This window comes from Melopsittacus undulatus, chromosome 9, assembly GCF_012275295.1.
Source record: "Melopsittacus undulatus isolate bMelUnd1 chromosome 9, bMelUnd1.mat.Z, whole genome shotgun sequence".
In the NCBI taxonomy this organism is placed as follows: Eukaryota; Metazoa; Chordata; class Aves; order Psittaciformes; family Psittaculidae; genus Melopsittacus; species Melopsittacus undulatus.
Window position 1 is genome coordinate 19,345,616 of NC_047535.1, and position 123,203 is coordinate 19,468,818.

Consider the following 123,203-nt stretch of genomic DNA (forward strand, 5'->3'; position numbering starts at 1 on the left):
ACCACAGCTGACACGCTCCCCGCGCTGCAGGCCGCTCTGAGCCCTCTCCCCCGGGACAAACAGTGGCCCCACAGGTCCGCCTTGCTGCCCCACTCCTCCCGCGGACCCGCCACTCGGCCCTGCCCGTGGCTCAGTGCCACTGTGCGGGCGCACGGCTGCGGCGCGGCGTTGCCATAGCAGCCGGAGTCACGGTGCCCGGCGGGGCGGGCCGCTGGCCGCGCTGCACACCGGTCGCTGTAGTTGTGGCGGCGGCGGGGGGCGGACTACGCTCGCCAGGCTACTGAGGCGCCGCCGCGCGCAGGCGCCGTCCCGCGCGGGCCGGGTGCTGTTTTTGACGGCGTCACTGGCGGTAGCGGCCCCTCGTCTGTGCCGGGCCCCGCTCGGGGCCGCGCTCAGGTAGGCGGCGGCGCGGCGGGACCCGGCCGGCCCGCGGGGGCTGCTGCCTTTAGCCTCGGCTCTGCCCGGCCTGGCCTGGCTTGGCTTGGCGTGGCGTCGGTGTGCGGCTGCCCGGTGTGTGGAAGGGGCTGCCTGGAGCGGGGCAATGCCCGGGAGTGCTGGGACCGGGGCTGGGACAGCCGGTGTTGGTCGCGGGGATCGAGTAACCGGGTGCTGCGGAGCGGCCGTACTGGCTCTGCGGGCGGCGTTCAGCACCGCGCCGGCCCTGGCCCTGGGCGCTGGCATTTGCCAGCTTCCTTCGCTTCCGTCATCTGTCTCTGTGCCTCCGGCTGATGCAAGGTGTTGTGTTTCATAAACCTTGCTATTGTTGCTTTAACTGTTCCGGCACCGCGCCGCTTTCCGTCTCAGGTGTGATGCAGTAACACCTGTGCGAGGGAAGTAACGGTGAACAGCGGCTGGCTGCTCGGCTTTGGGGCAGGTTGCCTTTAGAAGCCACATTTGCTGGAGATCACAGAGAAGAAATAGCCTTTATGGATTGCTAAATATGGTCGTGGAGGAGAAAAACGTTACTTGGGGAAGAAATTATATTGCTCAGTAGAAATAAAAACTTGCATGAAAACCCCAAAGGATAATACCACTGTAACATGTTTATTTCTGCTGTGCAACAAAGAAGCCACTGTGGGAGAGAACTGAGTTTTCACTTGGAATGACAGCACAGCAAGCTCTAGAGAACACTGATTCCTGTCACTGCCTTGTTACTCATCTTTGTCAGTGCTCACTGAAATTGTTTTAGTCTAGGAAATCCTCTATTATGATGGAAGAATTTAGGGATTTGTTTACAGTGGAATGGTTATTCTTTCTGTGACTGATACTTATTCTGCTTCAGAATAAATAAGCAGGATGTGGTATCTCATATTTATTTTTATATAGATATATGGGATAACAGTATCAACAGCCCATATGGCTGTAATTTTACATCTCATGCTTCTGGTTTGCATTTCACTAGGGTTAGGAAAGTAGCTCTGATTCCCTGCTCCTTCCTCCCGCTACATAAAGGTCGAACTCTGAATGTAATGGATATTTATTTTGCCTATAGAAATGTAAAAGGCCATGGGACTGATAGCTTAGGACATTCATGGGCCTAGGATCAGCTTTGCAATTAGAACTGGGGTATAGAAGACCTTGAACTGTCACTTTCTTTTGAAAAACAGTGGTGATGAAGGTATGTAGTGAGGAGCCAAAGCAGCGGAGCTGTGCGTATGGAGGTGTGGAGTTCTGTTCTTTGTATTTCAATCTTTCCTTCTGGCTTGGCCTGATATACAGGAGATGTGGAATACCCTATTGTATCCTTGTTGTTGGACTACAACCCATTAGGATCCTCTTGATTTGTTAGGAAGTTTGCAGGTTTGTGTCTTACTGATTCCTGTCCAAAGCTTTCTTTTTAAAGACAGTGCCAATGTATGCAGCACCTTTGGCTGACGGGAGAGGCACACAGGGTCTTTAGTCAGTCTTTGTCATTTGGTGGTGATAAATATAAGCTGGTGAAGATTTTGTTCTGGGTTCAGATTAGTCTTCTGTATTTCATTTTATTTAAGGGACTGGATGTGACATCAGATTTAGTTCTGGCTCTGTGTGTTACTAATCTTTTGCAGAAATAAGCTGTTTAGCTGATGGTTGAAGTTTAGGAACACTGTACCTATGGTTTTGTTTTTTTTTTTTATTTAAATTTAAGCCTTTTAGGCTGTTTAACCCTTTTAGAGCTAATTATTTCTAATTAAAATGCTCTGCTTTTGATAACTGTTTTACACATGTATATTTGCTTACAGGAATGTAGTGACCCTATACTTGCCAGTCAGTCTTATGTCATGCTATCAGTCTGTCAATAAATTTGGTAAATTTAGTAGTTTGCAATGTTCTTGTAATTATTCTTTTTTATTTCATTCCTGATATGAAAAACATTTCTATTTTGGAGATTGATACCTGTATAAAGGTAGATGTGCAGTATTAGTGTAACATTTTGGTTGAATAAAATGTAAGTGACTTTTGGGGCAATTTATCAAGACCAGCAAATAATGGAAGAGTATCATTGTTTGTGTGTTCCTCTGGGGTTTTAAATTTTTTTTCATTATGCTGATGCCCACATAGGAAGGTCCTGAAGCTTTTGTTTGGGAAGGGAAGACAAATGTTTATGCTTCATGAAGTCTGAGGCCAAGGTAATTCTACTATTGAGTAGAATTGGTTTGAAACAGTGCTAGGTTACTTGTCTGTCAGTTTGTGATCTGGGTGGAGGGGGTGAACACGGTAGCATTTATGTTGAGTTAGCCAGGGCCCATGACGAAATGCTGAGTTAGTTGGAGGAAGACTAACAAGTCTAGTTCAATCTCCAGTGCAGGCTCTGCTGGTGAAATGTGCTCTTCCAAGGTTTGTAAATGCAGTTGTATCAACAGATTCATTTATTTATTTTCTGTTAAAGGATTTGCATTATGTGATTTCATTGCTTTTCATCTAGCACTGAAATGCACCAAAACTGTAATTGCCATGTTATGAAGCCACAGCCTGAATTTCTTCCCCAGTGGAGATCAGACTCACTACTAAGGGCTGGTGGGCTGCCTGTACTATGTTTGCCCCAAACTGCGTTTTCTGTGGTTATGCAAAAGGCTTGGTTTTCAGTGACAATAAATTTGGTGCTTTTATGATCGCTGTGTTCACTGAACTGTAGAATAATTAAATGGGAATGTTTTTATACAAAAGAGAATTCTGCCAAGCTAGTTTCAGATCAGCAGTGCAGTTTTGGCAATATAGCCAGCCACCTTTCTGATAGGTAGCAAGTGCTGGTGCTGGTTGTTACCTTCCTCTGAAAGGAATGCTGCTGCTGAACACCTTGTCAAATGCAACATCATTTAATGACAGCAAGCAGATGTTATCATCTCATGGGAGCTCTGGAATGCAGTCTTTGCTGTTTGGACACTTGTTATTTTGAAGATTGAAGAAGTATGATTAAAAAAAAAATTGATGATTGAACACAGTAGGTTTTTTAAAAAATCCAAAACACCCTCCTGGTGTTCCCTAGTTGAGATTCCAGGAAAAGCACTAATGAAGGAAGAAAAAGATCTAAAGCAAAATGACAACCAAATTCAAAGTAGGCCTTTATAATGAATGGAAATGTAATTTCTCTGACATTGGTACTTATGTTGATTATTAGTGAATAGTTTTGCTTTATAAACTGTTATGATTGTCATTCGCCTTTTTTGCAGAGGAACCCCAAATATATTAGTTGAAGTTGATGGGGGAAAATGTGTCATGTTAGGAAAACATACAATTAAGAAGTATAATGTAAATACATGAGACAAATATTTACTGTGTTTTCTAAGAAACCTAAATGGAATTGGAAGTTTTATTTTTGTTGTGCAGATTTCTAGCCACATAGGCATATGTAGATGCTCTGATCCAAGGCTTGTGTATGTTTTGTGTGTTAACAAACAAGATTGACAATGAAGTAGGGTGTACATAAATTTAAACAAATAGGTGCTTTTCTCTGTGTCCTCACTAGAAGTGATCTGGTGTGGGAAATAAAGCAGATGTCTTAAGGTCTCAGAACAATCTTGCTTTGTCAATATAATAATCATTTTATAGAAGCTTTAGCGAACCATGATTTCTTTTGTTGTTTTATGAAGTAGGATGCATAGCATAACACACAGTTGATTGGAAATTGTTCTACATTTGAGAGTTTCTTTTTCCCCAAGATAAATCCATAGTAAATTTTATTTAACAATTCTATATATTTTAATTTTAATTATAGGAAATGCATTGTTTCTTTTTAAAGTCTTTTTGTTATTTAAGAACTTTAAAAAATAATCAGAACATGTAACCTTAGTGAATACTTGTATTCCTAGTACAGGAGTAAAGAACAGATAGGCAGCTGCAGCCAGACAGCTCTCTTCTGAAAGTAACCAGCCAAGTCATGAAGTAGTGTTATAACAAGTTAAATTGGTTCTTCATTACTTTTTGTTCTGTTTTTGTATTCCCAAGGTACTCTCTGAATTTCCTTCAGAATCAGTAACTATGTTTGAGAGTACTTAAAAGAAGTGAAAGAAACATGAAACATTGTTTTGCCCAGTAATTGAAGAGAATTGGTTCCAAAAATCCTATTTTGTGTCTTCTCAAAAAACCCCACTCTGGTTTTCTTGACTAAGCTGTAGTTTTTGTGCACTTAACAGTTCAGAAGTAACTGCACCTACTGAAACATGTCTTAAAGGATGCTACAGACACATTTTAAATTTGATTATGTATTTTTTTTTGGCTAGCCTTGGCTGGCCAGAATTGGCATGTACCTAGCAAAGCCATAATTGCTCCCAATATAAAAAAGGTAATAGGAAACATGTACAAAAGAATATATTTTTCTTTCTAACTTTTTTTTTCTTCGATTTCAGAGTAACAGTTTGTGAATTAGTGTGGTCCTGCTGTAATGTCATGATTTGGATTCTTCTGTTTCTCTTTTTTCTTTGACAGCAGTGAAATTCTATGTGTTGCATGTTAAAAGAATCTACTTTTACTTGCAGTGTGCTTTGAAAATGTCTGAAAATTCGAGTGACAGTGATTCATCTTGTGGCTGGACTGTCATCAACCATGAGGTACCCCATTTCAAATTAATAAGTTATGTTAGTTTCAGGCTAGCCATATGCAGTAAAATATTTCAACTATATAGATTTTACATATCAAGAGACGGTATAGAAGAGAGGTTTATAAATAAGAAAACTACTGTTCAAAAATACGTATCCTTTACTATAGCTGCTGTAAATTGTGTTATTGAAAAGAATTTTTTTCTATGAAGATTTTACTTTAAGGAACTGATAGAATTTTAGTGAGATGATCTCTGTTCCATCTTTCCTCAAAGCACTGTTGTTCTGTGTAGCTTGTCTGTTGCTGCTAATATATTTCTTTTCTATCCACCCTACCCCCCAGAAGAACCCCAGAAGTACTGGGAGTAGTGGGGAGGAAAAATATCTTGCATGGAAGGGAACTGATTCCGTGGTTTCTTCAAGTCTTTTCTACCACTGAGGTATCTAGTCCTAGCTTCAACAGCTGCTGTTTAGGAGCAGGCCTCTGTCCTTACATTCCATCTGTCCTATTAGTTAAAAATAGGATAAGGGCAAGTTTATGCACAAGGGCTAGAATATTAGAAGGCAGCATTTTGAAGGCTCATGTGAATGCTGTAGTTTGCATATAACCAACTGCTTTTGTTCCTGACTGCAACAGTCTCTGTCTTTTAAGTTGAGCATCAGAGGTCAGTAGGCTGAAGACTGGCATAAAGACATCTGTGAGATGTGCTGCCTCTAATCTTTTGTGTTGCCTCACTCTGCTTGCAGAATGCTTTTATGTTCTGGAGAAAGATGCACACAGACCTACTTGGTTTTACTTGCATGATTTCAAGCACTTTCACATGTGGAATGCTATTCTGCATCGAAAAAGAAAGATATGGGGAGTTTAGAGCATCTGGGGTCTCCAGAAACTAATGGCATTGCAAAGACTGGTTGGCAATCCCTTAGAGAAGGTTATGTTAGAGAGAGTATGTAATTATATATTCCATACCCACAATACTGGTTTTCCCAGGCTTTCTTGCCTCAGGTGGAGTCTGGCGGAAGCTACAGTGAGTGAAGGAATGCCGTTTCATTAGATTTATTGAGAAATGAAGGTGGTGGGAGGGCAGGGCAACTCTCCTCACACCTGTACTGTAAGGTCAGGAATGAGCCTTCTCAGAGCTTCAGATGCTGATTGCTGAGGGTTTGCCATACTTATGCTTGAAGGGTCTTGCTAACTGTAACAGCCTGAAAGGCTTGGAGGTGGAAGGAGATTTAAGAGGGGACTGAGTTTTGAAGTGACTTTCTTTTGTGTTTTCCAGGGACTCACAGCAGCTTTTCGCACAAGTTCTTTGCAAGTCATGTTGGAATTCTGGGTTTCCTTGGCCCTGTTATTGAGGCAGGAAAGCGCAAGGCATAAAATATGTAGAAATAACCTGGATGTTGGCACCTTGTGGAGGAGGAATTGATATGGCAGTGCAGGACTGAGCTAGTGGCAGCAGCTAAGGGAATGTTTTGGAGTTTTTTTCCCCCATTGGGCAAACTGTCACTGAAGAGGTATCTTTCATAATGAAATATACAAAAGCAATCTGATTACTGTGTAAAGAAGCTGTGATGGTAGGTTGTGTGGCAGCAAGTGGAAAGAGCAAACAGACTCTGTGAAAGGCAAAAATCTGTTCTTGGTTCAAAATTCTTGTCTTTTCAAGACCTGTTCAATTCACGTGTGGAGCTCTGTCAAATTTGTATGGCTTCAGTTGTTTCTTGCCCATCTTTTGAGCTCTGCCATAGCTTCATTTATTAGGCATACTTTTATAAAGTCACTGTTGTTTCTGTGTAGCCCTAATTTAATTAGAGTGTTTGTGTTTCCTACCTTCTGAAGTTTGACTAGTTGTATAAAGTGACAATGGCTTTGTTAAAACAAAAGTAACTTTTAATTCCTAGTAGAATAAAGCTTGAGACAAGAGGAAAAAAGGGAACAATTAAAGGTCTGTTGGGATGGGCTCTGTTGTTGCATAAATGTCTACAGGTGAGGTGTGTGAATCTGATGGTGGTCTCTAAGTTTGCAGTGTACAGATTAAATTGATACAGCCATGGAGTCTAGAGAGCAGTAATTCTGCTAAGATCAACACTTCCATTTGATGAAATAACTTGCTGTCTTGACTTTACTCACTGTATTGATTGTAAAGGTGCCTTCAACAATTTGCTCAGGTGTTGACCCTTGAAGTTAGATAAGATTAACGGTTTATCTTACTTTCCTGTAGCAGTGAGCAAGTCAGGCTGAAGTTGCTCAGGAGCTCTGAGAGGCCTTACTTCTTAGTGCGGACCTCCAAAATACTTTTCCTCTGTAGTCCTGAGGATTTTTGCATCTCTACAGATCTGGGCTGAGGTGTGGGTGTAGTAAATTTTTTTTTCCTTTTTTTCCTTTTCTTTTTTTTTTAAGTCTTTAGCATTTAGTATTTAACTGTATGTTTTCTTTCCTGAGATCTCAGTCAGATTTTAATGTTACTTATAATTAAGTGGCAAATTTCTGCAGAACATTTGCAATTAAAATTGTGATATGTAGTCAAAAGATACAAAGTGTATTTCAGATTGCTAAAGCAGTTAGCTTCTGAAGTCTTTTAAAAAGGCTTTAATGTGGTTGTAGAATATATCTTATGTAGCTTTTTGAGGTATCTGTTCTTCCTCAAGTACAGCCTCCTCTTAAAATCATACATGTTTGCTTGAGTCCCGAAACTGATCTGGAAGTATTACTACTGTAATTTCACACCTGCTGTGGCAAAAATAACTCCCTCTGTTTACAAAAACAGCTCTAGTTATTTATGGATCAGAGTGACTTTGTATTTTTCAGTTACATTTTGCATGCTTGTACTTTTCTACTAACCTTACTTGTGTTCCATCAGTTCTTTTAAACAAAAATTACAATACGAAAATGAAATATTTAGAGTTGCCAGCCATACTGGTTACCTTTAGTACCCTGCAGTCTCCGAGCATTGTGTATCTTCAGTGCCTGTGTTGCTCTGGGGTTGTTGCTGACTGGCAGCTGACTAATAGCTATGGCTCCTTTCTAGATTAAAGACAGAAATCCAATTTAGAGATTCTATAAATATTTGTTTTCCTGGTGTCAGAGATGTCCTGTTAAAACAGCCATTCAAATTTGCCAGCAGGAATTGAGATGATTTTTCCTGGTGATAGCACTTAGTAGAGTACATGGTGGCACTCTTGGAAGTTCCATTTTGGGGAGGGTGTGTGTGTTTGCATACACTACATGGACATGTATGCAAGAATTAGATCCCGTATGCAAAATCTCCCTTTTCTCTAAATTCTATTTAGTAAATAAATCAAATAAAGCTACTGGGAAATAGTTCTTTAAAATACTCAGCATAGTTGTTAACTTATGCCTAATTTTCCTTTTTCCCCTCCTCACCCTCGCCCCGAGTTGTCCTTCTCTGCCTTTTTTCAGTCATGGTCGTAACACAACAACAGTTGTTTCCCTGTAGCTAATTACTTGGTATTTCTCTTGTTTTCTTTGCTTAAAGTCTTCTTCAATTTTTAAGGATATTACTCTTCTGTTTTTATTATTAGAGTTCTATTTTCTCTGTAACCCTTTCCTTCTGCTTTACTGATGGAAATCTGTGGTGTTCATTTGAAACTCTTCAACTCCAGGGTTCTGACATAGAGACAGTGACTTCAGAAAATGGAAGCACAAATGATAACCCTGAGTTTGTTTCAGAAGAATATGTTTCTTTGCAAGAAGAGGAGCAACCAATTGATTTGCAAGGTGAGATTTAAAAGAGGAGTAATTCTAGAATATAGGTAAGTATCTGTTGTAGCATTGGCATAAAACTGGTATTTTTAATAGGGTTTGTAGGCCTCTGTCAGAGCTCTTGCTTCATCAGAGGTATGGATAATAATCAGTCATCAGCTCTATAAAAGTATTTTTTCTTGAAATAGATTAAATTAATAGAATGTCTTTCATTTTGTCAATACTTGAGATGTGTTATAGAACAGTATGCACTGCTGTTGCTGGAAGACAGTTTATAGAATTGCTGTTGATAAAAGAAATATTCCTTAATAATGTCATAGATCAAATAAGAGTAATTTGGAAGGAGCCATCAATGCTTTTACACCTAAGAAAATGTGCTGAGTTAGCATTTATTAAGTTGGAAGTCTAAGACTGGTGCATATTAATAAAGTGAAAATCCTTCCACTTTAATTACTAAATTAGATACTAAATTTTTGAATGTTGGCATGAGAACACAGGCGTGACAGGTTCAGTGTGCAGTTGACTACATTTGAGCTTGGCCATGTTTCCAGATTCATAATCTCTCCTTGTACAAATAGGACTAGACACTCAAACTCCAGTGACTGTCTGGAAAATATTTTTATTATCTTAGCATATGGATGTACTGTGGTGCTGCTTAGATACAGTGTTGGTTTTTTACCCGACTCTGCATTTCATTTAGAGGTTACTTGCATTATGATCAGTATGAGCATTTGAATTCAAGTATCCTCCAAACCACTATATTGTGTAATAACAAATTGGACTCCAATTTTTGTTAGAGAGTTATTGAAAATGAGATTTAGTATATTTGTAGAAAAAACTTCACTGATAATAGAAATCTGCCACAATTACACACATTTTTATATTATATATGGGTGGGCATAATTTGTGGTTACTGGTTTTAATCCCATGTTTGGTTTTTTCCTTTTCATATAGCTCAGTGCAGCAATGATGAAGAGATACCAGTGGCAGATAATACTCTTTCTGCTTTTGAGGAAACTCAGGTAGTTCCAGAGGTAAATTGCATTATGTTGTTCAAAAGCTTCTGTAAGCTCCATGTGACAATGCTAAGCAATGTTTTGAAGGCATTAACATAAAGATATAGATTTTCCTTTTTTTAAAGCATTGAGAATTCTTGCTATGTTTCAAGGTTATTTTGTTGAATGTATCTGAATATTTTTTACATTGCCCATTTCCCTAGGGAAATAAAGAAAAAATCCCTGATGATGGCTCCGGCATTGGAACTATTAGTGATGATTCTGACATTGTTACACTTGAAGCTCCAAAATCAGAAGAAACTCAAAGTCAGGAGGAAGCTCCAGCTGATGGTGAAGAAGCTCGAAGTTCAGATGATTTTAACATGGGTTCCTCCTCTAGCAGTCAGTATGCATTTTCCCATCTAGAAACTGGTAAGGACAGCAAATTACTAAGTAACTGTGTGCAAAAATGTCACCAGGAAAAAACCAAACCAAAACAAAGCAGTCTTTGCTTAGGAAACCTTCTCTGTGTGGAGAGGTGGAAAGATAATCAGTCTTGTTGAGTACGTGTCCAAGTAATTTGCAGTGTCTAGAAGAACTTTAGTTACCCTAAATCTGAACCTTTGTCCAAAGGTATGTCTACAGTCTGTTTATTTGAAAATGCTCTCTCCCGATAAGTGCTTGCTATTTTAAATAGAAAGTAAATTGCTAGCATATTTTTGAGAATTAAAATTACTTCTAGTTCATAGAGTAATTGTAGGGTTTCTCTGGGCAATTTTAAAGGCTTTTACAGAGCTGACATAAATAACTAGCAGCTGAGAGAGAATTGACTTTTTGGGACCATGAGGATTAGTAGCAGCATGACTACAAAAACTTTTTCTTACCTTCATAGCTACAAAGAGTGTATATATATTTTTTAAGATTCTCACAGTACTTGGCAGAAATATACAATGCATTGTGTTTAGGAGGAAGGATAAGAATATTTGGCCAATTAAACCCAAGAAAAAACCCAACAAGCCCAAACAAAAATACTTACTCTTGTGTTACTCTTCTCTAGTTCTCTAGTCTTCCTTTTTAATCCTATTTTGCTGCTTATTTGTAATCTTTTCTGTTCCCTTTATTCTCTATAATACTTTTGTGTTAGTGATTTTTGGTTTTCAAAGTGAGTTTATTACAAGAGCAGGACTTTTCTTAAAATACTGTTTTATTTTAGAAGTAGAATAGAGCATTGTTAAACATTTATCTGTCTGTATAGTATCCATTTGAATCAGAAAATAACAGCTTAGCATCTAAATACGATGAGTGACTGTCATCTTCTCAGAGTCTTCTGGATGACTTAATTTAAAATTTATTGACTTTTGTTTTAGGGCAGAGTTCTAAAAATGTTTTTTTTTTTTTTTTTTTTTTTTTTTACTTTTTCCCCCATGTTCTTGTACACAAAAGTCAGTTGGCTGGAGGAGCTGAGGAAGATTCCTGATTGTGTAAGGGGATGGGGAAATGAGGTGAAAGAGCATGTGTCTCGCAGTCTTCCTTTCCAAGGTGGTGTGATTAAATCAGATCAGCTTGTGTAAAGCTGATTGCTTATGGCTTGCATGAAGTGTTCTTAAAATTAACAGTAGCTATCTGACTTGATCTTGTAGTAGTGGTATTCCAAACAGATGCTAAAAGCCAGTCCTCATTGAAGAATTTGGCTAAGCTGCCAGTGTTTTATTTGCTTTTTTGAAAATTGTTAAACTTACATGTAGATTTGGAATGGGCATCGGTAAGCTTTGTAATACATTTTAATATGGGTGCTTGGCTGTTTTAAATGAATGGTTCTTGTTGGATTCCAAATCTGTGTGACTGGCAGAAAGAATTTCTTCTTCCTAACGGAAGCTGATTTCAGCATGGTCTTTAGTGCTGTGCATTTGATTGACCATGTATTACAGAAAATGTCTGGAGTACTTTTGCATTTATTTTACATGCCAGAGTTTTAGCAGTCAGAGTTTTCATGCCACTTTTTTGGTGATGGAAATCTTTGCCATTCACTGCTTGTTGAGTTTTCTGTTGAGTTGGAAAAGGATGAGCTTCAGATTTTCCTTATATAGATACTAAAACTTTTAATTGCAAACCTGCTTAGCTGTCTTCACTGTGCAAACAAATATTTTCATATTGCTTCGTGAATAAAGTTAACTAGAAGAAGCTCTCATATGCTGAAATAAACTGCATCTAGGCTTGAGTTGTGTCTGTGCAGAAATGTCAGAAAGACAAACTGATAACTGACATTGTTACTTCATGTGGTTTCTAGTGTAGCTCTGACACTGCAAAGTCATAGCAGAAGCTAGATTTTTTGCACTGCTATTGTGGTCACACTTTATTTCTTTTATGCCCCTTTTCATCCTGTGAATGTTAGAGGGTACAGCTTTGTACTGAATTCTTACAGCAGCTGTAAGGCAGTGTCATTCTTGCCTGAAAGTGTAATGGTGTTGACAACTTGCCACTAAGTGCTTTTGAATGGCTGTAAGTGTCTTACAGCTTTTTCTCTTTGCTTTCTGATTGTCTGGGGTTTTTTTTCTGCCTTTCCTATTCTTTGCTGTCCAGTATATATCAAAAGATTTTTCCATTTGGCTACTAGCGTCTTGTTCCTTAACCACTTTTGTATTCCATATGTGTAAGCTTCTTTGGTTATTGAAAAATCCCTGAAAAAACCCAAATAAGTGAAGGTAGCATCTTCACTTATTAAGTATGGCCTGCATAATCTTTTATAATGTCTGACCTCTGCATTCTAGTAAATTCTAAATACCTCTCTCCTGACTAATTTCAATATGCTTGTCTTCATTGTGCAGGGTTGAGGAAGTATGCATCTGCTTCAATGACTGATTCTAAAATACTGTCCTTTTCTGCCAAGCTATATAAATTCATTTAAAGAATCTGAATGTCAATTAGTGGTTAAAGTGATATGTCTTTATTGCAATGTGTGCTTGGTTGGTGTGGTTTGACTAACTGACTAAAGTGGATTATTTTCTTAGGAGGGGAAGTTGTCTTTTGTTATGTGACATGTTTCTTGTCCATGGAGTCAGAAATCAGACGTGTATTCCAGATACTAATTGGTAATCTTTTCTGGGGTTGATGCAATCACATCTATTAAGTTGGAATTAAGTGAAGGATCTGAGATGGCAATGCTTTTTATAGATAATGGCCAGCACTGCTTTGCATTCTTGTCCAGTGGTATGTGCATGGTTTCGCTCAAACAGATGATTTTCAGTTGTGAAATGTTCAAGGACAGTAACTCTGTATTTATATTTCTGCATTTGAGTGATGATCTCTGGTATGAGAATGAACAGCCATATATCTAGACGGTGCATTAGCATTGTGTAATTGTGGGCATCAAATTTAGTGTCTGAGCCACGAGCACTTTGTCATGTGCTGGAGGCTTCATTGATCACACTGAATCTATTTTGGGCATGTGAATTAGGTACGTGAACATAGATATTTTAAAGCTGCTTTTTCACCCTGCTACTGCTTTCCCTTGCTATTTGCCTTAGTCTTGAAAGTAATGCTTTCAAAGGAGAGAGATTAAATAATCATCACTTACCTACTGGATTATATACATTTATATACAGTACATGAAGCAGGCATTTGTACCACAAAACAAGAAGCAATTACAGCTCTGTTATTATTTTCCCAGCTTTTTTGGGCTATAAGAATGTGATCATACAAATGGTATCATAAACATTTTACAAAAAGAATACAAAAGGGTTTTTTTATGGTTAGAAATGGGTCTTATCTTAAATCTTTGCCAATTCAGTCTTCCAAAATTGGTAGGTAATGGAAGTGTTTTGGATTCAGACTGTTAGAATCATATCATAGCATCAGCTAGCTTGGAAAAGACCTTTAAGATCATGAAGTCCAACCTTTACCCCAAAACTGCCAAGTCACCACTAAACTATGTCACTAAGGGCCTCATCTGTACATGTGTTTTGAATACTTTAAGGTCAGTGATTCCACCACTGCCCTGTGCAGCCTGTTCCAATACCTGACCACCCTGTTGGTGAAGAAATTTTTCCAAATATCCAGTCTAAATCTCCCCTGGTGCAGCTTGAGGCTATTACCTCTTGTCCCATCACTTGCTACTTGGGAAAAGAGACCAGCCACCTCCTTTCTCCATCCTCCTTTCAGGCAGTTATAGAGAGTGATAAGGTCCCCCCTGAGCCTTCTCTAGGCTAAACAACCCTGGTTCCCTCAGCCATTCCTTATCAAGACTTTTGCTCCAGATCCTTCCCCAGCTTGTCCTTCTCTGGACCTGCTATAGCACCTCAATGTCTCTCTTGTAGTGAGGGGCTCAGAACTGAACACAGGATCTGAGGTGCAGCCTCACCAGTGCCAGGTAAACAGGAATGATTGCTTCCTTGGCCCGGCTGGGCACACTATTGCTGATACAGGCCAGGGTGCCGCTGGCCTTCTTGGTTGCCTGGGCACAAGCTGGTTCATGTTCAGCTCTGTCAGCACTCACAGGTCCTTTTCCATAAGCAGCTTTGCAGCCACTCTTCCTGAAGCCTGTAGCATTGCAAGGGGTAATTGCAGCCCAGATACAGGACCCAGCACTTTGCCTAGTTGAACCTCATACCACTGGGCACAGCCCATGGATCCAGCCTGTCTGGCTTTGCAGAGCCTTCCTATCCTTCAGCAGATCAACACTCCCAGTCGACTTGGTGTCATCTGCAAATTTACTGAGGGTGCATTTGATCCCCTTGTCCAGATCATCAATAAATACGTTAAACAACACTGGCACTAACACTGAGCCCTGAAGGACACCACTAGTGACCGGTCGCCATTTATCATGACTCTTTGGGCTCTGCCATCCGGCCAGTTTTTAACCTAGCAAAGAACACACCTATGCCCAGGCCCTGAGCAGCCAGTTTCTCCCGGAGAATGCTGTAGGAGACAGTGTCAAATGCTTTACTGAAGTCCGAATAGACAATGTCCACAGCCTTTCCCTCATTAACCAGGTGGGACACCTTGTTGTAGAAGAACAAGTTGGTCCAGCCCTTCATGAACCTGTACTGACTGGGCCTGATCTCCTGGTTTTCAGACCTCACACGCTGTGTGATGCCATTTAGGATGATCTTCTCCATGACCTTCCCCAGCGCTGAGGTCAGACTGACAGGCTTGAAGTTTTTGGGGTCTTCCCTCCTGCTCTTTTTGTAGAGAGACCCCACACTGGCCAACCTCCAGTCCCCTGGGACCTGCCCACTAGACCAGGACTGGTGATAAATGATGGAGAGTGGCTTGGTGAGCTCCCTCCTTAGGAAGGGACAGACACAGAAGCACCTGGGTGTTTCCTTTCCTGAGCATCAGTAGTTGAAATTGGCTTTTTTGAAAGGTGGGTAAAGATGTTTATAGGTAGTGTATGGTAGATATTAAAAATAAAAAAAATTACATATTTAAATAAATGTGCAATACAAACCTTTGGGTATTTATAACTGCATTAATAGAACTTTAATGGAATTTTGTCTGCAGCTGCACGTAGATCACAGAAGGAATTTTTTTGAGAGAATATACAAAAACCATGTCTATAGCTTCATAGGAGGCTTTCTTTTAGCAAGCCTTTATGGTGCTCTTTCGTTATTAAATAGTTCAGTCGCAGTACCTGTAAGAAAAGGAAATTAGAATTCTTAACCTTTTTACTTCACAAGAATTTGCAGAGACAGTGTACAAGGCAGGATTGTCTAGAAGAAACATTTTCTAATGAGTGAATGGTACAGTATGGGGAAGCACCACTCAGGTTTTTGCTCATGATTTCTTGATTTTTATCATTTCCTTTGAAAAAATGAATCTTTAACTGTGGACATCAAGCATTCCTTGCATAATATCCAGCACAAAATATTGCATTGACAATTTTTGTTTTATTAATGTTTTCTACGATAAATTCCAAATAGATGTTGCATAAATATGATGGATTTTGGTACTCAGATTGATTTTTAAAGCAACAATTAATGCATTTTGAAGAATGTTTTGTGGTGGTTTTCAGTTTTTTCATCTCAGGCCAGCAATGATGAATCAAGTAGTGATGAACCGAGCAATCAGTCCAGTTCCACAGTACGAAAACGTCGGGCTAAGAAGAGGCTGATCCCCAGCTCCGAGAGTGACGGGGGGTCACCTGCTGAACCAGAGTCTGAGCCTCCCGGGGAAGAGCAGCACAAACGGCAGTTCAGTAGTGGCCTTAACAGATGCATCATACTGGCTTTGGTGATTGCAATCAGCATGGGCTTTGGACACTTCTATGGTGAGTTTATAGAAAACAAAATACACAGAATTAACATCTAATGTAAAAAATACCATTTTATTGTGACTCCAGTTTTTCAGTGTTTTCTGTTAACAGTCTAAACCTAAAAAAGAGAAAAAGCAACAGCCAATGTATGGATAATATAGAGAAGCCCTTCAGCAGTGCAACTGTATTTAATATACGCTAATTTAAAATTAATGTAAATAAATTAATTTTGGTTGCCCTTCTAGATGGAAATTCCTTACTGCTCTCATGCTGCAGTGTGTACCCTTAATTTTTCCATCTTTCCTTTTGAAATAAATTTGGGGTAGTGCTTTACCATTCGTAACAGCATTCAGAGTTACTTCAGGCTTCTGCCCCATATGTACTCATTGGTAAATGTACCATAAAAAGCAAGGCGTATTTTTTACGAGAGTCCGTAGTATCACTATTCTTCTCTCTCTGTTGAAGAAAAATGTGCTGTAGTTGTCTTTGCAATTCTGGAGTAGTTTAGGGAATGCTGGAGAGCAGCAATTTTTCTGTGTTCAGTGCATTGCCTAAAGTTAAGCATTACACAGATTGTACATGCATCTTAGAAGATCTGTATTCTACTACATAGATTTAGGTCTGGAACAAGTTCTGTTGTTTTGTTAAATGTAGTAACAATGATAAAAATTTTAGAGGGCATTTATTTTCAACAGTAATTTTTCCTAAGTAGATTTAGTTTTATATGGAAGTGTGCCTTCCTAGGATTTGTGAGTCAGTTTGAAACTGGGAATATGATTCTAATTGCATTTGATTATGGCTAATTGTTAAGGGTCTAAATTTTGACATTTGAGATTTATACTAATTTTCACTTGGCACTTTTTTTTCTTAGGTAAACCTGAAGGTAAGTCATGAGTGGATGCTGTGTTTGCATTCAGATTTACTTTATAAATAGTGTGTATATGTACACATACATCCATGTATGTATGCATACTTATATTGGAAAAATAAATAAATCAAGTCTTAGGAATTACAAGTATATGCAGGATTGTAGGAATGACTGTGCCAGTCATGTAAAATACTACGTAGCAGCTGCAGCTAGTAGCTGATGTAAACACTAATGTCTATTGACATGCTAGAAGCAGAAGTAAATGGAAAAGCTAATAAAGTTAGGAAGCCCTTGCCAGAAAAATTTCTTCCTGTGGACAATAAGATATTTATTTTTTTATATAACCAAGATCTGAAAAAGGGAATATTGCTGTATTGCTGGGGATTTGGATAGATTACTTACAAAACCTAAAGAGTACTGTGACTTGGAGTACCAGCTGGGAACACAAACCAATTAGTGAGGGATGGTACCTCATTACATACATTTTCAGTGTCTTTGATACTCTTTCTGTGTTGCCTGATGTTTTTTTGCTTTAATGTCGTACTGTATCTACCAGTTATGATTATTGATAAGTAGAGAAACAGTTTCAAGTGTTTTTCTGTAATTCAGGCTCCTGTTAACATGAACTCTTTACACTAAAGGATTCTTCAGATGCAGTCTTCAGGTTCTTAGGATCTGTGGAATTCTTCAGCGGTATCTATGAAACATAAATACAGAAATCAAATTTACTGTTGGTATACTCAAATTCACTTACACAAGGATCTGTGCTTACAGAGTTTATTAGGGCTCTGTAAACTTGAAACAATCAGTGCTTCAAAAACATTGCTTTCCCTTAGCTGAACCAAGGTTCAGCTCATTTAGTAGAGCATTGTCTATTTTTAAGTTCATACTTTGACAATACATTAAATAGAAATTTAGAGCACAAAATATTCCTTGGCGTAATAGTAATTACAGAATTTCTTCTGCTTAATAATACACCCCCTCACACTTCCCCCCCCCCCCCTTTAAATGCAGAAATAGAACTCTGCATATGCTGCGCTGGTTTTGAAAGAAATCCCTAAAACTTGCTGTTGCCATCTGCTGTAGGGTCAATTCAAGAGAATCTTTAAAGCAAAGAAACAAACTGTATCAGTGTTAAAAACTGATAGGTAAAAATTACTAGTAAATAAGTTTTACTTGATGGAAAAAATTGGTGGCTAGTACAATGAAGAGATCTTTTCCAAAAAAACAGTGTGTCTCAGCCTCTATCTGACAGCTGAAAAATAAGATATTTACTTACTCTTTAGCCTTCACGCATTACAAGAATAACAAAACAGGGCCTGCAAATACTTCTTGCCTTGTAAGCAGTGTGTAATAACTGTGTTTCTGCATGGACATTTAAATACTGTGCTAGTATCTTCTCATTCATGCAATTTAACAGTAAATGTTGTAGTTCTGAAGTGGATAATGCATGGGCTAATTGTCTCCCTTTTATCCTGGTTGGCTTGCATGTTACTAAAAAATGACAGAATAAGTTGCATGTATCCTTTCCTACAATAACTTCTGCTGTGTTGCATCTAACTTATTTCTATGTAGTGTTCCAAAATTCCTTCATTTGCTGTCATCAAAGAAAAGACAGTGTAATAGTGAAATTTTGGGGTCTGTTTGAGAAATTCTTTATCTCTGGGAGAAACAGAATCAATATGTAACAATCTGATAACAATCTGGGTTTATAGTCCTTATTTTGTTGCAGCTAAACAGTTGCTAGTAAGTACTGGGCAGAAATTGCAAAGTAAGAATGCTTTTGAATTTGCAGAGGAAATTAAGATGAAGTTTGGGTTCAGCGGTTTCTTTTAACTGCTTAATGCAAATCAGACTATCAAGAAAAGGTTTTTTATCTTTGTAGGTACAATACAGGTCCAGAAACGTCAGCAGCTGGTGACAAAGACACGTGAATTAAAAGATATGAAAGAGGACCTTTACCAGTGCCAACAAGAGCGAGGAGATAAAGGGTATCATAAATTGGGGGTAGGTATGAGTTTAATTGAAAGCTACTGTGTTATTCTGTCATGTCTGTATCTTACACTAAATGAAATTTGTCATACAAATCCATTACATATTTTTCTATAGCAAGTTCTTTCTGACAATGTAATTTTCCTTTCCCCTCAATTCTTAACAAAGATTTTTTTATTTTTTCAAATTTGTTGTTGGAATGTGTTTAAACATACTGGGTTTATGTGTATAGTCTGGGAACTATTCAGACACAGAGGTTGTCTCTTTTCTTATGCCATAATGCCAGGTTGTCATTAATGAAGACAGTTGAAGTAGAACAGGCTGGTAAAAAACTATTACAAGTTTATAATTCGCTTTTTAATTACCCAGAGAGAAGATCAGGGAGTGCTCTGTGTGTGTGTGTGTGTATGCGTTTTGAGTGTTTTTTCATTTATGTTGTTGATAGCAGCATCCATATATAATTTAGTTTAGTTTGAGAGTTTGTCAAGGATGTCGAAGAGTCTGGGGAGATTCTTTTGAGTTATGATACTATTACATGAACACCTATCTTCAACAACAAATTTGATTTAAAATCAGTTCCTGAATTTCTGTCCCAACTGCTCAATGCTCTTGCTTCTGCTAATATAATTTGGATTGTAATCTGTAAATCAGTTTGCTGAACATAAATCAACAAAAATCAAACAGGCACATTTTCATTTCCTTTTAGGATGTTACAGTTCATGTACCTAGTTTACTCTCCTTTACCTAGTTAAATCAATACAAGCGAGGGATGATGACCTCTGGTTAGAAGGGGAAGCCTCTCACATGGTCTTTGTTGCCAAGAAAGTGTTTGTGTGCATATCCAAGATAAACAAACTAGCTTTGGTTTTGCATCTTGCTTCAACATACGTCACTGCATCCAAAATGACGAGTAAACTCTGCCTGGGCCAGCTTAGTGTCATGGTTTAAACCAACCAGAATTCAGCACCATGCAGCCGTTTGCTCACATCCCCATCCAGGCAGGATGGCGAGGAGAAAATCAAAGGAATGTAAACCCCACGGGTTGAGATAAGAACAGTCCAATAACGAAATAATAATACAAAACTACTGCTACTAATAATAATAATGATAAGGGAAATAACAAGGGGAGAGAATATAAAACTGTAAGGGGAAAAGAAAACAACAGTGAACACAAGTTATGCATAGTACAATTGCTCACCACCTGCTGACTGATGCCCAGCCTGACACTGGAGCAGTTATCCGCCCTTCCCTCAGTTTATATACTGGGCATGATGTGCTGTGATACGGAATATCCCTTTGGCTAGTTTGGGTCAGGTGTCCTGTCTGCTTCCTCCCAGCTTCTTGTACCCCCTTCTCAATGGCAGACCATGAGACTGAAAAGTCCTTGATCAGTGTAAGCGTTACTGTAAGCAACAGTAACACTTGTGTTATCAGCTTGGTGTGTTATCAGCATTGTTCTCAGGCTAAAGCCAAAACACAGCACTGCACCAGCTACTAGGAAGGAGAAAAATAACTGTTACAGCTGAAACCAGGACACTTGGTCTTTCATCTTTCTAGCTGAAATTGTAACAATTCTAATTGTAGTATTTTTGCTTGTTTCTTTTTGCTTGTATTAGTCACTCAAGGGAGATTTTGCCACATGCTTGTCCTCTCCTGAGGTGGAGAAGAAATCCTTTGAATCTCAAAAAAAAAGTCTTGCTGCAGAAAATCAGCACTTAAGAGAATCTCTAGAGAAGGAAGAAAAAGCTTTGGCCTCTCTTCAGGAAGAATTAAGGAAGCTAAGACAACAAATTAGAAACTTAGAAGATAAAGGTACTAGCACTGAATCTATTGTAATGGAAAATCAAAAACTAAGGGAACATTTAGAAGAGGAAAAGCAAAGAAACCACAACTTTCTTAGGCAAAAGGAAACACTGTTTGCAGAGGCACAGATGTTAAGGAGAGAACTGGACAAAGAACGCCATGTTACAGAAGCTCTAAAAAAAGAACTGGAACAGTTAAGTTCTCGTCAAACACCTGACAATGCTAATGAAGATGATGATACATTAAGAGAAAATCAAGAAATAGAAGCTCTGCGAGGACGACTAGCAGAACTAGAAAAAAAACTAAACTTTGAGCAGCAACGCTCTGACTTGTGGGAGAAGCTGTATGTTGAAGCCAAAGACCAAACTGAGAAACAAGAAATGTATGAAAAGGGACAAAAGAAGGGTGCTAAGGGGCAAAGTAAGACTAAGAAGAAATCAAAAGAATCATTTTTTGGTTCAGTTAAGGAAACTTTTGATGCTATGAAAAATTCCACTAAAGAGTTTGTAAGACACCATAAAGAAAAGATTAAGCAGGCTAAAGAAGCAGTGAAAGAAAACCTGAAAAAATTCTCTGATTCTGTCAAGTCTACATTCAGACACTTCAAAGATACCACAAAAAACATCTTTGATGAAAAGGAGAAGTCAAGTGATAGAAGACACGAGGCAAACAAGAAAGCTCGAACTTTTTATCGAGAACATACCTCTCATGAGAATCCGAAGCACATGCATTACAGGGGACCTAACATGGCAAAAGAATTCAGAGATAGAAGAAAACATCAGTTTACAACATTTGAAAGAGATACAGATTCACAGATATGTCTCAATGATCCTTTGTGCAATAGAAAACAACAGTTTGGCCTAAAGGGCTGCTCCGGTATTTTTGAATGTGCTCGTCAAGAATTCATTAGTCTCTTTAACAGAGTATCAGATCCTATCAGGGTGGATGAATTTAATCGGCTAATGAAAAAGTATTTGCAACAAGTACATAACTTCCATCACTGGAGAGAACTAGAAAATTTTATCGATAAGTTTTTTCATAATGGGGTATTTATACATGACCAGATGCTCTTCACTGATTTTGTTAATGATGTCAAGGATTACCTGGAAGATATGAAGGAATACCAAAATAATAATGAAAAAGTTTTTGAGGATTTGGACAAATACATCTACAAATACTACTTTCATTATGATAATTCACCCCAGTATGGACCCAGGTTTGTTTCCATGTTTCCTGAACTTGTTAACACAATTAAGTAGTCTTCATAAAGTCAGCTACTGTCCCTTTTCTAATAGGCAGTCTTCTGGTGTGTATGTATCTTGTAGCTTGCGTGTGTGTGCGCATACATACACATGCTAGAAGACTTTCTGAGGGGCTCAGTAGAAATACTAGATTGTGTTGTATTAAGTGGATCTGTAGTACCTTATAAATCTTGTGTGTGGGATGTTAGTCTGGGAGGCACTACAAATTCACTGTATGCAACACAAACTAGTGTTTCTGTTGAAGTTTCCAGAAAACCTTGTAACTGCAAGTGGGATTACATCAGATTGAACAGCTATGTTTGTCTGTCTGAGGGACTGAATAACTATCTCAGAAGAAGCATTAACTAGGACTTCCTTGTTGTCTTTCATTGAATGACAAGGTTTTGGGATATATTTGAGTAGTCTCGAAGTCCCGTTCTGGCAGGGATGTTCCTTGCTGGCTTTTGAGGAATTTCACTACTCTGTTACAGCTTACTGTAATACTGAGTCTGTGTGCTCAGAGCAGAGCTATTCAAACGGTAGGCTTTAGTTCAGATTCTGAACCTAACTAAATTTTGTTCAGACTTGCTTACAAAGGTCCTTGCCATGAATTGGTTCCTACATTACTTTGCCATATTTAATGGTATTCTCAGGGCTTCTACAGAGCAGTTGTGATGTGCTGCCTGGCTGGCCCAATGGAGCTAGATGTAGTAGACTCTTTCTACTGCATCGACTTTGGTGAAAGAAAATTAAGCCTTAATATATTGTGTGGAACTTGCTCTTTCTGGAACACCTGTGTGTTTTATGTGGCTTTTAATATCATTGCTATTACAAAATTGGCTATATAGTCTCTTGTGCTACTGTTTATTCTGATCAGGTAACTAATGTATAATACATAAGAAGTTGTCCTTGTAGACATAATAGGACTTCTCCCTGTGCTGGCATTCAGTGCAAAGCGTATTTAGATCAAAGCGCAGCTCCTGAGTCAGGTTTCTCTTCTGGACTTACTATTTCATGTGTTTATTGCAGTATAAAATGAACATTTAACCACTTTGGGGTTACTAAGTGATTGTCAGGTAGTACTTTCTCTTGTTAAAAGTTCAACCATGAGGATGATGCTCCTATTATCAGCTACCAAGTATCCTTTTTAATATGCAGCTTTGGCAAACATATGTTGTAAGTTTTGTTTTTATTTTTAGTCTGAATACTTCTATTTAATCACTAAAATGAAGTTCATTTTTAATTAATACTTAAATTTTGAGCATTTTAATTCAGTTTGCAGAAAAACAGAACTTATTAATTTCCTGATAGCATTATACAGATATTTATGTGATACTGAGGATTAAAATAGTCTTAATCTAGCTTAGCAGAAGGCTAGGGATGCTGGTCACATGGTAACAGCATGTAGTATAATTGCACTGTTTAAATCAAAAACTGCAACAGTGAGCATCAGTATTTTGTCAGTGCCCCCTCTCTATAAATGTAGTTATTGTACATGAAAACCCCTGAAGTGCCCGCGGTGCACAAAGCCTGCTTCCCTGAGGGTTTGAGAAGTTTCTCATTATAGAGCAGAATAGGATAGAGCAACTGAAAAACAGATTGAGACCTTACTCAAGCATCACAGAAGGGGTAATCAAACATCTGCTTACCTGGCTTTAGTCTAAAAAGAACTTCGGGTAAGCAGCTGCAGAGCATTTTTCTTTCAAGAAAGGATTTATTTTAAATGTACTACCTTATTGATAATTTCAGGAAACAAATACCACCCCCATTATTGCTTACAAGAGAAAGGACTACTTTGATACTAATTTTAGGGGTTTTTCAGTCATACTCGGCATGTTAAAAGCTGTTCTTGACAATGTAACTGTGTTTCAAAATGCTTTTAGAGATGCTTTTTGTAAAAGTGGTAATAAGCTTTTGTTTACTCCTTGCAGTCGACCTAAAAGGCCTTCTTATACACAAACTGAAAATTCCAGGCATGAAAAACAAGCTCAGAAGTACCACCACCATAATAAAAGAGAAGGTAAATGGCAAAAACATGGTCGCACTAATGGAAGACACATGGCAAATCTTGAAATAGAATTGGGGCAATTACCCTTTGATCCCAAATACTGAGTAATTTATGGTAAAAATGAAATTAGAATTCACATCCTCTCCAGAAACTAATTGTTTTCAACAAAGCAGCAAGATGCAAGTTCTTTTCTCTAAATAATTTGATTTTTACACATTTTTGTTAAAAGGCTGAAGTCAAGCTTTCCAGTTTGCATATTCTGTACTGTTGCTTTAACTGTTCTTTGGAAGCGATAGTTGGGTGCCAGCAGTATTGTTCCAGAAGTCAGTCATGCAGTGACTTGTGTGTGAAAAATATGCTTAATTGCATTCCATTAGTGTAGTTCAAGCTTGATCATGCATAATGTACCAATAATTAACTCCAGTGTTTGATATACTAACTTCATCTCATCCTTCAAAAAATAGGTCTTCATTATGGCTACATTATGGTAATGTATTTGTTAGTGTTTTGTAATCTTACACTTGCTTCTTGTCTTTGAGGGGGTGGGTGTTCAAGAGCCTGTTGAATTGTGAAGAATTTGCTGTGCTGCGTCCTAATCAGCTTGCTGATTTAAGCACTTGAAATGTCTTGCCTATCTGCATATTGTAGAACAAAATAAAGAGACATTGTGGGTAGAAGTGTTTATTTATAAAACAACCTAGCATAGCTGTACAGTGCTATAAAAATGGTCCAGTCTTGTCTAATTTTTTTATTGCTTAAATAGTCATATGGTAACTTTGGTCTTCCTAATGTTTTCCAGTGTTATAACATAGGTCAGTAGCCCCACCCTGCCACACTACTACTGTAGTTGCCTTCAGGAACATGTGTATGTGTTTCCTGACAGGCAATGGCTGCCTGATCAGACCTCCCCATTTGACTTACCCGGTTTCAGACTCCCTATGCTCTCCGTTCTGAAGTACAACATCTTCTAAGCATAGTACTGCTACACAAAATTGATCTCATTTGGTCTTAAGTCTAGAAACTGATCTTCAGGTGTGATTCATTTCAGTATTTTTCCTGTAGATGTAAATGTGGCTTCCAATACGTCCTTGAGGAATGTGAGTGTGAAAGACAGTGGCTGTTTTCTCATAGCCCCTTAAAGCTAGAAATGATGATATTTCCTGTAAATGAACATACATTGGTTTCCAGTCAGAAAACACAGCTGGAAGCATCAGAATAGTGTTCCAGACTCCTCTGAAATTATCAATTCAACTGTCCCCTGGAAGTTTTATCCTTTATTTTAAGAAAGACTGCTAGAAAAAGAGGTACCAATCCTGACTGATCCTATCCAGTGTGGAAATTTAGACACCACTGAAGTGAGGGGAAAAGGTAGTCTAACTGCAGGCATTTTTGCTTGCCACTGTTGCTTACTTAAAAGTGCATGGTTCTGAGAACAGACTGCACATTTGGTTTAATATGGCTTTGAGAAGAATTCTGTAAAACGTTACTTTATGGCATCTAGACATAGCACAGAGGAGACTGCATACATGAATGTGAAGTATATGTATTGCTGGAATGGTATCTGTATTACAGACTAGGTGGTTTAGTTTTAATTTAAGCTGTTATAAAAAGTTGTGGACAGCAATTTCCAAAAAACTATAACTCCTCCCTAGTTTATTTTGTATCTTGACCTTAAAACTAGTTTGTTTGATTTTGCAGTTACCATACCTGTTCTAGCACACTGAAGAAGATCAAGTGACTGGGTAATAACGTATCATTGTAAAACTCCTTATTAAGCCAACCAAGTGGATCAGAGTAAAATACATCTGCTTCATCAATATAGCTCTCATTTCCAGTTAAGTCTGGGGGACACTGAAGGAATCTCATTTTTAGAGGACAGTGAACATGACTAGAGAGACAAACAAAACAAACACTTCAGGATAAACTGATCAATATCTAAGATTTGAAGTGATTCATCACTTAAAGATACCTCAGTCAAAGCTAAAATCAAATACTTAGTTTTTTTTTTTTTTTTACCCCAGAGTCCCATTTTCTTTCCTCTATATTTCATGTGAAAGCTGTTGTGACTGTGTTATTAGAAGTTCACAGAAAGCAGATTTATCTTAATAAAAATACCATCTGCGTAACATCAGTTTATTGAAAAAGTACTTTTCCATACCAACTTCACTGTATCTGCTTTAATATTTGTTTACTTGCCAAGATCTATTACAAACTTTTTGGAATAATGACCTTGGACATTGCATGTTGTAATTACATTACTTTCTAGCAGCAGAAGTTAAAATTAACAGATTGATTGTAAAAATTACTCTTTAGCTTTGCTACAGATAAATGAAGCAGTATTAATTACTTTCAGAAGTCATAAGACTAACTGTATATCCTCATACAAAGCTATTTTACAAAAGCTGAAAAAAAGCTTAGATATTAAATTTTATTCTATGGTATAAGCATTTGGCCTATTTCCCCTATTCATTCTGTATTGGCTGTATGAAAAATTAAAACTTCCTGTATAGGTCTATCCTTAGGAAAAAAACCCACCTTAATTTCTGCTTAAATGTATGGATTTTAATACAGTAAACTGTTAACTATTTTAATACCTGTAAAATGGAGTAGAGTGGCACGGCATCATGAAGAAGACAAAAGCTTGGGACTGGTAAGAGTTATTACAGAGTTGCTGTATGTGGCTCATAACATCAAGAGGGCCTCGCTGGTGAATCAAGCCTGTGTACAGAGCTGGGACTAAGTTTGATAAAAGCAGGAAACTTGCTGCAGATTTCTTCCATGCTTTCAAGTGTTTCAATGAATATCCTATAGAAACATTTGAGAAGGTTTTAGAAAGAAAGAAATACAGTTCCACACCATATTTTTGAAAGTACCATAACTTGTTAGAAAACCGTTACTTGATTGGTAACAAAGTACCTTGCTTATAAGTGATATAAGTGTTCTTGGTCTTTGCTCTTTGAATGGGAATTCAAAGGTTAGACTTTGCCTTTATTAACTATTGGATTTAACAGTGTAAATGTTAAGCCTATACTTGTTTTTTGAAGTACAGAAGTATGATTTCAAAGCCAGTGCTTTGTCTCTTTAGAGCTTAAATTGCTTATGGGGAAAAATAGTCCATTCAGTAGTTTGGATGAATGATACGTGTTGACTTATTGATGTGTTCTGATTCACTCCTGTCCAAGTAGAGCCAGAATAAATGGCAACTACATGTGCTTTGGTATGGCTGTGGTGGTCTTCCTTTCCAACATGCTGAAAGCTACAGCATTTTCTTATTGTTACTTGTTTTTAGGCTACTATCCTTGGAAAAGCTTACTCCTCTATCTTTTCCCATCTCTCATCCCTGCCCTTTCCTCCCCACTTTTCTTGAAAGAGCCAACAACAGGGTGAGACATTTCTTCTGGTGGGAAATAGCTGTATAAACCTGTTTCTCACAACCACAACTTAGATGAATCTGGCACAGAAGGCAGCTTCATGTTGCAGCCAGTGTGGAAACACTCATCAAGTCATGTGCTTGTCAGTATTAGGAGATAAAAATATTTTATGCAGCCTAGCCCCGTGACCACCTTTACTGAATCACAAAAACAAGTTAGAATAGGCCTGTTTCAAAGGCAGTAACAAGTAAGTTAAGTTAGTCTTAAGCTGGTCTGTTCTGACAAATTGCAGATCTTAATCTCAGATGAAAACAAAGTCCCCTAATTAGTCTGTGGTTTAAGCTCAAGTGGAAATATATTATAGGCATTTGTTTTACTACTTCTGTGAAACACTCTTAATTTATCTTTAATTGTGCTTGGAAAAGACTTCAATTCATGTGGGTTTTTTTTTTCTGCTTTTATTTATAATGTTTTGAGCAGTTTAAAGACAGCTTTATAACCACTGAGTTACTAGAAATAACCTTAGTTATTTTTTTTACTTTACTACAGGATCCAAATGTAATTATCTCTTGAGAAATTGTGCAGATCAGTCCCTTATAGACATGAAAGTTGAGGGATATTAACAAACAATAGTGGTCTGGTTGGAATTTTTCTGCATGTGAGGTAGAACTGATTCATCTCAAATCTGCTCTTGAACTAAGCCAAGACATACTACATACCTGATCTCATCAGAGAGAATTATTCAAATAAGATTTACTTTTGTTTAGGCTAGCCAAACAGGTTAAAGAAAACTACACATTTCATTGGTTCATCTGTTTTGAAACTACAGCAATGCAGCTTCATGTTTCAAAAGTTTTAATCTTTCCTTTGTAACTTTTCAGCATACTAGACCTTATGTCTTTTCCTATAGGTACACTACCGAGTACCTAGTTTTCTTAAATATAAAAAAACTTCCTAGCACCACCTACTAACACATCTGGATCTATCAATGATAATTTTAAGTTTTGAATACTTAGTTTTAATCAATATTCAAAGGATTTGTTGAGCATATTTGAGAGAACTGAGTGGAAAAATACTACAGAGGAGACAAGGAACAAAATTTACTGCAAGGGTGTCATTGCTAAAAAGTTAGAAATCACTGAGGCAATTTTTGTATTGTTTTGCAGGAGGTACTATTATCCATGCTAAGGATTCTGCATCTGTGCTTCTGTCACACTGTTCCTAATTTTTTTTTTAACTTTTCCTAGCTGTAAGAAAAGGTTGTGTTAGTTTTAAGAATCCTTTGCCAAATACTTATATTGACTATTAATGGTCTCTCTTCAGGTAAAAATTATATACAGGGAAGGTTGCAATATATTTGAAACTATGCTTACCACAAAAAAATATGCAAAATGGCAGTACTGGGTAGATGAACCTGAATTCTTTGTGGCTCAGCATGCTGTAATAAAACATATAACACTACAGCGAGAAAGTTGCATGCATCAGTTCTGTTGACAAAATGTGGTTTTTAGAGCATGGAGGGCTTGAGGAAAAAGCACCTGCATGTACTAAAGTTTTTGGCATGGCAGCAGCTTAGAGTAAAAATCCAAATTGTCACTTTTTAAGAACATAATGAGTACATTAAGTTAAATTGTTACTTTAAACCAAGCACTAATAAAACTACCTGGCTACTACTCTACCAATTATGTGGGCTGAATCTATGACTGCAAGATGCAACTTAGGTAGTACTTCACCAATTTGCTGTCTAATAAAACACAATAAAAAGTGTGAATGAGAAGCTAAGATTCAAGTACACATTTATATCTAACAAAGAAACATTCAGCTCTGCTAATACAACTTGACACAATTTCCCAAGCCAATTTAGGAGATACTTTTGGGGATTACTGCAAGACTCATGTCAGGTAACAGAACAGATTCTTGTAAGACTGAGGGAGTAAAAAAGATTTAAATCCAATAGAGCTACACCCAGTTCTGAGTCAGACAGTAAGAACAGATGGCATTTGCAGCCTTTATACTGTTGTGCTATATTCTGCTAATATGTAATCTAATATCATTTATCACTTTGTATTATTTGGTATTTATTAATATGCTGTATCTTTTCTTGTCTTGTGTCTCTCATTTAATTCAGATGCTTAGAAACAGTTTACCTTTTCTCTAGTTCTCACCTTAAAATGAGACATACAGTCAGTCCTATGACAGATTTTAGCAGCTGTGTGTAGACTTGTGAATAGAGTAAGTTTTAGAGGCCTAAGAACACCTCATCTTACTGGGGAAGTATTAAAGAACCAAATGCAACAGTATGTTTGTTAACAGGCATCTAGTAAATATAGTTTTCTAACTGGTTCTATTATTGCTTAAACACCTATTAAGTAATTGGTTGGTTGGGTTTGTTAGGGTTTGGGGTTTTTTGCCCCCTTTTCCATTGAATTTAATGCAGAATTACTTGATTCTGTAAGGGTCTAATCAATTCTAAAAATGCATGCTTTGTAGCAATACAAGAAATAAGATTACATAAAATTCTAGACACTATTGAATAACTGGCTGCATTTCTTGGAGTGTTTGAATAGTTCAAAGTTTTGTATCACTTAACCTGAATACCATGCTTTGTTCTAGAGGTGACATTAGCTTTGAAAAGAACACAACCAGCGAAAGTAGTTAGATTTAGGAGAAATTACCTGTACACCAACACTGTCCAAATCACTGCCATTAAAAAGATGCGATACCTTTTTGGTGCCAGCACACAGCCATGAATAAAAAAAGGCAGATGGGTACCCAAGATGACTGGTAGTCCCTGAGTGAAGTACCAGTGCCAAGGATGAGATCCATAAAACGTTCCAAAATTTTGCAGCACGTTGAATTTCAAGAAGTTCAGCTGAACCAGTACCCACTGGGAGATTTGGGGGAAGGGGAGAAGTTAAATACAAATCCAGAATGAAAACCAGCAGCTAAATTGAATTATGCAGTTATCACTGGCCTTAAATGATACAGGATTTTCATTCATACTTGTTTTCCACCAGGACTCATCACACAGATTTCCTACATTTAGCAATTAAATACAGGCATGTGTAAGTTTTGTAATCTGTTGGTAACTGTTGATTTATTAAGCTGAGCATTTACCAGTTTTAAGTAAGAGTCCATCATTTAAAATAACTGAATAGTCGGTGTTTAAGGAGGTTTATGGCTTAAGGTGTATTTAGAGATGATAGGCCAAATATTCACAGAAGTAACAAGTTAAGAGAAGTGTGAAACATCTGCCTGTGTTAAAATGCTAAAACCCAGCCTTCTCCATGTAAATCAAATTTAAAACAACTTACCTCACCAAAAAACACACGGTCAATTATTAAAGAGGCTCCTATTGTGACCAGTCTGCAAAAATGGAAAGTTGGTTGCACTGATATTGGTTGGATTGCTTTTGCATCAGATTCTACTCTTCTCCAAATAGCTGTCAAAACTCCCTGATTCCTAATCCTTTTTGCGATTATCCATACTTGTGGCCACTGGCCATCACCCGGTATCCTTGGCACAATCCCAGATTAAGCTGGAATGGTGTTTGTGGCTTGCCCTCATGAAATCTCTTCTAGTGCTGTTTTGCAACATATACTTTAATTGAAAGGAAGCGTGCTCCTTCTTTCAGCTTTTGCAAAGGACCCTATTTTTGTCCTTGTTTATTAAATCAGATTTTTTGGGTTGTCTGCCTTTGCAATAGTAAAATTAGTCTTAAAATACAGCTGTGCAGAGTTTAAATTCAGAAAGAACTTACCCTACTGGAATGCATCTGTGTAGGATAAAGTCTGCTTTCCTTTGTTCTTGCAAAAAATGACTGAAGACCAAAGGTATCCACGGGATAACAGCAGTGGGACGAATAACAATTGCAAGTGCTATCAAAGCTAAATATTTGCAGCTAGAATGAGGGAACATAAGAAAAACATACCTTTACCAAAAGACTTGGTCAGTTCTTTTGCAGATAGTGGTATCTCAACAATCATGTCTCTGACCAAAGTTTTTCATGCTGCGGATAACTGATTCTCTCAATGCAAATACTCTTGTATCTTGCAGATACAAGAAAAAACATACTTTTCCTTGAAAGGCTGCCAACTACATAACTGCTTTATTTGCAGTGGATTTCCTAACTAAAAGCACATACTTGCTTAAAATAGATAGCTGGTAAGGAAAGTAATTACCAGGAATTCACCTGTATCTGAATCCAAACAAGCTCTAGCTATCTTTTCCTGAGTTATCACAAATTCAAATCCTTTAAAGTCCAGTTTAAAGTTTCTCATAAAGTAGTAATTTGCACAAGGGAACTGGATAATAGTTATTTTAAATACCAGCCCTGTCATGGCTTCAATTAAGAGGAAATACAACTGCTCTTCCCACCACCCCCCCCCATGATCTAGAGCTCTTGCTACAGGAATCAGGTGATTTTGATTGCCTTATATTTTAAGATAAAAGTTAACATTTTAAAGTGTTATCCCAAGCTAAAAAATTACCAGTACTGTTAGTAGAAGGCTGCTCACCTGCTCCCCATCTTTGAACCTCTTATTGGATAGTAGGAAAGCGCAAAAATGGTAAGAAGAGTTTCCATGGTGTTTGTTAGAGTTCTGGTACAGGAATACCATGTAAACCAGGAACACAGCTGGCAGAAGTACTGAAAAGAATGATGAACAAACTAATGCACAGGGAGAAAAGTTAAATACTGTTGTTTAAATGAAGGTGATAATGCTTGTTCTGGAGATAATGATAAATGACTTACTGTCATTTTGCTGCTGTTCACACTGCAGCAAACAGTGTTTGTTAACATGCATAATTGTTTTTAAAAGCTGAGACTCACCACCCACTTTGCTGTTTCTGCATTTTCAAGGTGTTGCACTAGTGAGTAAAGCTTCACATCAGCAAAAGCTGCCAGCACTGCCTGTGCAAGTCTAGGGATCCAGATCTATGTCAGCAGAGAGAAAGTTTCACTTGCAACAAACCTGTTCGCTTCCAAGTCTGAAGAGAGGGCTACTGAATTAGTGACTGACTGTTCAGACATGAAAATGGTCAATCAGTGAATATTCACTATAGCTTTTTACCATTTTTTTAAATAGTAAGGTCCTTTGGTAAGACTAGCATTTCTGTTAGAACAAGGATACAGTTCAACTGAAAGTGTTTAGAAATTATAAATACAAATTTTTGCCATTTATCTCCAATGTAATCAAAAGGGGCTGTTGTTAGAGAGCGTAGTACAAATATGTATTATTAAACACTTCAGAAAACTGAACCATTGAGCAGTTATGATGCAGTGACAAACAGTATCAGTATGAAATTCAGGGAGAGTGATGGAGACCAGGAATAATGCTCTGCAGTCACAGGCATGAGTGCTGTGATGGGAGGTCTATGAAAGCGTTGTTTACTCATGCGAAATGCTTCTGTGAGGTCTGCGTGCTCAGACATCTCTAACTGCGAGATTCAAGGCTTTATATTTTACCTCGAAAATGATAAACGCACACTGAATTTTAAATGCAATACTTTTAAATTTAATTTTAGTAGCAGATGCACTCACCAGTAGCTGAACATCATCCTGAGCCAGCAGCTGCAAAGCTTTGTAGATGCCTGCAAAGATAAGTGGGTACGAGTAGCTCCTTAAGCCATGTGCCCATTCCCAAGTAAGGTGGCCATAATTATTAATGTTAAGGATAAACACGAACAACTACAGTTAAGCTTTTTTCGAGCAGCTCTATTCTCAGACCTGCCCCGGTGGAGGCATCTGCTTCTGTGCCTAAGAGCTGCGGGGTCCCGAGCGGAGAAGGATATTTGAAGACCATGCGATGCGCAACCTCCAGCGCCTGCCAGTACTCGTCCGGAACGAAGCTGGTCTGCACAAGGAAGCAGTTGAGCGCCCGTAGCGCCACCGCGAGAGCCAGCAGCCGCGCCGGCCCGCCCGCAGCGCCTGCAAGGGGAAAGGCTGTCAGTCTCCGGTCCCGCTGGGGTCACCACTCCTCCGCCCCGCCCCGCTCACCTGCTCCTGCCTGCCCGGCGGCTGCGCTGGGATCGCTGTACAACACTGACCGCCGCCTGCGGAGCCGCACTGCTTCCTTCCGCCGTGCCCGATCCAGCAGCCCACCAACAGCAGCCATGGGAGGGGCGGGGCTGCGGCAGCGGCGCATGCGGCGCATGCACCGCCTCCGCGCCGCCGTCACTTCCTTCCGGTCACTCTAGCGAACGGGAGGTCTCCGCTCTGTGGTCTCCCTGCCTTCAGGTGAGGGGCGCCGGCCTGGCACGGCGCTGCTTGGGGCCGTGGACCGAAGCGCTACCGGGCCGAGGCTCGCCGCACTCCCTGCCTCGCTTCCCGCCGCTGTCCCCCCTCGCCTGACCCCGCCTGGGGGCGAAGGGCTCGGAGAGGCGTCTCGCGCGTGTCTGGGTGCCGGTGCCGCAGCGCCGCCTGGCGGCATGTGGGGCCGGCTGCCGCTGCCGCAGGTGGCGCTGGCCGTGGCGCTCGGCGTGGTCAGCGGGCTCTATATCTACCGGCCCATGTTCCAGCCGCCCGGGCCGGAGCAGCCCCCTGACGGCACTGCGGGGTCGCCAGCGGTCGCCGCGCCGGAGAAGAGACCCTGAGGGACTTGTGTGAGCCGTGCAGCTGCTCCCCGGTACCGCCTCCAGCGCAGGCCCGCGCCTCCCGCTGAAGGAAATGGCGCCCACGCCCCCCAGCAGTGTTCGTCTCCTGCAGGGGAGCGGCCCTGCTGCGGCGGGCGGCTTCCTCCCGGCTCGGACCCGCTCTGAGGCCATCCGCCCTTTGAACGTGTCGCTGCGTACGTGTGCGTTTGGTACCAGCCTATAGGGACGTGAATGTAGAAATACATATAAATTTCTGAGTGTTCAAAGGTATGTCTTCACGTCTAAGTTTAAATAACCACTGGGGAACTGGAAAAAGAAATTAGTTGTTGTACAGTTACACTTCACGGGGTTCTGGGATTGCCTCTGATCTGATCCTCCAAATGATTTATTTCCTTGTCACAGTTTCAGTTCTTATTACTTCATCTCCTTTGGGAATGCAGTTGTGACTGAAGAGGGAACTGCACCCAGCTTTGGTGTCTTCAGCTGGTACCTCTATTACACACATGTACACCCACGTACCACACACATATCTTTCATTTCTGACAGAATGAGGTTAGGGTGGCTGTTTTGTAGCTAAGGTTGCCTGAAAGGTTGCTCCTGAAGAGGTGCTTCAGCGTGTAGCTCAGTAGGACAGTGTTCATCTTGCAATAGGTTTGTATCAGTCTGACAACAGAATCTGAAGCTCAGACTACTGAGATCAGTAGATACGAGAAATCTTTACAAACTGCAGATCTTGGGAGGGACTTAGATTATGATTTTTAACACAGAATCTTGTTATGGGCACCATGAGGTAAGAAATCATTTCCCTGGATGTGTTTTCCTTTAAAGCCAGGAACAATGTGAGAGCTGTAGGCAGACTTCACAGAAGCTGGGGTGAGAGGGCAGCAGAAGGTGGACTGGGAGGTACAGTTTAGTGTGTGATAGATCTTGTTTGGACACAAGGAAATGTCACAAGTCCGTGATGAATGGAAACACACAACTACAGTGGTGACTCCAGCAGCTTCCTCTCTTTACCAGACCAGTACATACTGAGAAGGCTGTTTTAAAGAAGGTTTAACTAAAGTCCAGGAGGCACTTTCTTTGTAACCGTAATTGCCGGATGGCAGTTGATTTTGAAAAGTCTCAACAAACAAGATGTCCGAACTGCTGCAGACAGAAAGGGCTATTGATGCAGACAGGGTTATTGCTGCAGCCGAGCGGCAGGCTGTGCTTGCCGGGTTCTGGAGGCTGCCGGATGTAAAGTGTGTTAATGGAGTCGCGGAAGCGCTTTCCTCTTCCGAGGGCAGGCAGCCAGCAGGTGGCAGGAAGAACTCGCTGGATCCACGGCGGTGGACGGGAGCCTGGCAGCTCGCGTTTTCCCTTCTAAACCTGCTTTTCCTCTCCTGAGTTTCTATTAGCGGCGTTTGACCTTTCAGAAGAGCGGGGGGAGTGCGGCTGGCGAGCAGCCTGCTTAACGTAAACCGGCCTTGGCGCAAGGCAAGCGGGGTGCAGCGCCGTCCTTGCCGCTCAGAGGTGCTCTCGGTCCGGTTCCTTGGGGCGGAGGGGCCGGGCCAGGCCGGGGTGGTGCTGCCGGTGCTGCCCGCGGCCGAGAGGGGCCGTGCTAGCCCTGAGCCTCACGGGAAGTGATGTTGCCTTGACGGAAAAGACACGCTTGCAGCTCCAAAAAGGGCAGGTGCTGTGGGACGCGGTGCTACACAGCCCCGGTGCCCGGGCAGGAGATCAGGTAGGAGGGCGGCGAGCCGAGCGTGGGGTCTCGCCGCCCAGTCATCCTCCGAGGGAGCCGCTGCGGGGGGCGCGGGTTGGGGGTGCCTTCAGAGAAACATCGCTGCGAGACGAGATAATAATGTCGGGATAAGTGGGTTGGGAAAGGGGGTTTCCCGGGGCTGCAGGGCGTGAGGAGCGAGACGGTGTCCCAGGGTCTGGCGGCAGTGGGACCCTAGCGGCGTGGGGGTTGGAACAGTGTGCCCTCGTCCGTGACATTAGGGGAAGAAGCCTTAAGCCTCGCCTGTCTGCTGCCCGTGCGAGGGCTTAACTTAGCAACTGCTGCCATGAGCACGGGTGCACTAAGAACTCCTCTGAGGCCTCCGCAGGTAGCAGCTGTGGCACCTGCAAGTTTCCCACGGCTCGAGACGTGCATTTCTGCTGTAAAAAAGTGTATAGCACGTCTGATTTAACAACCAACAAGGCCTTATAAAAAGCTAAATTGCTGAGGGAGCTGTGCAAGTGTATTTTATGTGTTTAGCCAGAGCATAAAGCTTGTATTTGAGTGTCAACAGATCTGTTGCTTCTTTCTGAACACTGCATGTTTTGTCTGACAGAGTCTGCTTGCTGAGAGGGTTCAGGACGTCTCTTCAGCCTGAGTTGCAGTGCTTGGGATAAAGTAACGCTTTGATGATCTTGGATCTAAAGAAAGCTAAATCCACCAGAAATACGTATTGTTTCTTCTAGCCCTGTAAGTAACTAGATTATATTAATATGTAAGTTGTATTTTTAATGGTGTTAGCAAAGCATGAAGGACCACCCAGCTTCAGCTTTTATCTCTCCTTAGAGATGCATCAGATGTATTTTGAGCTTTCTGATCCTATGATTCCTCAAACACTTTCCCTGATGATTAGTGCTTATGAGTTTTCATCAGGATAACACATAGACGCATGTTTGGATTTGGGAGTTTTGCTAGGTGTTACTGACAAGCTGATTTTTCTCTAAGAGTTTTTACTGAAACTCTACAAAATGTTTATTGACTTCCACACATAAAATGCGTTGGTGGCACTACTCTGTCTATTCTGCCTGTCTTTTCCTGGAAGTTTATTCTTACATGGACTTGTCTTCTCAGCCCTTGTTTCTTTTCATAGACTGCTGTTCTATGTGACTGTTTCAAGTATTTTCCAGCTAGGGAAAGGCATATAATACAATATGCATTTCAAATGCTGATGCATAATTGTGGATGCAGATGAATGTCTCAAAAGCATGGTTAAAAAGATGAAAAAAAGAACATGCTCCTGTGTTTCTAGTTCAGGGTCCTAGTTTTATGTTTGCTTAATCTCTTTAACAAAGGAGCTCTGGGTGGGGAGAGTATGCTACAACTTACACTGTTATTTTTGCAGCTAATAAAATTTCTCATCTGCAACCAGATATTGAAAACCAGACTGTTTTCATCACTATCGTTAAACATGGGAACACATTGTTTTATCACTTGACTACACATTTCCTTTTCTTTCAAAGAGAAGATTGGTCAGATAAAAGAATCTTCAAGTAGCTTTTGGCATTTACAGAAACAAGTATTATGAGCAGTAATCTTTTTGTGTTTGCTTTGGATTCTTGGTTGTTCTGCCAGGTACCTGATGTGCTGGCATAATGATCATTGGTGAGTCTGTCAGTTTTCAGCATAACCCTGGGCTTGCAGGTCAATGCCATTGGTAAGTGCAGTCTGTTGTAGTCAGCAGAGGGCTAGTAAGGACTGGATTTAGAAACAGGCAACATTTGCACTAGAGATGGAATATAAAGAATGACAACTCCCCCCTGTTAATGTCTCAGCAAATAATTATAAAAAAGTGCATTTAAAATATATTAAACTTATGATTTAAATAGTTAATACTTTTTTCTGTGGTAAAGCTGTGTTATTGTACTCCACATGTGATCAGGTTCTGCAGATAGTTAACTTTGTTCTTCAGTAATTTCAAAAGATTACTTACATATTTATAGCTAAGCACTTGCTGTGCTGGGCATGTCAAGTGCTCAAGGACTTGCTTTCGCTCCTCATGTCTTGCAGATACCACTCATGGTGGAAATGCAGTCATGTTTACAGAACTGACTTCAAACATGGCTGAAAAGTTGTTGAAGTGCAGCGTAGTTTAGCAAGTACTTAACCCAAAGGCAGCTTTTTATAGCAGAAACACTTTTTTTTTCCTTCCCCTCCTTCCTTCCACCCCCCCACCCTCCCCCACCCCTCCCCCCCAGTCGTCCTCTGGGAACAGCATAATTTCTTTTTTGATCTTAGTCTGAAAACTGCATCCCTGTTAGGAGGCAGGACTAACTTGAACCATGCTAAATCAGCTGAGATAATATCCTTTTATCTCCAGTGGAGGTAAAACTGTAGTGAATGGGAAATTCTAGCCCCTACTTTCTTTCCTGTAACATCCTTATATTGTTTTGTTTTCATACATAATACAACAGAACTTACTTTTGATTATTGATCTTGCCCCTCTACTCTCCTCTCTGAAATCTCACCTGGAGTGTTGTGCACAGTTCTGGTGTCCTCGACATAGAAAGGACATGGAACTGTTAGAACAAGTCCAGAGGAGGGCCACGCGGGTGATCAGGACACTGGAGCACCTTCCGTGTGAAGACAGGCTAAGAAAGTTGGGGCTGTTCAGCCTGGAGAAGAGAAGGCTGCGTGGAGACCTCATAGCAGCCTTCCAGTATCTGTAAGGGGGCTATAGGGATGCTGGTGATGGACTCTTCATTAGGGACTGTAGTGACAGGACAAGGGGTGACGGGTTCAAACTTAAACAGGGGAAGTTTAGATTTGATAAAAGGAGAAAGTTCTTTACTGTGAAGGTGGTGAGGCACTGAATGGCTTCCCAGGGAGATTGTGAATGCTCCATCCCTGCAGTGTTCAAGACCAGGCTGGACAGAGCCTTGGGTGACATGGTCTAGGATGACATGTCTCTGCCCATGGCAGGGGGGTTCGAACTAGATGATCTTAAGGTCCTTTCCAACCTTAACTAGTCTATGATTCTATGATTGTAATTAGTAGTCTCAACATTTGTGATTTAGTTTCCAGTCTAGTAATCTTTGAAGATTAATTTATGGCATATAGATTAAAATGTGACATATAACCAGCATTTTTCCTGTGATGAAGTTGTGGCTTTAATGGGTTGAAAGTACTGTGATGTATGTATGATAGTTTTGCAAAGTACTGGGTGTCGGAATCCTTTCCGCATACTGGCCAATACTTTGGAGTTGACTTGACAAGTTCTTCAGTATTTGAAACTCCTGCAGGGGAAAAAGAAAAGGCAAATGTCCTTGCTTTTATGACTCTGAAGAGAATATAAAAGTGTAAACCAATACAGTGTTATTTTCCTGAGTTAGCAAACCCATTTCCCATTGCTGTTCCCTTTCCTTGTTTGATACTTTTAGTGATGAGAAATCGGTAAGAAAAAGACAGATAAAGACACTTCTGGAAGATGATGGCTGGAAGATGATGGCTAGAAATAAGGTAGAAGAGTGGCAGGAACCAATGAAGATAGAATCTTAGGAGGAGTACAGTTTTTTTGAAATCTGTGGTTTTCAGTTGAAAAATTGAGTTGGTAGATAAATGAGCAGTGTTTTTGAATTAAAAAAACTTGTGAGCTCTTGTGAAGTATTTTGAAAATCTCTGTATGCTTCTGCAGGGATTTTTGTGTAAAAGAGTTCTGTGAATGAAAAGACTGTAAGGATTATACCCAAGTTGAAATATTTTGTATGCAAGTAAACCACCAGATGGGTATAAGGGCAATTGCTGCACAAATCAAGTAGGTGATTCCAGATTAACTTCAGAGTTTGATTGCAGTTTTGCAGCTGGCTGTATTACTGCTTGTGTGTGCAACTATTGGTTGAAAAGGTGATAAAAGGATAAAGCAATAAATAGCAAAATAGTTAAGCATTGCTCAAGATTCAAGTTTGTTTTTTTTTTTCCTTTCAGTTAAGGTGGGCTCTATGGGTGGAAGTAGTGCCTTTTATTAAACCAGCTTGTATTTTTTGGAAGGGGTAGGTGAGCTTTCTGGTATGTGAGCCCCTTTCAGGTTTGAATTAGAAACAACGAAATACAAAACAAAGTTGAAAACAATTGATGAAGGTTTTTTATAGTACTTCTGTTAAGCATATTAACCCACCAGGCAGCATACATGTGTCATTGGAAGGCGATGAAGGCTCTCTCACAGAAGTATTACTGTTTTAAAGGCATCTTTCTGTTTCTAATTTAAGCATTTCAAAGTGGCAGTGCTCTCATGGTAGCTGCTCTGCAACCCTGAAAGTGAGCAGCATGTGCTCTTCAAAGTCAACCAAGTTTCACTTGGAGTACCTATCTCATTATTTTTGTAAGTGTTGGATATTTAATTCAGTCCTCTTGGCTGCTCTGGCAAAGAGCTATGAGGAAAAAGGTTGCTCTGTGACTGAAAAGGAAGAAAATTCTTTCAATAACATCCTTGGGGAACAGGATTATTTGAACTAGACTGAAGGTTGCAAATAATGATAAGGACTAATAAGACTATGTATGTTGCGTAGGAGGAAAAGAAAAGTTGAATCTCTTTTTATGATAAAAAAATGCAAGTTTTCTTGTTTTGTTGTATGTGTCTGCCAGTTTTGTTAATGTAGTGTTTCAAATTAGTAGCTCCTGAGGAAAATTACATTCCTCCTGGAAATACCTGTTGCTAATTGCATGACTAATATGGAGTGTGGTGCATTTTGAAAACTTCAGGTTATCTCTCAAAGGTAGCAGCCGTGGGAGTTGCCTGTGCTCTGAAACTGTTTATGGAATGTTTGCATGAAAGATGTGAATTGCTGTTATAGTTACTGCCAATGGATGATGCTTTCCAAGTCTCCTTTGAAGTCTCACTAACATTCAGAATTGGAACAAAAACGAGGATAGGGTTTTGTTGGTTTTTAAATTGCAAATGTTTATCATAATCCACTCTGCATTTGGTTCCAAATTTTTTGCATGGCTGAATGGAACGCAAAATACAGGTAAAGGGTTAGGTTTTAGCCCTGCTGGTATCATCTGTTTGCAACAGTGTTTCTTATCCAGCACTTCAAGATCCTGTGCATGGAACAGCACATGCTCCACTGCCTTTCTCCTCTTTAAGGGTGATTCAGCTTGACAGGTCTTTTCTGCTGGGGCATGAACTGTCTGGCTATACTTAATTTTTCCATATCCTTTCTTGCATTAGAATGGTGTCAGGATAGACATCTCTGTACAGAGATGGTGCTATCCAAGTTTGAAGACAGTACTGTCTGAATTCGATTTATTTCTACTGAATTTGATAGCAAAGCTCCCATAATTTCAATTTTGCTAAATGTAGCCATAAGTTGGAGTTATTAAAGTAGTAGTTTTTTTTAGGGTGATGAGGCACTGGAATGGGTTGCCCAGGGAGGTTGTGAATGCTCCATCCCTGGCGGTGCTCAAGGGCAGGTTGGACGAAGCCTTGCATGGCATGCTTAAGTGTGAGATGTCCCTGCCCATGGCAGGGGGCTGGAACTAGATGATCTTAAGATCCTTTCCAACCCTCACTATTCAATGATTCTATGATTTTAATGTTGTTTAGCTGTGAAGTAGAAGAGGTGACTGTAAATATTTGATAGTTTTCTAGAATTGTTTGGATATAGCACCCAGTGCACAGGACAGGGCTGTGTGTTAGTAGAAGCTGAAAGGCAGACTTTGGAAGACCTATGAAAAGAATGTTCTTCAAAATTAGAATCTGTCTTTCTAGTAGGTTCTAAAACAAAACGCAAACCCTCCAAATTTGTACTCTTAATGAAGTGAAACTCAGCTGATTTTTGTTGTTAATTTTTTATTTTTAATAACAATGTGCTTAAATTTAATTTGGTTTTATATAGAAAATGTCTTTAAATGCAGACTGAGGTAAATGTAAAATTGAATGATTGCCCCAGAATGTGCTGTGGCTAGTCTGGAGCAGTGCATGTACAATTGGCCAGCTCATGGGTGCCCCTTACAGACCTGAGAACTGTAAGAGCCAGCTTTTAGTGGAGACAAGCTTCTGACTCTTTCCTTTATCCAACTGCTAGTTTTTCACAATAGTGCATAGGAACTTCTTCCCCTTTTGTGAAGGAGTGTTAAAACTGGTCAGCAGACATGCTGGGGAGAAGGCAGAAACGACAAAAATTGCATGTCTCTGCCCCCCTCTCTCTAATAAGCTTTGTTTCCTTAGGAAGCTAGGCTAAGAGGCGTGTCCTCATTTCAGCTTTGGTTTGTTTTTGCATTGCAAATTTGGAGCTTTGCTCCAAGAAGACCTCATTGTATTCGTAATCTTCAAGTGGTGTGTAGAGCCTTAGGGAATTTTTCTTCAGCCTAACAGCCTGGGGGATAATGAGGAATGGGAGCAGTAAGATTCTTTTTTTTGTAACTGGGAGTTACACAGGGAGTGGAATAGCACTAGTGAAACTGAAAGACTTGCTTTGGCAATGTACTCCAGAATCACCACCCATACATGCCTTTTGCACACTCTGAAGGAAATAAGATCAGCCAGTTGGGTTAGTTATACTTAATGTGGGGAGTCACTGAATAGATGGGAAAATGAAGGAGTTCTGATGGTAATGATGTTGATGGTTTAAGGAACGGTGGAGGAGAAAAATAGGCATCACAGTTGGTTAGTTAGGTTTCATATGCTTCATTGCAGGGAAGATCAAAAAATAATATGAGACATACTTCTGTATATGTCAAATAGTGCTGATAACTACCCTTACCATTTCCTTCCTGAGAGCAAATGCAGAGTGTGAAAAACGCTGTTGTCAGCTTATGAGCAGAATGAAGGACCGCTTGCCTGGCTAAGTAGGTTTGCAGAAGATGTGAACAGGGTCATCTTGTGCTGGAAAGAAAACCCAGTTGTGTCCAAATTGGAACTCTTGTGAGATCACTTTTTAAAAGCAGTCTTTTACTTGGCAGTGAGATACTGGATCACATAGAGCAAAGAACAAATGTGTATTGCTTAAGCTTAAGCATGAATAAAAATATGAAAAAAACTTTCAAAACTGTATTAATATTATGGGATTGTAAACCATTGAAAATCCTTTCTAGGATAGTGCATATGCTCCTTTACATTGGTACAATAGCTTCCTGTAAAGCTACCATGTTTTTTTAATTAAAGAAATACACTTAGTCATCAACCTTTTTAATGCATAGATAAAGATCATTGATCTGAAATGAGATTTGTAACTCTTCAGACTGTAGATAGAGACATAATATTATTAGCATGCTTCTACAGCTTATTACCAGAATGCAGGGACACTTCTATCTGCAGGCATTGCTGTTCTAGGTGCTCTTTTTAATGCAGGCACTCACTTAATGCTTTACAAAACATGGTACCAACATAAGCCTTGCAGACGAGCCGTAACATGTCGAGTAATTCGTACAAAAGGATCAAATTTGTTAATTTCAGTCAAAATGAATAATCACATTTGTTGTTACACTAATATATTTTATTGCCATTTTAAATACAGAGCTTTTTATTCGCCATGTCTATACCTTGTATATGGATACTGTATTTTTTCTATAATTTTCTTTCTAATATTTCAGAACTAGAATAAGAGAGAGGGAAACCTGTTCAGGAGCTAATTCCCCCCACTCCCTTTTTCATTCAGAGCCTGAACAAGCACCTGCATTCTTAGCTTTCCCTTAAGATAAACTGTGCCTATACTGACATGAATAGGAAGTGATGTGGAGGCAGGAAACTTGTAGTTCCACAGAACTGACAAATCAATTTTATCTGCTTGTTTGGGATAATTTTACTAGTACTTTTTGAGATGCTCCCAGGTTCAAAAATAAGCACATTTTATTTCAGGAAGCAAGTTTTTGATGTTTTTCCTATGGAAAAGATGACAGATTTTGGTCTGAAGTTTTCCAAAGTGCTGATGTTCTCAGTTGCTCAGAACAATTCCTTTAGGTAGTATGATGGTTCATGAAAACAAGATTGATGCTTTTAATATATCAATTACTTCAGTGTTAACTTTTTATTCTTGAAGAGACCCTGGAAGTTAAGTCATCTAGAGCCTCTCTTGGAGGGTTAGGCTCTTTTCTGTGTAAAACGCTACTGACCTTAAACATAGAATCACAGAATGGTTTGGATTGTAAGGGACCATCCAGTTCCAACCCCCTGTCATGGGCAGGGACACCTCACACTAGACCATGTAGCCCAAGGCTCTGTCCAACCTGACTTTGAACCCTGCCAGGGTGGAGTATTCACCACTTCATTGTCCAATGTACGGATACTGTATCTCTTGCAATGTTAATAAAAGCTCTATCACCATCACTAGAAACTGCCAAATTGGATTATAGTTGAAAAAAAAAACCCCAAAACATTAAAGCTTTCCTTTAATCTATAGTATTACAAAATATTTAACAGATGAGCTTTCTGGGCAGCAGGAAGGCCTGCCTGACCTACTTTCGTATTAATCACTGAAGGGGTATTTCATGATTTGATGCTGGCAAATATCATCTGTTACATTTCTGGTGTAAAAGCTGATCTGAGTGCAAGTTGTCTTTTGTTTTTTCTTGGAAGGATATTGGTGAGAGGATAGCAGAAAAAATTCAATATAAAGAATTTTGTCACCTCTTCTCAGGTCTTTTTAGTTCTATCTTGAAGTATTGGGATGTTACTGCATTTGTGGGCTGCTGCGGCAGTAAGTAGCAAGCTCATTCACATGACAACCAGTCACTTTTCCTTTTCAGTGCAGTCCCTCTAATTTTTTCCAGTGTCTTTTTGTAAGAAGCTTCTTTTTTTTTTCCAAGGAAACAACTGTTATTCTTTTTTACAGTTCTGGAATCTGCCTGTAACGATTAATATGTTAATATTTTTCCCAATTACTTTTTTAATCTCTTCTTTTTGTATTTTGTAGGGTATTTTTCTCACTGAGAAATAATGGCTGTATAGTATGTAGTCTGTCTCCTCTTGAATTTTGCCACCATAGATGTGCATCAGTTTATAGGCAGTGTGTCCCAATGGCTGCTTTTCCCCCTCTGGCATTTTTTAAGAACTCTGACTGCCAGCAGAGGTTTTGTGGCACAGATAAGATTTGTGGATGCTAACAAATAACACTGACCTTGGCTGCCTGCTGGCTGGTTTTCATTCCATAGACCTGCAGGTCATCTGCTGAATGCATGTGTGAAAATGTGGCTGTTGATAAGAGCATGCTGAGTTTTTAGTGTGTGTTGGAAAATGCCATTAACTGCTGAGTGCTGAAGAGGAGACCTGCAGCAGAATTGGGTAATTGGGGAGTTGGGAGAATGGAGGCACTTGATACTGATGCCAGGCACTTGTTTTGGCCTTGAAAACAGAGATGAGTTGTGTAACATTATCTGAAATGGACACTTGCTAGCTGCTCTTGTTCCCCTGTTTCTGTCTCCAGTGGCAGATGTCTTAATTTCTTCAAGAGCCCTGGTCAAACAGGTAATACTGCAGCATTTTCGTAGAGGAAACACCTGCTACAGTTTGCACACTTGCAAACACTCAAGAGCATGGAATGTGTGAAAGCAGATATTCTGATGTTAGTGATGAAGAATGGTCCACACTGCCCACTGTATTTACCTCTTCTCAAATTTCCTCCTACGTTCTTAGGCCTCTATAGGTTAGACCATTTTTACAAGAAAGCCATAAATTCCATGCATGCAGGTCATCTTGTTCATACAATCTGTTCATAAAACTTGCTTGTAAAAACATCAGGAAAATTTAATAACTAAATAGGCGGCCATTCCTTTGTAGAACTGTAGCTTCAAAACTGCATTTCTGAGTGTCAGGATTTCACTGGTGTCATTTTGATCCCCTCCATAAACTTAGAAGATGTCCGTGCTTTTCTAAACCCCTGAGATTCGGGTAGCAGCAAGAGGAAGGCTTACCTTGGGCTGGCTGCAGTGATTCCTGCTCCAGCTGCTGCTGTACCATTTGTGTGTGCTTCCTGCCACCACAGTAGGGTTGGCTCAGCTGTTTGTTTGCTGGGAAGCTGCAAATATATTTGTTTAAAGTCAGAAACTTCAAGTAACCAAACACCGATGTCTTCCCAGTTTGTAAACTGAGGCCCTGTGTTTGTACTAACTCTGCAGTTTGAAATCAACATAACTTCACCCTTAGAAAATAAAGTTTGTTTCAGCTGTACCTTTCTAGCAAATTCTTCCTCTTTGGGATAACACCTTTTCTTGGAAGGGAAAGGGGGAAAATAGTTGGTATTCCTCCTACCAGTTGGTAAGAGACAAGTTAAGCAGCTTTGTTTTTTTCCAAAATAAAAAGCTGAAGTCTGGGAATTACTTATGAATGGTTTTCCCCTTCAGGATGTCAAAAATCTTACCATGTGGAAGAGTTTAACTCCATTTACATTGCTGGTTGAGACTTTAAGACAGGCAATTTGTGCTCAGTGCATGTAGCCACCCCTCAGGGCTGTTTGCAACGTGGCACAAGAGTTGTTGCTTTGTCTGTCAACACTTACCTTGTTCCTCCTGCTCTCTGTAGCATTACCAGTGCTACAGACTTGTGGTCTGAATATTTCTTCACAGTAAGCAGATATGCTGGTATGGGTCAGAGGAGCAGTTAAAGTTTAAAAATGTTCACACTGCTGACAGTAGAACACAGACTTTTTAATTGCATGTGAGAGCAAAAAAGGGACTTCTGTATTCTTCTGAAACTGTGGTAAAATTCATAGACGATTGGAATTGGTAGAGTTTTAAATATTATAACTGGTAACAAAATGTCAAAGAAGTTGGGTTTAGTAAAATCTGGATAAATGTTAAGTTAGGGCATGAAAAAGTGTTCCAGCTCTACATAACAGAACTTGGAGATTCATTGGAGAAAGGACAGTAAAAATTGCCTTGATTTGCAGGAAAGGTAGTGGGAGAGTTGAGCACTGAAGCTAGTGAATGAAGGAGCTTGTGGGGTTTAAGGATACGTTAAATGTTGTAACAGGCTGTCTGCAGCACTTCTTAAGTGGTAAGACTGGAGAATAATCTTCCTTTTTTTACTTGTCTGCTCTTGAAACACTGTGAGGAAATAAACTGAGACAAGTAAGGGCTGTGCAAGGGAATCTTTCTTCTGTAAAAGCTCACATCTGCTAAATCTTACATGGTGAGTGCAAAACGCTTTGTCCACACCTTCCAGTCCTCTGTTGGTAGCATCTGCAACATGAAGTGAGTTTGTGAGAGGGACGAGGCCTCGTGGTTACTGAAGGCAGCTCTGTTGTTCCTTAGACTGCAGCACAAGGCCATTTGTTAAGCAAGTGCCTTGCTGCAGACAGTCTGTGTTGTAATGTGGCCGGACATGTGACTCTTGCCCATTGGGTGCTGGTGTTAAGAGGCCTTGATGAATGGACTTCTCTGCTGAGGAGAGTTGGTTTACAAGTTAAAACTGTAACTTTTATTTCCTTCAAATTATTTAAATGTGTAAAATGTCTGCATATATCTATTAGGACTGGGACACATACACAGGGACACAGCCTTGCAGATTTAGCTGCAGTGGTTCAGAAACTTTATGGCAACATCTTAGCTCTGGTCTTTTGTTGAAGCTGGCTGCCATCAGAAGTGGTTCAGCAGAAGGGGCTGGATGTGGATGCCCACAAAGCCCTGTAGTGCCACTTCCTCCCAAATCCTTCCAGCTCCTTCTCGTGTGGTCTCAGTCAGGCATCTGTGCCTTTTTCTGCCATCTGTAAAGACATACAATAAAACCATGCTCAAACCTGAAATTCTTCATTAAGTTTGGGGAGTTTTTGGTGGTTGCTGTGTTTCAGTATGTGCTTGCTGTATTTTACTTTATTTTTTTGTAATGGAACATCCCGCGACTTCTCCCTGTGACAAGAAGGAGCAGGGTCACTAGTTTGCACACAGGCTTGGTGTCTGTTACCTTGTTCAGGAAGATCTAGTTAGGTACGTTGCTTAGTGTTAGAAAGAGGAAAAGAGATCACTTGATCAGTCAACAAGACCACATGACAAGCAGCTGAATGTAATTAGGTGGGTAGGGTGGTGTTGTGGGGCTGGGAGCTTTGCATGTGAGTGTGAATGTCAAAGCTCTCAGTCTGAACTACACTGTTCTGGGTTTATTCTTTTCCTCTGTGGATGCTACCTGCAGATAAGAAATGGCTCTTTTTGCATGACTCTGGCATTCCAGAGATCTGAACTGAACAGGAAATCTGTCACTGAAGTACCCTTGGAAAGCTAGAGATCTCTTTGCAGCGCTTAAGCATAGGTATGAAACACTTTCTCCTTTTTATTTATTTTCATAACATTTCTCACACTGTTTTCTTTGAGCTGACAGTTGTTGTGTCCCAACTGTTCCTCTGCTAAGAGTTTTAAAACAATGTTGCTGTACTTTTGACAAACTGCCTGAAATACTTTGATTTGGGGAGACAGTTCAGCATTGCTGCATCCTCATGTTTTAGGGGAAAAAGTAAAAATGGGGAAATATACTGGCTTATGTAAAACATAGGTTTTGGGTTTAAATGGCATAACTGCAGTTTTTGGGTACATCTTTGGTCATTGCTTTTCACAAAGAAATCATTCAGATTTAAAGACAAACCTGGGTAAAATAAGAGTAAAATAAATGACTGCAGTGACCGCTGATCAGGGGACAGAGATGCCCTTTCTGGTCCCACGTCATCAGCCTACATTTCCTTCTGTGTTAAGTCAAACTTGGTTTACCATTAGAAGGTGGAATTAGACCTTTGATAATAAAGTGTACTGCACAAATAACATTTCATAATACAGAAGAAAATAACTCAGAATTTTTAAATGTTGTACTGCTTGAACTTTTCCACCTTCTATTTAGTAATGTGTTCTCATTAACATATAAGGATGTCATACTTAATAAACGCTCCTTTAGAATGGTAGGGGTTTGACTGATTACACACAGACGTGTTTATTCTCATGTGTACTAAATGTACTGATGATAAAAGGAATAAAAAGGACGTGTTTCAGAGTCTGTTATTTTTAATTAGCAAAAGAAATTGGACTGCAAGGAACCATGAGAGCTCATCTAGTTCACATTCCTTATTCAATCATGTAGCAGTACTTTCAATCTTACAATTAACGATGGTGAAGGCAATATGAGGTGGGATGTTATTACTGTGTTTTGTATTGTCTTTGGAAGAAACTCAAAACGTATGTACGCATCTGACTGAGTCATTGCTTGCCACCCCAAGCATGAATCTGTAATCAGGCATCCTTTCTAGCCTGTGTCTTTGCTGGTGTTTTTCTAATCATAGACCAAATCTCCAGTTTTTGTAGACTGTAAATAATCAAGGGGTGGCTGTTTAGAGAACAAAGAACAGTATTCTCTTCCACTTCTGTGGAAGGTCACAAGGCTTTCCCAGAGTTTTAATTGATGTCTACCATGAAGTATCATAAGATGATTTTTTTCTAGTCCTGATCAACACTCCTGGCATGTGTTTATGAGAAACCAGTGGCAAATTCATAAATGTAGTTAAGTAAATATGTTTTTTTGCTGTTTCCTTATAGACATTCTGAGTGTATGAAAATACTTATACAAAATAACTGGGAGGAAGGATTTTGTAAACACTTATGCTTGACTTTGTAGTTTTCTTTCTGTGCTGTGATGGATGGATTGGTTAAAATTGCTTTATGGTAATTTACTATTATATAATGCTTTTCAATTATGGCATTACATGTGCATTTTGACTGTGTGCTACAGAAACAATTTCTAGCACATTTTAGGGTAGTGATTTCTAATAGCCTAAGTTATTTGAGGATTAAATTCTGGTAATGTTGGGATTCTGTTGTATACAGCAAACCAGTATTGTAGTGTGTGGTACTGCCCTCCTTTCCCTCAGTATACTCACAATGGTTTCAATATATTTGCTTTTTTCCAGCATGTCTTTTTTTCACAGCACTATCTTAATCAAAACATCGTTAGTAATTAAGCATGGTAAAGACAAATTAGGAACCTATTTTAGGTGGGATTCGTTAAACATGCTAAGAATGGCATCAAAGAGAAATAGTGATTTTATTTGCCTTTAAAACATATAGTGAAAAAAAAATAAAGATAAAAAATTATGAAACCATGCAAAATTTAAAGAATAAATTAAAAACAAAACAAACCCTTAAAAGTAGTTAATGGAAAAAGATCTGGTACAAATCATAGTACAATGAGGGAAATAAACTCTAGTCTAAGTGGAAAGAACTTTAAAAAGTTTAGAGTAACTTTTCTTTGGTCTGAATGTGTGACTTCGTAACTAGGAAACAGTATAGCTCCTGCTTCTGAATTCTGTTTAAACACTGTGTCATGGGAATAAGTTTTCTTTAAAAAAATTGAGTTTTGCTGTATTATAGTACAACTGTTGGTATAAGGAGAAGCAGAACTGGGATCTTGGTGAGGTGGGAATTCTCTGTGAGTGAGTGGGTTGGTGTATGTTAGCATAGCTCCACTAAAGGCACTGTGGCTGTATTGATTAATGCTAACTGAGGTTTTCTTTTTTCGTGTACTGAATTTGTTTTTACTGAAATCTCATCACCAGATTTTTATTTCCTTCTACAGGAAATCGTATGCATTGGTTCAAAATCAAACTAAAGACTGTGAGCCAAAGTTGGTCTTTTACTAGAAGATGGAACACCAGCAGCTACTTTAATGAGTCTTATCAAATATGAACTCCTGTTGGACAGTACCATTGCATACTCTTGAGTTTCTTGTGACTTGTGTACAGAAGTGTGTAGCTGAATAGATTCTTTCATATCTACTTACCTTTTGTATCTCATTTTTTGTTTCAGAGGTTTGATGCCTTTCTCAGTCATAATGTAGAACATAAAAAACTGTGGATTGTTCAATGAAGTGGGTTTGTCAGTTTGCATGAGGCTTTCTATAAGTACGCAGAGTTTCAGCCTTGGTGTTAAGAAAGCAGTCTGAATCCATTGTGGTATGAAAACTACACATACGTTTCCTTGACACAGTTTTCTACAGGGAACTTTCACTGCTTGGATCAATTGGAGCAGTCTGACTGGTGATTTATTTTCTTGGAAGAACTTTGTATATTTTTCCCTGGAACTTGGGCCATAGAGGTGGTTGTTCTCTAAGCTCACTGCTACTAAGCCATTTATTGCCTATAGCAAAACCATTCTGAATAATAATTTAAATTGAAGAGTCTTCTGTGGGGAGAGGTAGCAGATTACCTGTTACTGTAGGTCAGCTAAAGTGAAACTTGAGGACACTATGTCTGCATGAAGTATTATGAAAGAATTCTGCAGGAAGGCATCTACAGCATGAAAAGCTGGCAGGTTTCAGGCAGAGGTGTTACTCTACAGCCATCTTGGGACCTTCCCTCAATCTGGGAATAACTAAATAGAATAATATTGGCAAACTGACATTAGGTTTGTGATTATTTTTGCTTTCTTTGCAGGGCTCATGCATACCTCAATGACAAGAATTATGGCAAGAAGTTCTAGTTTGCTGTGCTGTTTACCTGAGCAGTTGTCACTATATATCAGGATTTAACCATAATTCATTATGTAGTATGGGATTCTGATCAGAGCAGTAAGATAAATAGTGCTGGCAAGTCAGGTTGAAAACCAGCAGGCTTTTTTTGGATGAAAGCTTTCTGTTGTGCAGTTCAGCCTGCTTATTTGGTGCTTCTTTTGAACTATTCCTTCCCTGAGGCTCTAAAAAGGAAGCTGTGCAAGGATATAAATTGAAGCAAACATTTGGCCAAAGCACTGCCCGAATATTTTGGCAGACTGCAGAGCCTCGGTTTGGACAGTGTTAATACGTGCTGCAGCTCTGGAGCTGTTGAAGTGGAAGATTCGTTGGCTTGTTGAAAGTTACAGGCTTATTTTTCAACTCTGGTAAGGGGAAAAAAATAAAAATAACCCCCCAAAAGACCTGTGGTTTTAGCTTTGCTTTATTAGAAGAGTTTGAAAGTGATGTTTTTGAATCACAGCATGCTCCAAAATGACCATGTCTTGCTGTCACAGACCAAGATTACTGCTTTGCTGTTGCACATTAGCAGCTTCCTGAAGATAAAATCATAGAATAGTTTGGGTTGGAAGGGACCTTTAGGTAATTGCCTGTTGAATACTGCCTGGCTCTATTTCAGGCAGAAGTGGTAATCTGTTATGTAATGGACAAGTTAAATTATGCTTAGAGTATTCTCTAGCCTTTTCAAAGCATTTATGGAGCATGGAAGCATCACATATACTTACCCTGCCCAGTACTGTTTGAAGATCTCTCTCTCGGACTGTAGCTGTTACATACTCTGAAGTCAAAGGCTCAGTTCCTTTTTGAGGCCTCTTGAGAGCAGATTTTTCATGACTGACCTATCTCAATTTCTTCGAAATGTCATGCTGCCAGCCTGCACTGCTCTGTCTCTACACTGCAGTGGTTGCTAGCACAATCTGACATAGGCCCAGTGAGTTCGGCACCTGCAAGGATGCTTCTGTCAAGGTTTTTTTAAAAGTTTGGGAGAATTGAATGCTAGCTGTGAGCCTCAGTTTTATCAGTCTGCATACATCCTTCTGTCTCTGTCCATGTGCATCGCTTCCCTGCTTAGCATCTCTGGCTGTCCCTTACATTTCACATCCAGTTGCACTGGATTTGAGATTAAGGAGTAAAAGGAATAGAATAACCTTTTCTAGTTACTAGATAGGGTTTTTCTTAGCTGGCGGTTTCCCTTGCTTTCCCACAGGTAACTATAAACTTACTTTGCTCTTTTTACTAGATCCATTTAAGAGACTATTCTGATTAAATATATCCACAAGTAACTTCTTATTATTCCTAATGTCATGACCAGTATTTATAGATAGTAGAGATTTCCCAGCTCATTAGAAATGGATATTGCTTAGTAGTCCAGTCAATAACTTTGATAACTAGTAACGTTTCTGAGAAGCAGGTTGTTTGACTGGTGGCTGGAAGTGTGATCCGACACATCAGTCCTGCTCCAAAAGGCCAGGATGCCTTGTGGTTACCTGTTACTATTTGGCAGGTGTACACAACCTAACTTCTAATGGACTTAATCTTTGGCTATATGAATGTCATCTAACTAATGGGAAAACCTTTAACTTCCTTAGGAATGAATAGCCGAAACAAAATGTACGAAATGCTGTATACTGTGTCCCTTATTCGTTATTGTTGAACTTGATCAAGTAACTTCCACCAAAAATAAGGACAGGTCACAATATTCTAGAAAAGCAGTGATGCTAAAGAATGGTAGCAGCTGGACAAAAACAAACAAAAAAACCCCCACTAACTTCTGTTGCATCTTCCAGTCAAAAACCAGAGTTAACAAGGGATAGTTTACCTCCTATAGAAAGCAGGAAGCAGGTATTTCCCAATCCAAATGATGAAAAGGTGCAGTAAATTCTGCACAGAAATTCTTTCCTGCCTCACCCCTTTGCTTGTCCACATCATGTTAGATAAATGATGCAGTTTTACAGTCCCATTTGTATCATACTTGTGCAGGTTTCGCTTTTATCTAACAGTGACTATGAGGACCTTGAGGTTGTCTGTTGCCTGACCTTCTCAATAGACTTTTAATTGACCTAATCATGATAATTTATTCTTCCAGACTATTTCCCTCTAATGCAGCACATATGTTCCTAAGCTTGGTGGTGTGACCTTTTGGAGACTCTTATCTGTGTGTGTCCTATAGAATAAGGTGGGAGGCAGCTGAAAAACTTTCCTGCCCTGGAGGAGATTAAAAAAATTAAGAAAGTTTTTAAAGAAGCCGCACATAATTTCTTCTGGCTGTTTACAGTGAGTGCTTTGCTGGGCTTAAACAAAGAACCTGGCCTAATGTGTATCACAGCCTACTGAATCACCCATATTGGCAGAGCGTAAAGTACAATACTTTCTTTAGTGCGTGCACATACTTTCCCTGAGGTGTCGCTTCACTTATTCTAACTGCATATACAAAATTGATTGCTTTTTCAGTTTTTAGGGTTTTTTACCCTTTCCTATTCCTTTTACTCTGTTCTTTCATGTGTCTACTTATTCTAGCTGTTTGCTGGAAATTTGGAGAAAACCAAACCATTCCTTAAAGAAATGCTCAACTCTGATGATCTTCTGTGATTCTTATTATCTTCTCCTTTATCTTTCAGTGGCTATTTCTGAGAGCAGAAATAGAAGTGTACTCTTTTTCCTTAACCCTTCTGCAGTTGGAAGTGTTGCTGTATCAGTGGGTGGGCAAACCTCTGTGAGTATGACCAGCTCTGTAGGTAAAATTCTGGTGGCTCCTGTGTTGGCTTGAAAGAGTTGGAAACAGTGTAAATCTATGTGAGACTGTTATTTGTTATTCCTAAGATCTGAGGTGGGTTCCAAAGGGGTCAGAATTGTCACATCAAGGAAGGATGCTGGGCATTGCTCTGAATTTCCTGTTTATAAGTTAGTGAAAGAGCATGGCATGTTAACTTGTAAGGCGTTGTGGCTTAAAGTATTTATTAGAGGAACAGTTGAATGGTTGAGGAAGGAGTAAGTAGTATGGAGCTGTTAAAAAAAAATTCTTTGTTTGTTTTTCTCAGTCTCCTCTGGAGTTCATTGACATGGCACAGATGTTTGCTTCCGTGCTACAGCTTGAAAGCAACTTCTGATGCAAGTACAAAGAGGTAACCTGGGAGGCAGAAGCTCTCTCAGGAGGGGGACAGATCCTCAGAGAGTGTTCAACTGTTTACATCAGAGAGCATTGTGAATCTTTATTTATCTACGGTATTTTCTTACCATGAAGCATAAAAATGTTGGAAACTGGTGAGGGAGTAGAAATGGCCCTGTGCTTTTGCAGGGAAGCTGAAACTGCACAGAGATCCTTCTGTATGGGTGATGCTGGAGTATCAGCTACAACATTACTGGGTTTGTTTTCAATTTTTTGCCAGTTCCATGCTGCCTTTCATTCCTTTATGTAACCAGGTCGTACTTTGAAATTCAGCTTCCTTTTCATTGGTTTATTTATGCTGAAACGCAGATGTAGTTGCAAAACTAACTTGTTTTCTTTCCTGGCTTCTCTATTCCCAGTTTCTCAAGGCTTTCTGGAAACAAAATCCAGAATCTGCTGTTTCCTTGCCTGGCCTGTTGTGCAAGACTCTTGCCACATCTGCAGACCTGTTGCTTCACTTACCCTTTTTGAATCCCATTCTGGGTAGGATGACAATTTTATGCCTGGCATCCCCCATTGTAGCTCATTCTCAGAGTGCTTTGCGTGCTTGTCAGTTCTTGCTCTGCCAAAATTCTGCTGTTCTAGCAAAGCTGACAACTGGTAAAGTGTTCTACAGCACCTTCAGCTGAGACAGAAGTGACATCAGCATTTGGAAGCTAAAGCCTTGCAACCTATTTTGTTTTTGCGTTTATTTTTGCAGACTCTTTTCTGTTTCCTGAGCACCTTTAAAATCATGAGATCCTTCCAAGAAAGAGACAATCCTTAGACATCGATCCTACAATTCCTTAGAATTTGTCTGTAGTTGAAACTAAAAACGTCATACTGGTAAAATGTGAAGTAAAGCAATTGAGAGTAACCAGCTCAGAGCGAGTGAAGTTCTTCCTCTCACTGGTCAGAGGAAGGGGTATTTTCCTTCTTCTTATTTATGTTCCAGAAAAGTCCCAGAGATTGCAGAACGTGTCGTTTTGACCAAATTTAAAGCAAGCAAGGCCAGATATTTTCCTAAAAAATAAAAAAATAGTGCAGCTCAGAATATTTCATGAAGTGTTTCTTTATTAACACTCCCTGTGTAACAGTTACTTGAGTTTATAAAGAATAGTTGTCACAATTTGTTTCTATTACATACATGCATATTTGGCAGCTCTTAGCCAAAGGCACTTCTAATACGAGTTTAACTCAGTCCTTTGTTTCAACAGAGCTGGCAAGTCTCTGATGGTGACCAGTTCTGCAAGCATTGAGGTGCTACTGAAGCCTTAGAGCAGGGTGAGGCTGTTTGCTACGCTTCACCCATGCTAGGCAAGAATGTGGCTATAGTGTGGAGGGAGTGCTGGTATGACAGGATTAGTGAATTTACACCTTTGAGGTCCAGATCACTTTCCTGTTGCTTCTGCTGTAACAACAGGGGATGTATAAAACAGCTATTGAAGTTGTTTAAGCCTGTGTAGCGCCCAGGTGAGAAGCTTTTTTAGTATGCGTTTACTTGCACTTTCAGAGTGATCAAACCTGTACAAATATGTTATTACCATGTACTTGTATCGACACAGTGGCCATCAAGAAACCTGGAATACCTTCATTTTCTGCCTGTTTGGGGTTTGGACTCTTTCCCCAATGGCCATGTCAACACTTCAATCATAAGCATGCAGCCTCAACTGCTTTTTAAGGGTAAAGCCCTATTTTGGGAAACCTTCATTTGCAAAGCATTTTTTGAACCCTAAATAGCACTGACTTTTTCATGGTATTTTTACAAATACGGCTTAATTATGTATGAATGTGGTGGAGCCTTCCTAAGCTGACTCCCAACTTTTTCACCTACTGCGTGGTGCTATTGCTATGTTAGGTGCCAAAGGATGTAGCCCCTTCAGCATGTCCCTCTGTCCACTGAGGACTGGATCTCTGTTGCAGGGGGAATATGCAGACTACACTGTGGTTTGGCTCCTACCTATAGGATACAGCCTGGTTGACTGTCCCACTGTGCCACTGGAGTCTGGTTTTCCTGAGCAGAAAAGGCAAGGCCAAGACACAATTTGTCTGTAAGATCTACGTGAAAGCTGAGTGATACTTGTAGAAGGTGGACACTATTAAAAGTTAACTATATCCCTTGAGTGTTTGCTGTCCATCCCCAAAGGACAATGTGATGAAATGTTTTGGTATCTTAAATTATGAATTAATTATTGGTCTAATATCTGTGTTTTCGCAAATTTTGGCAAAAAAAGGATGTCTCTTTAGAGTTGTGTGGTATCTCCTGCCGTGTTAGTCACTGGCTTTATGGCTGGCTACACAGCTGATCAGAAGCTGGGGTGATGTGAGTCATTTCACTTGGTATGAGGGGGAAAAGTGGGCTGAGTCATAAAAATTGTTTTATTTGAGTAGTTTCATACAAAATAATGTTTTTTTTGCTCTTGGGAGGGTTGGCTGGGTGGTGTATTATGGGAAGGACCACTCCACCCCCCAAAAGCTTCCTCTGTTAAGCATGTATTGTTTCTCTGTGAAATGGGGTGGTGTTGCAAGTGTGGTCTGAAGTCTTGTCAGCCCTAATACCTTATGTTCGAGCCTTTGCCAAAACTAATATTTCTCTTCTTTAGGTAGAAGTCTATGGTAGACATGTCTTTCACCATGGTACCCACGGAGCAGCACTGTGTCCTTAAGCCTGTACAAGAGAAAGAAACCAGCAGTTTGCATTAGAGACTAGTGTATCCTCCTCACACCTGAGGGAGAAGGATGTAAAGCTATGAATGGAACTGATCCATATATTCCATCCTTAATACATTTTTTGTATGAAACCCCTTGTTAGGAACAATGTAATTTTACTAAGGCATGTGGGTGATTGAGCAGATACTTTAGATCTGCTTTTAGGTATGTCATGCACAAATCCCTTCTGAAATGCTGTTTGCCTCTAGGAATAAAAGGGACATGTGAACTGTGTAATCGCTTCCCAGAGATGCTGTCGGGCAGCGCCCTCCTTAGACATGGTGATGTGAGGCACACCTCTCTGTCTCTGAGCACCCATCGACACGAATGCAAACAGGTGACACGTAGGCCTCTTGGCTGTGTGCTAAAGAGGTGGTGCTAGAAAAATACTCCTACTGGAAGTACTCTGTCCACTGTGCCCTTAACTACTCCTTTAGCAGAGTTTGGGGTAAGTGGTGTGCTTTGCTTTAAATTGATGTGCTTGAGGACTGCCTGATTAGGAGCATGTTCAGTTTTACAGAATTTTTCCCTGTATGTGTGTACACATTTTCATTTGCAGCTCAGTGCTTGTTGGGTCTTTTGGTTTGTTTTGATTTATTTTTTTTTGGTTTGCGTTTTCATTTACTCAAGTCTTTGTACCTTCTTCCTTTTTCCTTCTCCCCTTCATCAGCTCTGCAGCAGCACAGGAGTCGCATGTTTTGTGCAAGGCCAGTTCAGAAAGTGTATTCCCTGTCCCCATGCTGCACAGGGGAAATCCTGCATGCCAAGTCAATTTCCTTAATTTGTACGGCAGCAATGAGGCCATAGTCTTAAATGCTTCATCTCACAATAGGGTTGTGATAGTAGTGTCCTGGAGGCAAAAATATGAACCTTCTAATGCTGATGCCTGTTAATGTGAAAGTACCTTGGACTAGGAAATCCAATGAACAAGAGGACCACTTGCTTTGCAGACTGCTCCTTTTTCCCAAGGACAGTCTGGCTGTGTGTGTATGTGGAGGCTCCAGAGAGGCAGGTGTACAGGCACAGCTTAAGTGATGGCTCTGGGGGTCCTGTCAGCAATGGAAAAGACCAGAGGAATTTTCCCAGTGCTTGCTCATGGCCCCTGTCCATCTGCATGCTAGGCAGGTGCAAAGCCAGAGCTGAATGTGATTTAAGGAGGGGTCTACAAAAGGTAAACCCTGTGGGGGGCTTGATGTGGATCCTAAAACTGTGTCCATCAGTTGCTCCTAGAAGCAAGATTTGGGGATGATCATTCTAAAATGAATTCAGATTTTTTCTTTTGGTGACCTCATGAAGTTTAATTGTATCATAAATGTCCTTTGATTCTTTTTTACCTCCCACTTTCCTGATACATGAATTATAGAAATATGGAAGGAAAGACTGGAAGGTGTGAAGCTATGAAATAATGGGACCATGACTCAAAAACTCTACAACAATTTTTGCTCTGTTTTCACTTTGTGGTGATTATATTCTTATTTGCTTGTGTGGAGCTGGATGTATCTGGGCACTAAGACTGCCCGTCTTGGAAGTAGAGGGTGGAGATTACTTTCTAAATATTTGTGCAGGGAGGAGGACAAGGCTTGAAACTGCTCTGAAAACAGTTCTTTGCATGTCTCCAAGGATAGGTTAACTGTGCAGGGTTTCATAAGAACCACTCCCTGGAGATACTTGAATAATAGATTGACACTGTGGGGTGCAGTGAAAAGTGTGTACATTTCAAAAGCCGGAGAAGAAAATTTCCTTCTCATGCAAATCCTTTAGAAGGCGTTTTAAGTTCTTCCTGTGAAGGGGTCCTAGTCCTCCATCAGTCATTTCCAAGTTATATTTTTTACCAGCCATAGGGAGAACTGAGGTTAAGGTGGTCTGACTGATGTGATGCATTTGTGCAAACTGATACTTCACAAATCAGACATGACAGTAGGAATGCCTTTAGGCTTTACTTCCCCAGGGTCTGACCTTTCTGTTTAAACTGGAGCTTTCACCCAGCTCTGGCCAGTGGAAGGGTGCAGCTGAACTGTAACAGTTTCTTACAGCTACAAGTAAGCTGTATCTCCCTTTCTTCCTCTGTAAGGTCTTTGCACAGGATGCATGATAAATTAGTTTTATTAGAACATAGATAAGCAGTGATTAGGCAGCACTGTAATTGGTATCGGTTATTAAAAGTATGTTCTATATACCTATAGCTAGCTAACAAAGTACCAACAAAACAAGGCAAATACTTTTGTACAGGTGGGATGGCACAGTAAAAGATGCAAAGGTAGCATGTCTTTGTATGATATACCTGCCCTAAGATTTCCATTAAAAACTTCTAAAGCAACAGTTAATTAGGGGTATTGAAACTGAAAGAACATGTACTTGAGTAGACAGGGAGCTTACACAGCCTCTTACTCTTGGAGAACATAACCACCATACACAAGATGGAAGTATAATTCAAATCCAGTCTTTGGTAAAATCCTCCTTGTTTGCTATTTAAAATAATTTCCCCTTTCTTCTACTGCATATCAATGAAAAGACTGTAGAGCTACAGGTAGGCAGCCTGATTATACTTGGGTTTTTTCCTTTCCCAACAGGGGGTTGGATTTAAAAAACAAAACAAAACCCCCTAAAAACTTTTTGCTGGTATGTGTGAATGTGTCTAATGGATCAGGGCTTTTAGTTTGTTCTAAAAATATTCTTATGTCAGCGTGTGGCTGCCTTTTCAACTTGCTTACTTGAATATTCTGCTCTTTCAGACTTCGTGGTTGATGCAAGCATGCAGTTGTGGTGTATCTATATGAAACACTGATTATTATTGCTGCAGGCTTTTTTGTTTCAATTTTTTATTCTGTTTATAGAATCATAGCATGGTTTGGGTTGGAAAGGACCTTAACAAGATCATCTAGTTCCAACCCCCCTTGCCATGGGCAGGGACATGTCACCCTAGACCATGTCACCCAAGGCTCTGCCCAACCTGACCGTCAAGACTGCCAGGGATGGAGCATTTACCAGTTCTTTGGGCAACCTGTTCCAGTGTCTTACCACCCTCACAGTAAAGAACTTCTTCCTGCTATCTAACCTGAACTTCCCATGTTTAAGTTTGAGCCCATTACCCCTTGTCCTGTCACTGCAGTCTGATGAAATCCATCCGTGGGTCCTGAAGGAGCTGGAGAATGAAGTTGCAAAGCCACTGGCCATCATATTTGAAAAATCATGGCAGTCAGGTGAAGTTCCTGATGACTGGAAAAAGGGAAATTAACCTCCATTTTCAAGAAGGGGAAAATGGATGACCCAGGGAATTACAGACCAGTCAGTCTCACCTCTGTGCCTGGCAAAATCTGGGAGCAGATTCTCTTGGAAGGCATGCTAAGGCACATGAAAAACAACAAGGTGCTTGGTGACAGCCAGCAAGGCTTTACTAGGGGGAAATCCTGCCTGACCAATTTGATGGCCTTCTATGACGGGGCTACAAAAATGATGGATGGGGTGGAGCAGTTGATGTCATCTACCTGGACTTGTGCAAAGCGTTCGACACTGTCCCACATGACATCCTTGTCTCTAAATTGGAGAGACATGAATTTAATAGGTGGAGCACTTGGTGGATAAAGAACTGGCTGGATAGTCACACTCAAAGAGTTGTGGTCAATGGTTCAATATCTGGCTGGAGACCAGTAACGAGTGGTGTCCCTCAGGGATTGGTGTTGGGACCGGTCTTGTTTAATATCTTTGTCGTTGACATGGACAATGGAATTGAGTGTGCCCTCAGCAAGTTTGCCAATGACACCAAGCTGTGTGGTTCAGTTGATATGCTAGAGGGAAGGAATGCCATTCAGAGGGACCTTGACACACTTGTGGGGTGGGCTGATGCCAACCTCATGAAGTTTAACCATGACAAGTGCAAGGTCCTACACCTGGGTGGGAGCAATCCCAGGCACAGCTACAGGTTGGGCAATAAGGAAATTCAGTGCAGCCCTGCGGAGAAGGACTTGGGGGTGTTGGTTGATGAGAAAATGAACATGAGCCAGCAGTGTGCACTCACAGCCCAGAAAGCCAACTGTATCCTGGGCTGCATCAAGAGGAGCGTGACCAAAGTTGGTCTTGCCCCTCTACTCTGCTCTCGTGAGACCTCACTTGGAGTATTGTGTGCAGTTCTGGTGTCCTCAACATAAAAAGGACATGGAACTGTTGGAACAAATCCAGAGGACGCCACGAGGATGATCAGGGGACTGGAGCACCTCCCATATGAAGACAGGCTGAGAAAGTTGGGGCTGTTCAGCCTGGAGAAGGCTGCATGGAGACCTCATAGCAGCCTTCCAGTATTTAAAGTGGGCCTACAGGGATGCTGGGGAGGGACTATTCATTAGGGACTGTAGTGATAGGACCAGGGGTAACAGGTTGAAACTTAAACAGCAGAGGTTTAGACTGGATATAAGGAAGAAATTCTTTCCTGTTAGGGTGGTGAGGTACTGGAATGGGTTGCCCAGGGATGAAGGCTTGGGTGATATGGTTTAGTGTGAGGTGTCCCTGGCCATGGCAGGGGGGTTGGAACTAGGTGTTCTTAAGGTCCTTTCCAACCCTAACTGTTCTATGATTCTATGATTCTTTGCCTGTCTTCATATGAGATGTGCTCCAGCCCCCTGATCATCCTTGCAGCCCAGCTCTGGACTTACTCCAGCAGGTCCGTGTCCTTCACATGTTGAAGACACCATTAAAAACACACTTTTATGTAGAGGACACCCTTACTGAAAAACTTTGTATTAAAACATACCAGTGGAAAGTAAACTAGCTATCTGTGGTAAGGTAGTGTGAACTCTGTCACCTAAAACGCCTTTCCTGCAAGCTTTTACTGTCATTGAAGTCATAATGCAAAATGTGGGAAAGGGAGACTCAAAACTGGAAATTGCAAAAAAAAAGCATCGGATACTTTCCACTGACTTTAGCCGGAGGTATCAGGGCATAAATCTGGCCCTTGTGTGCAGTTGATTGTGTGTCGTGGTTTAAACCAAGTCCCCTAACTCCCGGAGAGTTAGGAATGAGAATCCAAAGAATGTAGCCCCCACGGATTGAGATAAGAACGGTTTAATTGCTAAGGCATAACACAAAACCCCTACTGCCATTTACTACTACAAATAATAATGATACAGCAAACAGCAAGTGAAAAGAATACAACACCCCACCAGCCACCGACCCATAACTCACTCCACCCTGCCTGGCCGAGCACCATGTGCTCCCTCCTCCATTTTCCTCCCCAGCTCCAGCCCTACCCCTCCAGCTTTCTCCTTCCCAGTATGCATCCTGGGCATCACGTGCTATGGTATGGAATACCTCATTGACTAGCCTGGGTCAGGTGTCCTGTCTCTCCTTCCTCCTGGACTCCCCTCCTCCACCTGGCTGGAAAAAACCTTGAACAAAAAACACCCTCAAAACATGCTCAAACCATGACATTGTGGTAAGTCCAGTCATGGCTAAATCAACTAATCACAGCTATTTTGTGTAACCAGGAATATTACTGATATAAAGTTGAAGCTTTGAAGATAGTTATGATTTTAGCTTACTGGTGGTGATTGACACCCACACACTTGAGGTACTGAGTTTGTTCCAAACCTCAAACTGTGAATTGATATTTAAGAAATTTATTGGTGTTTTTGCCATTGATGCAGACTACCACAGGCAGTGTTTGATTTGAATTTAGTCAAAGCTATTTCAAGCTACAAATAGTTCCAATAATACTTACTAACAGTTAGAACACCATATTTTACTTTTTTAAATTCTTACTTTATTTCATCATCTATCTTATCTTTTATGTGTTTCCATCCTTCATAAGAGAATGCCAGTTTTATATTGCTTCTAGAATGGTTATTTTAGGGTTATCTTGTCATGTTCTTGTCTTTGAACACAACATAAGGCAGCTGTCTACTGTTTATTTTGGGGGAAGAGAGGCTCAGTAGCTACTCAACAGGAAAGTAGTAGTGCACTTACATCATTCTTTCTAGCATATGGGATATTTGCCCAGTGATTTTTGTTACACATTCTAGCTGTTATTTCTCTTCAATCAGACTGTATTTAATATGATTATTTTTTCAAAGGCACAAAAAGAATAGAGAGAAAACGTGTGTAGGCCACAGGAAAATATGTGTGTTGCCTTATGGCAATTGATGATGAAGATTTAGTTTAAATGATTAACTAGCATAATGATAAAAACTTTACAGGAGCAATTTTCACAGTTTTAAAACAGCACAAAACCAACAATAAAACCAAAATCTAGCTGGGTTAATTTCCCTCTTTGTATGAAAAAATGAAAACCATTTTCAAAACTGAAAGGTAACTATTAATAGAAAATCATTGTCATTTTTATTTAATAGTTAATAATGTCACAGTGAAAGTGAGATCAGAATTGCACTGCTGTTATGTTTAAGTAGCTTTTGTCAGCTTCCACGCAGATTAAAGGCAGTTCTGCAGTTCATGTTCTAGATGGCTTGAATACTTTGACCTTGATTTTTCAGTCTTTCTGAAGAAGCTAAAATTGTGTGTTGCTTTCTCTTTCTAGTAAGAGGAATATAATAAAATTAACTATACACTTTTTCAGCCACAGCTGAATTTGATATTGATAATGAGTGTATTTGGGAGTTCAAGGTGAAATCAGTGTAAAAGAGTACAGAACTGAATTCTGTGCTGGATGCTTTGTACCTCAAGTAGTGATTTGTATTTTAAACATTTGTCAGAAGAAGCCTTGGCAGAGTTGTTGACTGACTAATCCTTTTTTGTTTGCTTTTTAAGGTGTGTCCTGAATTCTCACTATGTCTGATGGGGACTATGATTACCTCATAAAATTCCTAGCACTTGGTGATTCTGGAGTAGGAAAGACGAGCCTCCTTTACCAATATACAGATGGCAAGTTCAATTCCAAATTTATCACAACGGTGGGCATTGACTTTCGGGAAAAAAGAGTGGTGAGTTTTCACAAATGCTGTGCTTTCAAATGGTATCTGGTTTGGTGATGGCTAGAATCTGTTTTTTTGAAATCTAACCTGCCAGTCCTTACATGTAGGCATGCAGTCAGTAGTTAATTGTGGACTTAATCTTGTAACAAGGAAATTATTTCATTTTACCTGGTTATTTTTGTTACCATGTGTTGTCCCTCCCATTTCCCTCAAAGTTAAAATAAGAAGAGCCAATGCTAAGCATGATTTCTTACTGCTCAGCAAGTGTCGATGAGTGTAACTACTCTGTGAGTTGTGCTTATGGTACCTGGAGTAGCACTTTTATTGTTGACCTCTATGAGGAAGGATTGAACTGTAGTAAAAGTGGTTTTGCTGCTTGTGAACTCAAATGGCCAGTGAACAAAGACTGCAATGTTGCTTTTTAAAATGGTTTTAAAACATGTGAATGAAATGGGATAGCAAGGGGGAGCTGAACTGGCTTTCTAACCAGCTACCAGAGAAGAATTGTGAAAAATCAGGTAGTAGGTGGTTTGCTTTTAATTTTAAAACTTCTGAGTTGTTATCAAAGTAGGGAAGTTTACTTTTGATTATAAATTGAGCGCTGCATTAAGATAACTGGCTGTGAGTCCTCACTGCACTGAGAAATTGATTCAGAACAAGTGGTTTTCATTTGTATGTGGAAGTATTAGATGCCTTTTAGTGTAGTCTGATGATTTACAGGTCCAGAAACCTGTAAAGAGCATTGTGCAGGCTGGCTTTTGATGGATGACATGCACCACAGCAGTGCAAGGAGTAATCATCTCAGTGAAATGTAAAACTAATCTCTTGAATAAGTTAGTGTTCCTTTTGTGGGATACTAAACACGGTGTGTTTACTTGATCAGCGTATTTGATAACTCAGAATAAGACTTGGGTTTCACATCATGAATCATATAATCCACAAATTCAGCAAGTTTATATGTCTCTAAAGATAAGAAGAATTAAAAACATGGGTTCAACATTAGTTGAAGGTAAAGAAGACGACCTAACAATAAGGTGTTCTAAACAAGAAATTAATCAATTCTGATCTGATCCTTCCAAAGCTAACAGATGCCCTTTTTTATATTTTCATGCTGAGTAAACACTTCAGCTTTTATTATTATTATCCATTTTCTGCCTTTTAAGCTACGATACGATAAGATCTACCCCTCAGCTGTTTTTCAGAAATTTTTTGGCAGCTAAGATAAGATGTCATAGTGAGTATATTCTGTTTGCTAATGAAGTTCTGTAGTGGTACAAGTATATTGCTTGGTTGCAGGGTCCCATTGTTGCTTTCTTATATTTTAATTTGAACACAAGATGGAAGTAAAGCAATTTGATACAGGATAACAGTTAAACAGAAAACAAAAATACCAAAATTAAGCTTGTGTAATGAAACTGCCAATTTCACATTTACCCTTATTTTTAAATATTCATTTGGATGCAAAATTAAAGTGCATCCCATATTACTTTTGTCTTATAAAGCAGATGGATTGAGTTGGACTTGGGATCTTTGCATTGACAATGCTAGTTTTGCTGCATTTAGTGACTTAAAATGTCTTGCAAATTTACCTTTTACAGGTATATAGACCCAACGGGCCAGATGGCATTAGTGGCAGAGGACAGAGGATACATCTTCAGCTCTGGGACACTGCAGGGCAGGAAAGGTATGTTCCATCCAGACCTAGCAAGTAAGGCATGGGTCATCAAGCTAGTTGTGAATGAGACAGAGTACATGAATTTTCTTTATTGCTTGTTACATTTTAATTGTATGACTTGGGATGGGAAAGTGTGCTTACTTTCATTGTAACAGCAATAGAAAGTTTCCTATGAATACCCATTGAATTAGAATTGTAGTTTCTAACTGTAGAACATTAAAACTAATTGTTGCTTTTTGGCTTTTGGAAACTTTCAGTTTTTTTCATAACCAATACATAGAGATGCTTTTAAAGCTTTTTTTTTAATTCCAGTTTTCCTTAAATTTCTGCAAGTATGTTGAGGTCTTGGGAAAGTCAGACAGATGAAATCACCTCAAAAGATTCTTTTCTATTTGTCTGTCAAAAGACTAGCATTGTAGTGGTTGGTAGTCTTAAAATCAAGAACTGATGTGATTAGGGACCAAATTCCTGAATTGTGATCAAGTCGTGCTTTACATTAGAAGACTTTGTCTAAAGTCATTCTCATGTGAGAGTGAAGTGTCTCCTTGACTTCCTTAGGGCTTGATTAGACCATAGTAATGTTGGAAGTTCTTGTTATGCAGTCCCTACATCAGCAAAACAATTATTAATATTTCAGTCCAGTTAACTCAGTCTTAAATTACCTCAGTTTCATGTCTCTATGCAATTATATTTTCAAAGTGAGTTGTCAGATGAACCAACTAATTTACTTTTGCTGGTCTAGGTTTCGTAGCCTGACAACAGCTTTCTTCAGAGATGCCATGGGGTTTCTTCTACTCTTTGATCTGACAAATGAGCAAAGCTTTCTGAATGTCAGGAACTGGATAAGTATGGCATTTCTTTTTTCTTTCTTACTTAGCATGGGTGGGAAGAAGGTCTTGTTTTTATAAATACAGAGTCTCACTGAGAGATAGAACTGGAAATACTGTTTTTTATAGCTTTCTCAGTAGAAGAAAGAAAATGTTGCATTCATAATTATACTAGCTGCTAGTAGTGGCTTCTAGTGCTTACCTGAAATTCAGCCTTGCCAACTGAACTTGAATCTTAACCTAGATAAAAGCAAGCTGAAAGCAAATCATATCCCTGGCTCTGATGATATTCAGTAATTTTAGTGCTTGGAAAGCTTATGCAAAACTCTATTTTGACTCAACTTAAGCTTTCTCAGCTAAACTTAATGGAAGGCAAATGTTACTAGACTGGTGTATCTAGACAGAGGAGTTCCCATACTCTATTGTCCTTCAGGAGAGGGAAGTATATCTTTTCCTGGCAGCTCACTGAAGATGCTTGGTGAGCATAACTCCTAAAGTTACAAATATACAGCTTCATGCTAGCTTTGTCAGGCTTTTTCACTGGGTACATGATAGTGGATGACCCCTGTTCTCTGGCTCCTCAGAGCAATAGCAGAAATCTTGTGAGGTACCAGAGAACATACTGTTTTCTGTCTTTCAAAGAGTCATTTTCCTGAAGGACTTTGTGTCCCCTGAAATGTGGTAGTGTTCTTAGTGAGCTTCATGTGTGACAGCAAATTGTGACCCCTATTCATGTTGTTGCTCTTAGGTCAGCTACAAATGCATGCATATTGTGAAAACCCTGACATTGTATTATGTGGAAACAAGAGTGATCTGGAAGACCAAAGAGTGGTGAAAGAAGAAGAAGCGAAGGAACTTGCAGGAAAATATGGGTAACTGACTTCCTTCCAGTTATTGCTGTGTTTAAAGCAGAATGAAACTTTTTTGTTTAATGCCTTTTCTGTATACTGAAAGGTTATTGTGAGAATAGGCATTTTAGAGTGCGGGACTGGCCAGTATGGTAGCTTTTTTTCTGTCAAGAGATTAATGTTTTCTGCACTGCCTAAAAATTCATACTTAGTATTGCAGCAGTCTTGCACTGGAGATGGGCTAATCTCCTTGGCAGTGAACAAAGTGAATTTTCACAAACATTCTGTAAAAGAGATATAATATAGCTATAGATTCAGCTGAAAGAAGGGGGGGGGTCATCTAATTGTTTAATCTTGCCTGTGCTGAGGCTTTCTGTGAGGCACAGAAAACCCTTGTCTCTTACAAAGTGAAATCCAAGAGTATTTGCTGATGTGATGAGTGTCACATCAGATTGTAGGGAAAGAAAAATAATACCAAACAATGATTTACGAGGTGAGTTGTGTTACAGAAGTTCATTCTAAGGTAGCCATTGTCTCTGGCATGGCCATGGAAACATGAGGCCTGAGTGTCTTTGAGAGCCTTGGGACCCATTCACCAGCGTTTGGATATTTCCCACAGAAGAGCAGTTCTGGTCTAGACCACTGTTTCCTCTCCCCATTCAATCTTCCCTCAACTGTTCAAGCAATTTTGTTAGGATTGTATTTTAGGTGCATTCCTGGTGACTTATCCTCAGGGATCAGTCATGGCTTCTTACAGGCATCTGCATTCGCACAAACTCCCAGGGAGTCTGAAAACCAAGTCAGAGAGCAGGAAGACAGGGTAACCTTGCCCTTCCCCATGTCCTTAAAGGAACTACTTGAAATCCTTGTTCCTATGGAATACTAATCAATCCCATAGTACTTACATACACACTTAACTCTTCCATGGAATTTCTCTCTGTATTATGTTTGCAATTCAGTGTGGATCAGAAGTGCACTTTTGAAGCAAGTCTTCTGATGCTTTTAATGTGATTTGATTCACACAGGGAGCAGGTTTCTAGCATGTGAACTGGATTCCTTCTCAAGTGAAAACTAAACTAGACAATGTGCTCCAACTTGTAATCTGCACCCTGTCTGGAGGAATAGATCAGAGCTGATCCAAAGTAAAGCCCACAAAACATGCATTGTGTGAACACTAGTCCTCAGTGCTAACTGGCTTGCTCTGCAGGTCTAGTCCTGTTGTGCCATGCTATTTCTTATTACATAGTCACAAATTAGCTTTCATTGACCTTGAAAACTCATGGGAGGCAGATCAGAAGCAATCTCTCTATTAGAGACAAATAGGTTGAGTGCAAGATTACACTTTTTCCTTCCCCTGTGAAAATGCTTGTTTGATGTCAATGTCACACGAACAGCAGCAAGTGTACATGGTACTTTAACCAGCTGCTTGTGAAAGAGCAAAAACTTTTAAACAGTAGCAGATTGCATGTGGCCATTTCTTAAAGATTTGAAAGATCATTTTGTGTGTGACTTTGAAATAATTTATGAAATGCTTCTCTTTGTGACTGAAAATGCCAACTTAATTTAGGAATAAAATCAGAGGTACAGATGATGTCCAGTCTGTAGACAGTCACAGAGTTCTCTGCCCTGTAAAGGTAAGAAGAGATAGGTGCTAAGAGTCATTTGTTCCTGAGGGGAAGCAAAGTAAATCCTGTTGCAGCAAAACCAGTTTTCTGGTAACTAGGGTGTGAGATAGTGAATACCCTCTTTCTGTGGAAAAGTCTTGTACTTGTAAGTGATGTATTCTGAAAGTGGCTGCAGGAGGCCTTCACCTTGTAACAGTAAGATAGTATTTTTACCATTCATCGAATCTTACAAGTTAAGTAAGAAATACTTGAAACGGAAGTGATTGTATTGGTCCCTTGGGGAGGAACACTAATGCAGCCGCGCTAGCACCACCCTGTGGTGCTAGCCTCTGCACCCTCTGAGTGCAGAGGGTCAAAGCCATCAGAACTCCCTGATCCACAACAATAATGAAAAGTATCAATGTATTTTCAATTCCAAGGTGCCCAGAGACTTTGATTAACAAAGAAATAAGTGGTCTGAGCACTGAGATTTTTTTATTTTTAATGTAAGAGAGTTTATAGTTAAGGTGTCAACAGAAGAAACAGTCACCTTTTGTAGTAAGAATACTGCATTAGGAGTCTTTACTGCCTTGCTTGCAGGAGAATGTGCATTACAGCATTACTCTCTTGCAATGACTCCCTACCTGATGTAGGTAGACGTGTGCATAAGCGTTCTCCTTACCTACAAGGTCACATAAAGTAATTGTATCTCTTGTGGGGAATAGGGCTGAAAAAAGCAGACATGAGGAGCATAGCTTTGGGAACTCATGGTGACCAATGCCTCTCTAGACTGTGGACTCCATAATGTAAATTAAAACTTTTCCTTCTGTCTTACCTACAGAGTTGACCATGTCATAAATTTATTTTGGGTTTCAGGCCATTGACCATTTTAATGTGTTTCTGCTATGCAATAACAGTGTTTATGTGATTTCTTAGTATATGGCAGTAATAATGTATTTTCTCCTATGAATATAAATTGTATGATGCAAGTTTGTGGGTTTTGTCTTTTGCAGAATACCATATTTTGAAACCAGTGCAGCTAACGGGAATAATGTAAGCAAAGCTATTGAAACTCTGCTTGACCTCATTATGAAGCGCATGGAACGGTGTGTGGATAAATCCTGGATCCCAGAAGGAGTGGTACGCTCCAATGGGCACAGTTCTACAGAACAACTGAATGAGGAGCAAGAAAAAAGCAAATGTGGCTGTTAACTCAGTTACAATTAAGTTTAATGTATATCATAAAGTATAGTACAGTTGCAGCTTAACTGTTTAACTTATGGACAAATCACACTGTAGTAATTTAATGAGCTATATTAGTCCTTGATATTAGTATTTGGTTTTTTCCTCTCAAACAACATTCACCTTTGCTTGCAGTTTATTAGTGATGGGACAGAGGTTTAATTAGATGTAGCACTGGATATTCCTCTAATTCTGTACTGTGGAAGGGGAGAGGAATTTTCATTACCAGTTGCAGAAACATCTTTCTGTATTGGCAGTGAGAAAGGGTAGGCTTCTGAACTGAAGGATATTCAGTTGCCCTTTGAAGGCTCCATTAACTACACAGAGGAGGCATTTAAATTAGGTATTGTGACAGCTCTTAGTCTCTAACAGAAAGCTTACAAACATGTTTTATGGTTTTGAACAGAAACATTTAATCATTTACTCAATCAGTAACAATCTGAAAGAGCAAATCCTGTATTTTCCACAAATCCTGCAAATAGCTTTTCCTTGCTCACCCAAACTACCAGTTTTCAGTGATGAAAACCAAAGGAAAGCTATTCTATATTGAATAAAAATTAGAGAAGCACAGAGGTGCATGTGTAGAGCACTTTGGGTATGTCATCAAATTGAACATGTAAACTACAACTGTACTATATAAAATATATCCAGCATAGATTATGAGGCCTCCTGACATAATTTGAATTTCTAGAACATGCATATCCATATGGTTATATATAAAAGGTATAATGCTACAGCTGTTGTTACTTTTCTTTTGTTACCACTTATGTTTTAACAGAAATGTAGGGCAACCTAGATGTCAGCAAAGTTTCATCAGAGCTAGTGTGTTGCACTGAATTTGTTTTACCAAACACAGATTTAGAAAGTTTCTTCAAATTTTGATTGAAAAATGATGATTGTCTGCTGGTGAGCTGCAGCTACGGCACCAGTTCTGTCTAGATCAGTATTTCTATAAATTTATTATGCTCATTTTATTCTGCCAACCTTTGTGTCCTGTACTTCATGTCTATCATATGTTCATTTATGGCTTGTTCATTTCCTTTAGATTGTATTTAAAAAAGAATAGACGTAGTTTTCTCCTCCCTTCTCCCCCCTCCCTGCCCCCAAATCACATAAGTGTCAGTTTTGGTTTCACTGGATCATGTTACTCTTTGATCATTTTAATTATTCATATAACTAAGGAACAATCAGTATTTTTTGGGTCTTTTTTCCAGACAGATTTATAAGATGTGCCTACCAAACTGTTCTACCCTGGCAGAGGTTGTATAACTGTAATGTATTGCCAATTAAAGTCACAATATGCCAAATTGAGTCTTGTTACAGACTTTCCTCAGCAGCCAGTTTACAGAACTATGAAGCTATTACTTCTTCAGAAATCATGTTTTTATTTATTTAAATATTCTGACTATTGCAGTTTCAGGCTGGCATTGATACCAGTTGTGAACATGAATTGCAGCACAAGTTTTCTGAAGGACCAAAAATGTTTCTAGAATAGGAGTTAATAAAATATACATATATTTTTTTTAATGTAGCCTCTGGTTATATTAATAATACAAGAATAAGTGTTAAATTGTGGTTCTTAAAATATTTTACATTGCATTGTTCCTTAACAAACACAATGTGTAAATACTAGATTTTATCACAGCCTACACAGAATATTTTATAAGTGCAATATAATTTGACTGCTCTGGGGGTAGGACAGAGATTAAACCAATTTATATTGAGTAAATACAGGTGTGGGGTTGGTTTGGGTTTTTTTTATACTGCACAATACCAAGATTCTAAAATGCTTGTGGACTGGAGTTACTGTAGTTTAATTCGGAGTGCCTTGTGAAGTTACCATCATGTTTCTTACCAGTAGAGTATCAAACTCTGCATAGGACACAATATATTTCAGTGTACTTCTGTGTCTGAATTTCTTCTAATGTAACTCTTTGCTTTTCAGAGGGTTGCAGTGGAACTTTGTCATATGTTAACTTTAATGGGAGTCTTTGTGCTTATAGCTCCATCCAGTTCCTGAAAACATTAAGGATTATTACAACCAACGACTGAGCTAAGTGACTACTGAAATGGTGTAAAAATATTTTCTTTTGAATACTTATATTTAGATTGGATATTAAATACTGAAACTGTAATATTTTTGTCATGGATATTATATGTAACTATTTACTATATAAAAAGAGTCTACATAAAATTGCTGCAATGTCAGCCTTTGAAATGTGCCCTAAGATTTATCTGTTTGAATTATTTTGTGTTAAAACTTTTGTTCCTTTTTTAACTCTCGTGAGAGATCATGGTAGATGTTCCTTAACAGTGGATTACGCTATTGTTACTAGTCTGGTCCTGGTTTTACAAAACAAACAAATAAGAATTCTCATGTGATGAGAAACTGTTATGTCTAGAAAAGTTGTCTCCATCCAATATCAGACCAAAACATGGATCTGTAATGGAACAAAGTTTTGGAAACAATTTCCATTATGATGTGTTGTCCCAGGTTTTCTTACCAATATAAAATAGTTAAACATTCTTGATCTGAATCTTGTCAGCATTTGTTGAATTGAATTGTAACACTTCCTGTTGTCTCAATTCAATATCAGTTTGTGTCTTTCTGCATTGTCCCTATGTGTTGTGGGTTTTTTCACTTCTGTTCTGTGGCCTAGGTACTTCTTGATGCACTGACCAACCCAGTCAGATAGGGCCCTGGTGCATCCTGGGTGGTGCCAGAAGGAGCTCAGACCCATAGAAGAAAATAAAGGCAACACTTCTGTATTCATAAAACATTCAGAAAGCTGCTAATGTGAGCATGTAGCATGTTCAGAGCAAAGGGAATCACACAGTACATCTTGTAAAATCTGTAGCTTCCACAAAGGTAAGGAGCCTGAATTTTCACAATAGGTGTTTCCATCAAGAGCAGCATGTATTACTAAGTAGGTTATGATATGCTGGGGGACACAGCTGCTACACAGAGGTTCCTTGACAGGAGAGAGAAATGAGCTGAACTAAACCTCATTAAGTTTAACAAGGTATGACTGGGTATTCCAGTAATTGTAAGACTACATCTGGTGTTCTGTTTTGGACACCCCAGTAGAAGTAAGACACTGACACACTGGTGTGAGTACAGTGGATGCCAGTGGGATCAGAGAGTTGGAGCACAAGGGATAAGAGGAGAGAGAGCTGGGTTTACTTGGCTTTAAAAAGAGGAAACTAAGGGAGACCTTTCCTCTGTCTTGAACTATCCAATGGGAGGGTGTACAGAAAATGGAGCCAGACCCATCTCAGAGGGTGCAGGGATAGGAAAGAGGCAGCAGAGAAAAGTTCTTGTTAGGAAAAAAATGTCACCATACAAGTAGTTAGAATCTGGAGCAGGAGGCAAGGAAAGTTATGGAATCTGCATCCTTGAAGACACCAAAATCTCAACTGGATGTGGCCCTGAGCCACCTGATGTTAATTTGTCCTGCTTGAGCAGGATTTTAGTCTTCATGACCTGAGAAATGTCTTCCAACTGACATGATTATATGCTTTGTCCTACAAGTGCACATGCCTGACAGTTGTCAGTTCTTACATACGACTGTACACAACAGTTTATATGAATGTTTACTTACATTAGGAAACTTGGACAAGTACCTAAATATTTTCAGACCAGGCCTTTGCTATGAGGGTAAGGTATGAAGCTGAGATGTTTGGTGAAGCAATTCTGGCTGTGGTAATCTGTGCCAGAAATCAAACAAGTGAGCCACTCAGTTTGCTGCAGAATCTCTTACAGTGAAGCTGTTTGTCAGCTGGATACCTAATTCTGTCTGTGAGTAACTGTTGAGTAGAAGTACCTGTTCATTTTTTATAATTAAACTGGATTCTGGCTCCAGCAACCTTCAGTCTAAATTGCTTTTAGATCAGGAATAAGCACTTGCAATCCACAGCATAATGGTGTGTACTTGAAGAGGAGGTTAGCTCCTTGGTGTGAAGAAAGGTGTTGGGGGAGTCTAGTTATAAATGCTTGTAGTATCACTATACTCTCACATCCCATCTGTCTGCTGGAGGCGGTGACAGTCTGTAATCAGCAGTGCTTAAATTGTAGAAGCCACCGAAGACTTCACAATACAGTACTCTGACAGAAAAAGCTGTTTTCAGTGAAATAAATACAGCCCATAGGGGAAAATAAAGTCACATGAACTGGAAACTCAAAGTAATCAAACTGAAAAAGAGCATTGCAATTGCATATGCCAAAGCACAGCAGCCCTAGACCTAAGCAAACTTGTTTACTATTTGATTTTGCCTCTAGCTGTAAACTCAGTGTCTTCAAAGTTTTCCTCATAAAGTTGCTTTGTGTATGTGTGTCTACTGTTGCCTCTTATCAGCCAGGTTGCCATCTGTCACGGCCACAGCGCCTTCCCTCCGGCATTCAGCATGAGCCTAGGTAAGAGCCTGTACAGTCCTATCTTGCTCTCTGGCTCTGAGTCAGTTTGGAGCTGTTGTTCCTCAGGGCTGGGGGTGAGTGCTAGTCACAAGTCATATGCTCTGGCCTCTGTCTCCTGCAATAGGATGTGGCTGAGGTCTGGTTTGCAAATAAGATTGGAGACAAGTTCTGTGCTGATAAGGTTAATGACTGAGCTGAGGCTATTCTTTTTTTCTTCTTCCATTTTTCTTAATATAGCCCCAAGCTGACTGCCTTTTTCTGTTGTTCTAAAAACCAGAAAGCTAAAACTGCCCTTAGGGCACATGCAATTCAAGAGGTGGAATTTTTACCAAATACTCAGAAAGGTAATTTCTTTTAAATGGAGAAACAGGAATTACAGTTTTAAAGCCTTATGTGGTGAGGAAGATTTCAGACTCTGAAATTGCAGCGCTCTAAGTGCAAACAGTTTAGGAAGGTACAGGGCTTAGGATTTAGAACCTTTCACAATAAACAGGTAACTCTGTAGGAGGGGTACCAGAAGGAGTAACAGGTTCCTTAGGGTAATGCATGCAGAGCCATCACTTTTAGACAGTACTTCAAATTTTGCCTTAAAAGTTAATTCCCCGGTAGGAAGCTTGGATCTTATAAATATGGAAATGGAACAGAAACTGATTTGTCTGAATTCCAGAGTAAATCAATTACAGATTTAAAAAATCTGTGTCTGACTCCCTTTCCATGGGCTACTGTCTTTATCCTTATATTAATACTGAGCTGTTTCAGCTTCATTCATTTGTAACATAGTATTTATAATGAGAAGCCAGAAGGGATCAAACACGAGCTGATCACAGAATCTTTTAATTTGTATTTGATTTCCATACTAAGATACAAACATATGGTTCAGGGAAGCAGAGGGTCACTTGGGAAAGAGGAAAGTCAGCTTAGATTTGGAAATGCAGTATTGTATAAGAGTTCACCCCAGCTTCATTTCTGTGTATGGGTTGTTTTTCAGGGGTTCTGAGGTTTTATAATGCTTCCAGGAGCATGAGTATTTCTCAGCTTTCAACAGGATTCTCTCTAGTAAACTCAAAGGCTGGACCATGCTTTCAGTGTCATGGACTGCAGTTGGCATGTCTGGGGCTGATGGGTCTATCCGGGGAGTCAACATAACACATCCGTGCTTTTTGGCATTTTTACTGCTTTTCTCACCCCTGCCCCCAGTACCTCTGTGTAATGACTTAGCAATTGTGGCTCCAGTCAGCCAACGCGTGGAACTTTCCTATAGTTTCACCCAAAGCACAGCAGTGAGAACTTCCATACACACTGGTCCCAGCACTGTGCAGGGGCTGGCCTTGCGGCCCCTTCTCTCGCTTTTGGATCAGTAATGTCTTCCACGTTCCCTGTATGCCTGCTCTGCTCTATTTTCACTGAGGGATCTCGCTGTTGCTAAAACGCACCGCAGGTCTCTGCCCTGCCAAAGCGGTGCAGACGCGTTCAGCACCTCCCAGCTCAAACCCAACCGGGCGCCCAGGCGCAGCTGCGCGTGCGCCGGATTCTGTTGCGCCTCGGCGCCCCGCTGCCGGCAGGGGGTGCTGTGGCTTCTCTACCGGGCGGCGCCACACCGCTTCCGGTCAGCTGAGCTCGCGGTTCCGGCGGGGTCTGTGGCGCGATGCGGATCGAGAAGTGCTACTTCTGCTCGGGGCCCATCTACCCTGGCCACGGCGTCATGTTCGTGCGCAACGACTGCAAGGTACTGACCGCCCGTCAGCGCCGGCTCCGGCTCCCCCTCACGGCCTGCCCGTCTGGGCTGGCCCGAGCCTGTGACGGGAGCTGCGGGGAGGCCTCCCCTGTCACACGTGGGGCCCCGAAGGTACCCGCGCCGTTCCCGGCGTGCGCTTCTCACGCGGCTCGGTTACAGGTGTTGACAGGGTCCCGGGCCGGGGGTCAGCGCTTCCCTCGTGCTGCCGGAGCCGCGGTGTCTCCGCCCAGCGCAACCTGCAGGCAAGGCCGCAGCCGTGCCGGGGTCGCGAGGTGTATCGGGTGGCCTCACCCACCGCGCGGGCCGTTACGTGTGCGGTGCTGCGGTGACCGATACCTCAGCGGGCACCTGGTGGGACTCACCCAGCTGGGGCTGCCGTTGGGGCGTGCCCTGCACTGAGGGCTTTGCGAGACGGCGACAGTTGAATGTAAAACTCTGAGTGGTCTCCCAGCCGCTGCTGTGCTCCTTACAGGGCAGTGCAGGCCCTAGGGTGCAGTGAAGCTTACGGATAGCTTCCTTCTCGTGCTCGGGTGTCAAAACAAAGCCTGGATCAACTTCTGAGTTACAGTTTCTGGGAGTTTAGAGGTATGTGTAGGCTGGCACAGTTACATTTACTAGAAAATGGACACAAGGTATATGTTTGAAAAAGTAGCACAATGGTAGGAGAGTCGTGAACTGATAACCTATGGAAGAGCTGAATGTAATGGCAGGTTTGTCTTGGCTAAGGTGAAAAAACACGGTAGAAGCATTTAATAAAATACAGTTATTCAAAGATGGTTCCCTTCTCTATAGGTTTCATATTTTCTATTCATTTTCTCTAGAAATGACTTTAGATGGGAAGAAGTGTGATTGAAGAAAATAGGGTTTTCAAAACCTCATAAATAACAAATTTAAGTTTTAGTATTCTTAAGTTTCAGCTCTGCCTTGGATACCAGACAGGCCAGGGTGATTCAAGTGATGCACAGATTTAAGAAGTATTAAGAACTACAAATAGGGTTATGATTATGTGTGTTGCCTGTTCCCTCCTCCCCCTCCCCATGCTGTTACTGGCATCTTGCTGCATACTCTTTTTGACTGGAAAATCGCTGTTGGATGTGGACAGTTTGCAGTAGAGGGTTGTTCTCCAGCTTGGCTGTTAATTACATCATTGCAGTACCAACAGAAGGGAAATTTAAAGTATGAGTAGTGAAGTTTTTAACGCATCTTTAGTGGGCCTGAAAATGCCACCCAGATGAGCATAAGGCACTTTGATAGCAGGCAGTGACAGGTACCTAAAGTGAGTCTAGAATCTGTAGAATATGTAGAAAAATGGAAAGGGCGTGTGTGAGGAAAAAGGTCAGTTAGAATGGTTTGGTGTATGTTTTAAAATAGTGTTCACTAAATTCAGTCCAGGACTTAACTGATGTGCTTAGGAGTCCTGCTGCAGGGTAATCTTTTAAGGCTTAAAGCTACACTCCAGAAGACAGACTTTGTGTGTGTATGTGTGTATTGCATTCAGAAATATGTGAGAGGTGTGAGGATTTTTTGTTGTCAGGATGGTGCTGTATTTAAAAAGTGCTCACCAGTAGACAATTGTTTATTCATAGTACAGGTTTGGCTTTATTGTTATTTTTTCAGTTGATTCTCACAAGTCTGCTATATTTTATTTATAATCAGCTTAATTGTAAATATTTGACAACTGTGAAAATGACTGTAAATGAAATAATGAGGATATGCTTGAAACTTCTTGTTAATAGCAATATTTGAGCTAAAAGTATTGACATTTGTGGGATGAATGTCATTTTCTATGAGCAGTGTTGTTAGAGAAACTTCAACATTTGATATCATGCTTGCAGTGGAGCAGATATAACATGATCTAAGTGAAGATGTCTCTGCCTGTTGCAGGGGGGTTGGACTAGATGACTTGTGAGGGTCCCTTCCAACCCAAATTGTTCAAAGATTCTATGATTTGAATGTAAGCATTTGTTTTATTTTGTTCCTCTTCCTCCCCTTCTTCTTGAAGATATTTAGATTCTGCAAATCAAAATGCCACAGAAACTTTAAAAAGAAGCGAAATCCCAGAAAGATGAGGTGGACCAAAGCATTCCGGAAAGCAGCTGGCAAAGAACTGACAGTGGTAAGAAGATGTCCTGGTTTACACTTGAGATTACCTCACTAAAATGGCAGAAATCCAGCCTCTTCAGTTGCAAACAGATTAGGTCAGTCAGCTGAATGTGACAAGGGACAGAGTAAGTGAAGAGGGATTGTGGAAGTGAACGTGAGAGTTTTCTTGAGAGTGAGCTATTCATTCATCTTGACTGTAACATGGAACTTCCTGTTTCAGCTTTGGTGTGGAAACCAGTGAATCAGGTGTCTGTATCAGTAATACATGGTGCTGCCCAAATCAGAGGCATTTTTTTTTCTCTATATAAATGCTCTATCCTCTGTATATACCCATTTGCGTATATTTTGTCACTGTGATTTACTGCCTTCTCTGGATCTTCCAAGGGGAAGAATGTGATTTTATTTCGTAATGTGACTCTGAGAAGCCGTGGTTAATTGACACCTTCTGTAATTGTATTTCTTGCTTTCCAGCTGAGTTAAATTACCTTTTTTGAAAATAACTTAATTAAAAATTCTTTTATACATGTTTAAATAGGTGACAATATGCGCCAGTTTTGAGATAATATCTATATATGCTAAGATTTAAATCAATATATAAATACAGTGCTTTGTTGTAGTTCAGATGGTATCTGCTCCTTCAGAAGCCAGCTTTGGGAAAACTGTCTAAATAGGCTTGTGACAATGGGAAGTACTGTAGTTTGTAGGAAGGTGACAGTTCTTGCAGCTTTAAGCAGGTACATTGGAACGGGTTAAATACATACTTGTTTTAATGGGTTTCAGGTGTCTTATGCCTTCTTTTTTGTTTTTATATATATATACATTTATTAAAAAATTGAAGGAGGATATAATCCTATCAGGTACTTTTGAAAGACTGCCTTATTCTGTCATTCAGAATGAGGCAGAGTTGGCCAGTCTGACCCCTCATATTTGGAGTTGAAAAGATTCCCTGGCCAGTATGAGGTAGCTGTAGTTTATCTCTGTGGGTGTAGGTTAGAAGGAAGACCCTGGCACTTTGAACATCTGTACTCTTGTGAGACTTGTTTTTGCTGTTTGTGGTTTGTTCTCGGGATACAGAACAATACTGTGTGTTATAAGTATGTAGAAGCTGACTCGGGATAAACTGCAGTGAATTGATGTGGTGCTGTGTTATGCTTGGCTAAAAATGAATTTTAGGTTCTTTTAGACTTTTTTTTTTTGTAAGAGGCGGGTTGGCATGTAGATGTTAGTGTACTGTGTGCTCTGCAGCTCATATTAGCTTAATGCTATCCCCTAGTGAAAACTAGCATTCATCTGCCAATAGAGCATGGCTTGTGGGTGCCTATGTGCCATTTCTTGCTGTTCTGTGTAGTTTCTGTCATTTGAACTGTCTTCAGCTCAAGTAAAGATCGGCAGCTGCTCTGGTAACTCTGCTTCTCCACTACAAGAAAGAACCTTTGGGCAGGGAAAAGTCCTCAGATAAATTTGGATTAAAGCTGAGTATGCGTAACAAAAAATAGTGAGGAAACTATTTTTCCATCTTAAGCTCTTGGGGGAAAAAGCCCTAAACAGCGAAAAGAAAAACCTCCAGCTGCCCCAAACACCAGCGTCCTCAAATGAAATATTCAACAATTTCAAATGAATTTGTATTGTGTCAATATTCTTAAAATTAAATAGTTTGGGGGTTTGGATTTTTTTGGGGGTTTTTTACCCTTTTCAAAATACAAGCTCTTGAGCAGAATTTACTTGACCTGGATTAAATGCCTCTTTACATGTTTTCAATTTTGCCTTCCACCTGTCTGGTCTGCTCTGTATTTCTCACTCCACCTTGGTCTTCTCTGTTCCTTTTGACTCGCTAAAAGGAAAATAGCTGAGGGAATATTTCTCTTCAGACAAATCACTGTAGCTTCTGACATTTTGAGGTCAAACAGTCTAACAACCTTTAGAGGGATTACTATAAAAATATAGTACAGAAATTGAGATTCTGAAAGTGGGGGGAAAATACCACGTAAAATACCAAGTTATGTGAGTGAGTGCTATAGGAAGAATGTATTGATCTAAATATGCTTTGTATATAATCTATATTTACTTTTTCTTAATATAGGATAATTCGTTTGAGTTTGAAAAACGTAGGAATGAACCAGTGAAATACCAGAGAGAGTTATGGAACAAGACTGGTGAGTCATTGTAGAAAAAGCCAAAAGATGAACTTTGGGGGAGTGAACACTCACTGTATATAAAAATGTTTTCAGAAGACTTCGTAGATACACTTTGTATTAATTGTATGTGAAATTATTGGGATAATGACCAGATTCTTATATGTGGAGGAGGTTTGAGTTGTGAACAGATGTGGAGTTGCACTTGTTGGGGAACTTTTTGGGAGTGGGGTGTGGAGATTTGGTTTCTTGGGTTTTGTTGGTTTTTTTTTTTCTTTGTTTGGGTTTTTTTTGTTTCCCCCAGAAACTGGTTATTTTGAATGATCTTCAAAAAATCTTAGTGGTTCTTCAGCTTTTTAAGAGGCTTCCAGTGTACACCATTATACTGATGCTCTTGCTTCTTTCTTCCCACTCATTCCAATTCAGTTGGTTTAATAAATCAGTTGCTGTAAAGTAGAGGGATTACTTATGTCATGAGCAAATGCCACATAGGAGAAGGTGGTAACTTGCATCTGACCTCATGTAGAGGAAGAGCCTTTTGTAGTGATGGTTAATTGTAGAAAATATATGTAGGCACAAAAGTGGAAGCATAAATGATTTTGAAAATACAATCTACCATAGTTACTACATGGAATATTCTCTCCACTGCTCTTCAGAGGAACAAATAACTTTCTCATATACTATGAGGGTTGCATCTGCTATAGAGGTGTTATGGAATACTGGGTCTGTTGCTCTGCAAACTGGCATGTATTTTCAACTGTAGGTATGTAAGCATACTTAAAACAACTTCTGTTTTATTTCAGTTGATGCAATGAAGAGAGTGGAGGAAATAAAGCAAAAGCGCCAAGCTAGATTTATTATGAATAGGTAAGGAGAACTATTTGTATTATGGGAGTTCTTGCAAATCTGTTTAGTCAGTCAGTCTTTCCAGAGAAATGATTATTGAAAGTTGTAAATGGTTATTTGCTTTGTACAGACACAGTCATCCAAGCAATAGGGTGGAATAGTATGAGTGGGCTCTACTAAACCCAACCACTATGCTTCATTGGCTGTCCAGTGAAATGTAGTTTCGTACACCTGATAATAGTTATATTTCCTTGTTTGTAAAACAGTCTTAGATTTAAACAAATTTCTGGTAAGGGTTGGTCTAATAGTGGCTTTTGTTGTTGTTTGTTGTTGGGTTTTTTTTGTTTTCTTTTTTTGGTTTTGTGTCCAGTGTATGCTTGAATTTGTTTTCAAATAGTTTGTTTCCTCATAGTTATTTACAGTTTCCATACCTTTAGCTAAAGATGTGTCTTGCAGTAGAACAAAAATACACATCTTCTCTTTGAAGGTAATGGAATTTAATTTCTTTCCTCCCCAGATTAAAGAAGAGCAAAGAGTTGCAGAAGGCAGAAGACATCAAAGAAGTCAAACAGAATATCCACCTTCTTCGTGCTCCACATGCAGGTAAGAACTTGCTTTACCTGGTTATCTTAGGGTAATTTGTGTATACAATTTTGTGATGATTTTTTTTTGTATGACTAATTCTACAGATTCTATGCATTTTTCTTATAATTAATTTGTCTATTGAATGTAAGAATAGCTTTTGCCACTAGACGTAAGCAATGCCTTTGGTCTGAATCAGACATAACTTCTTATTTAGCCAGTCCTGCATGCTGAACATTTCCTTATTTGAGTCTTTTAAATTGCAGTCAACATCTGGTATTCTATGAACTGATTATTTATTAACCAATACATCTATTTAAGTCTTTCCTTTGAATTGATTGTTTGAAATCAACAGACTATACCACTGATTGATATAAAATGCAGTGGTTAAACTGCTTTTTGAATCTGTTAGCTAATTTGTAGTTCACTGTGTATAGTGAAACTTGCACGAAAATACTTTTTTTTTCAGTGTAAGCCTAGCAGTGTTTAAAATACCATGTAAATTTTACAACCTTTCCCCAAAATCTGTGCCTATTTCAGAGATAATAATGTGTATTCTTTGTTAGTGAACTGAGTTTTTCAGATGGAGAAATCTTTCTCCTAAATAATGTTCTGGTTTCTAAACTATTACAAGCACTGGCTTGTGTTAGAAGATGTTGAATGTTGATAAAATGGATTGTAAAGATGATTGCTTTTATAAAACACAGTTAATGGAGTAGAGTAATGGAGTGAAGTTTGCGTTAGTTACTGTTTTGTAAAAATAACCAGTGGTTTTGCCTCTGTGGTTTTATGTGTCAAACAAGCTTTTGTCAGGATAGATTTAAACTTTGGTTTGAGGGAAGAAGGAGAAAATGTAAGAAGATCTGAATTCAGAAGAATAAACCTGTTTGTTTGGCTTTGCTTATGGTAATTGCATGATGCACAATAGTGTGCAGCACATCTGTCAAACTACAGCTACATTTTCAGTGCTTTGCAGTTCCCGCTGGGCCTTCAGGAGAGCAGAATCAATTGTCAGCCCTGGATTTTATTATTTTTGGTAGTATTATGGGGAGCTAACACAATTGTCATCCAAAACAGCATTCAGGAGGGCTTAAATCTTAAAACTAATGTGTGAAGGCCATTGATCTGTTAAAAGTAATGCATTTTTTTAGTCCTTTGCAAGACTCTGCTAAGAGCTTTATCAAAGTTCACCATAGTACATGAAAATGTATGCTTTTAGGTTTTGCATAAAAACAGCATCAGCTTTTCTGCTGACACAGTTCTTCAGTAATTTTAGGTGGTGATGGAGGTTAGCAATAAATATTCGTAAGCTTGATGGGTTACTCCTGAACTCCTAGAATAGACACATCCATTGTCCAAAGAACAACAGTTACTTGTGTTTAGGGAGACATGTCGAATTTAACTTTTTTGTTTGCTTTGAAGGCACACCAAAACAGCTGGAGGACAAAATGGTGCAGAAGCTACAAGAGGATGTGGCTATGGAAGAAGACTCTTAAAAGACTTTTATTTTCTATTTATATCTCTATAGCAGTTAACAGCTCCTTATTGCCTCTCATGGTATCATTCAGAGCTATCCTTCTGGTTGCAGAAAAATACATTTTAATGACTAGTTGGAATTTACAGTTTGGTTTTATAAAAAAAAATTGTAAGATGGATTCTGTTTTGGGCAGTGCTTGCAGTTCTGTAACTTGAGAACATGTCAGCAGGATGGAGAGTAAGGCGCATTGTTTGAGATACTCCTCAGAAAGTTACACTTTCTGCATAACTTTTCCCTGATAATTCCAGGAATAAAAGATGTTGGCCCTGAGCTTTTAGTATTTTGTCTTCTTTTATCTGTTCTTTCGGAGTGGTAAAAGTAGGTAAAAATCTGTTTTAATGGTTACAGGGTAGGGCAGGATGTATTATTTTCTTCAGTTCAGTGCAGTCCAGACTTCATTCTTGTCATTCTGGCTTTTTTTTTTGTTTGTTATGAATGCATATAGCATTTTTTTTATTTCCTTTTTAAGTGAGTTTCCCCAGGATTACATTGCACTTGACACCTAAGCCTAGGACTTAGGGCTGTTTGGAAAACAGTCATGGTGTTAACATTCATTGTGAAGTTGGACCTGCCATCCTCCTGATATACCAAAATTCAAATCTGATGTGTAATCAGACTGATTGTGATGCTCAGTATATCACACTTTTGACTGTTTTATCTAGCATCCGGGCTTATTTTGGTAGAAAAGATGATTATGTTAAAGTATTTTGCATATTTTGGTGGTATTTATCTTTATTCAGTGTGTCATCAGTACTGAGATTTTCAACTGTCAGCAGGCTATCTACAATAGTGTGATCACAGAAGCCTTTCAAAGGCATTAAAGATAGTATTTACTTTCTTGTGAGTATTGGTTATCCTGAAAAACAGTAATTTGTAGTTCTGTTCCAAGCTTGAATAGGTGCTCTATCAAGCACTGGAAGACTTCTTACTACCACCTACATGTGTATTGTGTTATTCAGAAGAGTGTCATACTTGAACATAGGAAAAAGGGCAATGGGTACGTGTGAAAGAAACAGTCATTGCACTCAGTTTTTCATCTCTTGATTTATGAATTATATTTGTATATCTAGAAGACTGATACAGTTTAGTGAATTAAAATCATTGAATTCTAGTAATAAAAATATGTAATTCATATATTCATAAAATTAAAGTTTTGCTGTTATTTCAACTTCGCTGATAAGGTGGTAGGTGAAAAGTGTTTTGGATCTGTAATATTAGTACCTCTCTTGTAAACTGTAATGTAGGTAACATCTGAAAAGCATATGGTAAGTTGGCCAGAAGACATATGTCAGTGGGATGAAATCACTAAGATGCTACAGTATATATATATATATATATATATATATATATATATACACATATGCATGCTATATATACACTAAGATGCTTGAAATAGTGAAGGGTGACCTTCACAGAATGTTAATTAGTATGTTTATGTGTGACTATGCAAGTGAACTCAATATTTCAGCTTGGGAATTTATTTAAAAATATTATTATAGGGTTTTTTTTTAAATGAGCTTTTAAGATGTGATGTTCATTGAGTGCCAAGTTTTAATTTTCTCCAGAAATAGTAAAGTAAATCTGCACAGAAAGGCACTGAATTCCATTGGATGTTGTGTCATATATATATATATATATATATATATACACATACAATCTTCATAGGAAGTTTTTTTAGCATTAAATAATTTATTGTACATAATATCTGTAGTTCTTCTGACCATGTATCTTTAAATGAGCTGCAATACTTAATTTGTTTGTGTGCTCTATAAAAGTGTCTCTGTGGGATTGTTAACGCTTTCCTTGTAAGGTTTGTAACTGAAGCAGTCTTTGTGCAGCAGCTGAGAAGAGCCATCTGGGGAGTACAGCCATGAATCCTAAGCATCCTGCCAGTTATATGAATTGCTTAACCTGTGTACCTCATTACAGCCTGCATAGTAGTATAATTGTAAGCATGGGCTTTGAAAATTAATGCTGAAGAATAGCATGTGTGCTGTTCTGAGCAGCAGAGACTTGCAGCCTGCTGTGTATACCTTGTGAGTACATAGGTAGTTGAGATAAAAATTAGTCAGGAGCTTACAGCACCTGCTCTGAAGGCACCCTTGTGTTTTGGGGGAGTGTTTATGCGTTAATTTGATTGCTGTGGTGTCCTGTTCTCTTGTCTGTGTCAGCTGGAGCAGGATGCTGCTGAGACAGCACATGGTATGGGGGGGGAGAGCTGCATCTGAGCAACATGGGGCTAGTTACCCTCCATCCTGCAAATCCCTGCATAACCAACTGCAGAGATCTTGAGGAGCTGCTGAGCTGAGTAAGAGTCAGGGTTTTTCTTTTTGGCTGTCCAACTACATTTCTAACGGGAATTGTTCTTCAGAGATGTTTTGGTGAAGAACTGTTGTTTTTTTAGCGTCCTGAAGATGAAAACTTTCAACTAAGCCAAAGCTGAAAATTCTTTCAGATTTTGCATTTTGTTTACAAGACTTGGAGAGAAAACGTCCCAGCTGAGCGGTATTCCGGTGGTCATGGAAAAACTGCCAAATATCAGGAAGTAAACACATTTCTCATTCCACTTGAACAGCTTTAGCTCAGATGCTGCTTTGCAGTGGGTGGTGCCTTGAGTGGGTGATGTGCAGGTGATGTGCAAACAGGGAGCCTCTGTCCATTGCCTGCCTGTGGGGCTGATCAATGCCCACTCGTTTGGGGAAGCAGGACCTTCCATCAGTTCCCCCAGGAGCACGTCAGAGAGATGGTATTTTATGAGCAGCACATCATTATTCATTAGAGATCTCTCTATTAGTGTTACATGTCCCAGTCACTGATCCTGTGTGTATTGAGATCTTGTAGGAATGGAGCACAAGGCACTGTGGGTACAGTCTGTTACAAGACTGGTGATGATGATGTGTCCATTTGAGTCACCATTTAATCAGAGAAATCATGTATGAATAACTGGTAGTGCTTAATCTTAGTACACAGTCTGTCTTGCTTGACATTTACTCGATCCAGCAAATGCTGTTTTGTACTTTGTGCCATTGGGAGCCTTTCTTCAAAACAAAGTATGATAGGCTCAACCAGTACAAATGTGATACCCTAGTTTTAAGAAATGCTTTTTAGTTTCAGTTGCCGTCACTTTTTTACAAAACAAAAACAGATGTGTTTTTCTGACTGTGCAAAACGTGGAAATGTGGATTTTAACGGTGATTTATTAACTGACTTTTTCTCATATTTCCCCTTTTCCTTTTTAATCCATCACTTTAATGATTTCAAGTTAAATGCTGGCTTTGTTTTCAGGAGAAGCTTAACCTTGTGCTAACAAATTTTGCCTACTGCCTCACTTCCTTTGGCTGCAGGGCCCTGAGCAGGCCTGTGGCCCTGAGAGGTTGCAGCCCTGCCCTGAGCCCTCAGAGGTGCCTTTTATCAAGTTTTACTCTTTTTTGGTAAGTGATTGACATCATAACTCTCCAAAACCTGATTGTTTATGGTAATGTGTGTGGAACCATTTGTCATGCCTGGAAAGCCTGTGAGGCGTGCTGAGTGACGCCATTTTAGAAAGACCGTTTGGTTTATGTTTTGTGGGATGGTGAGTTAGGGAGGGAAAGAAGCATTTATTTCTGTATATGGAGCCGTGGATCAAGCGTGTGTGTGTGTCCCCAAAGGTGGAGCAGCAGGGATGTGGTGGGAGCACCCAGGAAGCTGCCACCAAAGGCTGGTGGCAGGCAGGGTGGGGCAGGGCATTGCTTCTGAGGGGAAGAGGCCCTGAGGCTGCCCTGGAAGGAGCTGTGCCCACAGAGAGCTCATGGTCCTTGCAAGCTTGCACTTGTGCTGAGGCCGTTTCCATGTCCTCAGACAGAGTAAGAGCTGGAGATACTTACTTTTGCCTTTGGTTATGGGTTGGTTTTGTAATCTTCCACTTGTTGCTTCAGTTGTCTGTGGAGGCTCTTGTTTTCTTGTCCATTTTTGATCCGAGAGAATGGCTGAGAAGAATGAAGTGGTGGGTGATGGTAGCGGCTGGTGTTTTGCTTGGGTTTGTTTCAAGAAAAAAAGCAACAGCCTTCCCAGGCTTCCCTTTCAGTCTTCCCTTTGCAAATGCTGACTAATACTCTGTGGAAAAGGTGAAAATTACTGCTTTCTGTATAATGAAGTTGTGCTGAACTGGTGCAGTTTTTCTTCACAGGAAGAGGGGCCTTCCCATGGTTTTGAAAGCTCTTAACTTTTTAGTCTGAGATATTCTTACTCTAAGTAACAGCACAATGGAGCCCAGAACACATACAAGGTCTGTCCTTTTGTGACACAAAGAAATATAAATCAATATGTTGACATGGTCATATGTGTCAATGGCTGGAAGAGCAATATAGACAGCTGCTAATAGGTCCAAAGGCTTATGTCCCAGGAGACGGTATTTCAGTCTCCAGGCTGTTCAATTCGTCAATTACTGTTCTGGCCTCAAAAATTCAATCTCTTTCACTGGCCTAAATTATTTATGGGTTGCACTGAACTGCAACCAGGGAGAACAGAAAGCCAAAATAAATCAACTGCTGATAAAATTGTTGAAGTCTACTTGTTGTCTATGTATTTTTAAATCTCAATTTCAAAAGGCCGTATGCAGAGAAATGCCCAAGTTCATTTGGTTTTATAATTTTTAACATTGGTATAACTAATAATTAGTTTTTGGTGGTGTTTGCTAAATACAAGGCAGGTGGGTTTTTTTTCCGGACAGTGACCTAATTGACCTGATTTTAGCTGTAGTGTTTTGAACAAGCAGCATTACTTGAGACCGGGTAGGAACAGAAGAAATAAGGATCTTTGGAGGTAGCTGAGTTGGAATACCTTCTTTGCTGGCTTTAGTTGTTTGGTGGGGGGTTTTTGGTTTGTTTTATTTTGTGTTTGGGGTTGGTTTGTTTTGTTTGAGTTTTTTTCCCTTTTTGTTTGTTTTTTCTCACAAATGAAATAATATGACATCTCTTGTATTTCATATTATGTTTGGTTTGGTAAAGACACTTTTGTTTCTTAAACTGCTGTTGTTTCACCTTCAGAAAGTACTTAAGAGACTATTTTATCTTGCACATATATACGTGGTAGTAAAGGTATGTGCTGGCTGAAGGGGGACATCAACTCTAGCTCTAGAATCAGTGTGATTTATTAGTGACATTGTTTCAGTACAGGGAGCTGACTCCTGAATGGAAATAGATGTGATATTTACAAGGCAAGAATATTGTGCACCCATAACTTACCACCTGGAGTCAAGGCAGGGCTCTCTGTGTAATTGACAAGAAATTCTTGTTTACAGTTACATGAGCTGTTTTCTGTAAGGCTCCATTGTGCAGCAGGCTTGCTGATTAAGAGAATTGCTTTGGTGTAATCCACTTCAACTGAAGTGATTGCTGAGTGGAGAACTTGAGAGATTTCTCAGTACTTGCGAAAATAAAAAGCTGTCTGAAATTCTCTCCTGTGTTGAAGCTAGCATTGGTTACAGTATCTCTGTTTATGCAATATGGTTCCAAAGGTAATGTTTTAATTCTTTTGGCCTCTCTGCAGAAATTGATGCTAGGACTGGGTAAGGTAAGATGTGGAAAGACCAAATGGTTTTTTCATAGAGGGACTATTGCTTGCCATTCCCAGCATTAAGCAAGTTCAGATTAGATTTCAAATCCCCATGTATTCACGCTTTATGTGTTTTAGACACAACGCTAAGGGACAGAGCAGTAGAGGGCATACAGATTTAGCTTTATTCGTAAAAGTAGCAGACCTGAATTCAGCAGTCTTAAAACTCAGCTGTATGAAGACAGCTTTTTGTTCTAAGAAGCCTAACAAACTGATGGTGGGTTTGGAATCATAAAGAACCAACCAGGCTGCCCCCCTGGGCTGCTTCTGCCTTCTCTGGTTAGTTGTGCCCAGGTACAGATGGGAAGCCATTCAAGGCTAATTTGATTAGCTCTACCCAGTTTGTGATGATCCCTGGGGAAAATCTTTCCTTTGAAACAGAAGAAACATATACCATAATGTGATCCTAATTCCTGTGTGATGTTTAGACAGAAATAGTATTTATCCTTAAGCTAGGAATAAATTTAGAATGATCTATGCAAAAAGCATGCTGTAGTCCAGATTTCTTTAGGACATGTCCTTGCTACTGCTTGGGCTGCCTCACAGAGAATCCCTGGGATATCTGGGGAATGTTGCTATGCTGCTTTTAAAAAACTTGTGCTTTTTCCCCGTAGATGTCTACCTCCATGTCTGGTGTTGACCCAGGAGGAGATTGTGTGCCACATTTTGTCATTGGTACTGTTAGAAAGTGGTGATACAAAGGTGACAGGAGGCATTCTTCAATTTTCACAGCTGATGTAAATTCATTTGTTTTGAAAGGGAAGAAGACTGCACTCTGGAAATTGCTTTTGCTGGCTGTCGAAGGCTTCCTACAGCAGATATATAGAATTCAGGTTCTGCTTAAAAATACTGCTGTGAATACAGGACACATTCTTAGGTCAAACTAAAGGTACCTGAACAGGGTAAAATCCTGTAGGCCTCTAAAAACAAATTTATCCACTTCCTCTGATGAAAGGAAAATAGTATCTGCAGGCAGCAATATTATAAGCTTTTCGAGTGATCATCAGGGTCTGCACTTCACTCAGTTCAATTTACTTTCTTACTGTATCATGTGTAATGATCTACATGAATCTGGTCATATAAGGAACATCTAAAAGTACTCTCTGTTTTCTAAGGATATGCCAACTTCTGCTGAACTACTTCTCCCAGAGTGTGGAGTTTTTTGGCAGTAGTTTATATCTGCCTTAATTGTATGAGTTTCATCTGTTTGTCCAAGATTTGCTAATAGTTTTTTCACTTTTTATGAAAATCATATTGAATCCAGTTTAGAAACCTTTAAAGCCTTTAAACTGAAAATAGGAGAACTTTTGTGATGATTTGTATCTCAAGTTCATTTAAACTTGTACTACCAGTGGTGGCCAGTATGACAAATCCTTTCAGAGAAATGCAGCAAAGCATACACCTGAGTGACCTTTTCCATGGTTTTCTTATAAATTCAAACAGTCATTTAGGATTTCTTTGGAAATTGCTGGTGAGCTAGTTTTCTATGACTGTATCTAACAATTTTTAACCCCTCTATACTTTAGTTTCTCAAGTGTAATGTGGTGATGAATACTCCTGCTTAATTGCTTATTGTGAGGAAGAACTTACTTATGATTTGGGTTTGATACCATTAGGGTTTTTGTAGTGCTGGTCTTGCAAGAAGCTGAATAATCATTCTCGTCACCCCCTGCAGTGTTGTGGACCTCCAGTTACATATTTTTGAAATCAAAGGGTCCTAATCTATACCTGTTCTGTAGGAAAACATACTCCTCTAGCATTTTTGTTGCTCTTTCTTATATCCACTCTTCTTGTCTGGTATGTGGGATAGAATGATGAGAAATTCTTGTTCTTTGTTTCTTTTACAACTGATACCCTTGCTTTTTCCTGCATGTTTTGCAGGGAGAAAATAACTTTCACTGTTCACATTTCTTCTGATTTGTAACTTCCCAGGTCATTTGCTGTGTTTTCTCTTTCTAAATCTTTAGTGAACATAAAAGTCCATGACTAGCTGAATGCATGGTTGTCATAGGTAGTAGTTTGCTTTTAAGAGACAACATTATAAAAAAATAAACAGACATACAAAAAAGAACTGCAAAGGGATTAAATTCTGTCAAAACAGATCTCAACAGATGGCCATCTGCTGCTCTTAACAACCCTAGAATATCACCTTAAAAGCACTTCATTCATGAGAAATTTGGTGCTGTTGTCTTAAATGCTTAAGCATAGTTGATGATAGATGCAGGGAAGCATTCACTGGTATGGGGTTTTATAATTCACCTACCTTTTTAGAAGGATATTCTGACATCTTACATACAGAATGCAGTTTTTCTTTCTACTCATTACATGCAGTAGCTGAGCGATGAGTAGACAGCTACAAGACAGCAGACCTGAATTTTATTCCTGGCTCTGCTTTCCTCAGTGATTTTATTCAAGTTGCTTAGCTTTTCTGAGTCCTGTCTAAAATGCTCTACCTAATCCCAAGGAGTGCATACCTTCTCTTCCAATTTTGCCAAGCATAGTAAGGGACTGAAGTGACACTTACCCCAGCAATTAATTTTATCTTGGGAGCCTACAGGACATTGTAAGTGTAATGTCAGTCTTCCTTTCTCAGCTCTGATAGGTTTGTTGCTAACTGGGACCTCTAGGGCCAGGCTCAGTCATGAGACAGTTTTACTTGACTGTTAATGTGTGCCTGGTAGAAATCAGTATAATATGAATCATACTGATATGGTGCCATTCAGTAATGACTGTTAGTCTGACCCCAAGCACCTGACTGGGAATAAAGAAGCTTCTATGCAAACAAGGAGTTGGCTGTTGTTTTACTAGGTGAATGCTTAAGGCGTGGGACATCTTACCTATTTCTGCTTCTGCTGAAGTTAAATGATTAGGAATTCTGGCAGTTCTTGTATCTAGCAACATTTTGTATTCTGTATGATTTCCCCCTTTAGCCATGTTTCAGAAACTCTCTGCTTATGTAATTTAGAAATCCTAATAGACCAGCATAAGGCTAGTAAGCAACCAAATTTAGCACTGAAATCTCTGTTTACACCAGGGAGTCAGGAAAAAAGAGCTGAAATGTTCCCAAACTAGTCACTTGATGACATAGTCACATGTATTTCCTGATTCCAGTGTTGCAGATTTTATGATTTATAGCATGAAATGTAATCCAGCATTTTAAAATGCAATTATAAACTTTTCCCTTAGCCCTTGAGCTTATGAAGAATGTATCTCTTCCAGGTATGATTCCTTGAAGAAGTGATGTCTTATTCAGTCTGCAGACAGGCAAAACAGATAGATATAAGGTGAGATAGATTCCCAGTATTCTAAATCCAGTTTTAATCCTGAAACTTGGGTGAATCAAAATCAAAACTGGCAGTTTTCCAGTTGATCACAGCAGCATTTGATTTCATCTCATTGTCCAAAAATCACTCTTACTACCTGATAACCCTGAAGGATTTTCAGCTGAAGCTGTTGAAAGGCAAATTCAGCATTCAAATAAAGAATGTGTGGGTTGCTATACTAACTCTAGCATATATTTTTGTAGATAATTCTTAAAATTTCTCATTTCCTATTTAAAACAAAGAAAACTTGTTAATCAATGGCAGAAAACAGTGAAAAATTATGAGGGAGAATAAATCCCTTGGCTGTAATCAGGTTTGTGAGGCCTGCATTTTAGAAACTTGATCTGCTTGAGCCATTCTGCCTGAAGGAAACAGGTATCTTTCCTGAAAACTTGATGATGGGATCCCAGATAATCAGTAACCTAGGGCTTACTCCTAAGGATGCAGAAAATGCAGTCAGGAAAGCTTTGCTTTCTTGGGCAATAAAAACTTGAAATGAGTTTCAACATCCAGTCACCAGCATTCAAAGCATTGTTCAGTCACAGAAATGTGGTTTTGATCTTCTTTCCTCAATGTTATATTTATTAGATGGTAAGAATTTGATAAAGAAGCCATAACTGAAGAAGGTGTTCAGGGTATTCAGCTACCTGGCAAAAAATCTTACTTTGGCAGTCTTCAAACTGATCTTGTGAAGTATTCCTGAAGGAAGGTGGTATTGTTCCAGAACTGTCCTCCTTTGATGTAACCATCTGTCTCTATACAGTCATTTGGGCAAAAACATAAATTACAAACAGGAAATTGCCCTGTTGCCAGATTAGCTGCAGAATACACACTGATACTGTACTCACAAGGATTTAGTGCCAGAGTTCTTTGCTAGGGATAAAACAGTATCATATTTTTCCTTCCTGTTGGTATTGGATTATAAACTAAATCCTGCTTGTTTTTACTTTCAGAAGTAGTCCCAAAAGATTTTGATGGGATTAAATACATATGAAAAGCGAGCAGGATATGTCATTCTGTGTACTTTGAAATTGAAAATGAGGTAAACATTATCAAAAGCTTGAATTTACTGATGCTATTTCAGCTTGTCTCGTGATTGGAATCTTTTCTGCTGAATACTTAAAGATGCCCATGTAACTTCAGAAAAATTGCACATATTTCTGAAAGGTAAAAGGAGGAAATCTCTGTGTGTGGGACCTCAATTCAGCAAAGACTTGAAATACCTACTCAAGTTCCTCTTCTTTGAAGTTAGGCACATACTGAGGTGCTTTGCTGAAGTTGTTTATTAACAAAGATCTCTACTCCTTGTTTGTTTGATTTTGTCAGGTGCACATTTATTTTTTTGCTGTAACTTTTCCGCTGTAATATTCTGAAACTTCTGCTGGGCAGAGGATGCACAATACCTGTATGATATATTGGGAATAATACCTGGAAAAAGCTTTTGTTCTATGGATTTAGAGTTTGCAGAACAATTTTTAGTTCTCTAGACAGTGTGGGTGGATGTAAGGATGAAGAGCTCCAAAAAGTGTCAATACCTGACGAGCTTGAGACAGTTACAGCATCAGCTCTCCCAGTCCTGCATTGGGTGAGTGGAAGAAGTCCTGTCAAAACAAACCTAACTTTATTTTTTCTTTTTTTTTTTTTTTGACTCTCTAATCTTTTCAAATCAATTTTGATGGCTCTTTGGTGAGGCTGTTTCACCCACCTCAGTCTGACCTTTCTGAGGTTGCCAGTTTGTAATTAAGGATTGATTTTTGAATGCTGTGTGGAATCTGTTTCAGCTGCTTGTTTTCCTGCAGCTTAACTGATTTTACAGTACTCTAGAAGGATCACTTGGGGAAGGTTTGCTTTCCTGGGGAGGGAATGGAGGGAATCTGGGTGTTTGAGAGCCCTGGAAGCACAAAGTACATGTGGTCACAGAGATCAGGGAAGGAAAAATGTAATTTACTCAAATCCTTCAGAGCACGTGGCCCTGAGGTGAAAGGCAGAGTGGCCTGGTTAATCTTTAGGGGAGCCACCAATTTTCTGAAAGCAAATTCCAGATCCTGAGCATCAGTAGTAGTCTTGGGTGGAACATGGGCAGGCTGAGCCATGGAGAGAGGAGGAAGCACTGTTTGATAGCCTGAGCACTAGAGCTGCAGGGGCTCTGTACAACGGATTCCTTTCTACTGTCATTTTTCTACCTGTAAAATTAAAGATAAATATTTTGCAAGGATCATATGCAGCCTGTCTTGGATGTGTCATTCCTGAGTTAAGGAAGTAAACTGCATCTGAGAGTATCCCTTACTCAAGGGAGTCTCCCTTATTCAAGGGAGCTTTAAGGTCTCCTCAGAGCCTTCTCCAGGCTGAACAAGCCCAGCTCAGCCTCTTTCCATAGCAGAGATGCTCCAGTCCTCTGATCATGTTCGTGGTCTCCTCTGGACTCACTCAAGCAGGTCCAGATCCCTCTTGTGTTGCAGCCCCAGAGCTGATGTAGTTCCCCAGGTGGGTCTCAGCAGAACACAGTAGCTGTATGATGTGGTTTTTCCCTTGAGGCAAGGGCACAGTGCTCTGCTTGTCTATATCTCTGCATTTGTCATCTTACTCAGTAACCTCACACATTGACAGCCCAGAAGTCTTTATGGGGGTAATAAATTCTACATGGTAACTTTCTTACTGTTGTTGCATGATTTGGGTTATTTAATGCCACTCTCAGGTGGTGAAAGACAGCAGCAGAAATCACTAGGTCCTAAGAGCTAGATGTGAAATAATTGCTGTGGTGCTCTTTGCCTCTAATTCTAGATGAGGGTAGACCTGGTACGTGCTTAAAGTGCTGAAGTGTAATGTATTTTTAGTGTTTTTATGGGAATCTTTCACATCGTGTTTAGGTACTCATCCATCATGTGGAATATTGGTTGTTTATCAAAAAGCTCAAGAATCAAAGGCATAATTTCTTGTAGGTTGATATGAAGGAAGCACAGTGTTTGTGAGTTGCTGGTATTTTAAACACTTTGAATTAAAGCTTAACAACCTCATAAATAAGAGAAGAAATTCTTGACATTGTTTTCCACATCCATTTTGGAGCATTTCTTTTGAGTTATCCTGATTTGATCTCAGATGTTCCTTAGTCTTTGTTTTAGCCTTTCTTCTCTGAATATTGGTAGTGACAGATGAAAACAGGAGGTTCAATTAATCTTTTTACACATACTTTCACTTCTAGCGAAGCAGCAAGGTGCAAAATCAAAAATCAGAGCATGTTTAAGACAGTTGCAATCCTCATTTTCTATTGTGGTACATGATTTCCATAAGAAACAGCTGATGGCATGTATGCTGTAACTACTTAAATGAAATCTGTGTACTATGTGTATTAAATCATAGTGCCTGGGTGTTTAATATGAAGAGCTATTTTATTGAATAATACTGCTTTGCAGCATCATTAGTAGGGAAATGGGAAACATGTAAAGAGGTTCTGCAGGTACTGCAACATACCAGAGAGCTAAGCTTATTATTTTTATCCTTTAACGAATTACACCCACTCCCTAATGTATGAGAGATGCATTTAATTTATTTTTTTCATCTATGTCTTATTGATCCCACAATTGTCAGGCTTTTCATTTTGTTACCAAATCTGCACCACTCTGATCTTGTGGCATCACATTTAGATTTTGAACTGTGTCATTGTCTTGCCATCTGTTAAAGCCCTGTGTCTGCTGAGCACTGTTGTGAGAGGCTGCCCATTGCTAACCAAGGCAGAGCAGGTAATAGATTTTTAATTATGCTGACAGGATGGGAGTGGTGGGGGTCTGAACAGTGAGAGATTATTGCTCAGACAGTGGCTGTGTCTCTCAACAGCCTGCTAACAGCATGCAGTCTACAAGAAGTGCCTAATGTTGTGCATCCATAACAGCTCTTTGGAGATAAGCTGAGGAAATTGGACTTCCTGGAGGGGGGACACAGTGTGATTGATGGGTGCCCAGCTGTGTGAGAAAAGTGGGCACAATTAATCTAATCACAAGTTTGGTAGCTGGGAGAAGCTGAAAGCTCTCTGTAGTCTGCCTTCTGATCTAATGCACTTTGAACCTATAGCTTCTTGCTTTGATAAATGAGAAAACCTGTATGAATAATTGCTTCCTCTATTTTCCATTGATCAGTATTCAGGATAGGCCACTTGGAGCTGAAAATTAAGAGATAAGGTGTATGTAACCTCTGCCTGCTGGATGCATGCAATCATTTTGCACCAACAGGTTGCTGGGTGCTCACTCAGCCAGTCTCCACATGCAGATCTCCTTTTCATCAAAGGATAAGGAGGGAGGAGGCCCCAGCAGTTCAAAGCAGGTCTGCTATTTAACCTATTGGTTAGGACAAAAAATACCCCAAGCTTTAACAGGAACTTGTTCTGCTTTATTCTCTTTTCCATGCCTTTACAAGTGTACTTGGAAAGAAAAAGGGATTAAGAACATCTATGGCAGCACTAAACTGAAGAACAAAGAGCACAGCCTGTTTGCAGGGGTTGTGACTGCATAATTAAAGGCAGGTGGACTACGGGAGACTTATTGTTCCCTTAGAATTACTGTGCACAAACTGGGCATAGAATTAATTTAGGATATAAGAAGGAGGAGATGACACTTCTAGGCAACAAGGCTGACTGCAAGCAGCCAATGCTGGGTCTGTGTCGTCTTGAGAATGCTGCTAATGCTGCTTTTGTCAGAACTCTAGATCTGGGGCAGGACAAGGAGCCTTAATTGTGGGAAAGTGATACATCCCCACCACCACTGGGCTGAGAAAGAGGAAATGCTCTGCTTCTGGCTTTTGAATCATGACTCTTACTTGGGTCTGACGTTACACCTAGAGATTAGATTTACAGGCTGGAGCCTTTCATGAGTACAAAATTGTCCTGGTTAGTGTTTTTCATTTCAACTCTGGCCCTCCTAACTGGAGTGATTTTAAACAGAAGTTTCATTTCCTAAAGAACTTGTGCTTTTACCCTGACATGCAAAAAAAAAATTGAAATAGCAAGAAAAACTGAGCTGGTGCTTCCCTTTTGTCTTAGTTCTGCCTTTCTGCCACCTCTGGTACTGAATTAAGCTGTAAATTAACTTTCTCCATTGCCTGGGCTGTGCAATACCTGCAGGGACTCTCTGCATGCCTGGTGGGTTCTGCCTGCCTGGGGCCTCCCACAAAGAGCGGGGAGAAGCTTGGTATCTCACACACTGAAGCAGCTGCTGGAGATGTGGGGATAGGCCCTGGTCCCAGTGCATGATTGATGCCCTGCATTTGTCAGTGCAACCTGTAAAGGGCTTATATATTGCCCGCATGTTGCCTTCTGTGTTGTGGGGCTTCCTGCTCAATAGCAGTTCCTGTGTCTGCACCCAAGGCAAAATACTTAATCCAGAGGTTTTTATCAATAATTCTGTTGACTTGCTGGTAAACCAAATGACTGGTTAAAATAAAGGAAATTGACTTTATTTCTCCTCTGCTGTGCACTTCATTAGACTGCAATAATCTGCATTTTGACTGCTGAGATTTTCTCTTCTGGTGATGTAAATGTAGTCAATGAAATTAGAACCTTATGGAAATTTAGTTTACTGAATCATCAGATCTCTAATCTTGCTTGATTCACAGTATCATAGAATGGTTTGGGTTGGAAGGCACCTTAAAGATCATCTAATTCCAACCCTGCTGTTGTCAGAGCCAGGCTTTATGTTCTTCTAATTCCAAGGTCTCTGCTGAATAGGTGAGTATATCTTTGTAATGTTAGTGAGAGGGGAATTTGCTTTCTACTTCCCAGTGAGAGCCCTGTTCTTGGCTGATCCAAGGGTAGGAGAAATTTCAATAAAATTGGAAGGGTCAAGTTTTTTGGAGGACATTTTTTTGTTTGGTTGGTTTTGATGCAGGGAGGGAATATTTTCAGCATGGAACCAGTTGGAAAGGCATTGCAAATGCAAGCTTCTGAGTCAGCAAGAGCTAGCCAGGTTAGGAATTAGAAGCAACAGTAGTAATTGATTTGACAAAAACAAATGAATCTGTAAATGTACCTGTTTAAGCTAATAAATCTTTTCATAAGTATTCATGCTGTGTCCTGGTATGATGCTAGCAAATACCTTGGTGGTTGAAACAAAAACAGAGGAGAATTTGTGTAACTGCTAGTGATGTGCAGTATAAACAGCTTAGGTTAAATGAGGGTGAGGGAGGAGAATTTAAGGATGTCCTGAAATAATTTGTAGCTCTGATGAATTGTGACTTCTAGCCAAAATAAACAGTGCACTTCTAGAAATGGAGACATATAAATTTGATGAGTTAATATGTCAGGTATACATATATACAATATACATATTGACAGTCTTGTCTGTACTTTCCTCTGTTTTGCTAATGTGGATAGGTTTCAAATGTCTTCAACAGGTTTCACTGTCTTGTACAGTGGCTTCTACTAGGGCTTTTACATTTGCACCTTTGTAATTAGAAGATTAGGATCACCTCAGTGTGGGTTCTGGTAGACAATAAATTCAATTGTCCCTTAAGTTTCTCAGGCCAATACTGAGGGAAGGCTGTGTTTAAAGCAGAAAATGGTGCTTGTTAGTGTTTACTGCATAAAATCTGTAACAAATGTAACTTGGTTCTTTTCATGTATCACAGTGCAGCATGTATTACATGCATTACATGTATTACATGCATTACATGCAGCAAGCATGTGCTGAATGTTTTTTTGCCAGGAAGATCTGATTTTAAAAAATGAAGAAAAATATTCAGTCCCCTCCCCAGAAGCATCCAGTATTAGTATTATTGGCACAGCAAACACAGCCAAGCTATGAACATAGTCATAATATGCTTTTATATATCACTAAAACTTGCCTATGCTTGCAAGTATGCTCTCTATGAATCTTTCCAGTTCTTGCTATGTAATCTTGAGCTTTGTATTTCAAACTTCAAGAATACAAATAGAATTACAGCTTTCAGCTCATGTTGGCACATTGTTAAGTCACAACTGGTAGTGAGTTGCTGACAAATACAGATTATCAATTTAGATAAAGTATTTTTTCCCTGGAAGATCAAATGTTTCTGTTCATTAGGTATGTGTGTGCACAGCTAGTGGCTCACCTCCCGGCACCATCCCGGTGTAGGGGCCAGCTCAGCAGGGTGCCCTTGGGGGTTGCTTCTTCCTGCTCTTCTGTGGTGAAGTCAGGTAGGTTTACTCAGTACTAAGCTGTTCAGAGCTGCCATCAGATGTTCAATTCTGAAGTGCAAGGGGATAGGCAAATGAATTTAGCATGGCAGAAAGGGCACTGATGGATAGTGTTGATGTGTGGGGAGAAATGTTGCATTTCTTTTAGCTGACACAGCAGGGACAGCTTGGATGGAAGTCATGGTCACTGAAAGTAATGAGGTGATATTTCTTTTTGTTTGGGCTCCTCTACATCCCCATGATAGTGACAGAAAGAAGATCAGGAAATCTTTATAATGAAGAGGAGCTTGTAGGAGAAGAAAAATGTAGTTTTTATTGAATTTTAATTATAATTAGTCAAGGGGAATAACAACCTTTAAGAAAAGAAGCTTAGGATGTGAACACATTTCTAGAGACAAGAGAGGATTAATTTCTTTCTTTTTTTGCAGCATCTTTTTAAGTTGTTGAACAGCCAAAAGCTATTTTGAAGCAAATCCAAGGAAATAAACCTTGTACAATAAATAAGTTTGAGTTTATAGAACATCAGCATTCTAGTGACTGCAAAAATATCATAAGTATTGAATCATTTGACACTGTAATAAAGGAGGTCCTTAAAAAATTTCTGAACCTGTGCTCTCTCCCTGCTTGCAATCTTAATTTTAAAGTTGAAATATTTAATAAACAATTGTAGAGATAATGACTGTGTGTGTCCTCATTAAGGTCCTTAATTAGAAAAATAAGAGTGGATAGTAAGTGTAAGTAGGTATTTAGACAGCAGGGTCAGTAATAAGACTAACAATAGCCATCTGGTAATGACTGGGAGCTATACTTGCAGAGGAGAAATTCAAAAGAGAAACAATGGCTTCTAATTACAGAGCTAAAAAAAGCCTTGGCTGGTTGTTTACAATACACTACTGAAAGTATATTGCACCTAGGGCATCAGAAGAGATAACCAGTCCTCTGATAAATGAGAACTGGGAATGAGTAATAAAGAAATACTACTCATACTGATATTTTGTCTTTCATGATGCCTGGTTTCATGAGCTCTGCAGAATCTTCCACTGACCCTGCAAATTTTGCCCATGTAAGGAGTGATCTCGCTGCCAGGAGGCAAGTAGCTAGAGAAAAAAACATTATTTCCTGTGTCTTGAGGGAAAATACTGATGTAACTTAATGGTAAATACGGGAAAGTGTGAGGGAGTAATCCTTGAGAACTTGATTCTGCTGTCCCAAACTATGCAGTGCTACCCCCTCCTGACTATATTGGTGAGTGATTTGCCAACCTAAAGGTGAGGCTTAGCAAAGCTCCTTTAGTTTTAATATTGCTGCAGCTGCAAATCAGGCCTAAAAATCTTGATACCATATCTCTGAGTTTTGAGAGGGGAAAAATAATATTTTTAGCTTTTAGCATTACATTTCTTAGGACTAGGGAGCAGACTGTACGATTACTATTCAGAAAAGGTCCTGACTTTTGTCAAGTTGTCAATTACAAGCTTATCAGCCAAGATCAGCTGTGGGGAAAATCTCGATAAGAATAATAGAAATAAATTTATCAAAGGGAAGTGCAATTTCATTAGAAGCACACATTGGTTGAGTGGTGATAGTGATTAAAAAGATAATGTGATTGCTGGTGGATCTTCTCTAGGACAGAGCAATCCTTCCTATTTATCTTCCCTTAGAAAAAGATGTCAATAATCTTGTTGGAGTAAGAGTAAAATTAAAAGCACAACCAGAAGAATATAAAGGGAGAGGAATGTGTCTTCTCATGGAGAGGGGTATGAAAGTGATGAAAACTGGAGTTCTATGGTCAATTTCAACTACACTGTTCTCATGTATAATTGAAATATAGTTTTAAAGTAAGTTTGATTGCAGAGCAGAGCTTAGGTTGTGATATATTTAGGAAGATGTTTGTATCTTTTGTGCAGTGATGCAACTTTGTTGAAGCAAATATATACTTCATCACATGCTTTTGTTTTGCTTTTTCCTAGGTTGAAATTAAGATACTTCATAGTAGAATTCCTTTACTGGTTTGCAAGTCTTATTAGAGCAAGAGGATGAATGTCAGCAATAGGGAAAGGTTTGCCTTGATGCCAAGAGACAGCCTCTTGTTGGCACTCAACTTGTTTGTGATAGAAAAAGGCAGGCAGGTGAAATCTCGAGTGAGGCACCTACATCTCGCTTCACAGACCAATTCCTGGATGTCCCCCCAAGGGTTCACACTCCAGCCCTGCACAGACACCCCAACACAAGTGAAAAAAAGCACTAGACTTAATTTCCCCTTCTCCAGACTACACCTATACACTTGTACCATTCCATGTTTCTCATGTAGACTTCTATAAAGATGAATGTTCTCTATGTTTCCCTGTTTTTCAGGCTCTCTGCTGTTATTAGAACAAGTGGCTCATTGATTATGCCTGCCATCAGCCCTTTGATAAATCATGTGCCTGGTATTACTGTTAGCACATTTGGCAGTGTCATTCACAGGAGCTAATTGGTGTAAACTGGTTTTGAAACAAAGGGAACTGTACTAATTGTCACAAGCAAGGATATGTGCCATTATTTCTAGACTTGTAATAATTTTATAGTTCCTCAGCTGATGTAAACTCTATTCTACATAACTTTAGTCTGTAGTTGTAGGCTTTAGTTGTGTTCATCTTAAACACTGTTAGCAACCAATGATTTGGAGAAAAAACTGCTTGTTCTTCTTGTGAGTGAAAATAGCAACCTCTGTAAAGTGACTTTTAGTATTTCCCATCTTATCCACAGCACTAGCAAACATTCCATTATTAGACCTTATTATTTAATCTTAATCCAACTCACCATTTCACCTGCCTGTCTGTTATCTCAGCTGACACTATGAAATTCTCAGCCACCACTGCAACAAGAGTGCTGGGTATCCTGATCTGGAAAAACTTGCTCCTAAACACGTGCACTGTTTCTTCAGGGCATGCAGCTCTTATTCTTCTGTAGGGCAGACCCTGTCAGGGTTGAATAATCAGCACTTCTGATGTGTTCATTCTTCTTCCTTCTTTTTCCTCCCTTTCCTCATCATACTCTTGGTTTCCTGCTCCAGAAAGAAAAAAAAAAAAAAGAAAAAGAAAAAGTTCTGTCTGTGCACTTAGCAGTTGGATATTTTTCATTCCCAGAATTTTTCCTCCTGTTTGAAAGCTTAGTGTACTTGTCTTTGGCTGTCATGGTTAGAGTGTGAATGCCCAAACAAACCTGAATGTGTTCTTGCAAAACTTGTAGTATACAAATGATGAACTGAAGCACAGAGGAGAGTGGCAAGGTATTCATGGGCAGAACTAGGAACTGAGTTGTGTTCTAGTCATGAGGCCATTCTTCCCACTGCATCAAGGATTAAATCCTTAATTTTTATAATAACATTTTTAATTTATTCTTGAATGATTTTGGAGTTCGAACTGAATTCAAAGGTGCATGTCTGCATATTTCGTTTGACAGCAGTGAGGATTTTGGGGGCAGATTTGTTCTCTGGGCCAGTTTCACACGGGTCCCACTGACCGCTGTCCCAAAAGACCAGGAGAGGGAGCCTGGCATAGGGATGAGCAGCAGCCAGAATGCTGGTAGGAGCTGCTTATGCTGGAGCTGCCACTGAAAGGAATGTTGTCATGCTCAGCATCTAGGCGGTAATAGGACCTTCTCTTTTGTTCCTTTCGAAATGACAACCAAACTTGTAAAGTCTTGCAAAACAGGCTTCTATTTTCTGAATTTTGAGACCTCTTAAAATACAACTTTTTTCCTGCAAAAAAGATTGCCTTGTTCTGCAGCCACTGCAAAGGATCTCTTCCCGCTGCACACAGGAATGAGGAAAATTAGTGTGGATATAGCTGTGGAATGAAGGCATCTCAGCTCTCCTTTTGCAATTCTCTCTCAGCTTGTTTCAATAGCATGCAAAGTTTCCTGTTCCTTTTGCACCTAGGAGGCCTGCAATCTCAAGCTATGTGGCTACCAAAACTAGTTCACCTTTGTAAGCAATTATTCTGCAAATGGGATCAGGAATCTTTTCTGACTCATCCTCTTTGTTTATGAAGCCAATTTTCTTTCTTTTCAAATCCCCATCCTTGTCTTACATGTTCTTTTTTTTTTTTTGTTACTCTTCTATTGCTTTCCTCCCCCATATTCTCCACCCCCCCGCCCATTTTCATTTGAACAAATCCCATTCTTCTGTTTCCTTTTTGCCTTCTTCCCCTATTTATTCTCTTATCTCTTCCAGCACTGAATATATCCTTCCTTTATCTAGGGTACCTTCTACTGATCTGTCCCTACAGAGCGGTAGACTATTTGTGACTTTTACTAAGGCCAGCAGCCATATGCAGCATGTAGCTAGTCTCAGCTTCTTCATTTTGCCTGATGGTTTAGTTCCTGCAGCATAGCTTTTTACTAAACACAGAATGACTGAGAGAATGGCTTTTCTACTAGACTGAAAGATGCAGAAGGCAAATGTCACACCAGATGGGTTTTGCCAGAGGGACATACAGGTACACACCACTGTTTCAACACCCTGATGCATTATGGCATTATTGTCAATTGAAACAGCTGCTAAAGGATTTCAAACTCTGGCATGCAGACTGCAGCTTGTAAAACTTATTATCTGTGTTTATGAAAGTGCAAATGGCAGTGATGGATACAGCATAAGAACAGAAGTAAAAGAACTATATAAGACTTTTGGGGTCTAGCAGAATTGGATTGAAGAAAGAAGGTCTCCTTCTAGCTCAGCTGTGTTGCTCTTGCATTTCCAGTGTTGGGATGACATGGAAGATGCACCTGCTGGCACCCACCTCAGACATTTCTGACTACTGTCCTGTAGGGTTGGCTACTGTCCAGAAACAGCCATCTTGAAAAATCAGTAGTTGATTAGAAACGAATTTATTATTGTAACCCAGACAAATTTGTTTTTTCTGTTGATAACACAATGAAGAAATCAACCAGTGGCCAGTCCCCATACAAAATTGCAGAATATACTGGTTTTGATTTCTGCACTGTAGCAGCCCAGGGTGGGTGTGAAACATCAGTGTGATGGGGTCATGAATGTATATGGAGATATTTCTGGAGGGGCATACAGCTGACCCTCTGTTATTCATGGATGAATAACCTCAGCTGCAGGTGGATGGGGTCACACTTTCAGAGGCCTTGCACTGTGTGGATCCCACTTGGCTCTGGCAGCATGTGCCAGCTGGGACCCTGTGTTGCTGAGATCTGACTGTACAGCTCCTATCGCAAGTTTGAGATACATGAACTGGTCTGACGTGAGTGATTTAGTCTTATTCCTGGTGTCAGCCCTGCTGCGTGCAGCCCAGCTCAGTGCCCAGCTGGTGCCAGATGGACACTTTGATATGGGGAGGACGCTGTAACAGCACAGAGCACCAGCAAGGCCCTGCTGACGTCTGCCGGGGCTGTGCTGCAGTAGGTCTGCAGAACTAGTGGGGCTTCACCTGCTTCTCCTGTGCTGCCCAAGCCTCCTGATGCTTCTCTTCTCACCCTGGGTGTGGGCAAGTGACTCTAAGGGTCATTGCTTAAAGCCCTGCTAAGCCCTTAATAGTGCAAGTATGTGCAGCCCTTTTGGTGCAGGCTCAGGCAAGTGCAGAGGAATTGTGAGGCTCGTCAGGGAACAGAGAATATATATTGTGAGGAAGCCTTGGTTGGCTCAGAAAAGCAAAACCTGAGAATGGTTGTGTTACTATGTATATATATGCCTAAAGAGCAAACTCCAGGGAAAGTTTTACAAGGTAAATGTTGGCAAAAGTAATGGGGATAAACCAGCAGTGAGTAAATTTGGATTGGAAGTAAAGTTCCTGTCAGAATAAAAAAAACCTCTTGGACAACGTATCTACAGCAGAAGCAAAAAGGGGAGTTCAAGAGCAACACTTCTAGTTCAAGAAATTATCTGAAGTGGGCATAGAGGCAAGTGCTGGAGTTGGTATCAGGAAGTATATTACTCCTGTGCATTTCATTTGCAAATTATTCAGGGTCATTTTTGTGAGGTCAGACTGAATAAACGTAGTATTAGAATGAAGGAAATAACAAGTAACTGTGAAAAACCACTGGTAGTGTAATGACCTTTCTTGATGATGTAGTGAATGTAGAAAAAATCCAGGGAGATAAATTCAACACCTTCTTAAAGATGAACTTCAAGATTAGAATATTATTAAAGAATATAGAAACATTTCCTATTTTCTGTTCTGAATTTGTGATGCTTTGTGAGGCTGTGTGAAAGTCAGTTATACAAATCATCTGAATTACCTGAGAAATGTTCAGACTGTATTGGAAAATTGAGGTGATCTGGCTGAACAGCTGAGTAATAAGACAGCTGAGAAAAAAGTTAATCTTTAGATGCTGTTTGGTCACACTACAAACCATGACTGACTAAAATCATTAAAGACCCCTTTTCCAGCCAAGGGGTGCCTGTCCTCCTGCAATCTCTGGGCATTGGATGTAAGAGGAAAGTTCCTTACTATAAGATGGTGAGGCACTGGGATGGGTTGCCCAGGGAAGTTGTGAATGCTCCATCCCTGGCAGTGTTCAAAGCCAGGCTGGATAGAGCCTTGGGTGACATAGTTTAGTGTGAGATGTCCCTGCCCACGGCAGGAGGGTTGGAACTAGATGATCTTAAGGTCTTTTCCAATCCTGACTATTCTGTGATTCTATGATTGTGTGTGTCACTGTTACGACCATTCTTAATAAAGAGGCAACATTAAAATGCTGTTGCCACAGCAGCTAAAATTGCTCTGGGAAGGAGAGAAGACATTTTGCTGTAATTGCTTTAATAGCAGCCTGCTTGTGACATTCTTAAAATTATTGGTAGAAAAATAGCCACTCTCTAAGTTGTCTATGCTCAAGTGTTTCATTTTCTTACGACTGGACAATAGAATCAAGTACGTGAGGCTACTGCAGACCATCACCATGGTAATAAAACCTAACTCTTCCTGCTTGTGTCACCCCTGGGTTTAGTCATTTGATCAAGTCTCTATCTTCTGTCTTGAAAATTTTAATATTCTGACTTGTTTCCTTGTCAAATGAACATTTTATATTTTTTTTGCACATTTTTTTGCTGATGTTTATTAGATACTCACTGGATACCAGAGGTCAATCTACCTACCTTGAAGCTGGTATTCAGAATTCAAGTTGCCTTTAATTTCTGATAACTTTTAATATTATGGGAAAATGACCACATATGGAACTGCAAAATTGACAGGAATAACACAGGAACTAAATCAGTTTTCTCCTGAAAGCTGAGTAAAATGTCAAGAGTCCCATCAGAACCTGACAGTTGTCACCACAAGAGATAACATTATGATGCAAGATTTAGGCTTTTCAAGATTAAAGTTCTCCTATTTTGTGAAATGTAAATTTGAAAGTTGTTATATAAAAGCCATCAGCAATTAAGATATATGTATTCCTTCTTGCCAGATAGTACACTGGGAGTCTGCAGAGGGAATTATTTGCCTGATTGTTTGTTTGTTGGTTTGTTTTTAATTTTGTGAAGAGAATATGCAATTTCCATTTGCCCTATTTCAGATTCAAGTAACCTGACTGGTCTCACTTTTTAATCTGTTGAAAAACCTTGAAGATTAGCTGTGGCATTTAAAATTAAATGGTAAAAAAAAAATTAAAATAGGTGTTTTTTAGTTAGATGCAAAGACTTGATGTAGACATTCGTATTTTCATCTGGGAAGTATTCAGGTCTGGATTTTCTAGCTGTTTTCTCATTCAAAGTTCTAGGAGCCTGCATCCATGCTGAGTCCTGGGTTTGTTGCTTTTTTCTCTTTGATGTTACAGCAGTTTTGTCAATGATAGCACCCTAAAGAGTGTTTTATTTAAATTCTAAATGTTGCTCTCATTAAGTTGGGAGACTGTGTTAACTGGAACATATTCCATAAAAAAAAATGAGACTTTAGGAAACAACTTTTTACAAGCAGAGTATAAATTGTGTGCAACTGTCTGGGGAAGACAGGCAAGTGGCTCTTCTGTGTCCTGCTGATCCCAGCCATAAAAATTTGCCTTTCCTTGCAACTTGTGTTTAATTTGTAACTAAAGCAGCAAAAGGAAATCTGAGTTTTTTAGATTAAATGAAGTTTTGTATGTGAGAAAATATGAGTTTCTGAAAAAAAGATACTTAAATGATTTCATGAGCCACTCTACTGACCTTCAGGCTTCTGGCAGGATAAACCACTTGAATATAAACAGTGATCCTCTAAAGCATCTCTAAAACTATAGCGAGTTTTAGATATGAAATTGCTTCATTTGCTAAAATAAATGGAGTAAATTATTACCCTCAGTATGGCCTTTATAGGCCTACTTATTTCTAAACTTGCTTTGATTGATTTTGTTTGGTTGAAACTCCTTTGTTCAATACTCTGATTTTTTAGGTTAGTATCAACATACTCCTAACTGACTTCTAAAATCAAATTGCATCTGAATTAAACTCAGCTCTTTTTAACCTTCTGTACTGAAATAATTAACTTGGTTTAAAAATAATTACTCTTACTTTAGAACAGTGTGATTAATTTTGTGGACAAGCCATTAGCATGAATAATCAGTCATATCTAGACTCAGAGACGGTTACTGGTGAAACAGTACATGCAAAATACTACTTTGTGTCAGGAAAACCAGATTTTCATGAGTAAATACAAAAATGTTGCTTCACAAGAGGGCACTTGGATTTGCTTTCCTATCAGCTGCAAAGTCAGACTTCAAAATCTGGTGTTTAGTGTACTGAAAGGAAATCATAAACATAGACTGAAGAAGAGCCCACTGGTTTTGGTTGGAAAGTGCAGGAGCTGCTTTATCCTGAGATTCCTGTATTTCAGGTATTTGGTGCCTGGAGACATTCCACTCTTGGATCCTTGAATAATTGTGGCAAATGAACACCCAGAGTGGTAGAACAGGATTCTGGGAGTGAGTTATCTATTTTCTGTCTCCTTAGAGCTGTAGACACGAGGAAGCTGTCTTTTATTTTGTCTCACTTGTCTGAGTTACTGTGATTTGTTTTTTGTATTTGCTTGTCAGCTGCTGCCTGACTGCCTGTTGCATTGGGAAAGAAACTGTGAAGAAACTTATCAGGAGTGTAATTTCAGAGATCAGCTTCTTATGGTTGTCCCTATCCAAATCCAGATTCAGAGGCATGTGTAAAGCAGCAAATTCTCCACTTACACAAAAAAAATTCAAAAGTTCCAGACATCAGCCGGGATTTTCCTTTGCTTGGGAGATTGTAGATGTGGGATCCAGCTCTGCCTTAGAGTTGTGTAGATTTTAAGACAGATTTAGCTTAACTAATATTCCATAATGTCCATATTCACTAGTGATTAAGACGCATCTGACATCCTTTACTGCTGTGTTGCTTTGTGGTCATGAGTTTGCTGGATTTTAATAACTGTGGTGTGGTTTGTGTGTCCCTACTATACTCCTTAGAGAGACTGCTTGACAGATCTCACTGTGCTTGAGCATATTGCAAGACGCTTCTCTCCCTCTCTACCTACATTTCTGCAGTCTCCATATCAAAATAGTCCTCTTTCCTCTGGTACCATAATTTCCTTTGCTGCTTTTGTTTTCATCTCATTGTAATAGCTATCCTTGCCCTTCCCATTCTATGCATGCTGCTCATTCTCTTCAGCCAATGTTGGTATGTTTGCTCTCTTCCAGTATGACACCAATTTCATTTATTAGGTAGCTTACTGCTGGAGTCCCCTTCTCTCATCTCTTTTTAGTGTAAGCTATGCTGGCATATTTACTTGGATAATTTGGAGAGGGCTGGAAATAACAGAAGAAAGGGCTGGAAGTTAAGTGTGTGGGATTGTCACAATATGAGTAATGCTTAGACAAGAATCATCTCTGAGATCAACTCTGATTTGAAATTATGTCTGCTGCATTTTCTGTATCTCTGTACCATGTATATAAAAAAGAATGTTTGAAATTATTTTTTTTTCCCCCAAGTAAAAATAAGCTGGTATCTATGGAGGCTGCAGACTACCCACTGAAGGATCCTTGCTGTTATGGTTATGTGAGGATTAAAGCTTGGTGGCTTCATTGTTGTGAGGGCCTTTTGGGCAAACGTTTGAGCTCTGCTGGAGTCCTGATGACTTCACTGAGTCATCATGTGTGTTCAGAGGACAACTAATAGATCAGGAAATAGTTCTAAATCAGTTACAAAATTTCATGTAGTATTACCTTTTATTTCCAGGTACTTTGCATGTTTTCTGTTTTTTTGTCTGTTTCATGTTCACAATATTCTTTTTTACTTAAAAAGTTACTTGTTGTGACAGGGGAAAGGATCTCTGAAAATGACTGAATATAAATAAAAGATAAAACAGGCTTTATAGAAAATACTCATGATTGCACAAAATTTCCAGGTGAAAACTAGGAGAAATGCGTTTTCCTTTCCTTTCTATTGTTGCAGCAACAATGGAGTAAAAAACCTTGGATATGTGAGTTAGATATGTAGGTCTCATTAGCATCAAGACTAAATGGTTGGTTTCTCAGGTCCTATATAAAATGTTAACTGAACTCTTTATCTAAGACATGGTAGCAACAAGTTTTGCATGATGCACAGCTGTGTTCTGGCTGTGTCCCTGGCTGATACATAACTGGGTTATAAAGCTGTGAGGAGGGTACAAGCAGCTGTAACTGGAGACTTTTAAAATCTGTCTCCTTTATTTTATTTTATTTTGTTAATATTATTAATAAGGTGTATCTACACACAACAATGGATCAGCTCATTGTATGATCATCAAAAGCTGGTCTTACATTTATGATCATCACATTCTCAGCATGATTTATCATATACTTAATGCTGGTGGGCACTGCAGGAATTTCACAGGACATATAGTTGTTCTCATGAGCACGTTTTTCACCCTAAATTCTGTAGGAAAACTAGGTAATCTGTGTGCTTAAACGGGGTGTGAATTTGACTAAGGTGAGTGAGGGAAAGTGGGTAGAATGGTGAAAACTTAAAAACAGAACAAACAAAAGAAACAAATAGAGCCCTAGGGGAGCTTTTGAACAGAACTGTGTTGTTTTTGTGTGATGCCTAGAGTGAATTATTGACAGGACCATTTGTCACCATGCTCATGAGGTTTTCAGCAACTTGTAGAGCATTCTTGGGATCTCTCCTGGCATGATGCTCTCCTCTGGGTGCTCAGTGCTGGTGGCAAGTCATCTTTTTCCCTGTTGGTAAAATGAGAATGGTAATATTCATCTTACTCTCAAGGAGGCAAAGGTGGGGTTTTGTATGTCAGGATGCCTCAGTGAAAACTGGCCTTATTGTGGTAAGAGTTTGTTAAATGTGTGACATTAGTGTGTGAATGTTGGCTGTTGTGTCCTCTGTCAGTCCTGCTTCTTTTGAGAAGGTGTTCAACTCTTGTTTATTGTGAGGAGGAAAAAGGAGAAGGGCAATACTGAGAGAGGCCCTTAAAGTCAGCAGTGTGGCTGACAGATGGAGGTGCTCCACAGCTCACCCAGCTTCACCCAGGGCATGTTTATGGTGTGGATCACAGGAATCAGTAACATCTCCATTGTATCTGTAGCAGCTGCACTATTGTTATGCATCTCTGTGATCAAGTAAAAATGCAGAGATCATCATAGATGTATGCAAGAAATTATCCAAATCTGCAGTTCCACCAGAATCCTGGATATTTCACCAATTATCAGGAAAGAAAGTGTTTTGCTTCCATATGGATTTGGGTCTGTCTTCTAACACATAGCTAGTTCCTGATGAACTTCTCCACTTGGAACCCAGCTAATTGCAATTTTTTGGCAGTTGCTTGATCACCCATTTTGGAATTCCTCCTGTGACCAGGGACTTGGCTGGGAATATTAGTTGGCTACAATGGAGGAATTGACTTTGAGCAGTTCACTTGCTAAATAACACGCTGTGCTCCTAATTACAGATACACACTTGTGGGAACATAATCACAAGATTCCCTGAGGTATATCTGGATTGTTGTGTCCAGATTTTGAAAGCTAGAGGGTAAGATACTGAGTTTTCTTTAACATTGAATTATGAAGTGAAAGCCAAGGACCTGGGGCCACATGGATCAATATCTGCTGTGCTAACAAAATAATGAAAGCTGCTTTGAAGTAAAGCAGGAAAATTGGCTTTCCCTATAAACATCAACCTGAGTATCAGAGCAGTTGTTTAATTCTTGAACGTTACTCCTTGTCACAGGGCAAGAGTCGCTGGAGGATACCACCCCTGCAGTAAACTCTAATCACAGAAGACAGCTACTACCCTGAAATAACCTGGTGAAGGCTTCCATTGCTAGGAAGCAGCAATAGCAAGACAGAGAGAAGGCTTAACTGTGTCAGTGTTTCATTTATGTAACGGATAACCTCCTGCTTAATGAATATCTGAGATCAAAACCTGCCATTTTGTACTGGATGAAACATCACTCCCTTTTCTACTGTAATGCAGTATGTAAGCCTGCTTCTCATCAGCACTGCAGATGTCACTCTGTGTAACCTGTATTTATTTTGCTGTTGGAGTTGAATCCTTTTAGAGCTGCAGTCAAGGAGTCAGTCTGCACTGTCTAAGGGGGACATACCACATGACCAGTGTATCCTTTCACATGAGCTAGTGGTTTGATTCTCATTCCTTGCTTCCTGACATAATTTTATCCAGTGGGACAATGAGTCTGGTTCTGCCTTTTCTCAACAATTCCCCATCCAGCCCACGGCTTTGTGCAGCAGAGTGCTGTTGCCCCTGTACCTTCTCTTGCTGACACCGGCTGTGTGAGGACAGCCACCAGAACAGTGTTACAGTTCTCATAACCCATGCTTGCATAGCTGTCTGTCCTCTCAAAAGACAATGAATACTCAGATTGCAGCTTACCTAGTAGTGATCAGTGGTAACCTGCTGATGTGTCTCAGAGACTTGAGGCATTGATACCTTTTAGACTTTTTTGCTCCATTTGCAGCATCCAGGTGATGATGCCATCTGCTGGATAACAACATGTACCCATGTTTAAACCATGGATGTTGCTCCTATTCATGTTGAAACTGTTGAAAGGCTGTATGTTAATAAGGACAGTATTTTCTTTTAATCTTGTCTGCAAAGCCAGAGTCTGCTGGTGTTCCTGGTAGGTTATAAACAGATAAACCAGGTTTGCTTTTGGAGCAAGCACTTGGGTTATTAACTCCATTTTGCTTTGTGACTTGTTGCAGTGTCTTTGTTTTATTTGTGGTTACATCTGATGAGCCAACAGATGTTTGCTGTGCTCTTCTTGAGTCATGAAATTCTAGAGAAATGGTTTGAGTATATATCTAGAACTTTCCTTTTCAGTAGTTTAGAAAGAATTGCTACATAAAGCAAACTGACTATCATACATTTGTTTATTACACATGCACGCACGTATGTGTATAAAATCCATAAATCTATGGATATGTCTAAGGAAGAAGTTCTTTACTGTGAGGATGGTGAGGCACTGACACAGGTTGCCCAAAGAAGTGGTAAATGCTCCATCCCTGGCAGTGTTCAAGGCCAGGTAGGACTGAGCCTTGGGCAACATGGTCTAGATGTGAGGTGTCCCTGTCCTCAGTGGGGGGAAGCCTCACATATGGCAGGGGGGTTGGAACAAGATGGTCTTAAGGTCCTTTCCAACCCAAACCATTCTTTTAGTCAATGATTCTATGAGCTATTTGCCATGCTTCTTTTGCAAGGGCACAGCTAGCTCAACAAAATATACTTTCTGCTGTCTTCAAACTAACTTTCATTGTGATGACATTTCCCCTTGCCTGGTGATATACTTAAAAGTGGTTTTCATGCCAATGGATCATACTGTATACAAAAGAAGGAAAATGACAACATTATTGATCTTTTTCCTTGCTTCCTCAGATAAAAACCTCTGGTTTTCTCTGTGTGGGTTTTACGCAGAAAGAAAGTAGCTCCTGTAGTCACTGTCATCAATCTAATGTATATAAAATATCTTTATCAATATAAAATCTTTATATCTATATCAATATAAAATCTTTAGTACTCACACAGTAGTCACTGTCATCAATCTTCGTAAAATTTACTGTGATATATTACTGAAACATGGCTCAATTCAATATAAGTACTGAAGTTCAGTAGGTTTCACATTTGAACTGAATAGAATTTGATGTACTTTTGTAAATGCCTGAAGAACACTCTGAATTAACTACTCACAAATACCTGGTTTTGTTTTTTTGGTAATGCAGCTAATGAAAAATAACTCATATCTCTGTCTTCTATATTATGTTAAAATGTAGCCCAAGGAACAAGATTTGTCATGCTGTATTTGGACTGCTTCATGCATTAGCCCCTCTGAGTTTATGGCTGTGTGTTTAAGTGATATGGCAGAAGTGAATGGCTCAAAGTATTTAGCTTGTGTGTGTCCAGGTGCTAGGGAAGGAAAAACTTTGGGCAAATTGGTATGATGAGATTTAATCGCATTTCTGACTTTCTTAGTACTAATTGAATTTTTAATGGTACTTGCTGCTGCTGAAAATAATAATTAAACCAAGCGGAATTCCTATAAAAACTATTAGCAGGCTTTTCTTGAGAATATATGCTTAGGTAGAAGTTGCATATTTTCTATGCTTTCGTTAAATTCTATCACCTAAATAACAAATAATTTGAAACTACATTTTATCTTCTAGTATAATTGTAGGGTTTTTAAGATAAATTAACAGCATTATTATTACTTACATAAGAGATTATTTCTATTTAGTTTATATATTCCTTTCATCTTGCAGTACTTACACTGTTATTCCAAAGATTAGCAGACATAATTTTGCAATAAAAATTCGGTTTACTTTTCCATTGTGAAGGTACTCCGAGACATCTACTCCCTGGCGTTGTAATGTAACAGGAAAACCTGCAGAGGGCACTGTATTGTCTTAGATGAATTCGGCAGACTTCGGAGTCGATGCGGACGTAGGATTTTCCAGGTTTCTGCATTTTGTTAAAATTAAAATCAGAAAATATTTTTTCATATATGTAGTGATAAGTGAAGTTACAGATAGGACTTAAGGGTGACAATCTCTGTTTCTGATATCTTTGAGATGAAAGGATATAAACCAGAAATATATCAATGTAATTCTTGCCCTCACCTTCCTTTCTTCACCAGTGATTGACTGGACATTTTAGCTGTGTAAGTGCTTGGGAAATTAATGTGTAAATGAATAGGGTAAATCCTGAAACTGCCATGTGTCATAACAGGAGACCTGAAAAACAACAGGTGTGCAAAAATCGCTTCCATCTATCTAAAGTAAGGCTCAGATTTCAGATATAAGCTCTGCCTCCTCCTCAGGAGTATAGCACAGTACAGCTCTCCTGTAGAAAGGGATTTGTGAATGGAAATTTCTGTTCATTGTGGTTTTCCAGAGATTAACATTTTCACCACTCCATTTACCCAGACAAAACATTTTTCATGCCCAGAGAAAAGTGATCAAAATGTGTTCCACTGCGTTTAATTTAAGTGATTTTGAAATGCAGACCACAAGTTACTGCATATATTTTCAAGTCTTATTGACATCTTTGTTTAGATTAAGGGGTGTGAGTCAGCTGGTTCCCCAGCATTCCAGCACTCTGCTTTGTTTTTCTTCTGCAGATAACTATATTAGGACTTGCTTTCTAGTTTCATTTTCACTAGTGTTTAAATTTGTCTCTGACATAGTTGTATGTTCTAGGTTTTATTGCTCAAACTGGTTCTAGTCCCTTCACATGCACTCTTTTTACAAAAAGTTTTTTTTTCTTTAAAATTATTTCTTTTTTGTTTTGAGAGCTGAACTGTAAAATGGACCTCAAGACTCACCCTTGTTACAAGGTGATGCTTTATAAAGAACAGTGAACAATTACATTCTTCCACAGCTTATAAAGCTCTCAGCTGAAAAAGTACAAATGATAATATGCCTTGATTTTTTTTTTTTTATCTTGGGTCTTTTAGTTTTTCACACTTTGCATAATATATGTTCTAGTTCTGTAGTTGGAGGATATTGTGTGATAATGTGAGATAGGTTTTCCAGAGTCTCTGCATCTGGCCACTTTGTATTTCCACTGCATTCTGCATTTTTTTCTACCTGTAAAATCAGGCAAAGGTAGAGCCCTACAGGAAAGAAAAGAGCCCAAGCAGACTGAGAAAAGCTAAGTAATCTTGACTCAGATCTTGCTTTAGAAGGGGTTACAAATTATCTTAATTTTTCAGGCTTGTGGCCAAACTTTCATCCTTTGCTTGCTAGCCCCAATCTGACAACCCCTCCCAGTGTGCAGGAAAAAAGCTGATTTCCATGTGATCAGATCTTCCATCAACTCAGCATTTAAAAAATGCTACTGTCCTTATGTGTTTCCATCAAGGGGACTCAAGACAGGTGAACAGATTCCTGTTCCTTGATAAAGTAGAATTCTTCAGCTGTCAAGGAAATTTATTTGGCAGAAGATACCTCCTGTTCAGGTGCTTTAAGGTTCATTGGTCTTGACACTTCCTGGAGAAGGACAGTTTGCTTTTCTGACTGGAGCTGCAAGCTAACACCTGAAAGCTATATTAGAAAACCTGTTAAAGATTATATGGCAGAGATACAAGAGTGACTTGTACCTAAATACTGTATCTGAACAATGAGGAGACTGGATAACTGGACTGTAGCTTGGTTCTCTGCTTCCGTGCTCACTGGGACCTGTACTGGGACTTCCATGGTGTCACATGGACCTCCCAGAAAGGGGGATAACTATGGCAAAAATCAAAATTGAAACAATGAAAATCAGTTTTTTTCTGTGATACAAAATGATGTGATCTATCTGTTTGTCTTGATCTGTAGAATTGTTAGAGCAGGGTGAGTTGTAAAGCCATGGAAAAGGCTAAAAGTCCTGGCAGTACCTGAATGTCCTTTTGGCATTATAGAAGTAGCAGGTATAACAGCAGAGAAAATGCAAAAAATCCTGTATTTGTCCTTGCTGTGGAGCCTGTCTCCTTGATGCTTGCCTTACATCTCCAAGTCCCTGCTAGGTATTGTGAGAGAGAAAGGTATTAGCAGCTCTGCAGAATGGTGAATAAAAACTGCACAGCTTTATTTCCACTGCAAAAAAACACATTTAATTCACATCCTGTACAATGCAGGGCAATTCTAAAGCACTTGGAGAAGATAAATTTATTCATATCACTGGGAAGATGACCCAGAGTTTTCAAAAGCCTTTCCTTGAAAGCCCTTACTGCTCATTGCCTGAAAGTAATATTCTCTGAGACCTGAATGGCAATAATGTGTACTTGGTTTTGCCTTGTGTGAAGTCTGGAAATCATGATACCCTCATACCAGAGTGAGTGGGGAGCAGAAAAAAAACCCCAATAAACTTATCAGTTGCTGTGGTTTGCTATCCTGGCTGACAAAGACAGCACAGATATTAAAGATCAAAAGAACCGGATGCTCTGTACTGCTCATTGCCCTCTCAGGTCAAGGTTCAGGTGTGCTCCTAGTTTTGAATATTCTTTCCCTTAAACTGGCAATTTTGGATATACACTGTGGTTAAAGAAGAAGCACACAGGTAGGTTTTAAGAGCATCAGACTCACTTGAAAAGAAAGTACTTGTATTTCTTCTAAAACTGCCCTTACAAGCTTCCTAATTAAACTTTTCTACACCAGATAGACAGGTATATACGTAACTTATGCCAGTGGCCCAGATCTAGCAGCACTTGAGGACTCCTATAAGCCTTAGTCCTGTTTCCTGAGGTTGTACTCCAGGTGAATGGCAGTCAGCTTCCATGTAGTATGGCCAGCTTCTGTGTGCTGCGTTTTTATCTGAAGGGAAGAACAGGAGAGGACAGAGCCATTTGCCATAGGCCTTCCTAAAAATAACCACAAAAATAATTGAATTTTCTGCTGAGCAGCTGTCTCTGGAGTGCACCACAGTGGCTTATTAACAAAGTCCACAATGCTAGAGACTGGATTACAGCAAGGATGGGCTCTCTGTTCAAATGAAACCATACAGAAAGATTTTATAAGCAGGATAGAATCTCTTCAATCAGAACTAGGGCATGTCACCATCACAAACACATCTTAACCATAATAAAACATGGCACTGAATCTGTAATGATCATAAACACTCTGGATTGCTGATCTTGTCTGAGACACCAAAATGGTAAAGTCAGAACACTCTGAGCTGCTCCCATGCTGTTTCTGTTTGGCATCAATGTGGGAATTATGAAGCAAGATCATTTCCTCTTCCTATATTTTTATAATATTTATAATTTTTTCCACTTCATTTATCATACAAAGTATTTTTTATGCTTAGAGAAAAGTGGTCAAACTGTTGTGTCCCACTGCATGCTTTAGTGGATCCTAAAGTGGATTTAGGTTAAGTTTTAGTGATTTTTAAATGCTGACTATTATTTTAATTATTATTTGTAATCATTATTTAATTATTATTAGTGCATTTGAGAATTCCACATGGAACATTGTATCACCATCGAAAGTCAGCATGCCAAACACCTTGATAAGTCTTTTTTGTTAATTTCCCAGGAAACTACAGTTTTAATCTGTGTAACAATTTCTAGGGTCCATGTTCAACTCAGCTGAAGTTTTCTCTCAATTTTATGCCATACTTAAAAACTTTGGTTACCTCTAAATAATGTCTTCATTCCACTGTTACTGTAATGGGTCGAAGTAACGAGTCATGGCAGGAGGGAGCCCAAACTGGTGCTGGAATTCATTTGGCCTGTGGAAAACAGGGATTTGGCCAGTGATGCAGTAATTATAACATCTCAAGTTTTTGAGTAGCTGCAGACAGGCATGTTTTCCACTGCTGGGAAGGCAATCTGTGAATCAGACTTTTCTGATGGAGCATTGGAACTAAGTATTGACTAATACTTAATTTTTCTTTGGTGCTTTTGCTCCAGCTGCCCATTGTATGCATGAAAGTGAGGGAGAATCAGTCTGGCTGGATAAACAGTGATGAAGTATTTAGCACTTTATGTTAGTAACAGTCTGCTCTTATGTAAATGCCTATGGGAGTCCAGCAGTCCAACTACAGCAGGGAGACAGAGGCACTCAAACCAGTTTATATGATTTTTGCTTTAGTCTTTCCATAGTTTCAGTGTGTTGTGACATGTTTGTTAACATTTTTGTTAAATGCTGAAGCCTTAAACCTTAAGGTCTTTCTAGATCCCTCCCTCTCCACCCTTTCGCCTTTTGCAAAAAAAGAGGAAACTTTATGCTACAAAGGCAAGGAAGTTGAATATTTTCCCTCAAAAAGTGAGACTTTTTCAGTGAGGTGTCCTTTAGCCTTTAGCTGTTCTGAGCTTCAGTGAAAATAAATTTTCTACTCCAAAAAAGGTACTGTATCACAAATGCTCTTTACTTAGGTTGCACTCCAGGGAGTTTCTAATGCTTAGACACAATACAAATCACATCTATTAGCTGGTAATTTTGCCAAATGACTTCAGTTTCAAATAGTCTGACTTTAAGCAATCTTGTGGGACTCTATAACCCAAACAAATAAAACCAGTTAAGAATTTAAAATAATTTTTCTGATGAAGCAGAAGACATGGAAATGGAATCAAAGAAGATGATATAAGTTCTGGGTTTAGATTAAGTGATTGACAGGCAAGAGAGAGCTTTTTTCCCCACACTTCAAATTTAAATTCTGAAACAATGCTCTACAGTACTTTTCACACTTGTGACTGTGTCTAGTAGGGCTAAAATGTAGGTAGTGACAGTTATAAATCACACAGGCTGTATTAATGCTGTGTACTGTGGTATAATTTATGCTTTAAGGAAGAAGGAAGTCAGCTTTGGCAGGGGTGTCATTTTGAAGGAAAGGCTCCAGAAAACCATAATTTTAAAAATATTAAATATCTGACATTATTCTTGTCTAAACATAAGATCCAGCATTGACAATTTTAAGTTGATACAAAAAATTGTTCAGAGAGAACTGAGTGCTTGTGACAGATCCCTGGTCAATATTTTAGAGTCATTTTCTGAATACTCAGAGGAACTGCTGTGATTGTAATTCACACAGCCCTGGTCTTCTACTCCCAAACAACAGTAATAGGAGACATGGTGGGTGCTTACAGCAAGTAACAATTAGCAGAGTGGCTCTGGGCCAGCTTAACTTCAACAAATTCAATACTTTTCTGTGACCTACTGCAGCACTGTTCTCCTTCAGTAATTTTCGTTGATTTCTGACTTCCATCAGTGCCACCTTACAGAAGCAAGGCCAATTCATTTTCATGTACCCTCTTGGTCTGACTGTCATCTTCAATCTAACTCCTCTGGCTGCAAACCCTTCTCACCAGTTTGAAACTGCCCCACTAAAAGGGTGGTATTTTGGGAGAGTGAAGATCAAGAAGAAAGGACTTTGAGAGGAACAAGTGACAATTTAAAATTGACATATTGACAAAATTGACATTCTTTGCTTATGTCTCTTAACAGATATACATTCAAGGGATAAAAAAAGATTAAATTTCTTGATTTAATTTTTCATGTGATGGGGAATCAAGACAGACAAAGCGTTGAAGTGAGCTGCCTACAGAGTCTGCGAAGTGTGGTGCCCAGAACACTCAAAAGGCTTTAAGCCATGGCACTTCTAAAACATGTATTTAGAATTAAACTCAAAGATTTAATGTTTAAAATGAAAAATCCAAAAAGCCCAGAGAAGCTGAAGCAGGAGCTAGAACTTATGCATGGTTTTCCAGCCCACTGTCCTTGCAGATGAATGTATGTACTGAAGCTTTGATTGTGTAACAACAAATTTTAGTGCCAGCAAACTCTCCTCAGTTCATATTGGTCCTTGGAAGTTCTACCTTGAGCAGCTCTTTCTTTCCTGTTTCTTTCTGTATTTCTGGTTGAGCCTCTCTTCCCTTCCCCTGCCACACACATCACTGTCCCTGGGTCCTGTCTGCCTTTTCCTTCAGAATGCTCTACCAGGCTTTGCTTCATGCATCCCACTCAGATCACACAAACACAACAAAGAACTTGCCTCATTGTTTTTAAAGCATGCAGTGGCAAAGAGAGACATGTTTGTCTAAAAAGCCAGTTAATGAATGGTCTTGTGCAATTCCAGAAGGGAGAAAACACCCTACTTTTGCTTTTTAAGAGGATATAGATAAATTCTAGAGAGGAGTGCATGGCTCTACCTCTTGTGGAACTTACTGATTTGATTCTTTCTGGTATTTTTTTGTTGTTCTTTGGGTTTTATCTCTATATATACATAACTGCTGAGCTAAGCTCTGCATTGTACAAATTTTAGTTATCCCTGTCTGTGCAACATACTCTGACTTTTCATCTTCCACTGAAGCTTCTTAGTTGTACATCTGAAATAATGCAACTGCGAAGAACTGTGTCTGAACAAAGTTTAAAAAGGGTGGGAACGATTATGGAGATTTTCTCAATTGCTGCTAAGGACAGAATTGAGGATTTGTACCAAAGAGTTTATAGCAGTTTCTATTTAGTATAAAATCTTGGTTGTTTCTTATCTAAGATAAGATGAAAAATAAAGTTGTGCAAACTGCATAACGTGAAAATTGAGAGCTTAGATTCAGATATAAAGTATGGAGAAATGTGGAAAATTTTATTTTCCTTATTTGTTATAATTTAATACCTATTAAAAAGCAAAATTAAAATTATTTAATTACTACAAGTGAGAGAAGTCTAATAATAGATGAAACCCTTCTTTTATGCTGAAGCAATAGTGCTTGCAGAAAAACTGATGTTTAATCAAGTGGTCTGTGTTAGACCTCAGTCCTTTCTGTGGCCGTGTTTGACATTTTTGATGAATTTGCAGCATGTGTTTGTGAGATGTTAATGAGACTTAAGTTATAGAGGCATTAGGAAAATACTAAGCTTTTAATACTGATTTCTCATCACGAGATGAAAAACTAGCAAAGTGAAAATTTATGCCGTAAAGCTTCAAGTGATTGGATTCAGAGAATGTTTAACATGTATTTGCAATTAGGCTAGGAGTTGTTTTTGTGAAACTGCCATTGGGTAATTGATAGCTCTTTCATGAGAGGTAAGATGACGGTATAAGTGTTCTATAAATCACTAAAATTAATGTTTGTCTTGCACTATTATAGTAGCACTGTTCTTGATTAAATTGTCTGGGATCTGCTCCTCCTTGAGAAATCTTGATGCTGATGTGGGTGAGACTGTCAGCATCTCATTCACAGAATAACCAACCTGGCTACTCTCAAAGGTTCTGCAATTCTTGTAATGAAAATAGCCCTTCCGATATAAATCTATATCCCAAAGTCATGGAAAGTCTGTAGCAAGGCCAATAAATAGTTGCACTAGAATACCTTTAGGTCCTCTTTATACATTTTGTGCTATAAGCATTAGTGGCTTAAGAAATAAATGAGATTAGAAGTGGCTCAGTTAATGTAGTTCTCTTATGAGACTGAGTATAAAAATATACTTTAATCCCCTGAAGTATCCACTAATGGGAAGAACAGCTAATAAAATGGTGTGATTTTTTTTTTTTTTTTTCAGGAGAAATAGAAATGCAAGACCATCTTTTCCTGAAAGAAACCCTTCTTGGAAAAGCAGCTACTTATAGCTGGGTGGGTGGGGAACAAACAGTATTCAAAGAACAAATTATGTGGACTGGGATCATTTAATTTGTATGAAAGTATGGATGTTCCCACTGGAATAGTGGCTCTTTAAGTATGTTTTGTCTTATATCTTTTTTTCCCCCTTTTTCTCAAATTTCTCGGGACTTTATCCTTGCTATATGTGCCAGAAAAAAAAAAAAATTGTTAGCCATGCTTTAAGCAAAAAAGTGAACTAGACCTATGGAGATTCCTTCCAGAACAAATTTTTCTGTAAGAAATCATAGCTTGCCCAAAGTTTTTCCTGATGGAATTTAACAGGAGCTGAATATTCTCAGGGCTTACATTTTGCAGGGCAGTATTCAAATATTTTCCTGTTTTGATTTTTTGCAAGATGTCCAGGAAGCCAGAATATCAGCTTCAGTGGATTTCATCAATGCAGAAAGGCATACACTGACCCTGAAGAACAGGTGAAAGCAAATGTCTGTGTCTGTGATGAACAGAGTAAGAACAATAGCTAGTGAAACAGGGCTTGCTATCAAGCCAGCTCATCATCTAAGAGTAAAATCATTTAGAAATCTGTGCTATTACACATTTAAAATACTCATCTTCTAATCAGCCAATCACACCTGAAAATTATTTAGGAAGTCTATAGGCTGCTGCAGCTGTCCTGAATACTCTCTTCTGGTTGCATTGCATCATGATTCCCTGCTCTTTTAGGAGGCACAGTGACATTCTTAATTTCCTATAGCTAATCAGATTCTTACTTAAAGTAGACTGAAGTTAACATACACATTATATGTGCAGTAAACCATGCCCTAAGTCTTGTGACAATAAACACCATGTTTGTTTATGGGTGAAATTGAACTAATTTCTTTCTCTGAATTAATTCCTTTCTTCTGTGTTCCTCTTCTCTCAGTTGTGTTTCTCCTTCTGATCTTACCAGAAAATCATCTCTTTTCCATGAAAAGAAAATATTTTGGAATCATCCAAAACATCAGGAGTTTTGAATTACTCTGGTTGCTTTTTACAGTGGTTAATGAAGTCCTGACAGTAGCTAATTAGGCTGTAAACATGTATTCTAATTGTAAACATGTGTCTAGTGAGGAAATGAATGATATACTTAAGAGGACTCCTTCCCTTGACTGCTTATCTTGGAGCTCTGAGCTTTAACCTAATGGGAAATAGAAGCATTACTGAAGACACCTGGATATTCAGCATACTTTTCATTGGCTCTTCCCTATGTATGTTTCTATTAAAATACTTACAACAATAATAATAGATGGGGACCCCTGATGCC

General features: G+C 39.4%; 4 protein-coding genes across 11 annotated transcripts; 3 read left to right on the forward strand and 1 right to left on the reverse strand.

Annotated features, from left to right (window-relative positions):
* The first annotated feature begins 309 nt into the window (after positions 1-309).
* Positions 310-25,905, forward strand: CCPG1 (cell cycle progression 1). The gene is made up of 9 exons (XM_013128240.3): positions 310-396; positions 4,956-5,027; positions 8,637-8,751; positions 9,691-9,770; positions 9,956-10,163; positions 15,742-15,996; positions 18,735-18,856; positions 20,458-21,860; positions 23,817-25,905. Exons 2-9 carry the CDS (start codon positions 4,968-4,970, stop codon positions 23,995-23,997), a joined length of 2,424 nt encoding a protein of 807 aa, XP_012983694.1. The 5' UTR covers positions 310-396; positions 4,956-4,967; the 3' UTR covers positions 23,998-25,905.
* PIGB (phosphatidylinositol glycan anchor biosynthesis class B) lies at positions 16,050-33,425 on the reverse strand. Of its 4 annotated transcripts, XR_004549976.1 has the most exons (13): positions 33,263-33,425; positions 33,058-33,193; positions 32,807-32,924; positions 32,096-32,200; positions 31,782-31,912; positions 31,025-31,165; positions 30,579-30,630; positions 29,940-30,151; positions 28,638-28,702; positions 26,488-26,698; positions 25,601-25,781; positions 24,815-25,053; positions 16,050-17,546 (listed from the first exon to the last, which is right to left on the reverse strand). XR_004549976.1 is itself a non-coding variant. In XM_034065878.1 (12 exons), exons 1-12 carry the CDS (start codon positions 33,417-33,419, stop codon positions 24,922-24,924), a joined length of 1,593 nt encoding a protein of 530 aa, XP_033921769.1. In that variant the 5' UTR covers positions 33,420-33,425; the 3' UTR covers positions 24,559-24,921. The 4 variants fall into 4 exon arrangements, 3 of the variants coding, with proteins under 3 accessions (XP_033921769.1, XP_033921767.1, XP_033921768.1); XM_034065878.1 differs by lacking the exon at positions 16,050-17,546 and having other exon boundaries at positions 24,559-25,053; positions 29,988-30,151; XM_034065876.1 differs by lacking the exon at positions 16,050-17,546 and having other exon boundaries at positions 24,559-25,053.
* Positions 33,426-33,434: 9 nt separating this feature from the next.
* On the forward strand, positions 33,435-72,606 carry RAB27A (RAB27A, member RAS oncogene family). 5 transcript variants are annotated; one of them, XM_034065879.1, is made up of 7 exons: positions 33,435-33,502; positions 36,177-36,310; positions 63,634-63,806; positions 65,396-65,481; positions 66,215-66,318; positions 67,048-67,171; positions 69,765-72,606. In XM_034065879.1, the coding sequence occupies exons 3-7, from the start codon at positions 63,654-63,656 to the stop codon at positions 69,961-69,963; spliced, it is 666 nt and encodes a 221-aa protein (XP_033921770.1). In that variant the 5' UTR covers positions 33,435-33,502; positions 36,177-36,310; positions 63,634-63,653; the 3' UTR covers positions 69,964-72,606. The 5 variants fall into 5 exon arrangements, with proteins under 5 accessions (XP_033921770.1, XP_030902033.1, XP_005145959.1 ...); XM_031046173.2 differs by lacking the exon at positions 33,435-33,502 and adding an exon at positions 35,153-35,581; XM_005145902.3 differs by lacking the exons at positions 33,435-33,502; positions 36,177-36,310 and adding an exon at positions 47,600-47,792.
* Positions 72,607-75,978: 3,372 nt separating this feature from the next.
* RSL24D1 (ribosomal L24 domain containing 1) lies at positions 75,979-83,622 on the forward strand. Its single transcript, XM_005145901.3, has 6 exons — positions 75,979-76,133; positions 78,145-78,258; positions 80,326-80,398; positions 81,181-81,244; positions 81,741-81,826; positions 83,228-83,622. The coding sequence occupies exons 1-6, from the start codon at positions 76,053-76,055 to the stop codon at positions 83,299-83,301; spliced, it is 492 nt and encodes a 163-aa protein (XP_005145958.1). The 5' UTR covers positions 75,979-76,052; the 3' UTR covers positions 83,302-83,622.
* Positions 83,623-123,203: the final 39,581 nt, after the last annotated feature.

Bases quoted from the DNA above. Each gene is read 5' to 3' on its own strand.
- CCPG1 (XM_013128240.3), top strand. From the start codon at position 4,968: ATGTCTGAAAATTCGAGTGACAGTGATTCATCTTGTGGCTGGACTGTC. The intron at 5,028-8,636 runs GTACCCCATTTC...CTTCAACTCCAG, and splicing joins GGACTGTCATCAACCATGAG to GGTTCTGACATAGAGACAGT. The intron at 10,164-15,741 runs GTAAGGACAGCA...GGTGGTTTTCAG, and splicing joins ATTTTCCCATCTAGAAACTG to TTTTTTCATCTCAGGCCAGC.
- PIGB (XM_034065876.1), bottom strand. From the start codon at position 33,419: ATGCGCCGCATGCGCCGCTGCCGCAGCCCCGCCCCTCCCATGGCTGCT. The intron at 32,925-33,057 runs ATATCCTTCTCC...TAACATTAATAA, and splicing joins GCGCATCGCATGGTCTTCAA to TTATGGCCACCTTACTTGGG. The intron at 30,631-31,024 runs GTAAGTTCTTTC...CCATTTTTGCAG, and splicing joins CACAGATGCATTCCAGTAGG to ACTGGTCACAATAGGAGCCT.
- RAB27A (XM_034065879.1), top strand. From the start codon at position 63,654: ATGTCTGATGGGGACTATGATTACCTCATAAAATTCCTAGCACTTGGT. The intron at 63,807-65,395 runs GTGAGTTTTCAC...TACCTTTTACAG, and splicing joins ACTTTCGGGAAAAAAGAGTG to GTATATAGACCCAACGGGCC. The intron at 65,482-66,214 runs GTATGTTCCATC...TTGCTGGTCTAG, and splicing joins GACACTGCAGGGCAGGAAAG to GTTTCGTAGCCTGACAACAG.
- RSL24D1 (XM_005145901.3), top strand. From the start codon at position 76,053: ATGCGGATCGAGAAGTGCTACTTCTGCTCGGGGCCCATCTACCCTGGC. The intron at 76,134-78,144 runs GTACTGACCGCC...TTCTTCTTGAAG, and splicing joins TCGTGCGCAACGACTGCAAG to ATATTTAGATTCTGCAAATC. The intron at 78,259-80,325 runs GTAAGAAGATGT...TTCTTAATATAG, and splicing joins CTGGCAAAGAACTGACAGTG to GATAATTCGTTTGAGTTTGA.